This window comes from Strix uralensis, chromosome 2 (genome assembly GCF_047716275.1).
Source record: "Strix uralensis isolate ZFMK-TIS-50842 chromosome 2, bStrUra1, whole genome shotgun sequence".
Lineage (NCBI taxonomy): Eukaryota > Metazoa > Chordata > Aves > Strigiformes > Strigidae > Strix > Strix uralensis.
Window position 1 is genome coordinate 38,853,668 of NC_133973.1, and position 120,268 is coordinate 38,973,935.

At 46.4% G+C, this 120,268-nt stretch overlaps 1 protein-coding gene and 2 long non-coding RNA genes across 5 annotated transcripts; 1 reads left to right on the forward strand and 2 right to left on the reverse strand.

Annotated features, from left to right (window-relative positions):
* Window positions 1–16,629: 16,629 nt before the first annotated feature.
* SIK1 (salt inducible kinase 1) lies at window positions 16,630–30,249 on the reverse strand. 2 transcript variants are annotated; one of them, XM_074858443.1, is made up of 14 exons: window positions 30,059–30,249; window positions 29,592–29,826; window positions 28,656–28,772; window positions 26,054–26,117; window positions 25,683–25,844; window positions 25,281–25,405; window positions 25,043–25,166; window positions 23,845–24,068; window positions 23,454–23,603; window positions 22,686–22,808; window positions 22,205–22,430; window positions 21,228–21,503; window positions 20,448–20,679; window positions 16,630–19,645 (listed from the first exon to the last, which is right to left on the reverse strand). In XM_074858443.1, the coding sequence occupies exons 2-14, from the start codon at window positions 29,742–29,744 to the stop codon at window positions 19,225–19,227; spliced, it is 2,397 nt and encodes a 798-aa protein (XP_074714544.1). In that variant the 5' UTR covers window positions 29,745–29,826; window positions 30,059–30,249; the 3' UTR covers window positions 16,630–19,224. The 2 variants fall into 2 exon arrangements, with proteins under 2 accessions (XP_074714544.1, XP_074714545.1); XM_074858444.1 differs by lacking the exons at window positions 29,592–29,826; window positions 30,059–30,249 and adding an exon at window positions 29,253–29,368.
* An 842-nt stretch (window positions 30,250–31,091) lies between these two features.
* LOC141939192 (uncharacterized) lies at window positions 31,092–34,134 on the forward strand. Its single transcript, XR_012627502.1, has 2 exons — window positions 31,092–31,519; window positions 32,858–34,134. It is a non-coding gene; the product is annotated as an uncharacterized LOC141939192 (long non-coding RNA).
* On the reverse strand, window positions 32,827–99,807 carry LOC141939191 (uncharacterized). Of its 2 annotated transcripts, none has more exons than XR_012627500.1 (2): window positions 99,669–99,807; window positions 32,827–34,162 (listed from the first exon to the last, which is right to left on the reverse strand). It is a non-coding gene; the product is annotated as an uncharacterized LOC141939191 (long non-coding RNA). The 2 variants fall into 2 exon arrangements; XR_012627501.1 differs by lacking the exon at window positions 99,669–99,807 and adding an exon at window positions 54,252–54,305.
* Between the last annotated feature and the right edge of the window lie 20,461 nt (window positions 99,808–120,268).

Genomic DNA, 120,268 nt, shown 5'->3' on the forward strand with positions numbered 1-120,268 from the left:
TCCCAGAGATCACCTTCCAAGAAGTTCCAGATGTCCTCATTGTGGGACAGCTGCTCCAGAGCATCAGTTCTCTTCTGCAGGGTTGCCTGCCACGCCAAAGGCAAGTCAGACACATTGGAGCAAAGACAACTTTGCTTCTTTTAAACAGAATTTGGTTTCACGGCCTTTCTCCAGACTTGTAGTGTCAAAACAATTTTCTCCCCTTTTTTAATTTCAGTGCCATGTTTGTGCTTCAGGACCAAAAGGACTGAGAAAAAACATCTGGATTTTATTCTGGGCCTTTTATTCAGTAACTTTTTCAACACAACACAAAATAAACAAACAAAAAAAGTCTGCTTAAGTCTTGCTTTATGTGTTATGTATGGCTTCCACTCCTTCTCCTTCTGGACAGTAAGCTCTTTGAGGCAAAGGCTGGTATGTTCTCTGTGTTTGGGCAGCACGTGGCATATCTGAAGCTTACCATTTTTAAAACACAAAGAAATCCCAGGCACCTGAGGCAAGCAGCTGCCATACATGCCCGCATGAGTGCGGGCAACTGGCAACTCCATAGTAAAACCAGCCAGGTTGATTGGAAACTGGCCATATGGCAGCTCCTGCAAGCTAAAAGGATTAATTATTTGGGGATCATGCCTGGAGAGCAGGCGTGATGAATGCAATATATAATTCCTTGTCACGACTGTGTGTCAGCGCTGGGAAATAAGGAACAGCCAGTACCCTGGGATTCAATCATAGCCATCTTTGCTCTCTCTGGGGAGGCAGCAGGTTTTTTTATAAGGCCCACAAGATGAAAAAGGTCTCCCTTTCAGCCTGAAACTGTACGCGTGAATGGCTATCGTCTAGCAGCCTTTGCTTTCCTGCAATTACGTCGATGTAATACATTCTTATTTATTTTATTATGTATTTCACAACTGTAGTGTTAATTAAATATTTTATTTGGTCTGTGTAATTAACTATGTCATGACTCAAATATCTACAAGGCTGCTTTGTTTTTCTCCCTTTCAACTTATCACATAAGACCCTGTAGCTGCTTTTTCTGGCTGGGTGTTTCACTAGATAGCCCTACTGCTCCTGGCCAAAGAAAACTGTCAGCCAATCGCCGAGAGTTCCTAAAATTGTCCAGTCTAATTAAAAGCAGTTTGTTTAAGTGGAAAAATCCACTTAGGAGTTTTCTGCCAAAAGTCCCCCACAGGGCTCATCTGGGGTTACCTCTTCTGCTGTGGTTCAAGGCAGTGGGGGATTGGTGAACTTCTCCTACCTCGGCCCTGCATGTGGCTAAGGCTGGAGCTGGGGGGGGATGAGATCCTCCTGACACACCAAGTGGGGAAATTCCTCTGTGTGGAGCAAAAACACCTCCCTGGCTTTTGATCTACATATCCTCGCTCCAGAGACAAAGGCAAATCTCCGACATGGCCTGTTCCTCCCGCCGGGTAGCGAGGTCCTGGCTGCGCTCCCGTTCAAGCGGCACCGGTGACAGCCTGTTTTTGACAGCTATGCATAAGCACAGTTATTTCTAGCACAGTTTCCCCAAGCTGTGCCAGCAGAGAGACTTCTTTTTTAATACATTTTCAGACCCTATCTAGCCAAAGCATGCTATATTCTCCACCTAGACATGAGTATGGTGTTGCAGACCCTGGCTAAAGCTGTGGGGAGGAGGAAGGATGACCTGAGTTCTCGTAAGGCACCTTTACCATAATCTCTGGGGCTTTATCCCCCAGACCTGGGCTTAACCTCACATGGTGAGAGTGCAGACAGGGCTCCAGACACTCTGGTCCTGCTGCCCGCACCCCTCCTCATGCAAAGGGACACTTTCCTCCTCAGGTACCAGTGACAGTAGCAAAAGCCATGTCGGAGGGAGATGTTTGCTGAGCAGGACTATGTGCAAACGCTAGTCAAGCCTGCCCTGCCTCCATCAAACTGCCCTAACTCACAGCAGTGGCCTGGCGGGGCTTGACAGGCTAAAAAGAAAGAAATGGAGCTCTGTATTTGGCCAGCTGGCTGTGCTTGCCTTTCCCGCCTGCTGTCTCTGTCCCCAACACCTCGGCTGCCACGGCCCTGGGCTCTGGGGCTGCCACTCTGATTCTGGGCTTGGTAAGTACATCCCCTCACCCTCAAATAAACACCCGTTGGAGATCTTTGTGCAGGTACACCCCTTGGTGAAATAAAATTTCCTCCTTCAATAAAGCCACCTCCTTTTGATTTATCTCATGTTTTTTTATATCCTTCTTTCAGCAACAAAAGGACACATCACTCTGTGTGTCATTGAGTTACTGCAGGAATTCTGCAAAACAACCGGGATGCAGCTTTGGCCCCAGGATTGAAGGAGTTTCTGACTGACCCCATTTTGGTGAGATCTGAGTATAGGAGAAAGAAGCCCAGATTTCCAGGATGATTTTTCATTGCTGGGAGCGGCCCCACAGAGCCCTCCCCATTTATTTACATGTGACTTCTTTAGCTCTAATCTGCCACTGCACTGTTGTGGAGCTGGAGCCAACACGTAAATAAGGCAAATAAAACAGGGAGAGTCCTCTAATGCCTCTCTGCAGTGTTGCTCCTCAGAGCCGAACTGGATTTTAGGAGCTAGTCTGTGCCCATTGCTGTTTTCTCACCTGAAACCATAATCCTCTCTTTGTGCTTTCAGTCACTTCCATAGCAACCAGTTGTGATGGCTCCGAGGATTATCGCTTCAGGAAGGAAATAAGCAGTGATGGAAGGAAAAAAAAGACCTGTTTTCTTGCTCTGGTCCTGCTTTTATGATGGTGGAGCGAACAAGTGCAGATAAAATAAAGAGCATTCTTAGCCCTCAGCTGATCTCCAAACAGTCCCCAAGCTGAATGGGTAGTCAGCTGCAAAGTTGGGTTTGTTTCCTCCTTTTCTGTGAGTCATTGTATTCGGGTCTTCTAGCTGAGCCAAAGCAATATGAGAAACATTCTCACCAAAAGCCTGCTCACCTTGCTTGGCTGACCTGTCCAGTTAAATCAGTTCATACCATCAAATTGACTTAACTCAGAAAGGCCCACTAGTCTGACACTAATGCACCACAAAATATTTGTGCAAATTCCTTGGTAATAAAAACATTCTGAGGAAAGGAGATGGATAATACATGCTCAGTGGTCCCACAGTGAAGCCCAGGAAAATAAATAGAAAAGCCTCCTGAGCTTTTGTCTGGACCAAACTGATAGAAGAGTCATTTGAGTAACTATTAACTTGAGTGAGAGACCTTTAGAGGTCACGAGGAACATCTCATTTCTCTCTAGTGCCTCAGTGAGATCAAGCAGCCCAAATATCTGAAGGCATAAGAAACAACACAGACGATACTGCAGAGCAGAAGATGTAGTGTGAGCCTATGAGGCAAAGTCTGCCAGAAGGGTACAGAGCAGTACAGCTCCCGCGAAGTGCTGCGGGATGATCAGGGGCAGCTGAAACAGAGTTAACGATGTGAGTTACCAGGTCCTGGAGAAACAATACTAGGAAGAGAGACCCCTCCCTGGAGGAGAAGGATGGGAAAGGAGGGAGAGCTATGGAAGTCTGCAGGTCACCAGGGTGCTGCATTAGTCTTAGAGCCACAGAGCCTGCGCTGTTGTTAGGAGTAATACTATGAGGATTCGGAGTTGAACAGGGAAGAAACCTCCTGCTGCTCGACCACAGTCCCTCTGCTGCAGACGTGTCCCTGGGGGGACAGCAGCCTGTCACATGTAGGCCTCTGCAGTCACTTGTGCCCCCCTTGCAATGCCGGGCACTGACCACCACCAGGAGATCAGCACAGAGGGTCTTTGTGCTGCCCTTGTAGTCCTGAAAGGTCTCTGTAATTTTTATAGTTGTTTTCCCAGAAGTGACAGTGTGTTCTGGAGAAATGTATGTTATTTGAGGTGTGCAGTACACTGATTTTTGTCATTGCAGGTGCAGTGACAAATGAAATGGAAAATAAGTTCATTCCTTTAACAGAGTACTATTACTGCTAAGCCTGACTAATCACCCTCTGACCGCAGAGGGCAGCCTGCCCGAGGAAGGATCTCCGAGATAGGAACGGCAGAACTCGTCTCCTCTCCTCCTTGCTGCCTGAGAGCGAGCAGCCCTCGGGGAGCAGTGCTGGGTCTTGGCTGCCCAGGCCTGCTGCCCGCTCACAAAGAAACCGGCTTCTGCACGAGCCTGCATATTTCATCTCCATTAATGAATGTTTACTGAAGGGCACAAAACATCTCCCAGAAAGGAGCCTCACACCAGATCTGTTGGTCTGGTTCAGCGTTATGGATTTTTTTTGGTCTTTTCTTGCATGCAGGCGGTTTGTTGCTAGGACTTCCCTCCAGTGCTGGCCCCATCAACCGCAGCCAGCCTGGCTTCGGGGCTGTGGCACAGGCAGGGTGGGCAGCGAGGCTGGCTGCCTCTCCCCCAGCAGCCTGCTTTCCCAGGGGAGGGCCCCACCTGCTTGGTGTGGGTCACCTGCACCACGCTGCCTTCCCTGGGAGCCCTGGAGAGCTGGGGGACATGCTGCCGGCTGACTCCGGGCTGCCCAGGAATCCCCATCCCACTGTCCTTCCGTGTCCACCCATGAGCCAAGTCAGCAGGAAGGGGCCACAGGCGCACCCCTCCATCACAGCCACGTGTCAGCAGCCCTGGCGCAAACTTGCTGAAAGCAAGAGGCTATTTTGGTGGGGGTGAGAGAAGGAGAGAAGCACAGTGGATTGATGCCTGCAGCACCGCTCATAATTTCATTGTGACTACTGGTTTTGGCGGGACGGTGCCAGCCTGCAGGTGAGGGGTGGCAGCATTGGTGTGTTCAGCAGAGGGCACGAGGTGCCACCACCCCGGGTGTCTGTGGGTTTTGAGCAGAGCTGCTAAGATGCATCCGGCTGCTGTGCCCATTCATGTGTGGCTCCGGCCAGGCGGTGTCACACCTCCCCATCCCCCAAAGTGCTGCCACACAAAGCTGACAGCAACAGATTAGGAAAGGTAAGGTGAAGGCTTGTGCAGGTGACCTTGAAAACTTGGAGAAAAAGCTATTTGCATGTGTACTTTAGTAAATATCTCCAAGGAGCCTAACGAAAGCTCTAATCTTAAACCACCTTCAAGCATGCAGTAATGACAAAGGGAAGCTCAAAACCATGAACAGGGCAATGCGCTGAATTAATACATATTCACCGCCGCTCATGTGGAGGTTGCATCAATCAGATCTGCTTCATTCTTCATAGCCTGATCCAAGAGAGGTCATGCATAATCTTTTTCTTTTTGCTCAAGTCAGTGCTGGAGACCAGTGGTTACAAGTTCTGTTTACCAGGCTGTGCTGCTGAAATTGTTTAGCTGATGACTTTGGTGTGGTGTGTTAGAAAGGATTAGTTTCTTTGTGAGCATGTGCACATGTAGATATAAAATGAAAGTTTTTCTTATTGAAACCTTCTGGGGCAAATCTATGCTAGGATATATTTAGCAGAAAACCCCAAAGGAATATTTTTCAGACTTTGTTTTTTTCCTTTTTTGCTAAATCTTTTTTTTTTTTCTTAGATGAAAGGAAAAGGGAAGAAAGACAAGGTGAGAGAATAAGATTTAAAAAGAGACAACAAAACTTTGCTAGGATTTGTAGGGAGGAAAGCATGCAAACCCAGGACTGCAGGGTTACATAAAAATGAGGCTGGAAGAGAAATAATTAGGTCACATGGTCCCACAAAGCAGGACCAGCTGGACATAAACCTGCTGTATTGCAGGTCTGAAATAATCCAAATCTGTGGTGAAAATTCCCCATGCTCCCCCAACCCCCCTCTCCCTACAATAGCTTCCTTTTTCCATTCACCTTTCTCAGGCCCTTTAGTTACAAGATGGCAGAGACCTATGGAGCACAGGTGGAGAAACACAGAAAGCTTGCAGTGCATGCAGAGAAAAGAAACAAAAGAAATACCAAAAAAGGCTGATGATGTATGAAGCCAATAACTAAAGCTTTTCACACAAGCTTCTTCCTTAATTACTGTATTTAGCACCACTGGCATAATCAAGAACTTAGCACAGTGACTGTTCAGTCAGTCGTGACAGATCCAGCACCGTATAGCCTCATCTCCAGTCCTCACCAAGTTCCCTGAAGCCATTGCAATAGCATCCTTCATTCTTCATTCACCCTACAGCATAGAAAATAAGTCAAGGATGGATACTGAACTATATCAGTGTGCTCTATATGCTGAAATGACTAATGTTAATATGCCCACATTATAGCAAATACCTACAAGCCACACAAATCCCTGAAGCTAAAACCGACCTGGCAACCCTAACTCTGGTTGTATTTCCATATTACAATTCCTTGGGAAGCAAATTTAGAGTAAAAGGTACCCTCTTGCCTTCCTCTACGCTGCTGTGCATACAGCTCCCTCCACCCAGCTGTGACTATCTTCGCGTTTGACTAGCTCTGCCTAAGCTAACTTTGCAAAATGACCTGATTTTAAAATGTTTTTTAAAAGATCTATAATTTGGAGTTGTTTTTTGGAAGCTAAGACAATTTAGAGCTCTTGTTTCAAGCATGCTCACCAAAAGCATTGGGCTGGCGCCCCAGAGGGCTGTGGGAGTTACCCTTGGGAGCCGGAGTGGTGGTGAGCTGCTGGGGAAGAGAGGACACGGTCCAGATGGGATGGATGTACCAGCAAAAGGATCAGAGTGTAAATTCCTATTCATCTATCACTTAGTAAAGTTAAATCTCTACACATCAGGGACACGATTGTCCTCTACATGGAGGCCTTTTCCACCACTTTGACAATGTAAAATGTCCTCGAGGGGACAAGTGACATTCCTGTTTCCTTTAAATTGGATGCCTTGGTTGCAGAGGGATCTAGTTCTGCACAAACAAGGATCAGGTAGTAGTTCTCGTTATAACACGAAGTACTTGGGCTGTGGAATAATGCCAAGTTCATGTTGTTTGGGAAACCCCATTATTATTACACTTCTTTTTAATTTCCTGACTTCCTGCTGCCTCATTTTCCAACCTGAACTTTGCATTCTTTTCTCTCTTTCCCATCACTTAGTTACAACTAATGAAGGGGGGAGGGTGTAAATGTTAAAGAAAATTTCCATAGAGCATTGAAATTCCTTACCAATGGCTGTTATTTTCCAGTTTCCACACAAATTTAACAGTCTCACTCTCAAATATCATTGCAGATGCACCACATTCATGTCAAAACTTAAGGGATTTGTTCAGAATAAAAATGAGGTGGGAAAAGTATATCTGTGCAGCTAATGCCTCCATTCTGCCCCCTCCAAAGCCCATAGGCACCTACCAGCCCATCACAGTTGAAGCTAGACTGCACTTCCAAGAGAGGAGTGTGAGGTGATAAACACCAGGGAGAACAGGGCTGGGCAGGGCCATCAAAAATGGGATAACAGGAATTAGCTGAATAAGTAAGAAATAAATGTCCTATTTCTGCAGTCCTGTTCCTCATCAATGTTATGCAGAAAGAGTAAGTAACTAAATTAAGCAGAAGAACCTTTAGAAGGAATATGACGGGAAACAAAATCCTGACAGCAAGGTCTGTTAGGCTCTAAAATGGTCCCTCAAGGGAAGCAGCGGACGCTTGAGTCATTTGAACAATAGACTGGACCAAGTGCTGGAAAATATACAGGAGGGAATAAATCTGCATTAGCAGAGGGATGTCTCGGATGACCTAATAGTTTGTTTCCATCTATAAATCTGGGATTCTGTGACAAGACCTTAACGAGAAGAGGGCTGCGGCAACATCACAAATGGATACACCCATATTATGTACGTTGGAGCTTGGAGTGGCCACAGTGACCTACGTGTTACGTGAATGACAACTCATATTTTTGGAACATTTTAGTATGTAAACCGCTTTCCATAGCCCATAGATTCTGGATCTGACTTGTGTGTACACCTCACCACCCAGTCTGTGTCCTATTTACAGGGTGAGAGAAGAGAGCTGGGACATCTGTGCCTCCTAGTTGTTCTTTGTAGTTAAAATGCTTGGTCTAGACCCAGCTCACTGGCTTCTGGGGCCTTCCACCTTCTCTGTTTCTTTCTTCCAGTGTTTGGCTTTTGGGGGAATCCATCTGGGAATTTTTGTGGGAAGAAAGTGCCCACAAGTCTATTGATCTTAGTCCAGGAACAACAAAATGTAGGCCTTTCTCCCTGCACCGCAAGGAAAAAAGTCATAGTACAGAAGTAAATAAACAACAAAGATTAAATGATCTAAAAACCAGTGATCATCTTGGTTTATAACAATGCACGCAATCCACCTGCTAGGTTTTAATATCCTTAGTACCAACGTCATCCCTTCAAGGACTTTAATTCTCAAAAAAACCATCCTCTTCCCCTCACCTAAGTACAATATTAACATGGGGAAGCAGGGACATGTTCCCCATGGGAGAGTTAGCATTAGACATTCCCTTCCTTATCTCCCCAAAAATAAAGCTCTCTTTCATACCCATGCATGCACATGCCTGCACACCAATTCTGATGGCTCAGCCAAAAAAGTCAATCCTCTAAACAAAAACGAGGGTTCAAACAGAAATGGCAGCTTGCAACCCTGTTCTCCTTTGTCTCTCCAAGAAAAAGGGATGGAGTGCCCCACTTCAAGTCTTTCTCTGATCTGTGTCACCAAAACTCAGCACCCTCCTACCCTCCATCCATCCGAAAGCATCAGGAACCACTGGGTGCTGACCGCTGCCACTCACGCTCCAGCAAAGGGCAGCCTCCTGCCTGCGGTTCCCCCTCCTGTCATTCACCCCTGCAGAGAGGGAAGAGCTCAGCGGTGGAGTCCACTAAGAAAAGTTTCCCTTGCTATTAGCGACTCCTGAAAAGCCTTATTAGCCCCTCACTACCTGGCAGGACTGACAATAGGTAATAATCGACGAGTCATTTAGGCAAAGAAAGAGCTCCTGAGAGTGTGTCATTATTAATTCTGGGAATATAATTTTGTGTAGTACAGAGAAATCATACTGATTCAGGCTCTCAGTGCAACACAGGGAGTTCAAAGCACACAATGTACGTGTGTATTCACGCATACAGGCGCGGGTGCTATGTGCATTCCCTCTCCCGATGCCTATCAGCCAGGGGAAAGGAGGTGAGCTAGTCTGTACTGCTCCGGTTTGACTGGGCATGTCTGCAGCCATAATCATATCTGATCCCTTGTATTGCCCTGCCAGATGCCAGTGCTGATCAGCATACTGCAGTGGCAGCTCTCATTTCCCCCCGCCACAGCCAGCTCCTGCCACCAGAACAAAAACACCGGTTTGCCCAGTCATCTCAAAACTCAACCCTTCCCGTTAGGCCTGAGGAAACAGCTAAAATTTCTGCAAGTGTTTAAAAAACAGAGGTGGACATTTAACAAGGTCTGGAGCCCTTTGAAATTGCACCCCTCACCTGCCTGTCTTAACCCACTCCAAAAATGCCAGCAGACAGTCTGCAGTTTTCAGAGCTCCAGTCTTTTCAAAAAGTGGTCCCTTCTGGACCAGCCAATAGCTTGGCCCCAAGGGTGAGATGCAGAAAGACAAGGATGGGGAGCTCTCTCTGGCTCCTGCACCAGCACAGCCCCTGGTGCTGGCACATGAGGACATCAGGAGAAAAACAGCTTGTCTCTGCAGAGAGAGGGAAGGCTTCTCCTGAACACTCCAGTCGAGTCCTGTTTCAAATGATGCAACTGGGTTTGAGCAGGCAGGGGAGTGACTAGGATGGTCTCAACACGCAAGGTCTTCTGTGGAGTGTAATTAGGAGCTGCTGTGATTTCCTCATCAACTTTGGTAACAGCTCACGTGACAGGAAAAAACTGGTAACAGTAGAAGCTTTTATGCTTTTAGTGAGTTTTTATTCCTCCAACAAACAATACACACCTGAAAGTATGACCTCAGAGATCATAAACCCAGGTGAAAGCCATTTCAGTTCACAGGCAGGGCTTGGCAGTGGTGTTAGAAACCACATGCTGGCACATCAATCTCTCTGCGGTGAGCTCCAAAGTCCTTGTGTCCCAGCCACATGTGCTGGACACCAAGAAAAAGCTGAATACCAACACACATCAGGGAAAAAAAAAACCTCCAACCAATCCATGTGTCTGTGGCACACAGAGCAGGCATCCATGGCACCTCAAATTCAGCAGCCAGCAAAACCAGTGGGAGAGGTGCTGCTGGGGTGCCTGGCTCTTGCTCGCTCTGCTGTGCAGAGAATCAGTGTTTAAGGACACATCCTGCCCTGAGGAACTGGTTAATCCTGCTCTCTTGAGGGATGAATGCAGCCAGTGACTTGATTGCATTCACAGTGTTAAGCCAGTTATTGAATCCAATTAGTGACTGTTGGACGCTTGTGGGGTCCTGCAGGCAGAGAAACGGATCCACCCTGAGACCAGGAGGATGCATACGGGCTTGCAAAACAGAATCTGTGCTGAAGAATGACCAGGCATTGCTGCATTCCACAGCCCCTGTGTCCACTACCTGACAGCGGGCTGCAGCTGGGAGAAAGTGGTTTTCACAGCTTGTGACTAACCCCAAAATGTGCCAAGGAGGGCCTGTGCACAGTGAAACTATTCACTTCCTTTTGAGGACAAACAGTAAGGCTATGACAAAAGCCCAGTAGTCCCAGGCAATTTCCCCTCACTCCCAAAGGTCCAGCAGAACGTACAACATTGTAGCCCGGCTGCACCGACACCTCCATCACAGGACACGTGGTTCCTCCTCCTGCTGCCTGGGATCATCCCAGCATCTCCCACCACTTGTGCCATTCATGACAGGTAGCTGCTGGCAGAAGAGACACCAGCATTAAATGCACCATACCTGTCCAGAGAGCTGCTTCCACCAAGGGGCACGAGAAGGAGACTAGGTCTCCCATTCCCCCCTGCAGCTCTCATGTTCATCCCCCCAGGCTGAAACGCAGCCTCTCCTCCCTTCCCTCTGGAGAGCACACCTCCCACCCCGCGTTGGACTCCTGCTAAACAGGGCCTTCTTCCAAGCAGCAGTCCAGTGTGCAGAAGTGGGCTGCGTGGCCTGAAGTCACCTAGTCCCGTCAGATCTCCTGTTCCTCTCCGCTTCTCACTGCTCTTGTGGGAACACAACCCACTGGGCCACATCATTTGGATGCCTGCAACTCATCGGGTCTGTTGTTCGGTGATTTACAATAGAGATCTGAGTAATTAAGAATTAAAACTACATTTCTGTGTCAAAGCCATTATGAAGACATCACTGTAGCCTTTTAAAACAATCTTACCTCAGCTAATCCACAGAGAAGCCTTTCTTCCTTCCAGGACAAAGATCCACCCTTTCACTACCATATTTAATTGAATTCAAGGTGTCCAGAACTCCTTCTGCAGAAAGTTATTAACCTCCCTACCCCAAAATTAAGACCAGTACCCCAGTTTTTCTCAGACAGGTCAATAAAGGAAAAGCAGCATGGGCCATATAAATAACAGCTTGATCTCTCCAGCTTTGCAGTTAATTTGGTGGCTCTGTGTCGTTGTTCCTGTTGTGTTCACTTTCCATGAACAGAAAGCAAAAATGTTCATGGAAAATGGATTTCAAAGGCATGTGCATAAGCATTCCTGGAAATCTAATTTTACGTTTTCAGTAAAAGCATCTGCTACCATACAAGGATTGAGCAGGAAAAAACAATAAGACACTTAGCTGACCACTGCACAACTACCTCCACTCGTTCCAAAGAACAGAAACTGTGAATATATCCCAGCAAATATAAGAGTAATGTTAAGTAAGCAGGACAAAGCGGCTAAAATCAAATTATTTGCTACTTTTTTTTCATGTGGCACGAACAAAGGGGTTTAAAGTTCAATTTTTACAAGATGTTGGTTGCAGGAGGAGATCCAGCAGGTGGCTGGGGATAATGTGTGTGAGAGGCCCTAAATACCCATCTACCTACTGAGTGTGTAGACAAGCTCACCAAATTATAATGTTACCTTACCAGGAAATGAGAAGAAATGATCAGCAAGGATAGGCAAAAAAGCACTTAGCTAGAATTTCTAAAATCCCTTCCAGCTCTTGACTAGGATGTTTTTGTTGTCACAGAATAAACCAAGGACTAGTGAAAAAACAGTTGCCCAGGGTAGCGGAAAGGGACGTAAGACAGAGGAGAACTAAAAAAGCACCCCAGCATGATACAGGAAAAGCTCCGTCAAAAATAATGAATCTAAATTCACTGCTTCAGTGGCTGAAGAAACAAAGGATGAGATTGTCTGGCTCTGGAGGTCAGAGCCTTAATGTGCTGTTAATAGCGTTTATATCATAAAGCAGTGTCGCTGCATTAGGTTTGATTTAGCAACACCAGTTTACATCAGTTGACGAAACAATCCATAAATTCAACTCTTTATCTCTGTAAATGGAAGGGAGAAAGGCTTGGTCATCTCTGGAGGACATAACGAGGGGCCTGCTGGGCTGACCTGGGCACTCCCCAGTGTCCACCCTGCTGTCCCTGCTTTGTAACCTGCCTGTGAGGTGCAAAAGGGACAGCATGTGGTCTGTGTGGCTCAGCTGCTGGCCATGCAGACCCATCTGTCCATTCATGGTAGTTCTGCTCCATTTCATGTCCCACTCCAGCCCCACTCCAGTGGCTGGCTGCACTCGGAAACTCTCCAGAATTCAACTGTCAGTAGAAGAGATTTTAGGATAAAACAATAAAAGTAATATTAGCGGATTGCTGGGACCAGACGGTTTCACTCAAGAGCTCTGAGGGAACTCAGACTTGAAACTCCTGACCTATTCAGTACAATACCACAGCAGCTGTTGAAACGGCGAGGCACCACAGAAGTAGAAGGTGGCAAATGTTACATTCATTTTTAAAAAGGGCTTTTAGAGGCCATCCAGAGACCTGTGGGCTGGAAAGCTGGGCACGGCGAATTGACAGAAAGTGTAACAAAGAGCAGAATAGCTAGATATGTGATAGAACGGGAAAAAGCAAAGTCTGTAGAGTGAGAGCTCAGGCATTGCAAATGCATTCATGTCAAAACCTGGGCAACTCAGCATATTCGTAGAAGATCCAACTGCAACCAAGTGGTCTCAGAAAACTGAATGACAGCGTGCTGAAATGACATATGAAACTTGCCAGCAGCAAATACAAAGCAAGCAGCGTGAGGAACACCAACCCTAGCTATACAAAGACCACCAGGGACTCTAAATTAACATCAGTCAGGAAGGAAACCTCAGAGTCACCATGTCTGCTGAAAACTCCAGCTCACTGTTCAACAGTTGTCAACGGGGCAGAAAAGACCTTTAGGAATGACTACAGAATTAAGAGAGAATGAAAAAGTGACGATTTCTAGGGTACCCCTGCCTCAAACACAGCATGCAGCTCTGCATACACCAAGGAGGATGTAGAAGAATCGATGAAGATACAGAAGAGATGGCATGGAAATGTGCAGTGGTTTCCATAGGGAGGGAGGGTACTACAGTAGTGTTCTGCTCAATCACCTCCACAGAAAAGGGGTGAGAGAGGTCCCGACAACTCATGAGCAGCATGGAGGTGTGAGCAGGAAAGCATTACTCGTTGTGTCTGCTATCACAAGAGAAAGGCAGCACAACCCAATCTATTGGGCTGGAGGTCTAATACAAAGAAAAGGAAGTACTTCTTTCACATGATGCAAAATTGAATTATGGCACTCGTTGTCACAGGATGCTGTGAAGGCCAGAATTTTAAAAGAATCCCAAAAGGAGTTAGCCAGATTCTTGGAGGCTCGACCCATCTGCAGCTGTTAAACACAATGAGCCAGATGCCAGTCAAAAATTCCCTTAACCGCAGTCTGCTCTCTACTGAGCTGGTAATACCACAGAGGGACTGTGCTATGCTTGCCCTGTCCTTACACCTTTTCCCTAAGAGTCTGCTTCTGAAATGAGCTGCCTGATCAGCTTTGGTCTGAACCACTGTGTAAGACATTACATATGATATAAGAGGTATATTAAGAAACTGCAATTTATTGCAGGTGATGATCAAGTTTGTTCACCTCACATGAATGTCTTGCCTTTGGCAGGTGTTAACATCTGATGCCCCAGAAGAAAGGCATTTCTGTCCTAAAAATCTATCTATCATGCCCCTGGCAGTCTGTACCAAAGACCAGGTCTTTCCTGATCTCCCACAGATGCTCTGCTAAATCCATAAACCATGACAGTGGATTACTTTTATCATTGATTTAACTGTCACCACTAAAAGTAGTTAGCAGTCATGAAATAAACCAGCAACTGTATTTGAAGCAATGTCCTCCCGAGGCACATATTTCCTTTTATCAGTTCTTAAATTAATTCTCCTTCGTTGCATGAAGCGTGCCTTATTCTCACTTTGCAGGATGAGTAAAACGGAAGTAGTGATCACTTTCTATCTCATGCACCATAATTTTGTACGTTCAACTGCTCTACCTTCTGCCAATTCTCCTTTCCAGCTGACACAGGCCAAGATTACATGGCGATGACTTTCACCACGAGGAAATCCTTCCCTCACTGAGGTGTGACTGCTGCTCTGGACACAGCAAAGGAGAAGGTCGTGGGTCTGGAGACGAGTTATGCATTGCCTGCCAGAGGGCAGGAGGAGAGGGACCAGTGAGAACCCCTCACTACCATGGCTGGACCACACTGGCACCAGAGTGCTCAGCTCGGTGTCTGCACTCGGCTTGCTCCGCACAAAAACAGCCTGTGTTTTTCATTGCTGCCAGTCTAGCATCTCCTGCCAGCTCCAAGCATTTCCTTTTTTAAAAAAACCCCACAAGGTTTGATCATTCACTTCTGGGGCTACGTTAAACTTGCCAGCATCTGTTCCATCTGAAAGGGGGGGGAAAAACACCGATCCTGGACTGGGAAAGAAAGGAAAAGGAACTAGGTACCAAGTTGTAATGTGAGAAATGAAGCCAAGAAAAACAGCATCTTGAGAGATATTAAAGACAAAAACAAATGTGGTAAACAGGAGCAGAGACAGATTTCAGAGGAAAAGCAGGAAGACAGTGACTAAAGCACTAAGAGTGAAACAGTGTACACATGGAAACTGAGTCCAGAGTCCCAGGGTTTCTTTGTTCTTGTTTTTCCTACCATTTCACAGAAATCATGATGCTGTCAAGATGCCTCTATACCCAAGGGTCAGTGATGTCAATGGAAGTTGGTGGAGCTCCACTGATTTATATCCTTTAAGAAGCAACTTTCTGAGATTTCCCAGAATTACTGGGGTTTAAAATAATGCCCTGAGAACCCAGCTGAAAACAGCAGTTGGGATTATTCTTAAACCAGGTCATACTAAAAGCTAGATTAAAAATAATTAAGAAAAACTCCCCTATTTTTTACTAGTTGCAAAATTCCTAACTTTGGATGGTCACATTGAAAACACAACCTTAGAAAAACATGTGCTTTTCTACCAGTTCGAGAGTCATAGCAAAGGCATACAGAGCTCTACAAATTCCAGCTCAGCAAACAACTTCATAAAGCAAAATAAGTAAATATTTTTTTTGTTGCCCCCAAGATTTTGTTTAAATTTTGGATTTACCTTCCCACCACTCTCCCCTCCCTTCAAAATGTGATAAGTGCATTTGAAAACAAAAACTCAGAATGAGGATCTTTCAAAAAACCCACCATTGTTCATTGGGAAATAAAAATCCCTTTTTTTTTTTTTTTTTTTGCCAAGTGTTTGCCAAGTTAAACCAGAGGTTGCAAATATTGGGGGTCCCTTTGCAGATGAAACACCTCCTCGCCCTCATTCTAACTGCATGTGCAGAATACAAAGCCTTCTATTGCTCACACCCTGGGTGGATGCCCTGCAGATGACAGCCCAGGGCTATGCACGTCTCTCAAAGGTTCAAAGGAAACGCAGAGGAGTGAAGTAAAACCGTAGAAGAGACAAAGGACCTGGTTCCACAGTCTAAGCAGCACGGTCAGGCCGGCCTCTCCTTCTCTCCTCTCCCCCCTGCATGGCCCCACAGGCCCCTTCCTCCTGCAGCCTCCTGCCACCCACCCCCTTCCCCTCCTTTTGGCCATTCCCTCCCCAGCCCACACTTGGTAAATAACATCTCCACCAGCTTCAGTGCCACCGGCTCAGTTCACAGTGCTGCCGTGCTGGGTGCTTTCATCAGAGCCAAGGTGCGTCCCCACCTGAGGTGAGGACGCAGGGCCAAGGTGTGTCCCCACCTCCAGCGAGGGCAGCGCATGGTCACAGCGGGGACCTCCGCTTGTTCAAAACTAGCCGAGGCATCTCTGCAGGGCAGGGCAGCCAGTGCTGCATGCCCGTTCCCAGGCCAGCCAAGCCTGTACCTTTCCAGTACTCTTTTAATTCTCAAATTATATTTTAGAGGAGGAAAGCCAGCACCCCTGGAATCCCTCCCTCCCCCTCTTTGCTCTTTTTCTGTCACTGCCTTAATCTGGCTGGGGCCTCTTTCAGACCAAGGTGACACGGACAGAGTGCTCATCTGGTAACTACTAAACCACGCTTGACCATTTTCACTCCGCAGACCTCCCTTACTGTCAGATTTTATAACCCGATTACTACAGACTTGGGTTAGATTCAGACAGATTGCCTACCAGCGAACGGCTCAATATCCCATTATCAGATTTGCGAGCCCGCCATTCCTCTTCATTTAGTGTGTAATAGAAAGTGTCAGTAATGTCCTATGGACTTAGGCTTTAAAATGAGTCTTAACTATGCAAGTCGTATGTATATATCAGGAGAAAATACTCTACAGAATCATCTGCAGGACAACAATTTTAAAACATTTTTTATTTAAATATTTAAATAAAACACATCGACTAATCATTTTGGTGTACACCTCTCATTTTAACATAAGAAATAAAATGATTGTTCAGTCATGATAAAAAATAAACTATACATCTTAATTAAACCAATCACGTAGTGTCTTTAAATACCCTATTGCATTGCAGTCTGCAGAACAGCACTGTCAAGATATCTACAAAAAAACCCAAACTTTTAAAATGACCTCTTTCTGCTCCAGCAATAATTCCAAAGAGGTTCTACAGCAATTGGAAAAGAAAAAAAAAATACTATGAAAGTAAAGTGCTTGTCATTGCTCAGGACAGGAAACAAAAGAATCTGTGGCCTTTTGATCCATGGCGTTAAAACAAATATTGAAGAGGAAATTCTGCGTTTTAAGTACGTGTGCTACCCCTTACAAAACTGAAGGCAAAGTTGCTGCTTTGTGATGAGCTGGCTTCTTCTTGCCCTCCTCTCCAGCCATCTCCACGCAATCTGGTTTTTTTGAGTTTTTTGTCTTTTTTTTTAAATCACTACAAATGAGCATGAGACTTTGGTGTTTTCTCTGCTGCAAGGCACCACTCATTAACAGAAATTCAACTCAAACAATTTTCTCTCACTTTGAAGCTTCCAGACCATGTAGCAGCAGTGGCAAGCTGGAGATGCACCAATATAGACACACAGATATAACACACAGATAAAGAGGTCGTTTATGGAGAGCCACAGACAGAGCCACATGACATCTTCAACCCTTCCTACTACCACCTATTAACCTGGTCAATCTTTGGCTTTTTTTTTAAAAAAAAACAAAACAAAACAAACAAAAAAACAGGTATCTATATTATTTGCAAATGCGTAATACTGCAGGTTGCACAAAGCCAAGGTAACTTGAAGGCACCCTGTGTCACACTCGGGAGATGGGTCCTTTAAGCATTGACAGAACGCAGCTATTTTCTGACAGTCGGATGGCAGCTTCCATCCAAGCTGGCTCACTGTTTGCTCACCTGCTTCCAAAGTTTGCACGCCCTACTCGACTCACTTCTGTAGGAGCACAGTCTCTTCTCCCCTTTATACCCAAGCATAACTTCTGTTGATACCAACAGAAGTCACGCTCTGCCTTGGAAGGGGAGTGGGGTTTATACCAGAAACACAATATAAGCATATTACAAAATATAAAAAATAACTAGTGTTATATAGTTTTCTGCTTCCTATTTATATACATATACAGCATTAAAAACCATACGAAAAAACACCTATCTAATCCAAAACCTTATTTTGCTAATATGCCAAAAACAAACCAACCAAAAACAAACACCCAAAGATTGTGCTGTTTTACTCACTTTTAATACAGTTTTGTTCAGAAATAGCTGTACTCCGTTAGAGTAGAATTCTGTTCTAGCCTATTCCTTTTGTCTTTGTCAGTATATAATTATAACCTCAATATTGCACATTTCCCCAAGAGTCAGTTCTGTTTGGACCCTGATAATGAAATGCATAAAAACATAATTAGCAGCGGAAATAACAATGTGCAGCACTAAGAAATACCCCTCAGGCAACTCTGTAAGCAACCTCCAGGAGGGCTTTTTAAAAAGAAAACCCTTCCCATCACCCCACCAGCACTAATGCTTCCCTCCTCAGTGTCTCTGCAAGAATATGAAAAAACTTAGTGTTTATAAAAAGATTCCTAAAGATTATTCAGACTGACAAAATATATGCATGTGTGCACGTGTGTATATGTATATACACACATACCACCCCCAAACAAACATCCCTGCAAAAGACCAGACATTATGCAATTTGGATCCTGATATCAAGGGATACATTTTCCACAGATTACTTGCTTCTGTACTAATTAGAAGGGCTTTTTAAGCTTTTCCAGCTGATGTATCAAGCAAGAAGTTCACAGTTTTCATTTAAAGTATATGTATCTGGGAGGTGTGGAATGGGGATGTTGGTTCCTTTAAATAAAATGAGTGTTAACAGGAGGAAAAAAAAAAAAAAACAACAAATGGCAATGCTTCCATTTTTGTCTTCTATGAATGCATAATGCTGCATGCCACTGGTTTTCTGTTTATTTTCTTTAAAAGAGGTAATCATCTTCACAAACCCATAAATGAATATTGTGAAAAAGGGAGGCTCTGGTCCCTTCTTTGAAAAGCCTCTCCCTGCTGTGTCACCACTACTGACAGCTGCTAATCTTGCATAACAGCAGAGCTGTATTGGTCTGACTTGAGTACAGTACCGAAGAGTTCTTCCCCAACCACATCCCTCCCTGTCCCCACAAATGCCCCACCCATCTTCCCCACCATTATTTTTCCTTTAAAAAATTCAGTTTCTATTCATATTTGTTCAGTGCAAGAATAGTAGAAGCAAAAAGACATACATATTGCTTGTTTCAGTTCTATAAAGTTGCTAGCTTTCTGAGCCAGACAGCCTCTTCACATACTTCAAAATTTATTGCTTCCGAGAGTCACTCGTCCACACGACACCAGCCAGCCATGGATCCACACACGCCATGGAACAGTGGTGAAAGTTCTTCGCAGCAAGAGCAGCGTGAGCTGCAGCAGCCGGGGCTCTCATTTGACCAGGACGAACTTCCCTAGCTGGTTGGAAGTCAGGTCCTCCATCTCACAATCCCCGTGCTGCAGAGTGACAGCGTCATAGCTCGGAGACTGCGCAGAGAAACTCTGTTGCTGAGAGAAGGTGGCGCCAACTGGAGAAACGTTGCTGCTGATGTACAGGTGCGTGTCTAAAAGGTGAGCTGCTGAGGACACCGGTGACACGCTGACACCGAAGAAATGAGGTTGGAGCAGTTGGCTGTTGCCAGCAAAGGCCAGCTCAAATGAGTTCTCTCTCTGTAGCTCTGATAACAGAAGAGAATTCGATGCTTTGCACGTACCTACGCTGTCAGAGGAGGGGACGCCATTTGTTGCAGGTGTCTGAGAAGTCTGGGGACAAGCTGTCTGGAGGAGCTGGTGGTGCTGCAGCTGGAGCATTCTGAACAAAATCCAAGGGTGGAAGAGGTTAATTTGCACTGCTAGGATGACTTAGTGCTTTTCTTCCTCCTTTCTTGGCCCTAGTTCTGACCATAACTTTCCCCTTTGTTTCCTTCTCTCTATCAAACCTCTCCTTACCCAGCCAGTACAATTAAAGCAAGCTGACCATGCCAGGTCAACATGTTTTCAGTTGGCTTTTCCTCATGTTGGAGAGGACAACTATCACCAGAAAGTTATCTAGTCACCGTTTGGCCTGCTAATAATAGATGTTCTAGAGACAACGTGTGCAGATAAACCGGAAACTCAATTTTCCATCTTGCATCTATGGGAATGAAGAGGTGCCACCACACATGACATTTGAGGCCACTGGAACTGTGCCTCCTTTGTGGGCTGTAACTTTTCCAAATTACAAGGTCTCACTTCCTTGCCATGGGAAAATTACAGGAGAAGGCAGAGGAGGAAAGGAATCATTCCCAAAACTAACAAAGAAAAACACAGCTTGCAATGGGGAGAAGTAATGTTTTCCCCCACAGTACCAAATTGCTTCTCAATTCAGCAACCTCCAAATATTTGGACGTCGAGATTTTTAAGTGGAACTGCACATCCTGTGTTACGTATGCCAGTGCAGGAAGCCACAAAGGAAGCCAAGCAGTTTATCTGCTGCCACACAGCAAAGATGGAGGATAGGAATCCCCAGTGACCAAACTCCCCAACCTCTTTTACTGTGTTTACTCCTCCTCACTTGCCCCTAACCAAAGCAAACCCAGTGAAAACAGCAAAACTCCTCCCAGCCAGCTTCTCACCTCTGCTGCTGTAGCACCTCCTCCAGGAGGCTTCTTCCCTCTCTGCTGCTCCCACTGGTGCTGTACATGCAGGTGTTTGGCTGCGTGTGTTGGAAAGGGCTCATGGCACTCCTTGCTGCCCGAGATGAGGAGGACTGACACACCTGCCGAGCAAAGCCTTTGATTTTATTCAAGCCGAGAAAGCCCTTGGCTCGAGCGTTCTTCCGCAGCTGCTGCCTAAAAGCCTTCAAGCCTGTGGGACATGAGGAAAAGAAATGCACTTTAATCCTCCTTAGCATTTGCCTAGGAGCCTGCTTTACAGATCAGCCTTTCTGGGCAGCTGCCTTCAGTTGCGTGAGAACTGCGCTAGAAGAGACCGTGACTCTCCAGTTCACGTTCACCCCTCTGCCTGATGGACAGAGCAAAACTTATGTAATGGAACAGGGTCTGGGACAGCTGCACCCTCGTGTAGATGGACACATGCACAGCAAAGGAGAAACCTGATAGAAATCGTGTTGTACACTCTGTATTTTAGGAGGAAGGTGGAGCCTGTCATCCCACTCATGGCAGCAGAAATATCTTCATGGGCACGCTGAATCAGTATCTGAGAACCTCTCATCTAGGCACCTTCCTCAGGGCATCTGACTCTCCCTCAGGGACCGTGAATACAAGAGGCATAATAACCAGGTGGCTGGCCTCAGTGTAACACACACAGGCAAGCGAGTGTCCCTGCATGCTACCCTTTTCTAGTGGCAGTTGGAAGGGTGCAATCCCCCAGCAATAAAGCAAGGAAGACATTACCTTGAGTTAATGAGGTATCAGATGCTCGCCTTCCTTCTTGGAAGCTGACAGGCAGGAGAGAAGCACCTCCCATGCAGCCCTGGGCTTCTAACACCGGAGCGTCAGACTGGGAAGCTAGGAAGGGCGACGTCATCCTAGCTGTGGCTGGGCTCCCCGTCATTACTTGACCTGCCAAACAGCTGCTCAGGGCCACTGAGCTGTCATTTGAAGATGAAGTAAGGCAGCTGTCTGAACTAGTTCCCTCTGTGGGGCTTGCAGAAGAGGAAATGACTATACCTACAGAGGGGAAGGAAGGAGAGAAAGAACGTTCCCAGGATGAGTACAGGAAGGACCAAACATGACATCAGAGCCTTCTGCCCACCTACACTGGCACTAATAAGCACCTGCAAGCTGAAGAGGTGTCTGGCAACTCGTGTTGTCACAGAGCTTGACTCCAGCAAGGGGTCATCAATGAATAACTTAAGGTTGGGCTCCCATCCAGCCAGCTGGGCTCTGCCAGTAACTCCAGCACCACCCGGCTATGCTGGATCAGGCCGACAGCGTTTCTTTAGCACAACAGCTCTGACATGGGATTATCGTTTTGTGAACAGTTTTGTTTGTTTGTTTAGTTTACAGGGTCTGGATGTGTACCAAATACAGTTACGATGACCTTTTTTTTTTTAATGCAGGCACCCCCACCTCCCCAGGTACAACAGCGGAAGCAAGCAGAGAAGGGTTATGTCCTGCTCGTGAGAATGCTCTCCTCTAAAGTGATCTAGATAAAATACAGCAGTGCAACATCTCTTCCGTAAGGGCCATGCTTATTTATGGGAAGACAGAACTGTGGAGGGCAGAGTACAGACCTCTTTTCCAGGCCTTCCTATCCCAGTGAAGGTAAAATCAGCGCATACTCCCCAGACATTTGTCCGTTATGGCACTCCTTCTCTGTCCTTTTCCTCTAACTACTGACACCCTCCATTTCTCCCAGACTTACTTACATGGAGGGGCATGGTGATAGAAATGAGTGGTCACTTCGGCCAGCGTGTGCCTCCTGCTGGTGTTGCTAGGGATGCGGATGGGGTGGTCATACGCCTTAATTTCATCTTCCAACTCCTTCTCTTGCCTCACTTCTTCACTAATGGTGGTCTCCAGCAGGCTGTTGGGGGAGATGGAGCGGTTCCGGAAGAGCCCGTTGAAGTTGGGATCCACAGGAAAGAACACAGGCTGCAAAACATATCAGATCACAGATGGGTGAAGGGTGTTTCACTTATTTCTGCAATACCTTTTAATATTCTTCACAGCCCTGTGGCACATCTTCAATAGGCATACTGTTTGAGAGACTACTATGACACCATGCCCAAATGCCAAACAAAAGATTGGAGGGAGAGAAAAACAGAGTCACAACCCCTGTTGTTTTGGATTGTCAGAGCAATTTAAAAAAAAAAAAAAGTAACATACAGTTTAGCTGAGAACACCAACCTGTAATGGATTGCTCATCTCACAGTCCATTTCTGCCTGCAAGGATGGCTGAATCAGGTTCTGAGGTTGCTGGTAAAGCAGAGATGATCGCAGGGTTTCACTAGTGAGACTGTCCTGAGACATCTGGAGAGAGAGAGAGATGCACAGAAGCCATCACATACACTGCAGTTCCACATGACTTTTCAGATACTGGAGGTTCAAGGAATTTCAGAGACACCTTCCATGCAAGCTTTCTCCACATACTTTCTAGGAAGACTAACAAAGCTAGTCTTTCAATGCCAACACAAACACAAAACTCCTTCTCCTAAGTTAGGCAATTTAACTGGAAGTACAATTTGAAAAGGCACCCAGAGCACACTTTAAAGGGGGTGGGGGTGAGGAAAAGAAAAAGAATGTCAGAAAAATACACAAACTGACTCATGGAGTACTTCTGAGGATCCTACCTATAGGGTATGTAACAAAGTGTAACCAATCCATGCCTGAGAGGGCAAATTTCCTTGAGAAGCCTAATCTTCTGGCTCATTATTGACCTGCACCCAAGGCAGGCTGTTTGGACCATGACCCACAGTCACTTCTCAGGAAACAGGCCATTTATATTAAATCAGCCTCCTGCTGAAGGACAGTAGGCTGTGTCCTATCAGAGGGAACCAATATCAGAGTTGGTTTTCAGAAGCCTGAGAGTTGCCATCTTGTATTTTCCCAGAGCAAGGGGCAGAAAAAAAGAGAGCCAATGGACACAGCTTCCCAGTAGGCAATGCCCTTCCTTACCTCAACATTGCTGATCTCGGAGCTCCTTGGCCTTTGCTGACGGCCAGTTGTGGGGCGACTCGATAGCTGGCTGCTTCGATACTCCTTGAGGCGCTCCAAGAGCAGGTAGTAAATTGCAGCAAAATGGTTGTAGCTGCTGTTTTGCAGAGACTAGGAGACATTGAAAGGACCCTTGAGTTACAGGTAACTCAGGATATAAGCAGCCAAAACTCATCACTAAGGCCTCATAATAGCGTACTCAAAAAAATAAGTAAAAATCCAGAAGGGCAGTGAAGATTTTACTACACTGTGACACTAGATCAAGGCTAGTCACTGAATGATGTACATCTGACTGCACCACTGGCATTCTGGTGTTCACTGAGGATGTATCGAAGGGGCAAGCATTTCTCACCTCAACAGTTCTCTGCCTGTCGATGCCAAGTGTTTGCATGATCCCAAGGACCTGCTCATTGTAGTCACCCAGGTTGGAGTTGTAGTTTTGCATGGAGAAGGACAAAGACTGCTGCTGCTGAAGAGACGGGTCAGCTTGCATCCACTTGTGCTGCTTTATTTGGGAAATGGTTATTCGCTTGGTTGGGTCCACAACCAACATCCGTCGGATTAGTGTTTCACAGTCTGGATGACAAAGACAAACTCATGAGCAAGGGGTAAAAATAACAGTCCAGCCCCAGGTCACTGCTAAGAAACCTTCCCAGCAACAGTGTATGATGTCTGTGAAAACAGGAATTAAAGGTTTCTGAGCAGCTGATGCCTGATCTGACTAACAGGTATTCAAAACAGCACAAGAGATGTCCACATCCATTTCACAAAAGCAACACGTCACTACAGGAAATGAAGCTGTACTGGATACGGGCAGGTTTCAGGTGGCCTTGCACCTTGTAGGAGAGCTAATTCAGAGTGGATGCAGGTTTAATGATGTTACATCCACGTAAACGAGGTCAGAATTTAGTACAGAATCCCATCACATACAACTTCCTGGTCTGTATGTACTGCTTATTTGTTTATAACCAGGGAATCAAAGCCATTCATGGCTGTAACTGATAAAGGTCAGACTTCAAAAGATACTTTTCACTTGAAGACAGAGGCACATTCACTTGTTTTCGAATCCAAATCAGAGAGGTGATACTATTCTTCAGTACCTTCTTCTCACCAGACTCTTGGGAGTGCTCAAGAAACAGTGCTAAGTCAGATACACTGAAATATACCCCTTCTGCTTTGTTAAAATATCTGAGGAGAACTACACCCATCTCAGCACTGCAGGCTAGTCTCACTAAACTCCAGTTTTCTCTCTTTTGTGAGAGAATATTTCTCCAGCTAGGGTGTCAAGTATTTTTGTAATCCATAGAGATACTCTAAGAAATGAAATGACAGCCTTTTAGATGCACCATAAAGCAGATCCCAGAAAAGAAAACGTGTGCAACCAGCCCCTCAACAGTAAGTGCTGCCCTACAGAAATTACGGGATACATAAAGACAAAGTGATTGCCAGCTGCAAAACCAGCCCCATCTGTCACTGCCCCAAGAAGGTACAGGACAGCTAGTCCTTCATTTCTAGCCCCTTTTCTAACATTAAGGATCTGCAAAAAGCACCTTCGGACATGAAGTAAGGGATGCGGAACCGCCCCTCCAGCACTCTTTGCCTCAGAGTTGGTAAACTGGGTCCATCAAAAGGCAGAGAACCACAGACAAGGACATACAGCACCACCCCAAGGCTCTGTCAATAGAAAACAACACAGCATGTGAGTGACTCCAGTAGAAGCAATGATTTTGAAAGCCCACAGACCCTCACAATGTGTGAAATGCAATTTCTAAGGAATATCGAACTCACCCATATATCAAGGTGAGGTCCTTCATATTCTTTGCCTTCAAAAACTTCTGGAGCTGCATAAGGTGGGCTTCCACACCAAGTGGAGAGGGGCTCTCCTGACTTGTAGAAGTTTCCAAAGCCAAAGTCTGAAATGAAGGTAAAAATCTGGGGTAAGACATCACTCAACCACATACTAAGATTTCAGAAGTGGCAGAAAATGGAAAGAAGGGAGCAGATGTATTGTTTTGTTCTCTGCCTATTCATTTAAGCTATTCTCTTTGCTCCAGAGGTTATGTTCAGAGAAATATCAGTAACGTTTGTTTTATTTTCAGTAACCATAAATACATGTATAAGATCATCCTAGGGAGATTGAATTTGACTACATGCCCAATGTTTATAGAGTAACCGTGTATTTCTTATTACCTGCTAACTTGATATTCATGTTAGCATCTAGAAGAAGGTTTTCTGTTTTGAGATCCCTGTGCACTATGTGGTGGCTGTGACAATATTCCACTGCTGAAAGAATCTGCCAGAACTTCTTCCGTGCTTCACTTTCACTTAAGTGCCCATTGGAGGTCAGATGATCTGCCAGACAAAATAAAAAAGGCAGAGGATTTAGAAACACCTGGAGGAAATTTTTCATAATCCTGCAGGTGCTGCAGTCACTGTTTGACAGCTGACAACACCAACCCTGGATTTTTAATCAGTATATATATATATTACTCAGGAATGACAAATATAAAGCCATGGTTTCTAAATCTAAAGAACTGTTAGCTCTGGCAGTGAGGACTTACCAAACATTTCTCCATTCTTTGCAAACTCAGTAACAATGTAAAGCATATCCTTTGTCTCCATAACCTGTGAAGACATGAGAGGACATGCTTAAAAAAAGTGCAGACCTGTGTATTTTCATTCATTTTTCTAAGTGTATTCTCAAACATATCAGTTCAATTATTTAATTGCCGCAGCAGCTGGCAGTAAAGGCATCTAATTTTGCACCGCAGTGTTCTTTCCAAGCAAACTGATAATGAAAAAGATAACAAATCAATGCTTATGTGCCTACAAGATACAACAACTTCCCATGCCATTGTTCTTCGCACCATTACCATGCCACCTAATCTCCATTAGATAACTGATGAGCATTTCAATAATCTCATACACTTCCCCGAATTCCTTGTTAAAATATGCATATATAGTTTTCTAACTCATCTGATGTATTTTGAACATGCAAACACACTTAAAGTTTACATAAAGTCGCCTTTGTCTCAAGGCTAGCAGGCACTCAGATCAGGGGAGATATCTGCATCTTGGACAAATCAAGAAGCAGTATCAAATGCCCCACTCCCATTTGGTATTGGCCAGGGTCATGGCAAGCCTCCCATGCAAGTGACAATAGGCTGCTGTTTGTGTAAGAGCAGTGCTTGATGTACATCAACAACTGTCAATATATCACGCAGCGTTCACCTATCAATCTAGTATCTGTTAATTTTTTTCTTTGGAGGAAAAAAAGAAAACCAAACTAAAAATCAAACAACGAATGAGAAATGCTGAGCATTTCCAAATTCATCTTCAGTTACTATGGCACATCTTTGACATGCTGCATTTCAGATTTTAAACTACAACACTTCTCTGCAATTGAACCCTCAAGGAACAGATATTTTGCTCTGGAAGCAGAAGGCTCGCAACAGGTTAACAATCAAAAAAGTGTCAATGCTACTTCAAAAGCTGTAATTTCCAGGCTCCTAAGGTGTTGTAACCTTTTTCGAAGGCTCTTGTCCTCCCCTCACTACAAGTACACACAGACACAAAATGAAAATAAACAAACTGGGAGAAAAGGAAGAGAGGTTCCCAGTTTAAAAAACTGAAGGAAAGTGTTCCGGGAAAGTTGCCAGCTGGATGAAATTAAGACGCTGTGCTGAAACTAAAACAATGATGAAATAATACAAGAACGCACACCCTACATTGGTATGTCATCTAATTCCATCCCTGCTTCTCAGTCTCCACCAAACAGGTAAAGCATCAGTTACAACAACAAAGAAAAGAAAACTTCACTGAAAAGAAATTATGGTCCACTACCAACGTCATTTGCTCCATCAGGTGAAGTGGTTCAACTAGATGGAATTTAACCTGCTTTTTTAAAAGCTTCGAAATAGTATTTTCACCCACATCATTCCACCGAAATGAAATCAACCGAACTGTTAGAACGTTTCTGTATATCCTATACTGCCCTATGGGCAACAATGACGTCAGATGTTAACACAGAATAATTTTTGTTATGATGGTTAATACTATAAATATCAAGCACTTCATGTGTGTCAAGGTCTTTAAAAATAATGCCTTGCCTAAGCACCTGCCTTACTGGCTCTTCAGCCTTACACGTTAATTAAACTTTTTTTCTTTTTTTTTTTTTTTTTAAAGCTAACAAACCCAACGGTAAGATTGCAGCTGATAATAGTCTTTACGACAGCAGATGGACTTTCAGACCTGCTGCTTCACCCACCTATTCCTCTCTCCCCCCTGCCCTTCCAGACAGGTCCAGACAGACTGTGATGCCTCATCTTCTTCTTAAATCCACATGGCACGATTTAAGATGATTAAGAGGAACTTACACCAAATGCTAATTAGATGGAATATTTTGAATTTGCAAAGCAGTCCTTGCTCACTAGACAGATGTGATCCTGTTTTCTGCACAACACATTAATTTGTTCTTGCTGTTAAAAATACCCACCAGTGCAGAAACGGAACAAATCTAAATCAAAATTCACATTGTGAAACTCTACAAGGGGGAAGATATTTAAAGTTCACTTTCAAAACTACACAAACTGGAACAGAATAATCAAACAGATTTTCTGACATATTCTAAGATACCAACATTTACTGGCTTTTTATTTTCTACTTTGATTAGAATTCTAACTCTTAGATTTCTACTTAGATTTTCTACTTAGATTGCTTTGGTTTAATTGTTGTTGATTTTAAATCCCTTCCGCTTAGAGCAAACTCAACTTTTGTGCTTTCTTCTCTGCCATCCTACATGAGTTTAAGTCTTCCCCTTATCAAAAGCACGTAAGAAGTTCCAGTCCTCCACACAGGAAAAGCAGGAGAGTTAGGAAAGGCAAGTTAATCACAGAAGCTCAGATAATCAGTTCCTCGCTCTGAAACAAACTTCAGCCTGGTTTTAACTGTAAATTTTACAGTGCATTTTGTCAAAAAGCTGTCTAACATACCAGAATCTTGTTCAAAGAATGACGAATTACTTTTAAAAAACCCGGTTTAAGTGTTTTTCAAAAAGTATTTCAATATGCATTCTCTCTGCAAATATTTGATGTAAAATCATGTGCAAGAGAAGAGCACAAACATATCTCATCTGCGTGCTGTGCTTCAAAGCTGACCTCTTACCTGATATAGCTTGATAATGTGGGGATGATTCAAAAGCTTCATTATCTGAACTTCTCTATAAATCTTCTCCAGATTGCTCGGGTCTAACCTTGTTTTGTCTATTATTTTTATTGCAACCTGCAGATTTAAAAAATAAGAAAATAACCCCCGGTATTACAAAATAGGTACTCTTACTGTTAAGATCTCTTAAAAAAAAAAAAGACACCTCCCCGCACACACACACACAACTCACACAAATAAAGTAGCTTTTAAAAGTACAGACTTGACAAAGCTGATTCTGTTTTCCTGACCTGCACAGAATTCACGACACAAAACGTTTTGATTTTTCTTTTCTACGTCAAACGACTGCACATAAGGTAGCGAACAGAACTGCAGAAATTAGCACTGGACAGGATTCGGTAAATCTTTTAATCCATCCCATGCCAGTGAAAAACAGATCCCTGTAACAGACTATTTTCTACTGCAGTGACTGATATGATTGGGACATGCACTGGAAATATAAAGACGGTTGCACGCCCACTAATAATCGATTTCTGCAAATAACTGCAAGTTCTTTGTTCTCGAAGCACACACATGGAATGAGAAAACTAAACCCGCCTAAAGTCTTCAAAAGATCCTTCGGCTGTCTGACTTCTTCGCAAACTAAGACGGGGTAATTCAGTGAAGGTGCCGCAGCACTCTGAAGTGTTATTTTTCATGTGTTCTTCCTCGGTTTTAATTTTACGCGAACTCTGCGGAACACACGGGGGGCACTCGAAGCCCCTACGAGCCGCACATGGCCTGCCAAGGGCCGGCTGAGCCCGCCGGGCCCCGCAGGGCTCGCTCGCTGCCGCGCTCCTCCCGCCCGCCGGCGGTTTCCAGCCGGGTGCCGGCAGGGGCAGCCCCGCCGCCGGCCCGGCGCCCCCCGGGCTCCTCGCTCCGGGCCTCCACACCCACCTGCGTTTTGGTCACTCGGTGCCTGGCCAGTTTGACCACCGCGAAGTTGCCTTTCCCCAGGGTCCTCTCGATGTCGTAGAAGCCGACTCGCAGAGGCCGCTGCTGGGCCGGTCCGGCCGCGGGCGCGGGGGTGCACTCTGACATGATCACCATGGCTCAGGGCGGCCGGCGGGCACCGCGCCGCGCCTAGGACGGCAGCATCCGCGCTGCCCCCCGGGGACGCGGGCGCTCGCACCTGCACGGAGACGGCACAGCACGGCCCGTCAGCCGCCGCCGGAGCCCCTCGCCCTCCCTCTCCTCTTCCAGCCCGGCGGGCTCTTACCCCTCCCCAGAGCGGAGCCGCGACCGCCCCGTCCCCAGCCCCGCGGCAGCGCCGGCCGCCGGGCGCCCGCTGCCCGCGCCACGGACCCGCGCGCCGCCGCCCTGCGCGCCCCCCGACCGTCGGGGCGGCCGCGGAGCCGCCGTACCTGGCGCGCGGGCGGGCGGGCGAGCGGGAGCTCTTCGCCGCCGCCGCCGCTGCTGCTGCTGCCGCCGCTGCTGGCGCCGGGCTGTGCCGCCGCCGCCGCGGTGGGATGTGTGTGCGCGCGAGGGTGGGTGTGTGCGCGCGCGTGTCTCCGCGTGTGCGTGTGTGTGTGTGTCTGTGCGTGCGCCGGGGGGCAGGCGGGAGCACGCGGGATGTCCCGGCTCCCCGCCCCCCGCTCCGCCGGCCCCCCTCCGCGCACACCCCGCCCTCCCTCCGCCTCTTCCCCCCGCCCACCGCCGAAAGCCGAGACGGGCCCATTGACGTCACTTTGACGCCAGAGAGACGCGCGCCCAGGCGCGAGGCTGAAGGAGAGCGAGACACCGGGCCGTTGCCAAGGAACGGGCGGCGCTGACGCGCGCGCTGATGGAGCCGTCGCCCGGGAGACGGCGGGGCGGTGACGTCAGGGCAGAGGGAGGGAGGGAGGGGGCCGCTGGGTCTCCTGTCCCCCCACCCCGCCTGGACCAGGAGCGGGGCGGGGGGGGGGGGCCGCTCTCTCCCTGCTGTCACGTGACGCGTCCCTTCTCCCGGCGGGGTCGCCCCCTGTCGGCGCGCGCGGCGCTCGCGTCAGCCGCTGGCGCGCGGGGCGCCGGCCGCCGTGAACAGTCTGAGGCTGCTCCCCGCGGTGAGGGGCGGCCGCGCGGGTCTCCCCTCAGCGCCCCGAGCGGCCGAGGCCACCGGCAGCCAGAAGCCCGCCACCGTTTGCCCGCAGCCGCCGTGCCCTGGCGGGGGCTCGGCGGAGATGTGGAGGCTGCGAACGCCGCGCTAACCCCGCGTGAGGGGGGGACACGACACACCCCCCCCCGGCGCAGGCGCCCGGCCAGCGCTGCCGGGTGGGACGCCAGGCCCCCGCTAGCCCCATCCCAGCTCTCCTCGCCCTGTGCCGGAGCCGCGGGGCCACCGACAGGGATCGTCCCGCTGGCTGCAGCCCTGCGGGGAGCAATTTTTCCCTAATCCCGAAGCAGAAGGAGGACTGTGGCCGCCCCCCGCCCTTGCACCAACGCCCGCGGGCGGGTACTGCCCCGCCTTCCCCCGCGCAGGACCGGTTTCCGTTCCCGATGTTTCCAGGGCGTGATGGAGGGGAGCTGCCCCTCCAACGGCACCTCAGGCTGGGGCCAACCACCCTCCGGGTCCGCCAGCTGGGCACAGGCAGGAAGGGCGGTGATAACAAAGAGCCCATGTATATATACATGCAGTCCTGTAATACTCCGGTAACTTACTCATAATGTTCTGGATACTCCTGCGGTGCTGTTATCTCTGGTCGGTTTGGAAGGGAGGCTTGGGAAGTTACGCCTTTGCACACCGAGGCTGAAGGAGGCTTGTTGGGATTGAACCTCAGCATCCTGGAAAGCATCCAAGGTTCCTCTCAAGGTCAAATGTGAAGCGGCAGATGCACTGTGTTCAAAATGTAGGTCTTCAGCCGTCACACAGCAAGGGACCAAAATGTTTGTACATTTGGTCTCAAATTACAGTTTAGCCTCAAAAATAAGTCTTGAATGGTGCCTGCCACATCTGTTATTCAACTTTATCTTCTCCATTACAGTCAGCCTAGGCTTTTTTCAGACAAGTAATTCTCCAGTCAGTGGTTGGGTTCCTGACTGGAAGACTGTCCGTCCTAGCCTGAACCCCTAGCCTGACCATCGTGGCCAATGGCATGCTGGGCAGTGACCTGCCTCTTCCACCCAGAGGCACCATGAATGCCTGAAAGAAGGCGATGCCTTGGGTGCAAGAGGTACATATCCTGTGCTTCATCCTGAAGATTTCAAAGTAATTGGTACAATTGCTTTCACCTGTAGTTGGTGGTCTCCTTGGGGTCTGTGAATGACCTCTAAAGGGCTCAAGAGGGACACACTATGGGAGGAAAGCAAGCTTTTTGTCATTTTTTGTAAATTTACTCTGAAGACGGGATGAGAAAAATGTGGTTCTCTATATAAATCAAATTACATGATACATGAGCTGTGTGTCATCAACACGCTTGAGAGACATCCATCGGAACGTTCTAGTGAAGCAAGCAAGACTTCTGCTTCTCTTATGGACTATATTGCTTGTGTTACCTGCTGTAACGTGGGTGCTAGCCCTTTGGGAGGCCAGTTGCATTGCAGGCCATTTCTCCTAGAAACTTGGAGAAATAACACCCGAAATTAACACCCAAACTTTGTTTATCTTGACCATTGCACAAAACACACGTCATCCCTATGCTTATTTACTGCGAGCAGGCAGGCTGGCAGCCGGCAGGGCTTGCCTGGCGCTGGGAGGGGGCAGGGGCTTGCAGAGCCGAAGGACAGGAGCCGCCTGCATGGAGGCAGTGGTGTGACCCAGGTCATGGGACTGCTATGCCAGTCACTGTAAGGGGGGTAAGAGCACGCAGCCAGCCCGGGCTATTGTAACGTTCAATTAGTGCTTACACGGTGCCTTGAATAACTCACATGAAAAGCTGACATTATTATTATTGTTATTATTAAGCTAACAGTATATTCTCCGTGGAACTCATGAAGAGGAGGTGACGCACAAACAGCACATACAGTAGCAACTGCATGTGAACAGTGCCCCAGGAGTTATAAAGAAAAAAATTACCTTAATAATGGTTCCTCTGCTGTGGTGGGATTTTCCTCCCTTTAATTATAGTTGCTGTTTTCATTTGAAATTGATTAAGTGTTTTAGGATGGCAAACAGAACTGGTCTTTAGAAAGAACACTCAAGACAGCCAGCCCCAGCTGGGAACGTAACATTTTTATTTCTTTTAAAGGACTCAGCATTTCTTGCTTCCCAAATGGGAAGAAGAGAACTGGATTTGGTGCTCTCCCTGACACCCCACGATTTTTCTGTCCTAAGGAGAGGGTGGACACCTGTGCCATGGGACTTTGTGGAGAACGTAAGACCTCACCAGAGGGCTACACTGAGGACAATCCACCATCCTGATTTTAATTACCTGACTTAGATGGAAGAGGCAAGAAGAACTGGCAAGTGTTGCTATCTGTGGAAGGTACCTACACAGACCTGCAATCTCTAGTCCAGAGGTTGGGGTGCATACAGCTTCTGCAGCGAAGGAGGGAGCACACAATTTTTAAGAGTTATAACACTACTGTGTGATTTATTGAGAGTTAAATTGAAGACCTCCTGCATCTATTATTATCAGCAATCTCTTGGTATTTCTCTTCCATCTTCATTCACGTGGGTCACAACAGCTTCCAGCAGTGCTGCTCAGAAGTAGCCATTGCACAATTTTGGTAGTGTCATAATTACATCGTTTTTCTACCACTTTCACTATGAATTGATACTGTTAAGGCATCAAGAACCTATTACACAACCACATTTTATCATCACAGAGGTGCTTCTGTTGGGAAGGTTGATGCTTTTGCAATTTCCGCTTTAACACTTTTGCTGCCCTCTGGTGTTTTGGATATCCTGAACGAGGAATTGCCTTGGAGAAACATCCATGGTCAGGAGAGGTATAATTGCGGAGCCAGCTTGTACATAATGAGGGTAGAAAAGCAAGGACAGTTGACAGGCACTTTCCAAAGCATCTCCACGAAGATGTTCCTTTGATTTCTCTAGGAAGAGGGAGAAACTGGGAGGCCACAACTGCTAAGTTTTTCCATTGCAGCAGTCCTGTGCTCCCTCCCTAAGGGTGACATGGTCTACGGATGAGAATATGCATGAAGGCTGCTGCCTTCTAGAACTCATCTTGCAGATATTTCCAGCAATTCAATCTTTAGTCATTTCACTCAGCATTTTCTATCAGTTTCAAAACAAACTAACAACAATAGCAACTTTCTTCACTTGGCAAAAAGAAAACAAAACAGAGAAACTGAAGCATTCCTTTCGACCTGTTTCACCCTCCACAGCTGAAGTCAGCCTGGTTTGCTATGGTGGGTTTGCAGGGCCACTACTTGCAGCATAGCTGTAGTTTCTTTTTTTTCCCGGAAAACACCAGTGTGATTATTTTGAAAATCAGGTTTCTTGGGTTATTTTCAGCGTTCCATCATTTACACAATTTAATTGAATAAAGTCTTGCTGAAGTCAGCGGAGTTGTTCCTGGTCAGACTCTGGTCTAGAAAAAAGTAAAATGGAAGGTGTCACATACTAAAAAGTATAGCGACATCTAAAGAAAAGAAGATGAGATAATAAACTAAAATACTTGTAGTCTTATTTTAAAGACAGAAGCATTATCTTGAAAAAAATGGCGCATGACTCTTTCTAATATGACTTCAAAGTGTCTTTGAATTTGAAAGAATCCAGGCTGCCACTGCAATTTTGGCAAAAGTGCTTCAAACTAGCATATCCTTACTGAGGCATCACAATGGTATCCAGAAATGTATTTCAGACCACTGGAATGTCTTTGGTCATAATATTGCATCAGAGTTACATAATTATGATCACAACAATGATCTTTTGTCGTTAAAGTTTATGACATTTCATAATTAATGAGGCAATGACATTTCACTGACATAATACATTGAGCTTGTCTTGCAGAATAAAGGTACGTAGAGCTTCTCTTCGGCATACATCCTTATCTAGGGCTATAAAATAGCTTTTTAAAGGGTACCCACCAGGCATGTTAGGTTTCTTTTCTTTACTAAGTATAATGTGCTACAAAATCTACCATTAATACCAAGGCTCTGACTGTTTTTGTTTGTATTAAGGGAAGTACAAACACAGAACAAACAAGGTGGTCTATGCCCTTGAGAGTGTCTTTCTTTTATTGTAATAATTTCCCTTCCGTGTTTGTCACTCTAATAGTGCTCCACTGTGCTGGGGCATGTGAACCTGACCGACAACTGGCAACAAACATATGAAAAGATTATGTAAAAAGAGAAGTGGGCCAGGTTATTTCCATTGCCCAGGATAAATAAAATGCAGAAGCTAAGCAACCAGCATGGAATAATGGCTTTTGAATTTTTTTTTCAATTGTTTGATGACCAAAGGTGGTGATAGTAAAAGCGAATACACACCTGTAATCTAACCACGCCCATTTAAATTTAGCTGAAAGTCATTTTATAGTATGTCGACTCATTTTCAGAGAGAGTGAATCTCTGCAAGGTGTCCTGCGAGGTAAAGCACGTATTCTACCAAAGGCTGCGACTGAGGACTCCAAGAGCCTCTGGAGCTGAGTGCATCTCTGTTAAGCTGCTGTTACTGTTAGCATCAGGATTAGCCGGGTAGGTGCCTTCCTGGGGCAGAACCACATGGAGCTCAGGTGCCTATAGACCAACACTTGGAAATGACACTTTCCCACCAAGAGCATATGATCTGCACAGACGAAATGGACAACAGATAAAGAAAAAATGTCATTTCCCCTGCTTACTATACCTACTTTACTACTGGGATGGCAAAAAAACTACAAGATGAAGTGTCTTGCTCATGGTGGTGATATGGCAAGTCTGTGACAGAGCTGTGAAATACATTTCTGTATTCTGAGCCCAGGCAGAGTGCTTTAACTGCAAGGCCATCCTTCACACTGCAATTAAGTGATTAATGTTAATCTCACAGCTGGTATAAATAAAGCTATGTACATACTGGGTTTAGTACAGTTTATAGAACAGGCCGCTCTTACATGTGATTTTTCACATCAGGCTGGACTTTCTGTATGATTAATACTTGTAATTTAACATTAGCCCCCCACTTCCAACTGGAGTGTGGACAGAGAGGCAGGTCAAAGAGTCAGCTAGCTTTCTGGTACTCCCAAGGCTTTGTGACTCTTTGCCAGCAGTTTCTGTTGAGACTGTATTACTTCTCACTGCTCCCTGAAACATTGTGCATGCTCACATATTGTTTTGTTGTTGGGGGTGTTTTAGGCCACGCCTGACAGGAAAGTTTAGCTGTGTAAGATCAGTCAGAAGCTGCCAGCTCCAAAGCAAAAAATAAATGGTAAGTACACTTCAGATATGAGAGCAGAGGTGGGAGGAAGGCATGTCCGCGGTCCATTTGACAGGGGTCTTCATTGCTGTGAAATTATCCTTCCCCTTCTCTGGCCCAGCATCCTCCGTGATCACTGTTGTATGCACAGCTGTAATTTGAAGCTATTGGTCCTCCCAGGGCCCCAGACAGAGCTGGAGGCTGATAAGGAGGCGAAGGGTCTGAGACTGAAGAGGCTACGGATGGGGTGAAATGGAAGCAAGCAGTGGGCAGCAGCAGGGAGGTAGTGCTGGAAACCCCTTGCAATGGTGAGGGAAGGAGATCCACTGATACTGCTGCAGGAAGGCCAGTTGTGTGAAAAAGCCATGCTGGGGCAGGGACAAGCTGTGGAGTCTGCCCTGCGTGTGGGTCCCAAGCTGTCAAGCAGGAGTTGGGAGGACACTTTGTCACCTCCTTGTCCATGTCTAGCAGCTTCACAGCCCCAGGGCACCCCCAACCTGAGGCAGGGCTCTTGGTGGGAGCTCCACATTCAAGCTCTGAATAAGCCAAAACTCGAGGCCAAACTTGTGCCCCTTTTCCCTAGCCTTGCCTGGGATCTTTTCTCTTTGGGATCCCTACAAAAAGGTTGGGGTAATTCTGCCAGCCTGATGGAAGTTGTGGGAAACCAGCCCCCATTCAAGAAATTTGGGAACCCTCCCGTGGGCAGGCCAGAAGACTGAAGGCTGTTGCCCTTGGTCTTACAGCTGCTGGGGTTGCCTCAAGGTGTTCCCACCTGGGCAAGACCTGCCAGTTATTCTCCAGGTGGTGCAGACGCCCTCGCTGGGGAATGGACATCTGCCCCTGTGCTGGGCCGGAGGGATAATCTGTGAGAGCAGGAAGGTAATTCAGCCTCGTTCCTTTTGGCCTGACCTTCACCAGCGTCCTATTGCTTTTTACAGAAGTGCCATAGGATGCGGAGGTGCCCCAGCGGTGCAGCTGTGGGCGATGTGGACACGTGCCCAGCAGGAAGTAGCCTGAGACAATGGAATTCATTGCACACGTATGTTCTTTGTTGATGGCTGTGCTGGAAACAGTGACCCAAATGTGGCAGTTTTGATGTCCCCTCGCTCCAGCCTCTGCTCCCCTCCTCTCACTTGTGAGTGATTAATGCAGAAAGCTACACATCCTTCCCCAGGGAGAAAATGAATAAGGGCCCCCCTCACCTTTCCTTTATATTAATGCGTTACTTCTGAGATCCACCGTGCTCTCATTGCAGTTTGAAATGGAAAGGCTATTGCTTTCCTGGTGTCCCAAGTAATCGCTTCATCTGCTTGTGCCTGCCTGTACCTCTGCCAGGCAAGGGGGTATGCACTGACTCTTTTGAAAACAGGGTGTTAACAGCATTTGTCTACTGCGTACTGAAAAATCAGGAGCTTCTCCCCTCCCCCTTCCCCTTCTCTACTTTGCTTGCTCTGAAAGAAAACAGAAACAAAGTCATGTCTGCAGCACAGTGCGGGTGGTACAGTTATTCCACGGGGAAAACCTGATATATCCACCTATTGTCTGAGCCACTACTAAGAGACCTTAGTGAATGAGCAAGTTACGAAAACAGGTATCCTTCCTTAGAGATTAATGCGATATTTGCGTCTGATATTTCCTGCCATACAGCACAGATTGTTTGTGCCGATGGACAAGTGAGAAATATGCCTTTCCAGAGGGGGGAAGGACTGTTGCAACACACCTTTATTGTCCTCCTCTGGAACAGCATATTAAATTCGTTTTCCATCCATCCCTGTAAATACATTTCCTATAATTGCTACTATGTCAGATGCACTGTAATCCGTCCCCTCCTACGTCAGCTGCATTGTTGTAACCCCCCCCTCCAATGTCAGAAAAACTGTAATCCTCCTCTTATGTTACATAGGAGCTGCATCTCTGACATTTTCAATTGCATTCACACAAAGTCAGGCAGAGCAGGGACAGAGAACAAAACACTAGTTTCCAGATCATGAATGTAATGAGTTCTGTGGTGTTTCGAGTGTGCACAGTAAGGTCAAACACATTTTACACGCTCGGGAGCTGGCTTTCTCCAGTCACAGACCAGACAAAGGTTACTATTGGTGCTGAACATGAGAAACTCAGCAGAATTTTTGCATGGCACTGAATCATATATCATACTTTCTTACATACTGGTTCTGCACGTAGGCTGTGATGAAGGGGAAGACAATAAATAACATTTCAGAGAACAAAGGGTTAGCAAAATTCTTGCTTCGTAAGTCCCGACTGATGAAATGACTCCAGTGAAGAAGGAGTGGGGGAGGTGGGTTGGCTTGCAGTTTGTGAGTGGGACACCAAGACAATCTATTTTCAAATATGTATGCGCATGTTACGTTTCAGTCCCAGGGGCTGAGCAAGAGCTTGTGAACAATAACACACAAGGCAAATTTCTTACGTGCAATTCTTGGCACCAGCCAACCCTGAGTTTCCAGGGAAGCAAAGTACAGGGCATATGGCATCTAAATATATGCAATCATGGATGACAAGAAACATGGAAGAACTTTCTGGATGGAGTTGTTTGTTAACATCCTGAAAATATCTTTCAAAAGACAGATACTGACAAGACATCTCAAAACCAGATGGTTCTCCAGTGATTGTTTCAAAAGAGCTTTAAGTTTGTGCTACTGGAGAAGATTGATTGTGACTCCTCAAATAAGAAACCAGATGTTCATGCTTCAGCTAGAACTACTCCTCTCATTACACAGCTGATATAACCAGAGAGCACACAGCTTTGTCCTCATATTCAGCAGGATGTGTTATCTTCAAAAGGTGTTCATGTTGCACGTTCTAGGACAGGTTTTGGGTTGGCTCAGACTGTTTCCTTTCTGCCAATAGCCATCACCTCTCAGAAGATCAGTGACATAGCTTTTCTTTCTCTGATCAATTTATGCTTTTCTCTTTGGCAGATGGTTCCCCAGTCTTGTAGTACCTACTGGGAGAAAACCCTTACAATTAGATCTGCAACTACTAATCTTGGTCGTTAAGACAGACTGTCTTAAGAGGTGCCTCTTTAGAAGGTATTATGAAAATGTGAGTACAGCAAGGCCATATTCTATAGGTATTTATTTTAAAGAGTAACACTGCTGGATGGATAAAACACAGAGGGTCAGATTAGGAAGAGGCCTAGTTACACAGGAATTCTCACTGCAAGCAAGGGTGAGAAAGTCAGGAACTGAACTCATCTGAAACTTCTGGTCACCTAGATGCCTGCACAGGAGCCGAGCTCTGTGACAGATTCTGATTTTTCCAGCCAGCGTGATCGTACTTTGGTAAGTCACTCATGTCAGCAGGGCTTTTTGAGCTGAAAGCCTCTAAATTCTGTCATTCGTAATGGAAGGAGGAAGAGCATGAAGAGAACAAAATGCGTATTGATTTGCACTGGGTTCCAGTGCAAAACCCTTTCTGGTGTGTCTACCCAGCAGCTGCAGATGGCACATCCTGCCAGGGGTAATGATCTGGGATTGAGATACCTGGTGGTAATAGAGTGTATAGTCTGGAAGGCCTCTGGAGGCATCTTCTTGCTTTGCTGTGTGTGAATAAAACCCGATATGGTGGCCAAACCTTTCCATAGATTCATTTGTTAATGACAATAAGAGATAATAGGTAAGAAAGTCAATATATTTTCATGTTCATCCCTTTGACAGCATGAAATTGCTCTGGTGGTTTATAATATCAAACACAGCCTAACCTGGGATTCAAGGCTTTAACCTACTAGTGATATTGGTAAATATTTTCCTCAGTCAAAAAGTAAATTTCTCACCTTTGAAATCAAAGTGATAAGCCATAAAGGGATATGTGCCTTCTCTGTTAGTGCTAGAAGGTACTCCTGATGCTTTTGGGGAAGCAGAATAAGGTGCCTTACAGAACATTCATTGAAATGGATAAACACAAGCTTGCAGTGTAGTATGGACAAAGTACGGGACAGAGCAACACTCATCACCATAAGTAGGATGGGTCTGTGGCGAGAACATCTATTACTGCATCTTCATAAGACAGAAAGGTATTATGGAGGACAGCAAGCTCCTCTGTTTTCAGAATCTCCCCTTTTTTTTGCTGTTTTTTATAAACAGGAGGCTTGTTAAATAACACAGCAGCCACATGAGCGTTTAGCCAGAATGTACTCATGCAACAACCGTTATGAAAAGGAAATATTGGTTTGGGAATCGGGGATTAGAAAAAAATGCCAAGACCAAACCCACAGAATGCGCAATGAGTATTAAAGGCATGAACGGCAGTACGGTTCACCGGGCAATCCAGTGCCGGTCACTGAAGCCATTCACTGAGGAATTTCCAGTGATAATGAACTCCCAAGATTCTGCATCCAGCTTCATAAACAGACAGAAAGACGATTTCTCTTGAACACGTTGTTAATGGTAAATTGTTTGCCCAGCATTAGAAGAGAGCAGAGTGAGGATATGTAGTTCATCACCCCTGAAGAGCCTGGGACTTGGGGTCTCTGCTCACTGCATTTTGATGAAGACCTGGGAATACCTGAAGGTGAATTGAAGGAGGCCACTGGAGCCTGGATGGTGGAAACATAGTGATAGGAAACAGAAATACCAACTGGCACTGCAGGTTAGGGGGTGTCACAGGTTCCTGGGCAGAAAGAAACTTGCAAAAATTTGCTGCCTGTCATCAGAGAGATGGCTAGTGAGGAGAGGTGCTATTTGTGGTGATGAGGGTGCACCTTTTCCTGACAAGTGAGTCAAGGATTCACAAGAACTCAATGGCGTCTGTAGGATGGGCTACTCCAGCTGGAAGCAGAACCCCGAATCACGAGCAGTTCTCTTCACCAAGGGCTTCACTCAGGCCTACCATGTGTGAATAATGCGTGTGTGCAGGCTCACGCCTGCATCTGGAGGAGGAATCCCCTCTAAATCATCTCGCTGCTGCATATGGAGGTAATGTGCCTGACACCTGGGATTACCTATCCCTAGCAGACTGCTGCAGCACAGGACAGGGGGTAAACCATGAGGAGACAGGTGCAGACGCCCCTTGTATGGAGGATTTCCACATTTTGACAGTTCATATTTCCATTTGGAATGAACACTCAGAGGATATGTCCTTGCCAACTGCACTGTCATATCATCATGTCCTGACACAGAGGGACCAGCAGTTCTGCACTGCCCCACCAAATGTCGCTGGAAAGGACAGGGAAACTTTGCAGAAATATCACTCGCGTAGGCTGCTGGCCTTTACAGTCTCATCGGTGAATCGTTTTACATAAAAGCCATTAGTGGACACAGTAAAAACACAGCAAGTCATAAACCAGTCATCCTAATAAACCTAAGGCAAAAAAGGCTGGGTCCTGGCTTGGGGTAATGGTGGCAACTTTTTGTTACTGGAGTAGCATGAGAAACCTGGAGACTCGTGCCAGATACCCAGCGAGAAATACACTGGAGCAGGAAGCAGCCGAGCCCTCCTGAGGAGGAAAGACAGCCAGGTCATGCCCTGCTCCTGAAGCTGTGGGCACCAGCCATCCCTCCACCAGATTGGAAGGACCAAGGAGGAACAGGCCTAGGCATGCAAGGATGCTCTGCTGCCCGAGCACCTGTCTGCTCCCCTCCAGCATCTGGCTTACTTGGCCCTGACCACAGCCTGCCCCGGCAGCAGTGCCTGGTACTTGGCATGCTACTGATTAGTATCTTCCCCTGGCCTGTATTTCTCCCAGCCTGTGCTTGTTACCTGTCCAGGTAGGAAACAACACATGTGCATTTCTCCTACCCTGCAGGCAGAGGGGAGCCACGTATTCCCCAGAGTCAGGATCACCTGGGGCCTCTTTGGCAGCCACAACTTCAGAAAAAATGCAGTGAGATCCACCTGGTGTTTCTGTAGCCTACAGTCCCCAAGACAGACAGGAGGAGATCCTATGTTTGTTTTTCAGAGCGGTTCCTTTGTTCTTGCCCCATATGGGAGTGAAGCTGGCAGGAGAGCAAGATCAAGTGCTCATGGAAGCTGTGAAGAGCAAGCCATCTGCACTGGGTCATCTTGTTTAGATAGGACCATAACTGGTCCACTGGCCACAAGCTTTGCTATAACCTCTGCACTGATATGGTACTAGCATAAGGGATGCCGCACCTGATCAACTCCTGCGTCTGTCCCACTGGTGCTGCCCCACTGCTGGCAGTGCAGCTCAAGGCATCCTTGCCCTAGCAAGAGGACATTTCCCTGTACTCCTAGTTTGCTCCAAAAGTGCATTCCTACCCACAACATGGATGCTTTCCTGGGATGGCAGACCCCCCAAAAAAGGAAGAAAGAAGGAAAAAAAAAGCTTAAAAAAAAGAAAATCATCAGTAACCCCTGCTGGACACAGACACAGATATTCCTCTTTGGCTTCCCACTCACTCAAGTGCCAGCAGTACATATGGCTGGCTGAAGCCCTTGGTGGGGGAATAGCAAGTTAGACTAGAATAAAAATTTTAAAAAATTAAAAAAGAAGTGGAAGAAAGCAAAAATTGCAACATCTCCCCCTCTTTCTGTGTATGTTTCAGTGCTTTATGGAAGCTTGCATTTTCCCCTCCGCCTCAGTTGCAAACTGCCCGTTGTTGCAAGATCTTCCCCTTCATTGCCTTTCTCTGTCTGCCTTCATTTCCCCATCTGTAAAGGATGTAATGGATCGGACCCTCCTGGCAGGAACAGCGTGTCTGTATGGCACAGGGAGAAGCGTGGACATGTGTAAAGCACCACCATGCGCTGTTGGCACAGCCCCTTGTCAGGAAGGTGAGTGGAAAGGCTCCATGGCTGCTCAGGTTTCCTCTGCACAGGAGTCCTGCAGGCACACTATGACAAAATTGTCGTCTGCCATTTGCCAGCAAGAATGCTCTGCCCAGCAGCAGAGATCTGCTCCGAAGGAGCCCTTTACCAGCAGCCCTGACCCTTTCCTCGCTGCCTGCTCTCTCTGTGGGCTCCATTTAGCTCCTGCCAAGGCCAGCTGTGGGAAGCTCTCTATACCTTGCCAGCTCCTTCTCCCAGAAAGTCCTGGTCCCTTGCCCTCTGCTGCTGGATGTCCTGACAGTAGAGCAGGATGCACGCTGGAGCTGGGAGGGACCCCATGCTCTCCTTCCCGCCTTTTAAAGCCAGCTCTAGATGTCCAGGCAGCCAGGCTGGCTGTGCCTCCCATACTCCATCCTTCCTGGCGCCGGGGGCAGTCTAAGGGGAAGGGTTGCTCCCGGGGTTCCCAAATGGCTCAGCTTCGTCTCCCAGTGGCTTCCCTGGCCGACACAGTTGATTACCCTTGAAAGCCCTCGCAGCTGTCGAGTCTTTCATTCGTTCTGGAGCTAGGATAATTGGTGTGCTCCGGGTCCAAAATAGTTTAAGACAACTGCATCCTGTCCACTTAAAAGTCACCCCGCAGGTTCTCGTGGACAGTCCCCAGCAGCTGCTTAGTGTTTATGTGCAATATTTAACAGCTGTATTTCAGAAAGGGAGAAGGGACTTCTGTAACGCATACAGTTGTCTCAACTGCCTTGGAAAGAAACAGCACACTGTCTGTCCTGGCCTGACTGAAAATGCCCTCAGCCAGTGCTAACCGTGCCAAAACTGTAATTACCTTGTCTTCCTTGTTCTTCTGGGATAACTGAGAGCTGTTTTTATAGGCGATAATAGCAGTGCTGCTTCTTTCCCTAATAAGCTCATGTGAGCTGCTTCTGACGTCTCCATTTCTTGACTCCCTAAGTGCAAGCGAAAGAAATCCCCTACTTGCTCTGTAATTGCATGCTAACTGCTGGGCACAGAGGCAGTATATTTTGCCTGCTTTGAGGCTGATCGGCTTTTGGCTACAGCATCACCTGGTGTTCAGAGGTAATGGAGGACGGTGCACACCACCACCAGAAAACAGATTGTGGTGGTGTGGTCTTCAGTTTCCAAAGCTGCAGTGTCTTTCTGCATAAGCAGCCCCACGCAGTCAGTAGATCAGTGCATCCTTATTATTCATCCTGTGAAAAATATGAAGTGTCTGCAAAATGTGGCTGAGTGTGTACAAAGGATTTGGACAAGTTCCGGTAGTGCTTCGGATACCCCCCACAGAGTGGATGTGGTGAGTCTGGCAGGGTTGACTGCCCACCCACTAGGTTAGATTTTCTGCTCAGTGACCAACATTAAGTTTTGACTTTAATTAATCTACGCACAAGAAGAAAAGAAAAAAAAAAAAAAGAAAGCCTTTGCATCATGGGCATCTTTTTTCTCTCTAACCGCTGTGATCCAGCATTCACCTTCCTCCTCTCCCAGCTCCTGGGGAAAGAGCCTTTATATCAAACAGTCGTGTCAGCACAAAGATGTTTGCCAGGTCAGTAAACAGCAGTTAACATATGAAGCTGCAAACAGGCTCAACTTCTATTTTAACGACTAGAGAGTTTGAACAAAATAGGCAAAGAAAAGTGTGACCCCTCTTCTTCCACCATCAGCCCCAACATCAAAGGCCCTGCTGACTCAAGAGACCGACACAGGTGTCTGTGGATAAGAACATCCTTTTTGTCTCTACACCATGAAGGAGTAAGTCATGAAGGATACTGATTCATAAAGAAGACTTCCTTGACACACAGTCTTTGCATCAGGAACAAATCCCTTGGTCCTAGGTTGTGTGGAAGAGCCAAATGCAGATAGTCACTTACAAGTAACCTGCATTAATTAATGAAGAAGGGCACGTAGCCCTGCTTGTCCATGCTGCTTAACTGCTAGCTCACTCTGGGGGTCTGTTTTGGACTGTGCCAGCTAGCTCTCCCCAACACAGGTCTGCTCGGAAGGGGCCTAGTCCTGCACAGTGGAAAAGTGAGTGAGCAAGTGCTGAATTGGGTCAGCCTCTGGCTTTTTTTTGACTAGTAGAATGTGAGTGCCAGAGACATTTAGCTGCTTTCACGAGCTGAAATCAGTGGGCAACTCCCCAGTTTTCAGTATCTGGCCCCTAGGATCTGCTGCACAGCCCTGAGCATGCACACCAATTCAATGGGCACCGGACAAACAATGTTAACTCCCCCCTCCCTGCACACATGGCATTTTTAATGTCTACATTATGTTAAACAGTGAAAATGAATGCTTCCCTAATAATTGCTCTCAGGAAGAAGTAAACATTATAGTCAAGGCGTCCTGCAGAAACACCATGAGTCAGAGGAGTGGTAATTCCAAGACAATCTTGCTGTTAGCTGGGGTCCAAGCTATGAAGAGTTTGTACAGCTCTGCGTAAACAGATCCCAGTAGGACTGTAATTTTGAGTCTATCATCCTTTATTTTCCCTTTTTTCTACAAAGATATGCCTGCTCTGAACCCCAGGCCAGGCTTATTGCATTGCCTGTGTTCACAGGCGTAGAAGTACCCTTTGGATACGTGGCTTGCATCATTAGTCACAGACTTTGATCCTTCTGCTCCCATTTCCTCTGTGGCAAGAGCCCAATCTCTTTCTTTCTGACACCACTCTGCAAGGCTCAGTCCTTTCACCACTGCACTGAACAGCACTGCAATGTTTTCAATAGCTCATCAGGAATCCAGTGACTTGGCTGCAGAAGGAAATGCCCAGAATATTCCAGTACATATGTGTTAATAACATCCAAACATTGCTGAGCAGTAAAATGCAGCGTGGCTAGTGCAATACTCCTGGAGGACTGCAGAGCCCTATCTGGGGGGTAGGTATGTGAAATGGCCACCTCTCTGTGCAGGCTTCACTAATGGGTTGGACAAGTCAGACAGATGGGCTGGGCACCAAGCCTCATGCATTTAATCTGTCTCTTGGATCGGAAACTTCCTGTGCCAGGAGTTGTGTCTCACAGGCAAGAAGTTAAGCATGCCGTTGGCTTTTTGTAAATACCACATTAACAGCTGGCATTTTTAGTGGCCAGAACTTCAAAAGCACAAGCCAAGGAACTGGAGTTCTCTGGGCGTAGGGTGGGGTGGTGGAGATGCACAGGGTCAGGACAAGAGGCAACAGAAATGGGTTGCAGGAGAGATATTCTGATCAGGTACTAGAAAAATCTCTTTCCCTGTGCGGGTTGCCATGCACTGGACCAGGCTGACCAGAGACACTGTGTTATCTGTAGCCTTGGAGATACTCAGACCTCAGCTGGATGAGTCCCTGAGTTGCTTGATCTACGTTGGCTATGCTTTGAGCAGGGGCTGGGACCAGATGTCATCCGAGATCCTGCCTGACCTGACCAAGTCAGTGGTTTTATGACTCTGTGGCCTGTGCTGGCCAAGACACAGTGACTCAAGAAGACATCCCAAGGACGGAGACTGAGCTAAATTCTCCTCTGCTTTATAGAAGATGCAGAAATCATATTGCTCACCTCAGGGACTGTGGGAAGCTACTCTGCATCAGGGATTGTATCTGCTATTGCTTGTCTCTAAGCTACAACTTTATTAAGGCAGGATTTCTCTTCTGGCTGATAGCTTATTCACAAGAAAAACGGTTCCAATCAGCCGTGGAGCATGCAGTTCCTGTTCAGCAGCTGACATTTCAGGAGGGATCACAAAGCCATTGGGACCCAGCAGCAGCCGCATTTTGTGGTCAGGGCACAGAGCTGAGCTGTGGGAAACCCATCTGCCTCCTTCAAACCAAGTGGTGGAAGTGGGATGTCCCACCACACAAGGAAGTCTCTTAACTCCTAGGTCATCCTCTCTTTGGCTGACTGACTATTTAAAGAGCCTGTGGAAAGTGGAACAACTCCAGCGTGAGGGACTGAGAGCAACCCACCCCCAGAGAGTGCAGAGATGCGGTCAGGATGCTGCGGAGGAGGCTGGAGACCTGGGTTTCCCTCGAGGGGTGAAGCAGTTGGCTCTTCATCACCCACATCCTGAACGAGAGCCCTCAGCCCAGGGCACGGAGGGACCAGCACCCCGGGGCATCCTGCGCTGTGTCCTGCCACTTCTGAGAGGAGTACCCGCAGCGGGAGGAAAACGGGCACCTGGGGGTTTTGCTGAGGATCAGACAAGGGTGTCCATCCCATGTAAAACTTACTGCTCTGTTCTGCTGCCAGAAGGACAAACTAAACGGTACCCCCAGCAAGAAGGGAACAGGGGCATGGCAATGCCTGACACACCTTAGCCAGAAAGCAAACAAGAGAGAGGGAGGTGAGCAGGATCTATGACTGTGACCCTTGAAGATTTCAGCACCTCTCACTTTATATAGGGAGTAGCTTGCTTTGAATGAATTGCAACACCGTAACAACCTCCTGCTCTCAGTAACAGAAGGGGTGTGTGCATGCCTGCGGGTTTCAAAATAAAGATCAAGCATTAAACTGGTGAAAATTATATTTTTTTTTTTTAAAAAAAGATGTAGAAGAAAAGCAATAATATGAGAACCAAGCACAAGCATTTTCACAGGAACTGTCTGCTCTTTCCCTTTGGGTCAGTGTATTTGCCCAGCACATAAACAACGTTGCTCACACAGCTCACAAGGAAATCTGACCGGCAGCGCAGGCTGCCTGGGTGGGGAGATATTTTTATCCTAAGGCCCAAAAGCGGAACAAACAATATTGAGCAGAGAGCATAGGTGAAATGCAAGCTGAAGGAAGCCACCTCTGGTGCAGCATGGGGAAGATGGGCAAGTTGCTCATCGGGTGAAAGCAAGACCCCTCACAGTCAAAGGAAGCAGCCTGGAGAGATGGGAAGTAGGAGGTGGGAGCAGGGGCCAGAGATGGGGGGAGCGGAAGAAGAGATGAGCCTGAGATGCTCCCATGAGGAGGGGAAGAGTAGGATGAAAGTGGAGCTGAGTTGTGGGCAGAGGTTGCTCAGCCCAGAGGTTTAAATGTCAGGATGAAGGGCTTGACCAAATGTGAAAGGGAAGGGAGTAGGGTGGCAGTGGAGGGAAAGGGCAGTCCCACATGTAGGGAGGGCACTGGCACAGCTGGGCATTTTGGGGGGACCTGCTGCACCCAACACAGGGTGAGTGCAGAGTGAGAGGGGAGGAGAGGTGGCAGTGCAGGGCTCCCAGGGTGGTAGAAGATGTCCTGACATCCCCAAGAGGTACTGGGTGCTGTGACAGTGGGAACACACAGCCCTTTTGGGGACCTCCACAGTAAACAGGAAGGAGGAGATAAAACTGCAGCTGGAGAGGCTGCTTGGTTTCAAGGGAGACTTCCTCTGTCTTAGAAAGACCAAGGCATGCTTGCAGCTAAATGGCTAGGCCTGAGGGAAACTTAGCTTATGGCTGGAGAGGAGAGCCCTGCTGGCCCCTTGCATGCAGGCCCATGCTGGGGAGCATCGTGGCAGAGCCACTCACACCTTGGGCTGGCTTCCTCCGCATGTGCAACCCCTGTCCTGTCCTGTCCCATCCCGTCCCATCCCATGCCATGCCACTTCATCCTATCCCATCCTCAGGATAGGAACAGCAGCCATGGGAATAGTTGGCTCTAGTGAAGCAGCAACAATGTGAAGGAGATGCAGGAAAACAAATTGAAGGCCCACCATAAAAGTGTCAGCGGATAGGGGTGCAAATGCCTGGTGTGATAAATGGTGCTACATGACTCATGGAAGCCTTGCTTTAATGGTTTTGAAGAAGAACTGTCACACGTGGGCTTTCTTTGAGCTCTCATAAAGATTCATTCTCTGACACTGACAGCAGTGGCTGCTGTCAGCATGTCTATCCTGGGCAGCACTGTCAGGGGAGACAGGGCTGCGGGTGCCTTCCTTACTCCGCAATGTAACCTGACCCGGTGGGGGTGAGAGAAGTCCTCCTGCAGCCTTGTCTGCCATACTGCTCTCACCCCCTTCGTCAGCAAGCAGTGATAATGGAGGGGAAGTGCTGGTTTTCCAGCATGGATTATTTTCCTAAGGATTCCTATCCCTTGTGAGTCACTGGAGTTTTTTCTGATGACTGCAAGAAATGAAATCCTAGCACTGAGATATTCAAAAAATGTGTGCAGTGGTCAGAAATGCTGCTTTATCAGCTTTTAGGACACTACTTGATTATAAGACAACTTTGATTAGAGTGGAGCTACAGCTAATACAGAATTTAAAGGCCACATCTTCAAGTGAAACATATGGGAACAGCTTTCTCTGTCCGAAAGATCTGTAGTACCCCAAAACAAAGTGCTAACCTGGTATATGTTTAGCCCACTGTGGGCTTAATTAAATTCTTTTGTCCATGAGAAGCATTTGAGGTTGAGCTCCAGTGCTAGATGAACGTAATCCCACTGTGAGTTTTTGTACATGGAGGCGCTTTGCCCTTTCCCAGAGCTCACCGCAATGGGGTAATGTCGGTCACAGCACAGAGTGCAGCACGATTTCGTAGTGTAGAGTCCCATCCTCCCAGCTTCCCCAGATGTCAGCAGTCAAGCACTTCCATCCCACACTGTTGGAATAGCAGGTCAAGATATTCTCAAACAAATAGACACCAAGTAAAAGCAAAGTTCAGGGTTTTAAAAACCAACAGTTTGTGTGCAGCTGAAGAAATTCTCTGGGTGGTTACTGCATAACTTTAAAATAGCTAGTCTGGGGGAAAGGGCTGCATTTACCTACAAATGCCCATTTTCCTGCAAAGAGAGTGCTTTTTCTGGGCTTTCTTGGAAAGAACCCTCCAGATGGGATCATCCCAACCATCACATGGGAAGGATTTTCAAACCACACTAATGTGCAGTGAGATGGAGACTCTTAAGTGCTGGTTTAAACGAGAAGGTCAAGACTCTGTTTAACTTTCATTAATGTCACTCCAGTCACTTTTGATAGTACTGAATAGCAAAGGGAAAAGGAGAAAGATAAAAACAATCTTAAAAGCTTTTCAAAAATACCACATTCTTAAAGAAAGTGGCATTTGCTTTAAAGTGGCTTTAAAGGGAAAGAAAGCGTGAAAGAACAAACGTTTCTTCACTGATTCCCAAATTATGGGCTGGGCATGGGGACAACTGAGATGTGATTCAGTACTTGTTGGATGTTGAGACCGACTGAGAGTTGCCCTTAGCACTGCTGATGTGGCCAAAAGAGATGGTCAGATACCAGTGGGGAGCATGGGGTGGGAAATGTCCCCTGGCCCCCCTACACTTCGGGAGCAGCACAGAATAAGCAGAATGAAAGTCAGGCTCTGTATTGCACAGCAAAGCAAAGGGATGGCGAGAAAGGCCGTAGGAAATGGTTCCTGTCCAGAAGGAAGAGAAACAGTTGTCACAAGCTCAGAGAGACCACAACTGCTTTCTGCAATGCATCAAGTATTTAAAATACTTGATCAGCCTCGTTCAGCCAGCTCAGCTCTGGCAATAAATGCACTGTACTACTTTTTAATGTTTCCCTCAAATGATCATCTAGCAACAAACACTGTGTTCAGAAAAGCTCCACAGTTGCATTTCAAGATTTATTTTCACTTTTTGGAAAAACAAAACCTCAGAATCAAAACAAAAAGAGACAGAAAGGACTGTGGAAACCTTTCCTAGATAAATGTGAAGTTAGATTATTTTGCTCTTTCCACCCTGGCAGGGCTGTTGGGATGCCACCCGGAGAGGATGGAGGATGTGTGGTCTAATGACTAACAAGGCCAGAGGAGTCCAAGTCCAGACATTGCCAACATACAGAAGCACCTCAGGCAAATCGCTAATTGCCTGTGACTTATTCTCATTTATCTGAGGGGCAGTGGCTCAGTCCCGGGAATGCAGTGAGCATTTAATCAATTAGGGCTCAATTGCTGCTTTGAAATCCTGGCTTCCGAAACATGCGGGGTAATTGCAGAAAGTCCCTTATTCTTCCCATCAGCAGGGACCATGCTGCACTCGCCCACACCGATCAGACCCTTCCCAAGCCTGGCTGGACCCCCCGTCCGTCTGGGTGACCTGCTGATGGTTCATGGCTAGAAGAGATGGTTGTGCTGCCCATCACTAGCTGGAGCTTTCTCTGAACCCCGTCACACAGAGCTGTGAGAGAGGGACCGCTTGCAAGCTGAGGACTGTGGCAGTCATGGCACTGATGAGAGAAGACAACCAGTTTGCAACCCCATCCCCAAAGGGTGGCACTGAAAGGAAGCAGGGGACATGGCTCTGTTCCTGGGAGGAAGGAAGGGACTTGCCTTGGAAATGAAGATGTGGGTGGAGATGAAGGAGGCTGCGGTGACGATCACTGGAAATGTCAGTGGCCTTTAACTAAAGTGGCCTTTAACTAAACCAGTGCCGCCAAAACACTCAGCCAGATGGCGACCCAGAGGCAGCAGTGAGCTCTGCACTGCCCCATGCCCCTGGCAGCACCCATCCTCTCAGCTCCCCGGTGGGGGGAGGCAGGACCATCTGTAGGACCCTGGCTGCCATGCCGGGCCGCAGAGGGGTGAGCCTGTGCCCCCCACACAGTGCCCGCGACAGAAAACAGTGCAACCAGCATGCAGCCGCAGGGCTGGAATGGGGTCGTCTGTCAGCTGCATGGAAGGAAGCCAAGTGAAATTTTTTTAGGCATCTCAGATGAGAATAAGGTTAACTATTATTACTAGATAAGGCATTTTCCATCTAAGTAGGACATTTTTAAATGCCCCATTCCCAAACAAGCATTTCTGAGAAGCCTGAGCAAAAGCTCAGGACCATTGGTTCGAGCTCCTCCTGCCTCTGTTTTGACACCCCTGGCCTCACTTCTCCCTTTGCCTTCTTTCAAGGAAGAAAGAAAAAATATTGAAATTGGAAGGCTGCCAGCAGGACTGAAATTTCATTTTCTAGCAGCCTCGGCACCTACACCAAACCTTGCGAGCCCCTAGTGCCGGGCGAGGGTGTGACCCACAGGGACAGTCCTGTGGCACCACAGGACTGGTGGCTGCAGCCACCACCGGGTTCTGCTGGGGACGCAGGGGCTCCTGGATGTGGCACCAAGCAGGGTGGCATTTCTACCCACCCATGAAGGGGTGGGAGTCGTGGGGACTGGGAGCGCCTATGGAGGGCACCTTCCTCTTCCTCTGGGGATTGCTCAACCTCAAGGGTGTTAGAAGTGAGCCGATGGCTCCAGAGGGGCTCGATCCTTTTTCCCCGCTAGGTTTGTGCTGTTTGCTGTTGAAAGCAATGCCCTCGGCTATGGTTTCCCTTCTTCTGTGGGACTGTTGCCCACCTTCAAAGCTAGCACCCAGGCGCTCGATCTGCTTGGGGCAGCCTCATTTTGAAAAGTGCCCAAGGAGGACTACCCCTCTATCATCTACTACGAAATGTCCTACGTGACATTTCGCCATGGCCCACCATGTCCAGATGAGACAGACAGGTTCAGAGCCCATGCTGGTGACTCAGCGCCTTGCTGCAAAATCACTGCAGCTAAAGCTTTTGCTGCGCTCTGCATCGAAGCAAGGAGCCAAACTTGTGACCGAGTTCTCCAGACCCAATAATGTCCACGCTCCACCACGCATGGCCAGGGTCAGCATAAATCAACCTTTCCCAGGAAGCTGTTGAGCCAGAAGAAAATTGTGCCTCCCGAGAGCAGGAATAAAGCCTCACTCCTTGCAGGCGAGGCGAGGTGATGTGGCAGAGCTCAGCTGAAGTGAACACCCTGCTGCTGCCAGCAGTTTTATGGCAGTGACGACTCTTAGGCTGTCAGGCAGTGCCGAAACTGCACGTGCCTTTGAAATGCCATAAATGCCAGGGCCGCCTTCTCCACCTTTGCTGGGCAAGATGCATGAATGCAACGACTTCCCATATTGCAGCGCTGTCGTCATGTCAATCCTTGCTCTTGCTGACGTCTGATGAAAAGCTTGTCAGATAACCTCAGGGGTCAGCCTACGGCCAGGGGAGAAAACACCGGCAGGGCGAGTACTTAGTCGCTCCATCACTGCAGCCCTCAGTGTGAGGGAGTGCGTGAGCAGAGAGAAGACAGTTGAGAAATACAAGGTCTCACGGAAAACTGCAATGGCTCCCCAGAGAGTGCACAGCAGGGAAATGCCATCAATTCATGTTTCCTAATGAATTGCATTGACACATGACTGAAAAAAGGAGAATCAGAACAGCACAGAGGCTGTCTGATTACCTTCTCCCCATCTCTCTTCTTCCCCCACTCTCTCTAGCTCATCCGAGGTCCTGCCTGTTGGGATCCACTTATTTCTCCCTCTTACCAGGCTGTGGCTGCCACTGTTTCTCATGGTGGAAGAGGTACATTTTAAGATGCCATTTACTCCCTGTTAGCTTTAGCAATGAGTCCCCAAGGTACAGAGGAACTTTCTCTGGTAACACCCTTTTTTCCAGCAGCTGAGCCAGGACCCCTTTACAACCACGATGAGTGCCAGGATCCATCAGAGGGCATTCCCCTACTGTGACCATTTTGTGCCATTCCCTCTCCCTCGGCAGACATGTGCCTCACCAGAGCCCAGCACCCAGGCCTGGGGTTGCTCAGGGGAGGGAGGAGCTGTGCTGCGCTACCCTAGTGGGAGAGAGGATGGAGGTAGCTGGGTTGCCTGAAAAACAGCTGGGAGGTTGAACTTCTTCAGAAGGCTGACTTCTCCTGAGAGCTCCAGGCTGGCTCCAACTATTTGCAGCTTCTCGGGCAACCCCCACATGCTCTGAAGTGTCTCCAATGCTGTCTGTTTAAGGGGGATGATGCAGCCCAGGCATTTTTAACATGATCTAGTGAGCAAAGGGGAAAAATAGTACAGTGACAGGCAGCAGTTATTGCTATGAGTACCTCTGACAAAAATGTCCCAGTGTGACTGCAGTTCTTCATTTCTCAATCCCCACCCTCTCTTGTAGCTCTGTGCTAGAAATCCATCTCACCTTTTCTGTTTCTTCTTGAAGGATTATTGGCTGCCTCAGTGGAGAGACGATTTGGGGGATTCTTCTTTTGGAAGAATCCTTTCACTTTTAGGGACATACCACAAGTACAAACATATACATGCCATGCGTATCTGCATGCAACTACCCTTTTCTTTCAGCTGTAAGCTCTCTTCTCACACAGAGTGCCTCTTCCTACAGCTCACCCCACATCCTTTATCCCGACTAACTCTCTCCACAGGGCTTCCCTCTCCCTGCTCTTAGCCTCAGGCTCAAATATGTGGGAGCTCCCCCACACTGTCCCCGCCACTGTCTGCACAGGCCACCATGTACAGCATTCCACAGCTTGTCTCCTCGTTTGTGCACTCTGAGATATTCACCAGGCTCCAGCGAGACTGAACTGAAATGCCTTTAAAAGCCGTTAAGGGGTATATCGCTCTACAGCCTGCAGCAGAAACATGGTCTGTGGGGCTAAGGAGCCCAAGTCCTGACTTGTCATCCTCCCATGTAGGTAGCAGACAACAGAGAGTTGAAAAAGTGGTTACAAAAAGCCCCCTCACAAACTCCAAGGCAGTGAACTATATTATTTTCCATTGGGAAAGGTGCTGCCAGTCCACTAACCTGGGGAGAGGATGTTTATCACCCATGGTAGAAAGTGTGGCTGCCACCCCATGCTGAAGGTGTCCTCTCCCGGACGGTGCCTAAAGTCATGTCGTGCCCCTTTGAATAACCTGCCTGGGATGGGCCGAGCTCTGCTGTGATCCCACCAGGAGATACTGTGGGGAGGAGCATGCTGCCCTTGCTGGGAAGAGGCCATGTTCCCACAGTGCCCAAGTCAGCACTATAAAGCTACTCCTCAGGGAAGATTAATAATTTAGAAATAAACTGAAGCTTCTATTGTGTTCTGAGTAGGCTGTCGTATTTACTTATCATGACAACGTCTGAGCCCCTTCCGGTAATGCACTCGGCTATCTGATGAACATTTGGTATGTTTGTTCTCTTGTCCTCTGCCCAAAAAGTGAAATGCCAGCCTCCTTGATTGCTTGGACAGCAGGAGGCACTCGCTCAAGTGCTGGACACCATTGATCAGATAACAGATAGTCCTGTTATAGGCATTCAGAGTAGGGTCTAACAGCACAAGGTATTCATGAGCAGGGACCACTCGTGGTCCATTGAAAGCTTAGAAACACATGCCCTTGAAGAAGGGTTGTCAACTGGTTTGGTAGCTCTCCCCGCTATCTGGGGTATTTGTTGAACCCGCATAGACCCATGAGACCGATTTAGGCTCTTCAGTTTTCTTCAGTGATTCCTGGAACTGTTGTGGGATAGCTTTTCCTGGACAAGCCTGTGTGCCAGCACCCCTGTCCCAGAGTACACATGTGACTCAGTTCATCCATTACAGTTGAGGTGCCCAGGAGTAGATACTGTGCTTTAAATTCACAGCTGTCACTAATACCAGATAGATTTTCTGTGTGGACAGGCCCCTGTGAAAATCAAGAGTGTCCTGGAAATGTTCACAGTCATCTCATATTGCAGGCAAAGGGGTAATAAGACACACCACAGTTCAGGGGCAAGACGCAAGCTATGAACATAGGCATAGACAGAAGTTAAGAGTGAGACATGCTTACCTTCCTGTTAGCTAAACCAAGGGGCTGCAACTCCTATGGAAAGTGCTTAACGAGAAAGGGAAGAGTGATTGAACTCAATCTGCATTCAGCCTATTTCATGAAACCAGCACATTGAGAGATCCTTTCTGAGAAGCCTTGAAATGGGATGACCCGAAGCCGGACAGTTTACAGGAATACACAGCGTGTAGCATGGTCTCTCCGTTAGCTGAATGGAGGGAACAGCTTAGTCACCATTAGGGGAACCGTTCACGGACAGCTGAAACCTTCACCTCCTGTTGCAACAGATGAGTTGTTTTTTTCTTGCCCACCACTTATGTCACCACTTGTGTGTGGCAGACAACTCTCCCCCACTTCCCAGCAAGCTTTCCGTGTCACTGAGTCACACCATTGCTGTCCCTGCAGGGAGGTGCCCGAAAATCTCGCAGGGAACATTGCAAATACCTTGGCTGAACAGCAGCTGAGGCACAAGGGAGTAGATATTCATGGGGGCTGATATTTGGGTAACACTGCAGCTTCTTACTGAAACTGCAGCTCTTTATGAGAAGCAACAGGGGTCCCCCAAAGGCTTGACTCAGTGGCCGTGAGGTAAATGCCTTTCATCAGAGGCCAGCCAAAAAGTTCCCTGAGATCAAAGGAGACTCACACTGATCCCAGTGGGTTTTTACTCAGGGGTTAAGGGTCTGGGGTTAGGTTTGCAGAGGGATTAAGACGTTACTTCTGTTCATGAGCTAAAGGTGGGTCCATTCTGTGAAATTCTTCCTGGCAGCAGCGCCCTTATATCTAAGGGTTTGAGAATTAAGACTCTGAGTAAAGGGATTTAAACCTACATTTCCCATCCCATCTGACACTGCATAGCACGCTGGGGTCGGAAGAGATGATCTCATTCCCTCCTGCCGAAGCTGTTCCGCTTGACATAGATAAATTAAGTATTGATGCAAGTATTGATTACTGTTGTGCTACGTATTGGAAAACTTATCCTCATCCTTTAGTGGATGTTTTTCCATCTCGCTATAATTAGATGCCCAAACGTATACTCTTCCCCTGAGGAGACAGGGCTGGATTGTCACAATGTCCTATAGGTCAAGACTAGGGCTGGTGGGCAGGGCGGTAGGAGGAGGCACCATTGCCTTGGTAAGCAGAGGGAGAGCACTGCCCAGGACAAGCAGCGGCTGGCAGCGAGAGCAGTGCACCAGTAGAGCCCACACCTGAGGGCTGAGGGCTGCAGGTGCTGGCTTGTGTTTAGAGACTGTGTTTGAAGAGCACAGTGAGCGCAAGGGGGAGGAGATTCTTTGAGAGGGTTGCTGTGCATTGGAAATCACTAGTTGGGACTGGGAAGACCCCAAGTAGGATGTTTCTAAGGAAAAGACTCCTCTGGCACCGTGATTCTTGCTGTGACTTTTCAACAGTGTTTATGAATACGTTATATGAGGCCATATCTGCAACGGGAGTATTTTATCAACCTGGGTTCAACAATATTGGCAAGGCACATGGCTTGTACTGTGCTTTGGGTCAACATAGTAGAGCCACATGCATGTCCCTGAGCAAAGCTGAGCGAACTATTGCAGTGAGCTGGTGGTCACTGTGCTTTTGCTTAGGGAGTTTGCAAACTGTCTTGGTGAGGATCACACCCCTTTATACCCCAGGTTAACCCAGCAGGTCTGTAGTATAGACATGGTCTGCATTAATCACATCCTCTACCGGCGCACAGACACATTTTGAAAACACCTTAATGCTTTTACATTTTGGAAGCCCTTCACGTGCAGGATGCAAACAAAGTAGAGTCAAAGAGTCCTACAAATATTAAAGCCCCAAAACCAGAGCAGGGCAAAACAGTTCCTCCCACTATGAGGTGTGACCTATGTTCTTTTCAGATTTTGCTCCAAATCACAAGGTTAATACAGGTCTTACAGCACAGAGACATTTCCAGTAGAAACTGAGTAGTTTCAGTTAAAGTGATATATGAATACAATGGTTTCATATCTATGAGGCAAAATTAAATGGAAATGTATTTTTGGTCAAAATAGCTGATGGATCTTTTGATCAAAAGAAGATTTTCCAATGAGACTGCAGTTAAGGTACACCTACATCAGAGGTGAATCTGCCTGGACCACTCCTAAGACATAGCAGCAATCTGCCCTGTGGTTCTGACCTGGTGTTATTGATGATCTCTGGGGTCTTTGAGGTAAGTCATGGGGCTGTGTACCAACGCCATTCACTGGCATAGGGTGCATTCACTTCAGAAATAAGACGTAAACGATAGGTCAGATAAGAACTGTCACGTTATTCGCAAACAGTGAAAACAAAACTTAAATAGGCCAGTTTTTTGTAACATGATGTAAGCTACAGTTCTGCTGTCTGTCAATAAAGGCATCCTTGAGTATTTACTGGCACTGAGGGAGACAACCAAAACATTTTGCAGTTTATCAGCCTCTCTGTAGGGTGAATAATTGCACATGGTGGAACTTTTTTCTTTTCTTTTGTTTTCATTCCCGAAATCAACTGAGAAGTGCATGATTTCTCACTGAAAATATCACCAGTTTCTGCAATTCTGCCAGTATCAATAGATTCCAGTGATGCCTTTGATGTGGAGATGTGTTGGTGAAGCAAACGCACCACAGTCTGGTTTTAATGCTTTCAGCGTGTATGCTCTCATTGGAGAAGAGTGGAGAGAGGGATATGAAACAAAAACACAAAAAGTACTTTACATGACACCTTATCCCACCCAGATGCAGAGAAGCACTTAAATTTCACAGTTCCTCTCTGAATGGTGCTTCTGTTAACAGCTTAAAGCAACATTGCCTAAAGTGGCATTTATCTTTGGGGCTATCTATCAGATTCCTTTCTAATTTTGTTACGTGCATGTTCCTTGCTGTTTACGCCATACATGGTTAAAGGGAATCTTTGCTGCTTCTCCACAGGTTACAGCAAGGTCAGGACTGAGCACTGTACATCCTTTCGCTTCCTAAATATTGGACACTTAATCCCAAAGGCTCTGTCACGGAAGTGGAAACACACCTACAAGGATACCTTCTCTCCAGTCTGCCCGTAAGGAGGTTACCTCTGCACACAAAACCCAGCAGCTGCATGGAAAGCCTTCTCTGGAAGCCTGCCCTGGGATTCTGCAGCATAAGGATGAGTTTACGTAGGATTTCAGGCGGAAATGAGCCAGTTTCTTCCTGCTTTAGGTTTATGTTTAAATCCTTTGGCAAGAAGGGATTTATCCTTGTGCTGACCTATCCTGGGGACTTCTGAGACAGGCAAAGCAACTCAGACCCTAGAGTGACCTGGGTGGTGGTCCCAGCTCTGGCCAGGGCCTGCACAAGGTGTCCTTGTCAACTCACAGCCCTGCTCTAGTTCCCCAAGGTGTACAGAGTTGTCTCTTTCGCTGGACATTTTGAGAACAACCACACAGTACTTACACAGAATTAATTTGCAGCCCATTAAAACTGGAAGGCAAATCTCCTCTGCCTTTGGCTTGCCAGTGGACAAATGTTGGCTTACTTACAGTGGTGGAGGGAGGCGTTATGATTTAGATGTTCAATAGTTTCTTCATTCTGGCCCATCAGACAAAAATTAGGGCCTTGATGAACAACATCAACCATTTCTAGTGCATTACAGGTGTTTGCATGCCAAGGAGGCTACACCTCCCATCCCTCCACTTCCTCCAGGAGGAAGGTCCAAGTGCTATGCAGTGTTAAAGCAGTAGCAGTAAGGTGCCTTAGGAGGCAAGTCCCCATCTGCTGCTTCTGTTTGAGAGGGACAGGCTTAGTAAGCAGAGCCCCAACCAGCCTGGGGAAGCACTTGGCAAAGATGGTGCAAGCCCACCCTTTACACCAGCACACATGGAACTGAGTCTCTGTGGTCTGTTCATCCTCAGTAAACCCGCTGTCCTCTGCCACTGAGAGGCAGAAAACCAAAGAACTGAGCAGGACAAGTGGTAGCTTCCTTCTTTAATGCTTCGATGGGAATTACTTGCACAGAATAAAAACATTTGATGTTGAACGCCACCCAGACATCTTAACCATGATACACAGATACATGGAGAACCCCTTTTCTAAGGATACCTCTGCATATGCCCCACTGACCATGCAAAAGCTTAGGCTACAATGAACTGTCAGGATCGGAGAACTGAGTCTAGATTTTGGGACAAAAGTTACACTTACGATCCTCCAGTTGAGGAGATGGAGGAATAACCTGTGTTGACAAAAGATCTGAAGAAACACATCAAGAGAAGAGAAAAACACCATGCATGGTCAAAAGCCTGCATGTTCCTCAGTTCTCATAGCTTCTCTACCTCCTTGAGGGAATGCGAGAGCTTGATTGATTTCTCTGACTGCAGGAGAGGAGGCAAATGGGGAACACTATTAATACCTCCGACTCCGATCGGTGAGCAGTCGTGGTTTGCATCTCATGAATTTCAGTAGGAGTCTGACAGAAACAGAAGGCTCCTTTGCTGTTTATGGCACACGAACAGCTGTTCGAGAGGAGAAACATCTCTGCAGCAGATGAGTCTGCTGTAACAGTCATCCCTAGATTTTCGGGAATTTCTGGTGGTTTAATCCATTCTATACCACAGCTGTCTGCACAAGGCTAAGTGCGAACACACCCCCCTCTATCTCAGACAGACACCTGTAAATCTGATAGAGAAGGCAAAATTAACACCAGGCTAACTGAATTAACTTTAACGAAGTTACTTCTGATTTACACCTGTTTGCCCAGGACAAGAATCAAGACCTGTATGCTGAATCTATTTCACCATGTCATGGTTTTGTAACACTAGAGAAGATTAACGAATATATTTCCATCAATTCCATTTATTCACTCCTGTGCAGTAGGCTCCAAAAATCTTGTAAGAGTCATTGAAATCTGGCAATGGGCAGTTAACAGGCACCAGTGAAATGGGATTACTGTTATTTTACATTTAACAATTAGGAGAACTATTAATCCACACATGTCAGGGGGAGGAATAGCAGCCTTTCTCCTACATGAACAGTCTCGCAGGGTTTTCTCAGCCCTTTAAAATGTCTATATGCACGCTAATGTGCCTATGTGGGTGTGCAATCGTGCCTCCGTGCAGAGTGGGACATACAGTGAGACACGTCTTCATTGAAGACAGGGTCACTTAGGAAGGGGTTGGGGTTTTTTTTAATCTTTCCCTGACCACAGCAAACATTTAAGGGCTGTGAGAACTTCCTTTGCTACTCGTGTGTCTGGTGAGGACACAATTCTGAAACAACAACCACAAGGGAGATTTGCCCCTGCCAACAGCCTTGTCCCACCAGTGCTCCTTCCTACTGCCCCACCGGGGCAGCCTCTGCTGCCACACTTTTTAGTAGCTGGCTTTTGCCACTACATACCCCAGGAAAGCCAAGGCAGCGTTTTACTGCAAAGCCCTGCGTGTGCCTGTGGGTGCACATGTGCATGTGTGCAGCTGAAGCGGACGTCTTTCTGATGGGAACTCGGAGTAGGTTGGGTGCAAAAGCTGCACGGCCACATGCTCGGGGCTTGTAGGAAGGAGAGCGGTGGGAATCAATAAACAGACCAGGAGGATGAATGCACATGTCCACGCTCCCTGGAAATCCCCAGGCTGCCAGTACAGCCTGCCTAGGGAAGAGTTAAAAGCAGAGCTCTGGAAAGTTTGGCCAGATGACTTCCTGATGGAGTTTATACAAGTATAGTGTGCACAAGGACGTATGTGCCTACGTGCCACTTCTCCCGAAGCAGCCTGAGCCGAGCAGAGAAAGGAAAAAAAATAATACAAACATCACAGATGGATCCAGGCTGAAAACAAGCGCCTGATGAATGTGCAGGGTCATCACACCCCTCTCATTACAAACCCGACAGACAAATCTGTATGATGCCTCCTCTGCTATGTAGCCCCCTTGCCGCAGAGCAAGATCACAGAGGGCAGAGGCGGGGGTGAGGCAGGGCAGGGGGGAGGCAGAAGAGGACATTAGCATGAGGAATTCACAGTATCCCAAAACAGCTGCCAGTTGTTCAGCTCTTAGGACGTCCCCAGCAGTCAGAGAGATAATACAGTCATGTGCAGTCACTGGGATGCCAGGGTGATGCAGGGGTGATGCAGAGGTGATGCAGGGTAATGACAGGGAGATTTCGGGGAGATACCGGGGTGATGTCAGGGTGATGCCTGTAGGTGCAGTCAGGAGCTGTGATGGTATATAGGTTCATACACATGAGTTGGTGTCCTAAGACCCAGCCTGGATAAAAATACCAATGAAACACTAACACAAGCTTGTTATCATGGATTGTACAAACTTGTGCAGGACATTGGCACTCAAACTGTTCCCTCTTCCCTGCTAGCTGTACATGTGCTCTGTAGATGGCAAGCCCTCAAGGTTACCTTTAATACACTAATATGCATGTCTTACCGTAGAGTTGTGATAGCTAGAGCTGCTAACCATGAGAGAAATGGTCTTCCATAAGCACAGGAACTCTCTTCTCCCTCCTGTGATTTCTTCCAGGGAAGAATTTGCAAAGATGACTAATGATGGTTTTGATCTTCTTCTAGCTGGCTACCATGCACCCCTTTCAGCCTGGGCCATACCTAGTACTCTCTGTAGCAGCAGGAATTAGCTGTTGTAGCCAAGTGAACAGTAGTTTGTGCAGTGATTTACAACAGATTTATCTCCTCCAACTTTGGGTTAGAGTTAACACTTCAGTATTGCAGCTATATGGAAGTGGAGGTATCTCCTAAGACATCTCAGCATGTGTATGAATAGGGGAGCACAGAGCTGGCACAGGACCAAGGCAACACTTGAGATTATCAGCTTCAACTGCTTTGAGACTGTGAGCCTTTAATGTGCCATCTGCTGAGTAGCAGCCCTTGCTGGCTTCCCAAAAGAGAGGAGTCGGGGCAAGGGGTTAGGGACAAATCAAGGACTATGTTCAGTGGCCTGACTGATAGACTGTCCTGCTCTAGACAGTCAGTAAGAAGACAAACTCCATATTATTCACATTTAGCAATAGATCAACCTTACTCTTAATTATGTCATTTCTCTAGAGCACATTTGCCTCCTCCTCCTTCAGAGCAGGGTAAGAGGGCACCACCTATGAAAGGATTAAGCACCAGTCCCTTTAGCTCTCAGTCCCTTTAGGGATGCTTAGTCAGTGAACCCGTGCTTCTCATTACATACTTTCAACCTGCTGTCATTTGATAATCTTGTGGAAGGGTTTACAAGTTTGTGCTGTCTCAGAAATTTCTGCTTGCTCATTGCAGCTGTACTCAGAGGGGATGCTCTGTGCACAATAAGTCTCTCAGTGAGACCACGGCTAATTGCATCAGGAGGTCAAAAGGAAGGTCTTCTAAAGTGCTACCGTTGCAAACCTCGCCTGCGTTCCCAGAGTCAAACCAGGTTGCTTACAGATCCATCATTAGCACCAATAACTAAAAGGCTGCAGATAGAACTTCCACAATGTGAAGCAAAAATAAAAAAAAGAAAACAATTCTTTTCCTGATAGCTGTGCTGACTTTGGAAAGAAAGACACATAAATAGTAGAAATTTGCCATCTAAGTAAAGTGTACATTTTATTCATTGATTTTTTTATATCAGAATGCTAACACTGAATCCTATTATTTGACTGCCTGGTTTCCAAAAATCACATTGTTTCGTTCAGCTGGCCCCTACACCATTTTTTGTATTGAGCCCACAAGTGTATCTTTAACTGGAGCAATTACAAATCCTAAATTCTTGGGTGCAATTCTCTGGAAGGCAGTTTTGACTTTTTACTTACTCTGTTCCTTTTCTGGATACTTCCATTTTTACATTTCTATCAAAGATCTGTGTCATTTCCATCTTGTTTCTCTAATGCCCAAAGCAAAAGAAAACTCTTGTGTTACAGTCTGAAGTGCAGGTAGGGGAATTAGGAGGAAGATATGTTTCATACTGGACCAGTAGCAAGAGGTCTGCTGAAGATGAGAAGCCAGGGAGTTGATTTTTGCAGCGGCAGATTCAGAGCTGATTTTCCACCTCTTTGCGTTTCACCCTCTCTACAGACTAGCATAGGCTCAAGCCAGGATGATTAGGATTAGAATGAAGTGAGACAGTGGAAAAGAAGTGATTTCATCTTAATGCAAACATTTCACACTGGATTGTCTCCCGCTTGAGCTGATGTGTTAAAGAACAGGGATGTTTACCAGTGTGTGGCAAACTTAATTTACACTGCGTATACAGCCTGCATTGCACTGTAACCAGAAGTGTCCCTGCTCCTGGATTGCTGCCTGAAACCCAGTCAGAGAGCACAGAGCATGGTTCAGACTCCCTACCTGAATGACAGACATCTAATGCCAGCCATTACAGTGGTTTCCCTGTTTGGGTGGGAAGGACGAGCAGCATCAAACAATGGGTGGATTCATACCAGATTTATTCCAAAACCTAAGAATCAAATCCATCTTTCCTAAGAAACAAGCTCCCTTTTCAAAAAGAAGAGTAATTTAAGGTCAAATACTTTCATCCTAAGCAACATGAAATGAAGAATAGCAAAATTTTGTTGGCATCCTGTGTGGTTTACCAGTGGTCCCTCAGTTCAGGGGAGGAATGCAACGTCCTGCCTGCACAATGCAAAGGCCAGCAAGCCCTGTCGCAACACCGCGTGGCAGCAGAATGACATCAGGTCACATTACATGGGAGCGTGCCACGCAGAAAAGGTCATACCCTGGGCTCCATCCCAGCCTGCCCCACTTGGAAACTGGGTTTTTGTACCTGGCACTGGCTGCCTTGTTCTGGAAAACACCCGCTCCAGGCTCAGCTTCCCACAGGGCTGTGGGTAGATGCCACCCGAGCCCCGGACAGCAGCTGATCCCTGGCAGGAAAGCTCTGAGCAAGCACAGGCAGTAGAGAAAAATAAAGGAGTCAAAAAGGAGGGCTCGTTTCTTAGAAAGAGAACACAACGGGTCACTCTGGGTCCGGCCAGCTGGTACAGGGTGTTTCACAGACACCAGACCTACATGAACTGAAGTGACTGCCAAGAGCTGCCCAGAAATGAGCTTGACCCTCTTAGGACAACCACAGCCGACAGCCTCACTTGCAGGACAGCTTCTCCCTCTCTTTATTCCTTTTGGGGTATTTCCTGAGCCTCTGCAAGCTAAACGTAGACCCACAGGGGCTGACAGATACCAGCAATGCCTGGCAACGCCCCCACGGATATAACCAGTCACGTCTGTGTCCTCCCCCCCAGTATGAATTGCCATGTGTCACTGGGTTATAAAGCAGCAAGTTGTGCCCTTGCAGGTGCCGGCTCTTGGTAAGATGGCTCCGTGGCCCTTGCCAGTCCGTTAACCCCTTTGCAACAGCAGTGAGGCTGGTTTCTCTCCAGCCCCATGAACCCCTGGGGAATGGTGGGCAATGTGGTCCCCAAAGCGTGGCTGCAGGGTGTAGGCCAGCTTTGCCAACCCAGAACGGTCTTGCACAGTCTTGAAGTGAAAACCAATCTTCTTAGGCAGGAACTGTGCTTGATTTTGCATGAGATATCCAGGCACCTTCAACACCTGCGGCAGTGACTGCTGCTGGGAGCTGAGCTGGTGTCCCCCAGTGGTGCTGCACTGTGCCTTGCTCTCCCACCCATCTAACCATCGGTACCTAGAGTGCGTTTCCATCCTCAGAGGGACTCTGCCCTGCCTAATTTGTTAGTTTTGTACCATCAGAGTCTTACTAAGGGATTGCATCCAAGCTAGGCTCTTGACTTTCCCCATTTATTAAAATGCCTACCAGTTTGGATGCTTGTGGACCTGATGGTCTCGCTGCTGCAGCAGGTTAAAAAGGGAAGCACATCCTAAATTCTCCTAGTTTTGGGGACATAACAGGGCTCATGTGACTTGTGATGAGGTCTGGAACATCCAAGGAGTGGTTCAGTGCTCGCGCTGTAACACTCAAAGCCTGGCTTAGGGCAGGAAAAGGAAATGTAGACACTAAACCACTTGCGCTCCCCATCCTTAAAAATGCCCCACAGTTTTCTTCCCCACACAAGGTGCAGCACAGTCATTTGCATCTGTTAGCCAGCGAGGGAGAAAGGGAGGAATATCTCACAAGGGCATGTTTCTCACCCATTTGGCACCCATGCAAATGGTGATGCCCTGGCAGAGTGCCAGGCTCAGTGACTAAGCCCTCAAAGAAACAATGTCAGGTGCTGGGACCCTAAAATGAATAGAATAGAATAGAATAGAATAGAATAGAATAGAATAGAATAGAATAGAATAGAATAGAATAGAATAGAATAGAATAGAATAGAATAGAATAGAATAGAATAGAATAGAATAGAATAGAATAGAATAGAATAGAATAATAATTTCAGTTGAAAGGGACCTACACGATCATCTAGTCCAACTGCCTGACCACTTCAGGGCTGACCAAAAATTCAAGTATAGAATCATAGAACATAGAATGGTTTGTGTTGGAAGGGACCTTTAAAGATCATCTAGTCCAACCCCCCCCTTCAATGAGCAGGGACAACTTCAACTAGATCAGGTTGCTCAGAGCCCCATCCGAACTGACCTTGCATATTTCCAGGAATGGGGCATCTACCAATTTTCTGGGCAATCTGTTCCGGTGTTTCACCACCCTCATCGTAAAAAATGTCTTCCTTATATCTAGTCTGAATCTACCCTCTTTTAGTTTAAAACTGTTACCTCTTGTCCTGTCACAACAGGCCCCACTAAAAAGTCTGTCCCCATCTTTCTTACAAACTCCCTTTAAGTACAAAAGGCCACAATAAGGTCTCCCCAGAACCTTCGCTTGTCCAGGTTGAACAACTCCAACTCTCTCAGCCTTTCCTCATAGGAGAGGTGTTCCTTCCCTCTCATCATTTTTGTGTCCTTCCTCTGGACCCCCTTGAGCAGGTCCATGTCTTTCCTGTGCTGAGGGCTCCTAAGCTGGATGCAGTACTCCAGGTGGGGTCTCACAAGAGCTGAGTAGAGGGACAGAATCATTTCACTCGAGGTGTTATTAAGGGCATTGTCCAAATGCCTCTTAAACACTGACAGGCATGGGAGATTGACCAACTCTCTAGGAAGCCTCTTCCAAGCTTCCTAGGTATCAGCTCTGTATGGGCCACCAACTCTAGCCCCTGCTTTCACACACAGCACCTTTCACATCCTTTTTCATCCCTTCCTGGTGCTGCTGCTGTGGCCAGCATAGCACCTACACCCCAGAATCCCAAATACATTTGCCTTCCCCATACTGGACATTTATATGGGATACTTGGCTCAAAGCTTAGGCTGCTCAAGATGGGCTGCAGATGAAGTCCTGTCCCTACTGAAGTCAATGGCAGTTTTACCTTTGGTTTCTATGGGGAGTTAATTTTGTCCTATACAGTGATGACTTGATGTTTGGCAGCGACATTAGCCAGAAGCCACAGCCATTCTTGTCCCCATCCTGGTCTGACAAGCAACTTGCCATGTGACTCACAGTCACACCACTTTTTCATGCCTCAGTTTCCCCCTCTGTATCTAAAAGGAAGCTCAAGTTGAAAATGCACCTTCCTCTTCTTTATGAAGTTCTTTGATACAGAGATCTAAAGCACAACATAAGAGCTAACACTGACCTTCACTTGCCTTTACCGTGTCCAGACCTATTTAGTGCCTATTTATGGCAACCTGGTCATTAGCACTATAAGAACAAATTCAGCACAAAGAAAGCTTTAAACCACTGAAGTGGGGTGTGCCAGTCTGTCAGAACAGCTATTGTACAATACTTTCCTCCTTGCCCTATCAAAAGACAAAAGCTGCATTTGATGATTGAAGACACAGAAACCAGAATAGTAACGGGAGCTCCTCCTGCAAAAAAAGGAATTCCGTATTTCCTAAACCCCACATTTCTCCTTTCCTCCTTGGACCTCTCCACAAGGGGACTGGAGCAGGACTCTTCCCGCCAGCTTCCAGCTCACCTCTTGCAGCCCCTCAAGTCAGTCCTGGGCTAAGCTATTCCAGCAGTGTCAGAAGAGCTTGTGATTTGTACATTTTTCTGTCATTCTGTTTTCAGATAAACAATGGAGCAGGCAGCTGATGTGAGATGTGGACAGTCTTTGTCAGACAGGGAGCTGCTGCCACTTGCTGGCATCTTGTCATGTACAAGTGAAAAAGGTCTTTCCTTCTGCATTTCTTCCCATGGAAGGTTTCAAGGGTGAAAATACATTGAAAGGGGGTGATGCACCTCCTTCTGAGCCTGGAGGAATTTTGTATGTATGGTTTCAGGTTCCCTCATAGCTCTCTTAGCACTCATGGGCCTTACTGTTTATTGCATGTTTGCTTTTATTTTCTCTCTGTCCCTCTTCCTGGAGCAGGGCTGCTCAGCTCTAGCTCTAGAGCCAGGGGAAGACCAGATGCCTTTGCGAGACAATGAGAACCCTGAGTTAACCAGATCTTTCATGACTCTCCCTCTGAACTAAAATCAGGCTGGAACAGGATATTCATGTTCAGATGTGAACAACTGTGAGATTGCCTCAGAGAGAAAAGGCTCTAAGATTCCTATTGTGAAAACATAATGTCCTGGTGGGTTTAATTTTAATGAAAACAATTGTGGTAGTGGCTTGATATCCCTTGAAAACACACGCACAGGCACCCACTGTATGTACATTATATATATATTTTGTCACTCCATCATTTCTTGGTTTTCATTCAATTCCATTTCAAAATGCCCATCTGGTCTATGTTGCTGGCAACATAGCAAACTAACTCCAGTCTTGATCAGTCCTAGGGATGTACCCACAACTCTGTGTAAACAGCGCTGTGGAAGACATGTGTTTAGTAATATTTTCCAGCTTGGATATGATGGAAATGGAAATCCATACCCTCCTCAAAGAGGCACTAGGTTGGGCAAGTAGATGCAGCAAGGAGGGATATATAAAAATGGAAAATAAGATTAGATCTTACAAAACGAGCACTTTACTTCAGGTGTCAGACCATGTGGATGCTGTCCAAACAGACCTCTTCTGGCACCCACATTTCCTGGGAGAAGAGGCTTAGAGATATTTTATGGTTGACACAAATAAGCTGTAAGGAGGGGATTCATTCCTCCCAGAAAGTGCACCACAAAATGACTGGGGACCACCTTTCTGCCTAGGAGGTGAAACCATGCTGTGGATCTTGTAAATGCAAGGCATACCCATCCTGAGAAAGCTCTGTTGACCTGGAGACTAGATAAAGCTTAATTAATGAAGTCCAGTTATGCTTTCTAGGTTAAATTCTCGACACACAGATAAAAATTTTTATGGAAAGTCACAGGTTTACTCCAGCAGAAGTCATGGGAAGAGAGAGCATTTTAACCACTAACTCAAAGGGGTCTTTGTACAAAACAAACCTTATTAGTGAGTTGTTATCTGGTCCATGCTTCACAGCCTCCTTTGCTTGGCAGACCAAGAGTATCACCTAGGAAAAGCCCCAGAAAAAATCTCTCAAGCATACCCTTTTATGACCCCAAATACCCATTTTCTACATTCATTTGCAAATGTTCTGCAACATGTTGGAGTTGGCCTTTTATCCTTGGGAAAATTTCAATTCATTTACATGTTGACAGGGTCACAATGACTTTGCAAATGTCTTATCAGAAACCTTCAGGTCACAGTGACATATAGGTAGGTATTAATGGCAGTCTCATTCACAAAAATCTTACCAAAGCCTTACAAGCAGATTCTGATCAAACAAATTAAAGCGTCATGAGCCCTTCTTGACTTTCACCTGGTTTACAAACAAAACACCATCTTCTGGCTCAGAGCAAATAATTCCTGTTTCTGTTACACTGATCAAGTTCCCAATAAACCCGGAGTCCAATTCTTTCTGAAGCCTTTTTAGGAGTCTAATTCCTGCCTGGTTATACCAATACAGCTACCCAAAACTTTTGTATGATCAAGTGACAGACAAATGGAAAAAAAAATAGACTGAAATGGGGATGGTGACTGAGGAAGAGAATAATACTAAGCAGTAGGGATGACTGCCTCAAGCTTCTCAAAACACCTCTGGAAACAGGACTAAATAACAAAAAAGTACCTTGAAGTTTGAAATACCTTAAGATCATGAACCAAAGTAGGCAACATGAAGGAGAGGAAGGGAGCTACCCGTAACCAAAGGCAGAAGCAACTTGTTGAACCCTTCTCCAGAGAAAGCAAAGCCCACAACCTAGGGCTGAGGATAGCAAGGAAAAATGCAGCAGAAAGATGAGCAAAGTGAGAAGCTGGGGCCAGGAAATGTCCAGAGCTATGGCCACAACATCATTGGGAGCAAGGCCAAAATGACAGCCAAATGAAACCCGTCATGGATTCTCCAAGAGCAAATCATGCTTGACAAACCTGATTGCCTTCTATGACAAAGTGACCTGCTCAGTTGATGTGGGTGAGTGGTGGACATTGTCTACCTGGATTTCTCCAAGACTTCCGATATGGTTCCCCACAACCTCCTCCTAGAGAAATGGATATGTTACGGTCTAGACAAGTGGTCTGTGAGGTGGGTGGGGAACTGGCTGACAGGCCACACCCAGAGGGTGGTGGTAAATAGCTCCTTTTCAAACTGGCAACCTGTCACAAGTGGGGTCCCCCAGGGATCGATATTGGGCCCAATGCTGTTCAATATCTTCATAAGTCATCTGGATAATGGGATGAAGCTTGATGACAACACCAAACTGAGTGGGGAAGCGGACACCTTGGAAGGGAGAGTCACCCTGCAGGAAGACCTGGATGGGCTGGAAGACTGGGCTAACAAGAGCCTTATGAAATTCAGCAAGGACAAGTGTAAGGTCTTGCACCTGGGAAAACAATCCAGGAGTACAGCACAGGCTGGGATCTACCTGGCTGGGTAGCAGCTCTGTGGAAAAGGCCCTGGGGGTCCTGGTGGACAACAAGCTCAATAGGAGTGAACAGTGTGCTGCAGCGGCAAAGAAAGCCCAGGGGATGCTGGGTTGCATCAACAAGGGCATCACCAGCAGAGATAAGGAAGTCATTATCCCACTCTACTCAGCGCTTGTCAGGCCACACCTGGAATACTGTGTTCAGTTTTGGTCTCCGCTATACAAAAAAGATGTGGACAGGCTGGAGAGGGTCCAGAGAAGGGCCACAAAGACAATCAAAGGCCTGGGAAGCCTGCCTTGTGAGGAAAGGCTGAGTCAATTGGGTTTGCTCAGCCTCTAGAAGAGAGGCTTAGGGAAGGCCTTGTTCCAGTATTTAAAGGGTGGCTACAAAGAAGATGGAGACTCCCTTTTTAGAAGGAGTCACATGGAAAAGACAAGGGTTAATGGGTACAAGTTACTCCTGGGGAGATTCCAATTGGACTCAAGAGGAAAAATTTTCCACAATGAGAACAATCAGCCACTGGAATAATCTCCCCAGGGAAGTGGTGGATTCTCTAACATTGGACACTTTTAAGATTCAGCTGGACAGGGTGCTGGGCCATCTTGTCTAGACCATGCTTTTGCCAAGAAAGTTTGGACAAGATGATCCTTGAGGTCCCTTCCAACCTGGTATTCTATGATTCTATGATTCTATGACATTAAATCTGCCAAAGCATCATGAAAATAGAATTCCCCTGGCTGAAATACCATGAGCCCAAGGGTCAGCTACAGGCCAGCTACTGCAACTGAGTCAGGCAGTTCCCAGGGGGAACATGTTCCAGCACATCCAGCAGCCCTCACTTTGGTTATACCTCCTGTTATTGTGTCCAGTGCTATATCAAACCATCCAATGAGTCTGCAGCACCTTTCAGCAGGACGAGAGGGTCCCTGGAAGAGCACAGCTCATGCGGCGCAAGTCAGGGGGCATGAGTTAGTACCTGGCAAACTACCCCTGCTCTAACTCTGCTGCATTTGCAGCCAAGAAGCTGAGTGCATCCCTCCCAGCACAGCAAGGACAGGTATCCTGAGGAGAAGGAGCAGCTGAGAAGAGGAAGGCATTCAAAATGACCCAAGGAAGCTGTTCATGCTGCCTGTGGGGCTGGCCAAGGGAGTAGAAAGGGTAAATGGGAAGAAATAATGATCAGTTAAAATATTTGTATTACACATGGAAGACAAGAAAATGGAAAAGGAGATAAATTATAGCATGCTAAGTTTGCAAATAGTAATTTCCATGTTTCCTCTATAACATACACACGCTCCTTTATGCCCATTTTCCTATGGAAACAAAGCATTCTGATCCCCTACACCCAACTTTAATAACTTTTGAACTTATTGGCCAATTTTGATTAAATTTACTGAGAGGCAGTAATAGCAAAGATTATTTCATTCCCTTAAGAGTTGCCCTGGCCAGAATTTATCCTATTTGAGAGACCAGTATAAACTCACCATTTACCAAGCAACAGAAAATCCATGGATGCACATGCCTCTGTAGGGGTGAGAAAGAAAGAGGATGAGAGAGGTGTTCAAACACCAGTAGCAGCTCTGGTCAAGCTCATATGGTCTTAGACATCAAGGCCAGTCAAGCACTAGACACACTGTCTCTTGCTGGTAAAGTTTTTGGGAGATGTGTGACTTGAAATGTCACAAAACACACTCTCCTTTTGCTCACATGTGCATCACAGATTTCAAATTATGCCCTCAGGTAGGGTTGGTGCTTGTGCTAAGGTTGGGGGGAGCACTGCCCTAACCTCTAACCACCCACCTGCTGGCACCTGACTGCCCTTCCTACCTGGGAGCAGAGCCCTTTCCTGCCTCCAAAGCACAAGCATGAAGCTCACACCTACAAGGCAAGTGGGAGGCCATTCGACATGGGTGCTCTCCTTCAGTTTTTTGGCTGTATATAGGCAGTGCTAAAAACCAACCTGCATAAACCACCGGAATAGGAACGGAAAGCGTAACAGAATGATCATATGCCTGGTAGGAGGCCAAATGCTGACAGTGAAGAAGCAAGCCTATACGGGCTTGTTAACCTACTAAAATAACATAACTCCTTCCCCACCGGCACATTCATACATGACTTCTGCCACAACAGGTCAGTAAAGATTTATTTACCAGGTCTGCGGTACAAAGGGTAGGAAATGCTAGCTGGAGAAAAATGCAGTAAACAGCAGCACACTGTTGTGCTGGTGGTAAGCATAAGAGCTTCGGTGCTTCTCCTCCTGCTGAAACCTCCGATGGTGGCTATAAATCTTTTGCTGCCACTTGCAGTGGGTATTTACTAATTACAGCATCAGCACGTCTTGTACAAGTCCGTGGGTCCTCGGGATAGCCTAGCAAAGGGGCAGAAATAGTTTTGCAATGAAGGCAGGTTCAAGGAATGAATGTCTCAGCACTGATCTCTCTGCTGCTCTGGCAGCAGCACTAGGAAACTAAGGATCACAATACAGAGAACAAGGATGTTAATTCTGCCTAAATAACAGACTGCGTTTCCTCTACCCGGCTGTTCTGGGGAGCTAATTACACAGATTCCAAAATCAAAGAAATATAAAACAGTCTGCAAATGATTGCAATGTTGATGTGTTGGCAGTCCAAACCATGACATATGGTCCTTCAGTATGCCATCCTAGAGAACAGGCTCACGAGCAATGCTCGTTACGCAAAATAATGTCGTAAATAACAGAAAGAGGCTGATTTTAGAAATGTACTTGAGGTGGCCTCTCTGCTTAGCCCCACAAGAAGACAGTCAGTGTTTCACAGAGCTGCTGCCAGCCTGGTGATAGGTTCCCAAATGTACCTCCCTTGAGGGGGAAGGAAGGTGAATCATATCCAGACAGGATCCTGGCTCAGTCAATACCCACACACAAACTTTGCTAAAACAGCGCTAAGGTTGCAAAGTCAAGATTTCAGCACTAACGCTTGCTGAGCACCGCGTGCATTTGTGTGTGCCACCAGCCCTGTTTTGGGAGCACCCCGCGGCGGTGTGCCAGCCCTCGTGCCACTTATCAGCAGGATTCAGACCTCAAAGTTCACCACCTGGACCCCTGCCATGGACCTCATGGAGTGAGGGATGCCTGCATGGACCGTCTGTAGGCCAGGAGGGGAGAGGGGTGAGACACGAGCACCCCAAGGACTTTCAGACACCCTCACCCACAGCAGCCACATGGAGGTTCAGCAATCTGCAGTCCCAGCCAAGGAGGTGAGCATTGCTCCTGGTGGCACTGGGCTTGGGCCATTCCCCAAAAAGTGAGACCCTTCCTCTCTCCAACTCCTTCACGCTGCCCTGCCTGAGCTCTTCCTCTTCCTCCACCCTGGCAGCGCCTCACTTCATACCTTTGCAATCTGACCCACTGCCATCACCCCACCTCAGCCCCTGGTCAGCCCTGCAGTTTGTCCTCTGTCCCCCATGGACACCCCAGCACTAGCCCAGCTGGCATGCCTCGCCTTGAGCAGAAACCCTGAGGACCAGACCAGTGCCCCTCCCTGGCAAGTGCAGAAGTGAATTTCCCTGTGCAAAGGTTAAGGACAGAACTGATTTATTTTCTCCTTACCCTTGGGGCTACAAAGTTCAGTTGCACAGAGCCGCATCCCCACATTGAGCAGCTTAGGACATTGAGATCAAGATTGTAGCCCAGAAGAGAGGTAACCGGGGCTCCCCTGCCTGCATCTTCAACACACCCTCCTCCTGCCCCATCAGGACCGCAGGGTGGTAGGGAAAAGGCAAGGGGGAGTGTGACCCACTGCACCACTCCTCCCTTAAGATCATTTTGCTGCTTGTAGTCCTGGGCAATGGATTATTTTTACATGCCCAACACCTGCTCTGGATATAAGTCATTTGCTGTGGAGTTTATTATTCCAGGAAAGGCTAAAGGGGCACAGTGCCATTGCACTTGCCTGTTTTACTGTACAGTGAAATCCCAGCCTCTGGTGTGCCGAGGGCCCCAGGCTGCCTCCCTCTCACCCTGCCTGTGTTTGGCCTTCAAACGGGCAAATATAACTCCAGTAACGGCACAGTGAAAAGCTCGGAGAGGCTATGGGAGCCTTGTGCCTCTTGGGAAGGAGGCAGCAGATAAACAGGATTAGGGAATTTTGCATAGCTCAACCTGCCAATTTCTGCAAAAAGGAAATGTAGGCAGTGCCTGCAGCCCTGATTCAGAGGAGAAGCCTTTGAAATGCCTGCCAGACAAAATGTGTTAAGATACAAGCTGCTTTTCCTCCGTAACAGGGTGCAGTAGAGGGAACAGCCCTCCTCTGTGGAGCCCATCCTGTGCCAGGCACAGTTTGTGGTGCGTAGCCGGATGGTGAGGGTCCTGGGAGCCAGGCAAAGCAGGCCTGATCCTGCGTCACAGGCTCCAGCTACTGACAGGATTCAAACAGGGAGGTCAGCTGCAAGATATTCTGTTACAGACCAAACTGAAAAATTATCACTAAGAATTGGTTTTCTAGGAAAATCTTGATTTTTTTTTTTCACCTTTTTTTTTGTTTTTGAAAAGAGCAGACTTGAAACGTAAATATTTGAAATGGGGTAGGAAGAGGCTGGATTTAGGGTTTTCTTTGGAGAAAGTATTTGGATTTTCAGGTGAAAATGCTTAGATTCAAACTTTCCATCAGAAATGCAGCTATTCCATACTGTGGAATAGGTGTCAGAACACCTAGTCCCACAGCATCAGGCATATTCTGCAGTGGTTAGGGCTTTGCCCTCTGGGAATGTGATATTAGAGGGGCCACCCTAGCATTGCATTACTCTGTGCTCAGGAGTCTCGCACCCCGAGGAGGAGAGGACATGCCCGTATCTTGCCTCTGCTCTGGGACAGGGGAGCCACCAGTGTCTCTCCCCAAGAGCAGAGCCCCAGCATCCTCTCCCCACTCCTGGTCATGGCACCAGAGGATGAACACTGATTTTCAAGTGAGCTCTCTGTGTGCAAGCGTACAGTGAAGTCCACAAGGGCTCTGCTCATTAAACCCAAGGGGAATATACTGGGAGAAAGGGCAGGAGCACTGTAAAAATAAATTGCTGCTGTGTGATCAGCTCTATGGTGGTCCAGCCTAGTGGCAGTGCCTTTTTGCCCCTCAGGTTTGGCTGGGGATGGTGCCTTGAAAGCACAGAGCCAGGTTTGGGCAGTTTAGTGGAGCTGGAGAGAGGGGGGAGAAGAAAATCAGAGCAGAAACCACCTAAGGTGGCCATAAGCCACCTAAGCACTTCTTGTGGCACACCTATAGGGGTGCTCTGACAGGGACAAGGACCTCCAATGAAACAACAGTAGCACCCATCATCCTGGTCAAAGGACAAGCAGGTCTTCCTCCTGTCTCTGCCACGGAGCCAGAAATCTTCAGCAAAGAGCTGGGGTAGGCATGTGGGGACAGAAATTGACACAAAACGAAGGAGCTGGTCTGGAGCATGGCAAAGCCCAACCCAGGGTTTTCAAGGCAGGACTGACCCATCTCTCAGAAACATGGACGAAGGGATGCACACACGAGATCTGCAGCAGTACGTGTGTCCCCTGGGGTGGGAATGAGGTGACCAGTGTGGGTGGTGGTCATGTAAGGTGGTGGAGATTTCTTGAGTGCCCAGGGTGCTCATACAGGATTTGGCCGTGTCTCTACAAGTGAGGGGAGCGGGGCAACCCTTGGGCAGCTGCTGGCAGCAGAGAGTGAGGCTGGTGTACCCCAGAGAGCTCCAGGTTGGGGCAGCTAGTCCCATCTTTGCAAGAAGATTGTCTGCAGGCTTTGCACCTACAGGGCCAAATCAAAGCCCAGCACACATAAACACCAGAGAAGAAAAGCTGCACTCCTGGTGTATTTAGTTCTAAGCAAGTCCAGCTAAAATGAAGAAAACTTCATTTTTTTTTAAAATTATTTATTTGCAGGTAGTGATTCTGAAAAGATTTTTTTCAGAGTTGGTCTGGAGAGCCTTTTGTTAAAACTTACTTTTCTCCTGCACAAGTGGCACTCACCACTAGTGAGTTATATGAGCAAAGAATTAAGTGAGGCATCATGTCTGGTTTCCCTGCATCTGATCTGAATTTTCTTTCTTTCACATTGTATGATATTTGTTCTCTCCCTCAGGGTACTCTTGTCCTTGGATGAGATTTTAGTGTTGCTCCTAAATCCTGTTTGGATGGACTTCCAGCAAGCCCCAGACAGCTGAAAGCTTGGTAGCACAGAATGTGAGATAGGACTGTTTGGTACGTGGTGCATGGAGCAGGCATGGCGAGAAGCTACTTCTTCATACAAGCTCTCACATGTGGTGGGCAGGTTTCCAAAGCAGCCCACCCCTTCCCTGCTCTCCTGGGCCTGGAGGGCTGCAGGTACCCTGTTTTGTTGGCCCACTTCACAGAGCCCCATGTCCAGCCACATCACCCACCTTCATGACCCAGCCATCGCAGCGTGTTCAGGCAGGCCCTGCTGGCTCCCAGGAGCCAGCAAGCACACTGCTGAATTGGCAGAGGTTGGCAACACCCAGAGGTAATGTCCAGGGCTGGGAGGAAGGTGGAAGACCTGGGGTGGAGGAAGGGATGTTGGCCCGACAGTGCAGTTTGATGACATGCCTATGGAAATCCTGGCAGCAGCTGTGCTTGCTAGCAGGCCAAGGGATGGCCATGCTGGTCAGCAAGCTGAGCTGTGTCCTGTGCTGTCCTGAGCACCAGTGCAGTTGGATGCTAAATGTTGATAAAGATTGGACCTGAAGCTTTACCCTGGATCGCACCCTGAGAAGAAACTCAACTCCTTCTCCTAGTCTTTCTCTCTCAAGTATACTGTATATCAAGCTACACCTGTGCAGAGATTGCTTAGGACATTAGAGACAGGCAAGAGAAGCCATAAGTAAAGAAAAATTGTCAAAGAAAACTTTAAAAAATTCAAATATCCCATAGCAGTCTGAAGTAATATCTTGGCTGTTATAAGAGGTGAAATTAAACAGGTCAATCTGTAGAGCTGTGCCATCTTATGCCAGATAAAAAGAGTTAGCTTTTCATCTGCTAGACTATTTCATCATTTGCTTTTCCAAGAATCCATCTCTCTGCTAGTAATGATGTCAAATAAATCTTCACTAAAATGTAAAAATGTTTATGATTATCCTTACTGATCCATTCCTTTATTAAATGAGGACAATAGGATGATGCCCTGATATTTGCTAATGGGTTACTCCCATCTAACCTTTTCTTGTTCATCCAGATCATCTGTTTTCATTTCATCATACAATAGTTGCCAATAAAATTAAGTCAATTAAATTAAAGGTCTATTATGTTCTTTGAAATCAGGCTGAGACCTTTTTTCTTTCCTCAGTCAATGCTCTGAGAAGATTTTTGATAGGGCAGCTGGGAAATCTGGAGCAGATTCTCATCTACTGTAAATTGGTTTAGCTTTTCAGAAATCAATAGAGTGGCATCAACTTACCCCAGTTGAGGGCCTGAACCATGATGTGTATGAATAAGCCTCAAGCCTGTATTTGCGCCAAAATTTAGATCTGGAACTACTCCCTCATGCAACTCAAAGACCTTATCTACTTATCAAAGTGTTAGCAGTTACCTATGACATAAGTTCTGTAGTTAGTTATAGCATTAGCAGCCAGGCATACTGTGCAGTTACACTGTGATCTCTTCCCTATGTAAATACTCCTATTCCAGTATAAAAATGACCTTTTAGATTTAACTTTAAATGTGAGTTATTCCCAAGAGGCATAAGTGAAATCAATAAAAGACTCTAATGTCACGTAGTAGTGTCTACATGAAACTGCCTGCTTTGGTTTTCTGATATAAAACATTTTTACTGCATTTTCTTCCACTGTAGACAAGACCTTAATATCTCATTCAGTGATTATTTAAATAAAAAGGCAAACAGAGGAGGAACGTTCTACATCCTAAGCTCTAGCCTTGAAATGCCATTCAAGTATCTTAAGAATTAGTAGTGGATATTACAACTACAAATGGTCTTAGTTTGTGGACAACACATTCACTTTGCAACATCTTTGAAAGCGACTTCTCACTTCTGGGCCAGGCTTCCAGTAAATTTTTGCTGAAATCAGCTGCTTCTTAGCAAAGGCCATTTAGCTATTTCATCCTAATGAAAAGGCTAAGGCTGATAAGGCAGGGTGCCCACAGTTTATTCCCCTGCTGTACTGTGGGACAAATGCTTTGTGAAGAGCTGAACATGCCTTCCAGACAGGATGTGTAAGTGAGGGGAGTTCAACCGCTTGGAATATCCCTGACGTGACTCACCAGCTGGTGTGGTCCCCAGTGCTGTCTCATCTTCTATTCACCCCCAGTGCCTCTGACACATCTGATAAAAACACAACAGGGGAACGGCCTCTCATGTGGTGGAGCAGGACAGATTCCTCCAGTCAGTCAGTGGAAAATGCTATGTTGCAGTCAGGGGCTCCAACCCATCCAAGGCAACACCTTGGGGCAAGACGTCTCATAGGAGACACAGAAATTTGCTTGTACCTCCTAAGCAGTTACAACTGATAGGTAAGCCATTAGTGGCACTGTGGACATGGCTTGGTAGGGTTTGGGGGTTGTAGTATGAGGCTGGGCTCACAGTCACCAGGAAAACTTGGACTGCAGCCTTCAGCAGCAGAATGTGTGGCCTGCCTGGTGAAAACCCTGCACTGTGGCAATCACAGCAGGGTGTGGGGATGCGGGAGCTCCTTCTCCAGGCACAGATGATAACCACTTGTGCAAAAGGCCACATGCTGGCACATGGTCATGGGAGAGAGGAGAAGCTGCCAGAGCAGCTGGGAACTACCTTGAAGAGGCTTCCCAAAAGGTGTTGGGCTGCAGTCCCATAGATTCCTGGTGGAGTGAGGGACACCAACTGTGACTGGCCAAGTGGTTTCCTTCAGTCTCATGTCATAAGGTGGGGATGAGACCTGCCTCTCTACAGCCCCACATGTCAGGCCCTGGGAAGACAAAAGGTTTCATATCTGTCTTAGAGGCCTAAGATATTCTGATTAACCTTTAAATGGCATGGAGAAGTGAGTTTGCTCACATCACTCCAGGATACATTTTCTTTTTTGTGTTTTAGTGTCTTCCCCCTAACAATAAAGAAGGACTACAGATCTTCTCTGTAAAATTGCTATAGGGCTAGTAACAAATTCACAAATAAACCTAACCAAGACACTATCATCTAGCTCAGGTCACAGTCTTGGATGCTTTTTTTCAACTTGAAAGTGGTGAACCTCCCTTAATACTCCCTCTGAACGCTGTCAGAAGTCATCTGTAAACTCTTAGTTCATCATATCAGCACTGCTATTAAATCTGAATCTCCAGCCCTCCGTTAGCAAACATTCTGAAGAGCTGGCACACAACTAGAAACTGTTTTAAAGGTCTTCTTGCAGACTTGATGGCAAAGTTAGCATGATCCCCACCAAGCCTAGACAAACTCTTCTGTGAAAGGAAGGCAAATAAAGACCTGGAAGAGCTCCTTCACAGAGATTGAGAGGAGAGAAAATGTTTACCCAAAAACCTTAAAGCAAACTTGGGAATTAACACTGAACAGCTTTGTGTGTATTTCCAAGTGAGAGACTTCGTAAGCAAAGCTTTATTTAACTCTCTGCTGTCACAAATTCAAACAGTGAAGCAGATCCTAACCCTAATTAACTCAAAATGTTTGACATTTTCTAAAAGCTTTGAAGCACAGAAGGGCTCCCTATCAGCCAGACCTGCAGTGCAGGCCAGAAGTTTCCCTATTCAAACTTCAAAGTTTTTTATTGCATCAGGCATTGTATAAACTACATGAAACCTCACACAAGATCCAGCAAGGTATTTTGCTTCTAGAGTGTGTTTTTCTAGGATAAAAGCTTTAAAGTGATCTACACATTTCCAACTGTAAACAGAAAATCCCAACTTCTTTTCAGACCCAAGGCACATGAAAATCAATACAAGAGATAGGGTCACAGCATCAAAAGGCAAGGCAAAAATGTCCCTTGCATGGTGTTGCAAGGAGCCCAGGATGAGATCAGGGTCAGACCTTCCCCTGAGCTGATTTCCTCTCTGCTACTGAGCAAGGGATGGACTGGAGATATCCCAAAGTTTCTTGCCACAGCAGTCCCTACTCAGGCTAGAGACTGGCTAATGATAGAAAGTTTAACACTCTCATTCCTCAAAGGATCTTATCATTCATTTATGAGTTTCCAACTCTGACCAGTCTCTGAAACTATGCAAACAAGACTTGGTTGCTTGTTGCCTGTTAATGACCCTGGTGCGTGCAGTTTCATCAGCTCTGTGTAGAGTTAATTTTTGCTGAACAATCACAGCTAAGCTGCAGGAAACCCACATGTCATCAATTTCGAAAATCATAAAGGAGATTCACACCCCTCCTGTAATTGTCGAATTAATAGAGTTACATTGGGGTAGAAGAGGAGTAAATGAAAAGAACACTTGCTTGGCACTCTATGTGCTGTATCAGGAAAACATCACTTCCGACATATCAGGCAGATTCTCTGTTCACTGACACCTTTGTAACACAACAGTAATTTTGATGAAATTCTTGGGTAATGGTTACATCAGGAGAGTTACACTACTGAACAAACTACAGCAGTTTCCATCTGTGGTGCACGTTAAATATCAGTGATGATGACTTCCATGGGATTATCCCTGTGTAGACATGAAGCAATAGAGCTCAGATGCCTGAAATTTTGTCAAGGCTTTTTGTCATAGCTTTACAGTTACTTCCAGTTACCTACTCGAAAACATCTTGAGGTGTTTTACAACGTTACAGCTTACATAGCAAACATTGGTAGTCACAGTGGTGCCACAGGTAACTACTGCTTCCCATCGTGTGAAGCCTGAGAGCCACAGCCAGGAGAGCTTGGTGTCAGTGAGAGAGAAAGGGAAGGGGATGCCTATACCTGATGTGCTCATGGAAGGAACAAGGTTTGACTAACAGAAGCAGCAGCAGAATGTCTTTTCCATCTCCAGATATGTATCATGTCTACGATTCACTGATTCACTCACAATGGTAGGTTTTAACAAGAAGTAGAAGAATAAAAGTACAAACTTGCTGAACAAGATAATCTGAGTTTGTATATAGCAAACTTTGCAATCCAGCTACCTTTTCCTTAAAGAAAGATCTTTCTTGAGATAAAGGTGGCCCAACGAGAGTTAATGCTCCCTTTGACCAAAACTGAAGTGTTGCTGCAATAAGGATTAGCCTGGGGACTGTACCATGCTCAAGGTAGGCCAGGGCAGCATGCTTGGTCACGGGGCTGCCCGAAGGGTTTGCAAACAAGGGACATCTGGACTGCTAAGTCACACATGCGGAGAGAGCCTCTGCTGCAAGCGATGGCCAGATGGCAAAAGCATACAAGAAAAGCGTGTCCCATGTGCCTCTCATACAGCATGTGGGATTTGACAGTATAATACAGGAAATCTGTATTGGAAGGGGTGGCTGAGAGGCTTAGCCATGACTGATAGTCAAGGAGCATTCATTGCTGAAAACAGCAGAGGTGTGTGGTTCCTGTGCAGGATGGGGCAAGCAGCAGCAGCTCCCACCCATGGCACTCATGCACTCTGGAGAGGCCTGTCCACCACTCAGGCAGCACTTCACGTTTGCTGAGGAAAGATGCTGCAAGGTAGCCCTGGTCTCTCCACTGGGCTCTCTTCAGGCCAGAGCTGCCAAAGAGGTCAGCTGCCTATTTTAAGAGGTCTGCCTTGGCTGGCCTCCTCTCCTGGCTGTTGAGGCTCAGTCTGGGCTCTGCTGCATCTGTCTGTGGGCACCTCTGCATGGGGAGGGAGCACTCTGCCTGAAGGCTTTCCCCTGGAAGAGTGGAAAACCACCAGCAGCTCTCTGCAGGAAAGCACAACTGTTGTAAGAGAAAAGAATGATGAGACAATGCATGGATTGGGGTGGGTGGCAGTGAGAGGGAAGAGCAGTCATTTAATAGTCTGATTTATTGAGGAGGGGTTATTTACAACAATATCCACAGTGCAGTGATGGACCTGCAGCTTTTGTGGGGGTGATGTGTGTGACCCCAGCTCTAACAGCCAGGGGGTTCCTGTGTCACAGGTCCTGGCTTTCCTCTCCTGCCAGGTAGACTGGACACCTGGAGTGCTTTTTTCCCCCTCCTCTTGTTTGCTAATGGAAGAGAAATTCCCCTGCATTAATTTGGGAGCAAACCAAGAGAACAAAAAGCAAATATTGCAAGACTTACAAAATCACAAGAGCTGGCAGCACTGCATAGATTGGTCTGTACATTACTCATTCTAGAATAATTGGGAGAGACTTAACCAGCCCACTGGCAGACACAGGGACACATGGTGCCTTGTAAAACTCAGAGCAGAGAACAAAGTGAAAAGGTAGTGTAGCCCAACTCCCTGCAGACGCATAATTGGAGCGTGAGTGTCTTGCGGATCTAGTCTCTCTCTGCAAATGCCCTTGTTCCCTGCTGTGTCCCCAGATCCCTGAAGATTTTAGAACAAACAGGTACTCCTTGAGCCTTTTATCAGACTTCAGGGGAAACAAAGTCCATATGACAAGAGCATGAACTAAGAAAAAGGGCTTATTAACTCCAGGCAGTCGCCAAGTCAATGTGTCTAGACAGCATCCAGTAAATATTCCCTGTGCCATGTGGGCAGACCAGCTTTGATTCCCACTGCCTCTAGCATTTCAGTGGCAAGCAGCATTTTGTGGTGTAAACTTGTCCTCAGTTCACTCACAGTTCTCTACGGGTCTCTTGGGACTTGTTTGATATAACATGATATTCTCAATGTCACCACAGTAAGGACCTGTGAGCCACATCCTGTGTTCTTCATGCATTTGATACTTTCAGGGCTACAGAAATATCCACTCTAAGGCTAACATCTCAAAGAAAAAGTTAAAGATGCCCTTTCAGAAAAATATCATGGTTGGACGCTTCGAGTCTTCTCTCAGATCTGGAGCTTCAAAACCAGCTCCCTGTACTGAGTCATGGTTTAAAGGAGAGCAACAGTTTGCCTTTTGTTTCTAGACAGCCATTTATTAAAAATGCCAGGACAAGTAACTTTCCAGGGAATCACGCTAGCCACATTTCTGCCTGCTGAAGGACAGATGTCTTAACCAGCCACCAGACAGACCTTTCCCCACAGAAGCACAGCAAGCCTAATATCCTGCAGCATCTAGGTCTCCCCTCTTTCACTCCAGTGTGGATTAGGAAGCATTGAAAGAGGCTTGACTGATATAAAAGTGTAGGAAACAAGATATTCTTAGACACAGGGGTTCTGGTAATACAGTGCCTCTGCAGGACAGAAATAAGACTATTTCTTTTGACAAGAACCAGCAGCAACAGAACCATTGACACTGGCAAAACCGGCCATGGCAAAGGAGTGAGAACCATCTGACAAAGCTAAGTAGATACACTACAACAACCAAGATAATCCCAACAATGTGGTGGGTAAACAGAACAGGTTTTTCTCTGCCTATACATACACACACGCACATCTATATATACACATGCACACATGCAAGTATATATATTCAGGTAGAAACATTATTCAGACAGAGGTCTCATTTTAAGCTGATGATGCCCATTAGTGCAAGGCGTAGCCAGTGATTTGGAAGCACTTGGAAGCTTTTCCTCTTGTGAGTGTAGGGCTGCTAAATTGCATTGTAGAGGCAGCAATGCTTCTCTCTTAGGAAAACTGTGCTGCACAGCCCCAGAAGGCAGGCTGGTGCCTCCACTTCCCCATGTGCCTTTCATTGCAAGTCAGAGCTAGGCTGCAAGTAGGATTTGCTGCCTTATCACCTCCTGCCCCTTTCACTGGAGTTTACATCAGCCTGAATCTGGCCTGACTCATTTAAACAAAGCCATCAAAGAAAATGTCACTGTGTTTTCCTAAGGACAAATGGATTTAGAGAGCCTAACATAGCAAATGGCAATGTAAAACTGACTTGCTTTACAAGTACAATCTTGCTGATGTAAACCAAAAGACAGATGCCAAGGGAAAGTTTAATAGTCACCTGGAAAAAACATTAACTTGAGTTACATCTATTTTCTAATGGCATATTGTGTATGTAACAAAACACCCACAAATAATTTTGGGACCAGGGATGTTCCCCCTTCTAATTGTTTTCATCATGGGGGCCGCCAGGGCTCTTACGTGCACTTTCGACTGCCGCTGTGAAATATGTGTTCTCTGTTTGTTCTTGTTCTGCCTCTGCAGGAAATCAGAGACTCTGGCTTCCTGTAGGCTGCAGATGCTTTATTCTTTGTATTCCCCAAATAGGAAGTCCTGGGGTCATTCTGCCAAATATATGGAAACTTAATTTCATTTCAACACAGGATTAATCACTAGGAAGTGTCAGGACATTGATGGCTTGATAACAAGACAGTTACAGCAGAAACCTTTTATGGGCACCAGGGCTAAAGCATTTGGCAACAAACATGAAGCTGTAAGTCTCTGCATCAAATGGGGAAGGAAGGCTACCTGATGAGAATTAATGCCGGCAATTGTAATAGCAGTGGTTTTTTAATGCCCTGTAAACCTTACCAAACTTTTAAGCCTTTTTATATTTTAAGAGGAAGGTGGATTGTTTTTGATGACTAACCCCTGTTTTTGATGACTAAGCTCTATGTTTTTTCTCTACAAATCGTAACAGTCTGTGGTGAACGTCCTCTCACTTACCACAGCCCAGCAATGGCACACCCCTGCTCAGTTGAAGGAAAGGCTTCTGATTTGCACCCTTGGAAGTCACAGATCCGTCCCCTGATGCCACTGCATGTCAGAGAGGGTGCAGATTTCTCAGGCTAATGGATACAGTGGGAACACTGGAAAAAACAATTGCTGAATTTAAGCCCATAAGCAATTAAAATGGAGTTTCACCAAGTGTGCTCAGACTTTCTGTTTAAAGCACTGTTTAAACATAGCCAATGCCACACTGCTGGGAGGTTAGCAACTATTATTATTGCCATTGTAAAAGCTGGGAAAAAGGAGGTGCAAAGGTTGAGAACTTGGTCTGTGTTCATAGAGTTGGGATCTTAGCACTCAGGGATTGACAGCATCAATCTTTATGCAGTGTCCAGCTTTTGCTCAGGGCTCAAGATGATAGCTTGCAGAAGTGTTGCATTACCTAGGATCCAGTTTTAACTGATCAAATGCCAACAGCATGACCTTCATAACAGCTCTTCCTGTATTCCCTTCTGTGTGGACTAGCTGTTACAGACCCCGTCTCTTGTACTGCACCCTGCTCAGCTCATTAGACGTTTTTACACTTTCTGCGGTCTAGCTTTAGGGACAGGTACAACAGTTTTATCATGACACTGGGCTGTGTTCATCTTAGCTGCAATTGAGACAGAAATGCAGCTCTGCAAGGCATTAGCATGTTTTATGGCAAGCAGCTAAAGACAAGACAGGGTTGTGCAAAACATTTCATGAATACAATGTCATCTCCTGTCTTAGAGGAAGAGATCTGTCTAAATCATAGGACTTTGTGAAGACAGTATGCTTCTAAAAACATATTCAGTTTAGCATTTTCTACAAGGAGTAAACAGGGAGGGAGGAATCTCCTTTACAGATAGCAAGAACCCCTTCACAGAGACCAGCAGGCATGAGATGCCCTGCCCAAACTGCTCTTGCGTGGTATACAAATGGAGCTATCACCTCTTCCCTTCTCTAAAACACACTGCAGCAACTTAGTATTTCAGTTTCTACCCTTTTGAGCTTGTGTGAAATCTGCTACGGAAAAGCAGTTAAACCAGCCCACTGTGCTTCACATGCCTCCTCCATCTCCACCATCTGAAGCCGGAGATGAGAAAAACCAGGTGCGTAGAGGGATGCCCTCTGCATGCTGCATGGGATCACCCAGCTGCCATCACCCTTCCCACACAGCAAAGCTGAGATGCTCACCAAGGTCTTGAGCAACGCCTCAGGCCATTTCATCTGGCGAATCCAACACTACAAAAATGTTCCTTGATGAGCAGGACTAAAATATCAACATTGTGCCCTGGGAATAAACTGTTGGATGCACAACTGGTGGAGGGGGGAAACCTTGGGGCAGCAGTGCCCCACTCTTCTGTCTGAACCCAGCTCAGCAAAGCTCCCCCCTCCTTGTAATCAATCCCCTTCTCATTCAGTGATGTACTGTGGACATTCATGTAAATCCAATAATAAGCCATTGGATCTGAGCATGAGTTTAATATTAAACTCACAGTTAAACATTCTGCTGAATAGAAATGGAGCCAAAAATTGGCTTATGTGCTTTGCTGAATAGGAATGGCTTGCTGCAGTTCAGCGTTGGTGGAGAAGGGATTTTACTCTGTGAAGATGATTCACTTCACTCAAGCCCAGACAACCCCAAGCTCCGCAAGCCAGATCCCACCCTGCTTGTAAAGGAGACTTGAGAACACGAGAGGCTGGAATCGAGCAGTGATGCATACGATGACTGCCAGAAGACACCCAGGATGTGAAAATAACAAACGCAAAAAGGTTCGCTGCAGAGCGTCACTCCCTGGGGGGTCTACATGAATCTGCAGAAACGCTGCATGAATAAAGCAGTGACCTTACCTAATTGACATACAGCAATTGAGTCAAACCACTGGCACTTCAGTCAGCTTCACCTAGGAGTACTTGTCTACACTACAAAGCCTTTACTAGCAGCTAAACTGGCTGATTTATGTCAGTAGCGTCCCCTAAAGCAGACTAAACTTATATTTGGAAGGGGGTCATTTGGAAGATTTATCTTAATGTCCTCCATCAATAAAATAAGCTGTGTTCTTCAGCTGGTCTAAATTCTGCTTACTCAGTGGTTTTTTCTGACCAACCTGGTTTGGGAAATAATCTCTTTTCCCCAGAAAAACTTCAGAACATCAGCTTGATGGAGAAGAGCAATGCAGCAGCAAACACACATAAAGAGGGCAGCCTAGGAGAAAAGAAGTATAAAGATGACAAGAGGCAGGAAATTTGGGATTAAAAAAAGGCAAGGAAAGGCTTCCCAATGGCAAATCATTTTTGTTACAGACAAAACCCAAAGGAAAAAAAGCTAAACAGCTTATCACAGAAAGAGTCATGCTAAAAGCCTGTCACAGAGAGAGTTTACATTAGGGGACAAACAAAAGACATCAAGAAAGGCATAAAATGTTGCCCTGAAGGACATGTCCTTTTCAGAAATGGCCAGGATCTGGAGGAGAGAGCAATTGGGCATGAGAAGGAAGCCAAGAGACCTAGATTAAAGGATCCTGCTGAAATTTGTTGATATCTCTGTTGCAGTATTTAAATTCTGAACTGGAATAGCCCCCAAAAAAAGTGAATAACAGCATTTCTTCAATTGAAGGGTTTTACCAGAAGCCCTGTGAAGATTTAGGGTGTGCACATATGTAGCCCAGAGCATGAGCTGGATACAGCCCCCCCAGCAGTGGGTGCAAGTGGGCTCTAGCTGGCCTCCATGCCAACCAGTTCAAGCTGTGGCAAGCAGGGATCTCCTGAGCACAGAAGCTGGCACCAGTGAGGTGCCTCCAGGGCCAGACCAAGACCCTGGGGGAGGCTGTTCTTGCAACGTCACCAACATCTTTGTGCAGCTGTGCGGAGCTGGGATCAGGGAAAGGGGCGAGGTGTCCAGCAGGGGATATACTGAGAATAAGACGGCCAGTGAGCAAGAATTGTATTTCGCAGAAAAAAAAAAAAAAAAAAAAAAAAGGATTTCGACACTTGTTCCCCACTCCATGCCAGAGCAGGAACTCAATTTTGGATGGCCCCCACATGGGGAGAGGAGGGAGGAGAAGGGAGCAGGGGAAAGGGCAAGGGTAGAATGTGGAGAAAGACAGAGAGGAGCGCCTCGGCAGCAGGCAGCTTGGGCTGGGGTAAAGCCAGTATGCCTGAGGTCAGACGTGAGGAGCACTTAATCCTCAGCATGGCCATTCATTTCCTCACAGTTTAAAAAAATATATATATTTACAGGACCTCTCAGGGAAGGGAAGATCTGTGAATCAGTGTCTGACTATTAGTTGCTGACCCAGATGAAGGTATTAGCAACTTGGAGCGCCCTGTTCACGTCGGCTCCCCAGGCATCCTGTTAACTGTGTGCCATTAGAGCTAACCTCACCTGACCTTGCATCCCTGTCATGTTGACATAGCACTAGTAATGTCTCTCATGGACCTGAGCTCACCTCGGGGGCTTTCTCTTTCTGCCTTGAAAGTCTTCTTTCAAGGTCCTCAGCTTGTTGAAGTGTAAAAATCTTTCAGCTTCATGATAGTAAATTCTTCAAAAGGACACGCTTTCTGTCTACGCTGCACTATCCTTGGAGCTTGTCGCAGCAACCAAGTTTCTACCCTAAGGTGCCTTTGATGATATCATTGCTCTGCAGAGCACCCCAAAATATATACTGCCAGTTTCCAGGAACTATGGATTGCCAAAGGAAACCTTGAAACTGCCCATGTCCTGCTATTAAAGAGGCACTCCTTTACCCCTGCAAGCTGCCATCAGGCTCTGCAGAGCTTCTCCCAGGATGAAGGGTCACAGCTGATTTCAGCCTCTGTCAGTGAGGCCTCTCCTGTACACCACAGCCCTGGCCCTGGCCCAGAGAGGGGTGGTGTTCAGCCAGTGCAGCCGCCGCAACTTCCCTGAGTTCCTCATCCCTGCAACAAGGGAAACCCTTGGAGGAGAAGGGCCATTCAGAGCCCTTGGGAATTAGGCAAGTCCTAATTTTCCTTGATGACATCTTCCAAGCTGCCAGCCAAAGGCATTCCTGGGAGGTGAGGACCAGCAGGTCAGCCCAGCCCAGGGAAGCATGGCCACAGGGTAAGGTGACTCTCGAGTCTGTGAAAGTGATGGAGAAACTTCACAATTCGAGTGGTTTCTGGTGAGAATTAGGCACCCAGAGGCACATTTGTAAAGGCATCCAGCAGGGTTTTCAAAAGATCCCAATCCCCCAACGTATTTATTTCAATGGAAGTTGGGCACCGAGGGGCTTCCCAAAGCCCCATTGCTCCCCCTGCCACACAGAGCTCATTGCATATTTGGCCTTCGAGAGCTGCTGGCATCACCTACCAGCAGGCTTCTGGCCCCGAAGGCTGCGGCTCTGTCGCCATCAGCATCAGCTCTCCATGCTAGCAGGTCACCTGGCAGGACAAAGCTGAGCCTTAGCAGTCACTCCCACACAGTTGCCTCCCCATGGAATTAGTCACATCACATGGCCAATGTCTGTGCAGCTTTACTCTGTCATCCTGGCCTCACGCCAGTTTCAGGAGGACGTGTAGCACCTGATCTAGCACGAAAGATGATTTAATAATGTTAACTCATCCAAAACCACATTGTCTGGTGAATAAGAAGCAGCAAGGGGATTCAAAATAACAGATCACTGTTTTGTGCTGTATGGTTGCAACGGATTTGGGTCAGTGCTAAGTGCCCTGAAAGTTGTTTTACTATCTCGTTGAGCCACAGCCTTGGGAAATTTGAATAACATTTCCAGAAGTACCTAAGTGTCCTGATAAATTTTACTGCCAAAATTTAATTTCCTTAATTTTCTCTTTTTCCTCCCACTTTCTCCCCTTATTCTCATTATTGTTTCAGGAGCAAAGAACTGATGTCAGTGCCACGAATAGCTCTGAATTCATTTGCTTACAGTTTTGGGTAGGGAGATGACTTTTTTTTCATCAGAAGGTTTTATCGCATTTATTTTCTCCTCCTTTCTTCTACCTATGCCTGACCTCTTCCTCCCTGCACTAGCATTTCAAGACTCCTCCTCAGCTGCTTTCGTAATGGAGGCATCACTACTGAGTCACCCCTTCACACTCAGCTTGTTGCTAATCCTCCTCTTGCTGTTTCCTTCACAAGGGTTGTTCACTTCTTCTTCCTCACATCCAGCCCCAGCAGTTCGTGGTTTGGGCATTTCCACCCTCAGTCGCTCCTGTTACCTGTTACCCCTCTGAATTTTCTCTCTCTCCTTTCTATGGAGTCTGCACTATTGAAGATAGCATCCACTCCTTTCCCCTACCTGCTGTTTATTTGAATGCCATCCTCAGGTGTCCTCCCAAACTTCTGGCCTTTGCCCTCCCCCTTTGAAAGTAGCTACCTCACCCTCATCTTTATAGTCACTGCGGATGCAGCAGGGACAGGCTTGGCAACCTTTCATTATGATCATTTTCCATGGGAAATAGATCTCCCCATTTTGGTTTTTGCTTTTGTTTCTCTGCTCAGGCCACCAGAGCCCTGAGACCTCCTCTTCCTCCTCCTCCTCCTTCAGAGGCAGCTCCAAAAGAAGGAGGCCTGGCTGCTGTTGGAGGCTGGTGACGCAATATCAAAGCCTCTCCAAAAGCCCCTCTATGCCTTGTGCTGTTGAGGCTGACTCAGGAGACAGCCATAAGCAGAGCTCCTGTGTGAGGCGTGGGAATGGGGAATAGAGGAGACCGTTCCCTCCCTGGTGCTCCCAGACACACTGCTCAGGTCTGTGGGCAGCCGCCTCCCTTCTCTCCAGCAATGCAGCTCAGGTAGGGTAAAAACCGCTGCCCCTCACACCATGGTGTAATCAAAAGAATTGTTATTTGCAGTGTTACACACGCTATTTAGTACATTGCAATGACTCTATGGGCAGGTCACTTGTACTTAACCAAAAACCTTGGTTTTCCCACCTCTCCAAGAAAGGAGAGGACATCACAGTCCTTCAGTCCTCCAGGTCCTTCCCCCTCCCCTCCTCTCCCTGCAGCCCTCTACTTGTGAGTCTGTCAATAGGGCTGCGGACCCTGAGGGTTTCTTCCTCCTCAGGCTGCCTCTGCTCAGGTGTCTGGGAGCTCAGAAATACATAGGATGCACATCACAGAAGGAGGAAATCATACTGACTGTCTTCCAGAGAGGAGCTGGGGCTCCTTGGAAAAGTTTGAGTCCCAAATCAGAAGCTGGTTGTTATTACCACAGATGAAACACACTTCAGAGGAGTGGGCTATGGCCAGAGACAGTGATTGATAGACAACAGCTACAACAGAGGAGGCTGCATGCTTTTTTACATCAGGGTCAGGAGCTTTCATGCCATGTCCTCAGGGAAGGACTGAGACCACCGTCGAGATCAGACCCTTTCTTGGTCAAGCAGCAGCTCTGCCCTCCAGCACGGTTAAAGCCTCTGGAGCTGGAGAGACTCCCTGTGCATGAGCACAACAAAACAGTCTGTCACACCACTAAGCGTGCCTGTACCAGCATCTTCTCGGTTGTCATGGGAGAAGTCCAGTGTGCAAAATGGAGGTAGAAGATGGATAGGGAACAAGATGCACTCCTCTTCCAGATCACCAAAAGACCTTTCTTTCAGGGGTATATGAATAGAGTCCATGTAGTCAGGACATCAGCTGGCAAAACTCAGTCACCCAAGTAAAAGGAAAAGTTATAGGATGTTTTGCCAACAAAAAAAAAAGGAGGAAAAAATAGGTTCGAGAGGCAACAAATAAATCAACCGATAACAGCAACAACCTTTCAGCAACTTGCTGGATTCAGTAGCTTTTAGTGCCATTTTTATTAGCCATATAGGATGGAGATTATATGATCCTATCCAGGTAACCCTGTTAAACCAGAAAAAGATACTACAGCAAAACAGCCTTTTCTGTGGTTTAATTATATGGCCTTGATCCAAACTCCACTGAAGTCAATAAGAATCCTTGCCACTAACTTTAAAGACTTTGTACAACTGAATACATCCAGCAGGGCTTTAATAGGGAAAAAAGACTGAAGTTTAAGTGGCAAAATGCAGGGTATAATCTGTATAGCAGGAAAGCTGCTGAAATACTTCCATGGCATAGGCAAATGTCATTGATGGGAAAAAGGAGATTCTGACCTAATGGAAGAGTTTTAGGGTTTGCATCTTCATTTTTTGTTTATGGACTTAAGGAATGCTTTGGGATTTACATTAATAAACTGGTGTCTAACTATAAAATGTACACTGTCAGAGGGCCAAAATGCATGTCTGTGTAACTGGGAGAGGTAGTGTATGTTGACACCCAGAGCTTGCTTTCTTATACTGTGCCAAATCTTGATTACGTTGAAGTGAATAGAAACACTTCCACAGACTTCAGCAGGACGGTGATTTAACTCATTCTCTGGAAAGGGCTGGCACTGTGGAAGGAGCACTATTGCACACCCTGGACTGACTGTCACTTCACAGAGTCCTTTTTATAGATGTTTCTTGTTTATAAGCAAAAGTACTTACATTAACATTGCAAAAACAAATGGTCTAATGTTGTTACATTTTAAGAGCACATTAACTTGAAAGAGCAGCCAAGTTTGTTGACTAAAATGATTTACACAACTCTAAGGCCACTAAACAAGTATTTCTCAATGTCTCATCAGCAGCTCAAGGGAGCAGAAGCTAAAAATGCCACAGTTCAACAAACAGTTCTGTGTTCCTACTGTTGATAAGTACATCATGTTTCTTTGCAAATAAAAGACTGTTGGGGGTTGCTTTGAGAAGGAAACCAAAACCAAAAAAACAAGCCAACAAACAAACCATAAATAAATAAATAACACAAATTATTTCTAAGTACGTACTGTGCTCTTTCCCTCCTTGTATTTCCCCCATTACAACAGCCCCAATAAATCATCTGTAATATTCCCAGGATTCACTAATTACCTTCAAACAGGCTGCTGGCTGGCCAAGAGGCAACCCCTAGTGTGGCTGTTTCAATGCAAGAGCCCTTTGCTTGGCAGGGACAGGAAAGTCCGGGTGTCAGTAAATTCCATTTACACAAGCTGATTATCCAAGGTGCCCAGGTTGCCTGAGAGATGCTGAATGTCCTCCACCAGCAAATATTTTGATGGGACGTGAGCGTGTTCAGCATCACAGACATGGTAAGCACCTCACAGGGGCCAGCCCTAAGAGCACAAGCCTATGCATGGCCATGGGGCCTTATGCGTAATTCCATTTGCAGATGCATCCCCTGATCTGTCAAGCTGCAATGAGAATAGGTCCATGTCAAAGGTTGTCATTGATTAAGAGCTCAGTCAGGATCTCTAGTCAGCTCACCAAAGGGAAGTGTCCAGGTGCCTTGCCAAGGAAGCAGTATAAAGTGGAGATGGTTCCTTAACAAAGCAGGCAAGGAAGTGGTAAAATGAGCAGCTGGAAACCAAATTCAGGAAAACATTATGCTAGCAGATGTCTCATACTGACAGCAATTAGTCAAGGGATTCATTATTAAGGCACACCGTGCAATCCCCGTTACTCGATGCCTTTACATCTAGACTGGCAAAACTTTCATAAGAGATACTGTTCAACCAAGAGCTGTTGTGCTTGATTTTAGGAACTGGCAGATAAAATTCAAAGTCCTCCATCATACAAAGGTCAAGCAAGGTGATCACAAAGGATTTAAAAACACTGAAGACTACGAATGCAATCATTTAAAAGATTCAAAAAGCTTTTGTCTCTGTCAAAAATGTCAGAGAAGCAGAATGGGAGAGTGTGCTCTGCAGCTGGACTGCAGGCAGGGAAAATACCAAGAAGCACTACACTGCTTTGTCTGTTTTGGTAATTTCTATGGCCGTGGTTGCCAAACAACAGAGGTCCTCACTGATGTGTTGACTCCAGCAGGCCTAGTGAAGCATCAACATGGCCAGCTTTCACAGCTACAGAAAGAGATGAGAACCAGTGTTTCATGTCATCCAGCCACATAAAACATAAATATGTCCTAATGGAGGCATGCAAAGTATTTGCCTTACTTCCTTTGCTAAGCCAGCTGAGAATATGTTTTGCTGTTGCAGTAAAAATGGTCAAACTGCCAAACGTCACATTTGGGGCATATATCTTCCATTGTATATAGTCTGTCTTTTCTCTTGGTTTTCCTTCTTTTCTCTGTAAGGTAGCAAGAAAGCTTCATTGTAAGTAGACAGATGTCTTGCAGACTTGATTCTCACTCAGGTCCTATATCCTTACCATGCATATTCATTACACAGATCTATTCTGCCATAAGAAGATGGCTGGTCTTTTGCCTGAATGATCATTTGCCAGAAATGATTTTAAATAGAGGAGACAATGAGCCTGTTACTTAGAAATGTTTTCTGATAATTATGTTCTGTCACCCTGAGCCAAAATGATACCACATCTGTGCTCAAACAGTTCCTACACAGATGCTATCTGAGACCCGTTTTCCCTCTGAACATTTGGTGAACAGTGCAAGACAGAGCAGGCAAACACCACTTTGAGTAATATTGGCAGTATCTCCACGATGCAGGGAAAAGTCCATGAGCTGAACTCTCTTTACATAAACACCAATAGGGGATAAGTCAGTATTCTTGAAATTGGTATGTCACCTTATTTCAACATCAGACTAAAGCTTGATGTGAAAGTTCAGTCAGAGCTGAATCTGGCTCCATGATTTATACTGTTTATTTAACTTAGGAGCCAGCAGGATAGTAAAATATCTCATATATCTCTTTAATCTGGACAGTTTATATCCAAAATTACATTTAATTGTTGGAGGATGAGAAGGAGGGAGAGTCACACTTTGGACCAGGTTTTATTGGGTGCATTGGGAACTGCCTCTTGGACACCTGTCCTGGGGAACAGAACCCGGAGAGCAGCTCCAGACTGGGGACAAACTCTGGCCTTGGAGACCAGAGGAGAGTCAGGAGAGGAGCTCAGAGGGAAAAACAAGCACTTGGGATTTCCCCCAAAAATGTATGCTACAGGGCAGGAGGCTCAAATGAGAAAGACACAGGCCAAGCTTGGCACAGCAGACAACTCAACCGAACACACTGTCCTGGGAGGGGATGAGAATGGCTTCTCAATTTCCCCTCCTGCTCCTCCCTCCATGCTGAAGGACACCATGGGATACAGCAAGGGATACAGTCCAAATCCAGGGGGCCAGGCTTTGAAAATGTGAGAACATGTCCCCCACTATGGGCTGTGAAACAGGGTCCTGCCACTGCAACTGGCGGGACTGACCCCTGCTTCCAGGGAGGCTTCTGAGGGGTGGCTGGGCACGGGGGACACTGAACACCCCAGTCATTCAGCATCTAGTTATTGAGCCACACACAGCCCCTGATGTAACGGTTTCTGCTGTTCTGGATTCATTAATGACTGGGCTGAAAGCTGCTTCAGCAAGGAATTGTATCCAAATCATCTTCAGTTCAGGGGGTGAGTGAAGAAAATCTCAACAATTTAAAAATGTCTCCTCTGGGACACATAACTATGAATTTGGATTTTTAAATATCAATTTGCATGTTATCTATAATATAAACATACATTTGCAAACATAAGTATATAAAACTCGAGAGACTTTTTTAAAAGACATTTAAGTGCAGTAGAAAGTTGTCCCACTTCCCTTCAGGCAGGCCCCTGAAATGCCTCTCATGTTGAGATGGTATTCCCTGCATTTCTCCGCAGAGATCTCGAGAAGGTAGAAGAGGTTTGTGCTTGCTTGAGGGCCGGAGCCCCTTGGGAACTGCCAAGGGACTCATGCTGCCAAGGGACTCGTGCTGCCCGCCTCATGCAGGCTCAGCAGGGGGTGGACCGAGGTGAGGACAGATGACCCCACAGCAGGAGTGTTCCTGTGTTTTCTATAGAACAAGTGAGGCTGTTACCCACAGGGTGCTGCACCTGAAGCACCTGGGTGCAATATCAGGGTTGGCATGTCTCAAAACTGCCACAGGTCCCAACAAGATCTGCTGTGGGTGGCACAGGCACAATGATACGCTTGGACAAAAACCACATCCACCCACAACTGCTGTGCTGAATGGTCCAGTTCGTTGGGATGGTGACAAGACCTAATGAGGCCCGAGGCTTTGCTTTATCTGTTTGCTTGGTCTTGGTTAGCCAGTGCTAAGATCTCCTCCAGGACACCGTGACAAATAACTTGTCTAACGGCTCCCCCTGAAAATCCAGGATTTTCTGTGTCCTGAAAACAGTCATCGCCGGATGCTCTAGGAGGCAGACCTAAGTGACTCAAACTGTGAGCAAATGCCAGAAAGGGGATGATTTCACTGCATTATTGAACATATATTTGACAGAAAAGCCTAGCAACAGGGACCCTGTCTGCAGGCTGACTCCCAACAATCAGCTACTGCTGTAGCTCCCTGTCATTCAACTGCACTACTGCAAATGCACGAATAAATAAATAATCTCCTACAGCATTTGTGCAATAAGCAGAATATTAGCATGTGGCTCTCAAGATGACCTTTATCAAAGGAAGCAGCATTTATACTGGAGAAACTTATCTAAAAATAAATGATTATCACTCATGTATACATAGAAATACCAAGGGCAAGATACGACTTTCTATAATGTGAAATGACTCATTTTCCCTCTGAAGTTTTAGTGAGTGTCGAAGATATGTACTTCTAAGAGTGAATCACTCCAAATGGCCACTGGGTGACTAGCTGAGTTTGAACTAATCTTGGGGAGGAGAGCTGACGTAAGAGCCAAGGGCGGTGGGACTTGGAATGCATTGGCTATTTGCAGGGCAAGGATGGCAGACATTAGCACTCAGTTGTCACTAGTAAATCTCAAATTGCTTTGACAGGTGGCAGATTGCGAGACCTGAATGGCTACAGCTTCCAGGGGAACACTTCTTTTCATGGAAAGTGGGATGAGGCCATGGGAACGGCCCATATTTCTTCTTTATATATCTGTGTGCATGCACACGCACACACACATATATATAGCTATAAAAAATAAAGCACCTCTTTTATGGATCAGTAAACTAACTTGAACCCTCATTTATACTTGCTAGCTCAACCCCAAAGCAAGAGGTCAAGCTTTCTGGAAGCATAGCTGGATTACCAGCCTCCAGAACAAGCCCAAAAAAGTTTTGCTAAGTTATCCACAAACTTCATAAGCATGAGAGAATTCAGAAGCTCTGCAGATATTCACGGGGGAGTGAGGAGCCTCTTCTCGTTGGGTTCAAAGCAATCCTGGGACAATCAGTGACCACAGTATGATGTCTAAAGTGTTTTTTTTCAGTTACCCCAGTGAGGTTTGTCTTTTGTGTCATTCCCAGGTGTTCACGTCAGCACGGGTGCTGATCGACACACCAGGAGATGCCCTGGGGAAGGGCGGCATCCCCTGTCCTCATGGATGCAGCCAGCCTTGCCAGCATATTAGCTGTGACAGCACCAAGGGAAGAGCTTTCTTCTCTCTTCCCAGTGGCATAGATGGAAATTAAGGCTGTCAGGACAGAGCAGGCATGGCTGCAATGTGCTAACTGGGTACACAACAAATTCCTGACTCACTTAGGAGAGCCTCTGCCATGGCACAGGCGTTACATATATATAAATATCAGCTTCATATTGGAGATATCTCCTGAGGAGGGAAGTGAAAGAGAAGCAAGCCATGACTTTACAGATTAACTCACATCTTTTTGCAGTCTTCCTTTAAACAGTGATTAGAGCAGCCTGACTACTGAGGAGAGAAAGATCCCCAGAAGGTTCTGTCTTTTGGAGGAACTTAGAAGCTTCCATATGCAATGTAAGTATAACTGTACTTGGTGATAACACATGCCAGCCATCAACATGTCACACAGTTAAAATGGGCTGAAACAGCAATGTACCAATGCCTCGGAAATGGCTGCACACGCAAACTCATCCTCTACAATCAGCTACATATAGCTCCCTGTGTACAGCCCAGTGCCTGATGCATGTGCAAGTTCCTTACACTCAGTGAACTCAGTTGCTGAACCAGGGTCCCACACAGGCTTTACACCTTGCTAAGAGACTGGCAGTCTTTTATTTTCCACTCCCAGAGGGAGCAGTCAACACAGCTTGCCCTGCATTTTACAGGGAAGTTCATGAAAACTAGTTACACTGGAGTGCAAGTTTTGCTGTGGGCTATAAGAAAAAATGAAAATCAAGCCAAACCAAGGCAAACTTGTTATGAAGAGATGTTTCCTCAGAGGACGGAGCTGTCAAGCAGGTGATTTTTCAGACAACAGGAGAAACCTCTTTTGAATAACACAGTCTGCCAGAAAGGATGAAATCCTGGAAGGCTTTTGAAAATGAGAGGGAAATGTGGATAATTCCAGTACTGCCAGAGAGATTTTGTGTGACCTTGGAACAGTTGTTTTATCCCCCGCTTTGAACCATAACTTCTCCCTTCCTCCAAAGGCAAAGAGATGACAGGAACGCCTGCAGTTCCTCCCACTCTATAAGGGCATCAGTAAGTCTAACACACCAGAGAGGTAGGGATTTTAAGCAGATTAATTATTTACTACAAACATTCTTTTCCACTTTGCTAATTATTCACATACCTACTTGGATGGCTATAAATTTGCTCATGATTATTAAATAAGAGAGGGATGCAGCTGTACTTCATCCTGTATGCAAACTCTTTGCACAACAAGGATGGAGTCAGCCCTTGTCCCACTGCAAGAGCTGTGCAGCTGCACATCCACAGCCAGCTGTTGCTATGGGAGGGAAAAGGGTCGGGATCTCTTAGCCAGCCTCACACAGGAGTAAAACAGGAGTGCAAACCACTCCTTTTTTTGCTGCTATGGAGTTATTCAGTTGCACTTCCAAGTCCCATGGTACCCAATGGCCAAAGCCACAAAGAAATGCCAAGCTAACCCTATGAACCCTTCCAAATATTGATATATTTGCATTTTACCTTCTTGAGAACAGTCTCAAAAAAACATACAAACTCCTCAAGTAAGTAGAGTCCTCAAGAGCTAGTAACTCATGATTCCAAATGAAATTAAGGTTTCTGGGTCCTTTTGGGAAGAATTTAAACCGCTCTGCTCTTACAGTGATGCAGCTTATCTAGAGGGAAAGATACAATATAAAAACACAGATGAGCTGGTTTCAAATCCCACTGCATCCCAGCTTTCCTCTGTGATTTCAGACAAACTGGGTAAGCATTAACTACAGTTTCCATTTTCCACCAGAGGACATTTGAAGGACTGTTATACCACTGACTGAGAAGAGCTCATAAACTACACAGATGAAATCTATAATCATTTGCACAGGTGAGGCAGGAGACTTCAACATAACATGCTTATTTAACAGAGCCAGCTTTCCTCTCTTATAACAGGCAATAGTTGATACCTGAAGAACAGAGTCTTGCACGAAGAATTTTGCTAAGTATATTCCATTTCCAGTGGCTGAAATTCTCCTTTGGAGAATAATTAAGTATGCAATATATGGTCTAAAACAGCCAGGAAAGAGATTGAAAATATAGAAAATTGAAAGGAAATTATTTCAAACTGGAGTACTCTGACTCTGGAAAGTAAGTTATAAATGCTTTTGAGAACCTGCATTTATTACTTGCAATAAATAACTTTTCTTACAAACATGTCTTTGTGTGAGAGACAGATTAGCAGTGCAAGTGGAGCATATTTCTGCTGTGCAGAAGTTACTTATTTTAGAATAATGGACGTCACAAATTGGCCCTGCATAGCAACACTCATTGGAAAAAGATCACAGTTCCACTTAACACAAAAGTGCAATCTTGAAGCCCATTGAAACTGAAGTCTCTTCACAGGGCAAACACTGAAGTAGCTCCTCATTTGCGTAAAGCCGGACAATTGCTCCACTTCCATACACAAAAAATTGCTTAGATATCTGCTATGCATGGGGAAAAGCTCATTAATCACATTACAACAAGTGAACATCCCAAGGTTAAATTCTGCTGCTGTGGAGTACTTCAGTGTTTTATAAAGTCATCTAAACGGCATTTATATCTGCAAATCTTCATGGTGTGGTGAAGATTTGGAGCTTACCTTTAAACTCGAGGTACTTCTTTTTCCCTGTAAGAAAAGCACAGTTCTGAAAAACAAATTTAGATACATAAGGTCTGATTCTCCACTACATTAAGCTTGTTTTACAGCTGTGTCACTGCAGTGAAAATCAATGGAGTGGCACTGGTGAAAAAAAACAACATTATGACGAGAACTAGACCAGGCTCTTTAAAGGGCTGTTCATGCAGCCATTACCTCAGGTTTTCTTCAAGTCCATTTGCTGGCTGCTACGTGGCAGGAGGATGCAGGAAAAAAAGGCCATGAGATGGCAAACCTTTCCACCCTTGTTTGCTTGTTTTATGGCATTCCTATCTTTCTGCCTTTGCATCATAACTCTGCTTTCCTTCAAGGAAAAGAAAACAAAGAGACCTAGATTTATCCTCACTAAGCGAGCTGCCTTTCCTCACAGTTTTTTCTGTGAGAAGCAATTACACCTGAATTTGTTCCAGTGCTTCTTACCGCCTAGGAGGATGTCTGGAAGCACGGGCTGGAAGCCAGCATAGCTCTAAATGGGACCAAGGGAACGGTGCTGATTTACACCCACCAAGGATCTGTCTCATGAGGTTTGCTATCACCAGGCATGTTATTTCACTTCTGGAGTCTCCACTGGCAGACACTAAGTTTCCCTTCAGAGGCCAGCCAAAACTGCTCAAAATCTTGCAGACCACTTCAAAGTCACCTTGAAATCGCTTGTGAGCAAAGGGGGGGCAGCTTCTCTGCTTGTCACCAGTCACATGCATCCCTCCCAGTGCCTGCTGCCTCCCACCCAGCCCACACCAGCTCTCACCCACACTCCTCCAGGATGCCCCGTGCAGGGCTGGATCCAGCCCCACCACCTCGGCCCAGACAGAGTCAGCTGATAAGGCACACACGCTGGGGTTTCTCCTCATTCTTCATATCAAAAGCTGCTCTTAGGTGTCTGGGGCCCTGTTTAAATTTGCTATGTACTGCCTGCCTGAGATTAGGGAAGACAGTTGAGCCTTCGATGTCTCAGTTGCCCGTCTCCAATGCTGACACCACGGCTTGTGCTCTCATCCACCCTCTGTCCAGTGCATCAGCTTTTGGGGACAGAGGTTTTTTTATGTGATCCACCCCAGCAGGATCTGCCCTATCCCAATTCACTGTGTGGAACTCCACTCAGAGCTTAAAAAGCAAAGGTGGGTTGCATGCCTGTGCCTGCATTCCCTTTCTCAGATCAGACACTTTTCCAGAGTTTGGGTATAATGAGGCCAAGTGGCCAGAGAGCAGGCTGGGTGCTAGGACTGCTCAGTGTCAACAAGCTGAGTTGCTGGCTGCGGAGGAGGCTGGAGCAAGGCAGCTGGCAGCAAGGAATTAGCAGAGTCAAGGGATAATATGAGCTAAAGAAGGTGTGTATGAGTACAAACTTGCTTAAAGGAGGGGGGCCACACCTGGGGACACGGCTTTGGAGAATTAAGAAGGGAAAGGAGATAGGATGACTGAGGAAAATCCTGGGGAAGAGTCAAGAGCCATGTAGGCACAGAGCAGCACAACACACCAGCTTGAATTTTTCACACCTCTCTGATTTAGCCAAGAAACGTTATCCCTCTTAAGCACTTGGTGTCACACGGCTGCAGTGTTCTTTTGCCCAGGGCAAAGCACTCTAAATCGATTTGCCACCTCCTGGATGCATGGCCCCACAGCTGAGGCTGCACCCAGCTGCGGCAGCCCTGGGGAAGGGGCAGCCCTAGGGAAGGGGAAGCAGGGATCCTTGCACAGCAGGGTGGCTCTCTGATCACATCTCCTGTAGGCGCTGCTGCAGCTGCAATGTATACTGGCAGAGTTAAATCACCCTTCATTAGATTAACAACTGATTCAAAGGCCACACAGCTGTCATATCATCCGTCCCATTCCTGGGGTCAGACTGTTTTAATTTTAGCAGCCCCACATACCTTCGGGGCTACATACAAAGTTAGAAGTGGGGGATTTCCAAGTGAAAGCCATGGGTAGCCAGATCCACCCAGAGCTTCTTCATTTTGGAGATGACACAGCTAACTGGACATCAGCAACTGGAAGACACAGATAGCTCCACGAGGTGGCTGCGAGTCATCTGCCTGGGGTTTCTGATTTGGTTTCCCTATGTCTGGAGGTAAAAGTGAAATGCCATGACTCCCAGTAAAATGACAAAGCACAAAGGTGAACTGCAGGGATTCAGCCAGTGACAAAGTAATGAATGAGGTAGGGAGGAAACTCTGCCTGCAGGACTCTTCTGTTAATCTGCAGAATTACCCCTCCTGACAATATGCACACATTGTTCACTGACAACAGAGCAGGCCTGAGATTTTCTGCAATGTCTAACAAAGTATGAGATTCAGCACTAGTTTGAGGGGGCGTGGGGCCACGTAAAGGAATGAGGTGAATAAGTGACATATCAGGAATAAAACAAGGTAAAAAGTTAGCTTTGTCAGTGGTGTAGCCAGAAGGAAACACAGGTAAACACAGCTCACCCATTTCTAATTCAGACACTTCCTTCCTTCATGTATGAGGAAGCAGACAGACAAGTGAGTTTACCCACCTCCTTCCTTACCAGCTCCCACCAAGCTACACTGTATTATAATAGTTGAGCAGCCAGCTCCAGCACTGACCTTTAAAGCACTATACAATCCTTTGTAAACCCCCTGTAAATAAAAGAGCCTTCTATCCTAAGGACAGGTAGCTGGAGACACCCAGGCTATGTCCATAATAGTGTATCAGACATGCCCAGGTCTGTCCTCTGCCACTAAGGCCAGCCAGCATGAGATACTCCACTTCTAGACTATTGAACTTTCTTATCTGCCAAAACAAGGCAGTTTCATCTCAAATGTCTACCAAGAATAGTCTCCAGGCCCTACTGTCTTCCAAGCCATGCCTGGGAAACATCTGAAGGACCACAGACATGCTTTGGACATCCTAACAATTTAACAGTATAGATGACTCAGTCTTAATGTCTGGGAATGTGCCCTGGCAACATTTAATTAAGTAGCAGAGAAGTAGCTTGAGGTGCTGAAGTACTGCAACTCCAGCTAAAACTAGGGGACAGTTTCAGGCAGCCACTGGCAGCTCGCCCTTCAGTGGTTTGAGCTGAGCACCAGCATCCGAGGCAACAAGCACAAAGCAGCTTTCTAAAGCCTCTTCATTGTGATTGACTCACTTGAGTAACAGAAGACAGTAACAGAAGACGTGTCAAGAACACTGTGCCAGAGCATGTCTTGGATGTCTCTTATCTCCTACCAGAGAATGACATGGGAATGAAACATCCTTTCTCTCATCCCCATTGCACCCTAGTTCCCACACAAAGGAAACCTGAGTGCACAAGCTGAGCTAGACCCATGCCACAGCTTGTGGAAAATGCAGATGCAGCTGCAGTGATCCAGAGGAAGAACTGGGAAACATCCTCCTAAGAGCTCTACCTCTCCTCTGCCTTTTGCCCCAACTTTCTGGACAGTCTTCTTCTGTAGCTAGGTCATGGAAATCAACCCTGAGCTTAACTGCACAAATGACAGCATGCAACTCGCTAATTAATGACAGACATGTCAGTCTGCTTGCACGGAGCTGCACACATGCCGTGCATTTTTAACATCGCTTAGTACACAGTGGTGATGAAACGTGATAAAGAATGCCACATGTTTAGCACTGATACGATGCCCAGACAGGTCTGAGTGCCTTTGGCAGACAAGGGAGAGGGTGAGCTCCTTTTCTTTGCCATCACAATAACCCAGCAGTCTCACTAGAATCGTATCTGCAAGATCTTGGAACTAAGCAGGATGTCCTGTTCATAAATCAAATCCCAGCAGACCTCTCCCTTGACAGGCTTTTCCCTTCCTGGACTGGACTTTCTGGAAACTTAACATTTAAGATTCTAATCCTGCAAACATTTGTACACATGTTTTCCTACCTAGAGGCCCCATTATTGAAGCTAAATCTATGCACGAATGTTGACAAGATGAGCCTGTGCTTAGAGAGAGATTTTGTAATGTTTCTTTTCAGTAAGTTACCTATTTCTAAATGAGTATCTGTATTTTTCCACATGACCTTATAACTCTGGGGCAAAAAGAGAATGGTATACACCCACAGAGTGACATTGTAATCAGTTGTCTTAGCAGCCTTGCCCTACACCAGATTTGGGATGTGCCCTATGGAGTACCTCAGATATCGCTGAAGTCCGTTGCCCTTCCCTCCCTATTATTTAGGCAATAATAGCTGATGGGGAGGGTATTTCCTGAGAGTCATCTGGAGAAAATGAGGTCTCTGCCTTAGGCCCATAATTCAGTGAGGAATGTACCGCCAGGAAGTAAGTCCCACCCTGTCCCCCTACGCTGGGCCCATCGTTGTTATAGCAAGCCAGCAAGTGGCTGCTTGGTTTGGGGTTTTCAGGTGTAAAAATCCATCAAACCTACATTTGTGTTTTTCTTCAGTGAGCTATTTCTCAGGTTTCCAGAGTGACTGGCGATTTCGGAGACACAGAAGGCTGCTCCCTTTCCAAAGGGAAATTTTGCCCCACAGGGTCAATCAATCATGGGATGTCAGGCTGCAAAAGGGGAGATATACAATAGACAACATGTGCAATATACAATAGACAAGATACACAATCAATATATGATTGCAGTCACGTGTCATGTATTGATTGCTGCAGCCATCACAAGACACACAGGAAGGCTTCACAAGCAGCAAGGGGCTGCACTCTGCATTTGAAAAATTTCTGCTTTATATAGGGACAAATTTACTGATCCAACTACATACTCAGAGCCACTGGTCCAAGCCATAAGCTGCCATCCATAAGCTGGGTTTATGGCTATATTGAATTCCCAGAAAGCTGCACAGCAATCAGAGCACACAGAGGACTCTGCTGCAATTATTTTATACCAGCATTTCTTTGACTGATATGTTCTTTGCTTTTTATGAAACCTTTTCTTGCTTAAAATTGTTAAGATTGCAGGAATTATTCTTCTCAGCAGTTGTATATATGTACATATACACGTATGCATATACATATATAGGTATATATTTTCTTTTTTCCGAACAGAGAAATACAAAAAACCTCACAGGGATTTTAAAAACCTTGGATTCAAACCTGGAAAAATGCCAGTAGTGGATATGCTGGGGAGAGTTTTGTTATCTTTATTAATGTGAACTGTGAGAGAAAATATTTTTTCAGATCTGTACCTGTACGACTACAAAGACTGTAGCACAGCGCCGGCAGCCTGCAGAACTCATTGCCACAGGACAGCAACGTGTTCTCAGGCTGGGTAGGATTAATGTGGAGTATTTGGAGCCACGGGATATTCTCTAAAATTACTTGTTGCTGCTGCAAATTAGCACACTTCTCCTAACTTTACCAGAGAGCTGTTGCCATCAGCTGAGGTTTCAGCAGCAAAGGTTCCTGTGGGCATAGTAACACCAGGATTAACAAGCTATGGTTTCACAATACAAAGCCATCAGTAGCAACACTGGCTCAGGTAATTAGCATTGCCCTCCCTTCCTGTCCCCTGTGTCATTCCCTCACACTACCTAGCACCATTGTCTGTGGGGCCCCGTTTTGAACTGGCTTATGGAATGGATCCAGCAGAAAAGTAATTAACGAAAAACCACAACAAAGAATCCTTGGGTTTTGACCCAGCTCAGGTGTCCCACCTGCTTAACAGCACTGGTCCAAAGAAGGCGGGCAACACAACAGAAGGCGGGTGAGCCCCAGTGCGAGGCAGAGGTGAAGAGCCGAGGGCACCCACCGCTGAAGCCAGCAGTGCTGCCAAAGACACAGCAGTGCAAACGCAGTCTGGCTGAGCTCCCCCGCTCTCCAAGGACGGGACAACTGTATATGATGCCTCTCCTAAATGCCCTTCCAGCCTGCAACTGCCTGTGTTTCAGGGATTTCCTGAGCCAGCTGTGGTGTCTATAACTCTTCTGGTGATGCTCAGTGGATTTTTCCCCACAAACTCATCAGACCTCCTCCTGGATCCACACAAGCTTCCTTAGCATCTACAATACCCCCATAAAGGAGACAGCTGCTCCATGTCATGGTCCAGGTCATGGGACAGCACCACCCTGCCATGTGATGGAGGAAGGCCCAGGCAGGGTGTGTGCCTCCCAGCAGGACTCAGCAAGGCCCTGCTGAGGGCAATGTGGCACAGACCATGGGTCAGGCTGACCTCTCACATCAGGCACCATGGTAGGGGCTGTTATGGGGCAGGAGAGATGCTGCAGTGCCTTCTCCTGCCAGAGCATGAGGTAGTGGTCAAGGAACATTTGGTGAAGGCCAAAGGCCAGCTCATGCTTCAGAGTACAAATCAAAGCAAATAACAGGGCTCAGGAAGAAATGTCTCTTCCCCCTCCTCCTCCTAAGAAATGTACCTATTCCCCAGACTTCCAGCATTTTCTTTGAGAGCATCTGTGGTGTTCCCTGCTGGAGACAGGATTCTGGCTTATGGGTTGTGATTTTGCCTGATACAGCTGCCGCTGTCTTTGCACAGTCCCTGCCACAGTGGAAACAACCTGCCTCTGGAAGATGCAGTTCTTGCTGTTTCTTTAGAGCTGATGGATTGAACATTTTGGGTGGGAATGTCTGGATTACTGCTGATGTGAGTTATGGCAGAGTGTCAGGTCATTAAGCATCCAGAAGGTTTTGACATCTTGCACCTGCCACTTGGACAGCAAATCCTGACATTTCACATTTCCACCAGACAAAACTTTAAGCCCTTTATAGAAGCTGAATTTTCAAAGACACCAAATCCCTTAGCATGACAAAACTTACAGTATTTCTATATTCACTTTAGTTTATCTCTCTTTATTTGAAATTGCATCTACACCCTAGTATGGCTGAAACTCTGGATGTACAAATCAATTGAAACTGAGTCACTGTGCTTGATAAAAGCAAACAGACGTCATCATAACGGGAGTGAAGCCCCACTTCAAGCCTCTACCGCCTTGCTGAGTTACAAGATTAATTAAAGGAATGTATAAAACTGTAATGAATGAAGCAACCATTAAACAAGTTGCTAATATTTAAAGAAACCTGGCCAAAAAAAAAAACTAGCTAGTGGACTAATGCTTACATTGTAAATTTATGGAATGAACAAACAAATATTTTAAGCAAGCAAAAAAAAAAATGCACATACTTTCAGCAAACGTTGACATCTTCTTACACTGGGGAAATTCTTGTCATGCTTAACCCAAGTGTGACACAATGCCTTATAATAATTATCCATTACTGAAGCTTATCTGGGCTTGTTGGTAGCCTGGTGTTCCTGTAGCACACAAAGAAATGTGTATTTCACCCCATTTATCTTGGACACCAAGCTTATTTAATCCACCTGCCACCTTAGGAGGTCCAACTGCCTGTATAGTCAACATAAACCAAGAAATGCTTTCAATGACTCACTTGGGGCTACAGTCAGTCTTTGGAAAGCTGACAAATCTATCAACCCAGATGCCTAAAGTAGGGCAGGGTGCGTATTTTCTAAATATCCATCTCAGGAGCTGAGGGTTTGGTCCCCCACTTACACAAAATGTTTCACAAATGGGAAAGCCATTGTAAGTGACTTCCCTCAAATCTTACCAAAAAATTACCCAGAAAGAAGTCAGGGTTTCTTTTAAATGTGACTCTGTGCTGCCCCACAAGCAGATGTTCTTGGTACTGCTGGAGAGTGTATCCTGTGCTGAGAATGGGGGAGAGGAAGGGTAGATGGTGACAGAGAAGGACAAAGCTTCTTATTCAAGGAATCCTAACACAATACTATGCCCTGTTTTCATGCACCCATGCAAGGTGAAAAAGCAGAAGAGGTCTTGACTAAAACCACCTCCACGGGCCATTAAGAGTGTGCCAGTGCTCCCAGCTGCATTCATGGTGGTGACACCCTACCTTGTTGGAACAGACCAATACAGGCCACAGGAGGTTTTCCTGGCAGAACCATGCTGTGCCCTGAAGCTGTGGTGACACCACACTTCAGAGATCCTCTTCAGGGCAGCTGAAAGACCACCTAAAGGGAAGCCTTTTTCTAGACCAAATTAAAATGTACTATGACCACAAAATACTTGTAGCAAAGAGCCAGGCAGATGCTGATGTTCCAGCAGTGGTTGAGCTGGGTGGCCTCTCCCCATCACACCACATAGCAAAGGCACCCCACAAGGCAGAGCTGATGGTGACACAGGAGGGCAGGGGGCTTACAGTCCCCTTGCCCACATTCCTCTTGTTCCCCTCATCTAATGTCTACAAAGGGAATATCTATGTGTCTTTCTACTGATTTTCCAGCCCTAATGCCCATTTGTGGCCATGGGTTCAGGCTTGCCTTCACAAGCAAAACACTGGCAAAACCCGAAGTCAGTTTGAAGTGTAGTTATTGACAGAACAGGTCTGATTCAAGTGATAAAGGTTTCACCTGTTTCTGCCTTTTTTGGTTTGGAGAACATTTACATCAGGTTACATTAGTGGGCCTGTGTCTTTTCTGCTAATGTGGAGAAGGGATAACTCTTCCCACTTACCCCAGTTCCTTTTATTTAGAATAGCAGCTAAAAAGTATTAGTTATCCTCAGAGCAAAAACCACTGCTATCAAAGCTCAGCAGCAGAACCTGAAGTTCTTTGGTTAGGCCTTTAGTCCTGGTCTGCAGCGCAAGAATTTAAAGATATTGGTAAGTCAAACAGATGTGAACATGGGGAACAATGAGGAGATAGGGAACAGAGTAGAGAAGATAAACAATCATGTTATACTCTTCTCACTTTCAACAGCCGCACATTTTCTAGCCACAGAATGTAATTTTCATGCTCTCTCTAGACATAACTGCTCTTCAGGACCTACTTTGTGTGTTAAACAAATATGACATTTACAGATTGTTTTCTCTCACTATTTATTTGCTATGTCCTGAGCTAATGACCTTAAAAATTGCTCTCTCTGATGGCATTAGTGTGAGATGATTTCCAAAAAGCATGAAATTGCAATAAACTGTCAAGTCTGCACAGGTGCATTAGAGATTAAGAGATCAGCCACAGAGCCATTAAGATCTATGGCAAAATGCCCAATGGGACCAAGATCAAACCTTCAGAGTGTTTTTAAAAATGTCATCATTAGTAGAGAGATGCCTTGCCTGGCAATCCCAGGAGTTCAGCACAATGCTGGATTTTAACCATACCCTTCTGCAGTGCTCCTCTGAGATGGCAGCTGCTGGAATTTCTTATTCATCTCAAAATAGATGAAGCAAATATTAATTCTGCTGGAGCAAAGATCAATGGAACATCCCCACTGAGATGTTGGTATATACTGTGGAAACCAAATTCTTCCTAACCTGCAGGAAGAGGGCATCTTATAGGTGCAAGAAGCCCATTTGCACTCATTGGACAGGGACATATTTTTACCTACTATGAAAAACTCTAAGGAGCCAGCTCTTGTGAAAAATCACACAAGCCATCAAAAGGTGGGTTTTAGATCAATAACTGTCTCCTCTGCAGTCACACAAATTTTGTCCTTACCGCACTACTTTTCCACACAGAAGGACTCCGGCCTGGGAAGCTTCTGCTAGACGGTGTGGCCAAGGGCAAAGGTTATGTTCTGAGCTGCCTGTCTGCACAGAGAAGGTGTGGAAAGAAATCAAGTCAGTGTTCAAAATCTCCCACTGCTTTCCCCGATCTTTTCCTGGAAGCACAGACAAGTTTCCTTTTAACTGCCTGGGAAAAAGCTCTAGAGCATCTCAGCCCAAAGACCCACAAGTCATGCTCCAGGCATACATGGCCAAACGCAGAAACATTGGTACTGCAGGGAGGCAGGCAGAGATTTGCTTAGCAATGCTCAGGCATGGGGTTGACTCTGCATACATGATAGGTAAAGAGCAGAGCATTTGTAACAGCTTGGGAATGCTTTTCAGTGCTTCTCACTGGAAAAATGACATCAGCAATGCTGAGGTTACATTTTGCTTCAGTTCTCTATTGGTAAACTCCCATTTCTGTCTTTTTGTACTGTTGCTTTTGCTCCATATTGTCAGTCCTACCCCAAAGGAAAACAAAGAGAGAAGGAATAAAAATGAATCTAACTTTTTTTTCAAACTTTCCATATCGCTTCTCCCAAGAGAAAACCTGGGATGTTCACCGAAACCCATACCCTGTATTATCCTGTTGAGCACGTACTTTCAGTTAGTTCTTCAAATATTTCTGTAAGATAAAAAAGTCAAGCAGGAGGCGGGAAATGACTAGATCTGAGGGAACATATGCTTAGCAAGCTGACTCACCCCTGAATCCAAACAGCTGCCTGCAGACAGCTCCTCTGCTGCTTAACTGCAAATTAGCTCTGGCCTTGTACAGAAAATCTGTTAACCAATACATAATAGGTGCTACTTCTGTAACACTTTATTGTTGCTGATGTTGTACTTATCCCCTTCCACCATGGTGTGGGCACCTGAAGCCCTGCAGTTGATAGCATTATCTGCATGATACTGAAGGTGCTTTCTGCATGCCCGTTCACACAAGGCCAAATCAGACAAGCATCAGGTCTAGCACTGCTGACAAGAGCCAGCTATATCCCAGCCGCTACAGTAGTTTCCAGCCTTTTTCAATACAAATGCCCATATGCATTTTCTAGTGCTTAATGCCCAGGAGAGGAAAGAGGGCAGAACAAAGGAAGGTGCCTATCTTTGTGGAAAGGAGTGAAAAGGGCAAGAAATGGAAAAAGATTCCAACCATCAGTCACAGACAGCTAGGAGACATTCTGCCCCGTCTCTGTTGTTGCATCCTTGGCCTTGGCTGCTATTCTGAACTCAAGGACAGTGAGATTTTCAAAGGTGAAAAACAAAGCATCCCCTGCAGGGCAGAGGAAGGAAAGGAACCACAGTGAGCCCTTGGGAGATGGTCAGGATAAACAGAAAGTCACGGCACCTACCTGTCTGCCTCCCTTCCTCTCTCTGCAGGTTGTGGCCATGAAGCAGACAGAAGGAGGCACCCTGCCACAGCTGGGCAGCTCCTGGTGCCCTAGTTTGGTTGCTCAAGACAAGCCAGATAACTACGCAGCACTCTGGACACTGCTGCTGCTGTTCTCCCTTCTCAATTCTGCTCAATACCCTGTAGCCATCCCATGCTCATTGCTGATACAGAGAAGCTGAAATATCAGCCTGCTTGTTTAAGACAGGATTTGCAGCCCCTCAGGGATAGCATCACTGCAGCTACCCTGCTGTCAGTTTACCAGATACGTCGTCCAAAGCTACCAACAGGCTCAGCGTTATGGGAAGGCTGCTCTAAGACCTTGTGAAATGAAGGAAGGAATTTTTTGAGACCTGAAAGGGAGATGAGGGTTGCAGGGGCAGCACTAACACATGCCGTGCTTGGCTAAAGATCTGGGAGATGTGCTGATCCGCAGCCAGAACGATGCCATAGACCCAATCAGCTTCCCCAGGCTCCCGCTAGCAGCAGGAACAAAACACATGGGACATTTTCCAGTTTCCAAGACACACTCCATGTCTTAGGTTGCCTGCTTCCCAACCGTATCTTTTACTTTCCAAGGAAGTTGAGCTCTTCAAGAATGAACAGATTCAATATTCAAAAAGCATCCTGCCCTGACTTCCCCAGGGGAGGGAAGGGAGCCAGGTCTGGCTGTGCTGCGGCATGAACAAGTGCACACCCGGGCCTCCTCAAAGCCTGGCCCACAAACAGCAGCGCACCACTGCCACAGGCAATGCACCCACAGACAGTAGTTTCAGCTTCTGGAAGATAAGCTCCCCAGGGAACAGACCTACCTCTTTGCCCTGCCCCAAAGGACAAGCTTTTGTTGGCGACCTGCTTCTTCCTCCCCAGTCTAATTTCCTTTCTCACTTCCTCTGTAAACAGAATCTCCTTCTTTCTACGTCACTGTGCTTAAGGGTTGAATCCTTGGAAGCAAGTTTCTTTTTTCTCTTCCTCTTGTTGCCAGAATGCCCTTTGTCCTTTTGTCTTCCCTCAAAGTATCCAGAAAGGATTGTTTCATTCTCATTTAGGACCTTAGGATCCTTATTTAGGATCTTAGCAGTCTCCCACCTGGAGGCACAGAGGAGCACAGGGCTGGAGTAGTTCTCCCTCCCATAACTTATGGTGGTGAGAGCAGGAACACCAGTTTTAGCCCTCCCTGCAATATAGGAGCTGCTCTTCTTGGCACCCACATTCTGCTTTCACAGCATGAGCCCAAGAGAGCTCACACTGCCCAAATTCAGTATTGTGTGCAAGCTGGGCAGCAGATAGGCACGAGCAGCATGTCCAAGGCCTTCTTTTCCACCAAGTTCTCTGTAACATAGAAAGAGCAACATCTCCTGGGCTGCAAAGGACTCATAGGACTTTGCAAAGATGGGTCCTCTTAGCAGCTTGCATGGGTGTCACTCATCACCCATGGGAGGACTATCAGGTCGGCAGAGGGATCATGTCACAGCTACTCAGGTGAGCCGGGAGCCAGCTGGAGGCTGGGAGCAGTAGCCTGCGTAACCTCGACACCTCAGGCTCCCTCTTCTCCTTCCCTCGACCAGCCATTACTTGGACTGCAGTACCAGCCAAGGAAGATGACAGCCCCCTTGTGTCTGCCAGACACTTTAGATACTTATCCCAAAGACTTTTGCAACCCAAATAAAAGTGGACAGACTAAGGCAGAAAGAAGGGGAGTTACGTGAAAAGAGAACCGAACACAAGTCTAATTCGGAGGACTGAACCCTCCAGCATACTCCCTCTGATATCAGGAATGCTCCAACAGAAGCTCAGCCCCTCAGCAAATTTAGTCCAAGTGGCTTACCTGGGCACACAGGAGATCTGTGACTGCAGAAGGAACTAAATCCACATCCCCTGAGTCCCAGATAAGCCCAGCAGCTACGCTCTACCTAGTCTTGAAGGGCTGCATCTCAGGCCCCAGAGGGAACCACAGGGACAGCATCCCCTGGACACCAGTGGAGCACAAGCTGTACGATCTTCTTGTGCCCAAAGAAACTGAAATGCAGGTCTAAGAAACTGCAATTTAGTAGCAGCAGAGCACTTCAATGGAAGTGCTCAGTTTGTGTGGTAATGTTTCATTTTTTGTGGCATTATAGCAGTGCCTTAGAAACATTTTCCAGTCCTTTCCTCTGTGCTCCTATTGTGAAGCCTTATCAGTGAGAAGGTGGCCAGTGGGCCACCCCCTGCTGTACACAGCCTATACAGTAGAAACTACCTATTGCTACCGAACACTCCATTATAATTAAAAATTAATGTCAAATGCACTTTCTCCTTTTCTCCGTCCTGAAAAATGTGTTATCATTCCGGGGCCAAAGGCTTGTGGGATACCAAGCACTTTCCGTTACAGGCTCAATACATCGCTCAAAAGCTGCCTCCTCTGTGACAGCTTCCACATCAGTTTCACTGCTCTCAAGTTTGTAATCTGCCCTTGAAGCCCCCCTTCTCCCTAGGCCACTTACAGCAGCAGTATTGCTTTTAGCAGCTCAGCTTTTCAGGTGACTTTAAGATCCCCAGAGGCAGTCCCTTTTTTTCTGACTGTGTTCCAGGTTGCCATCGGTGCTCCTGAAACGACTCCAGCACCTTTTGGTCCCCTGCCATTTACAGCCAAGAGGGTACCTCCTTTCCCTTGGCTTCCTTACCCGAGATCTGTCTGCTGCTAGATTAGCTGCCTGGGCACTGGAGACACTGGCTGTGTCTGACAAGCAATCTCTGAAGGTTTCCGGGGCAGTATTACACACTGTCAGCATTGTTAAAGCTGAATAGCTCGGCGGCAGATCAGGGCTGCACAGGACATCATTGCTAGAGAGGCTTCCTGAAGGGGCTTCCTTAGTGGAACCAGGGTGACTCACTCCACTCAGCTGCTCTTGTTTCAAAGACATTAAGCTTCTGCTGCAACAGGGTAGTAATGATGTTCATGAAAATCACTCCGAAGGAATAAACAGTTACTGCAATAAAAAGAAGAGAAAGGATACGTTTGGGAAGAACAGCAGTCACTATCGGTAGCTTCTTGCTGATGAACGATTTCCGAGCCCATGGAGAGCTCTGTGTCTCTTTGTGTCAGGCACAGGATAAAGCATGCACTGCATTTTCCAAAATGCAGCTGCACCCAGCCAAGCTGTGAAATTAAAAAAACAGTCACAAGAGCACGTGTATTTCTGTATGTGCATGCTGGGGATCTTGCAAGCACTATGGCAAGCCTACAAGTGCAACGCAGAGGTAACCACCTGCCCATCTGCAGCACCAGGGTTGTGACTATGGGCCCATTATGCATTACAGATCCCCCAGAAGTCCCCTGTTTTCCCTGTGAGCAGCTCTGCCCTCACATCTCCAGTGCCAACAAGGTCTGCTGGGGCAGGCAGGGGACCCATGGAGAGGCCAGCAGGAGTCTTTGCTCACCAGCGCTTCGGTTTACAGTGTCTGTCTGCCCTTCAGGTTGGCCACCCTGTCCTTCGCCCCAGGTTCGTTACTCAGAAAAGGCATCCTACATAATGCTAGCACCACTTTCTGGCACAGGCAAGGCCCTGGTCCTTTCAGCCACCCCCACCAAAGTAAGGTAGCCCAGGAGACTCATTCAGGATCACATGCACCAGTGCCCCTCACCTGGGCAGAAACACCCAGAGCATTGACCAAATCCCAGGCATGTCTGCCCCTACTCCGCTCGGCCACTCTGCCCTGCCCTGCCCTGCCCATTGCCTTCTCAGAGACTCTACTCTCTCTTATCGCTGGCACCCAGCCTGCTTTCAAGCAGCGGGGTCCAGCCACAGCCTGGTATGGTGTCAGGAGTGACTGGCTGCTGACTGTAGGCTTCCTGGGCTCTGCTGGGCCAATTAAGGCTCGTCTTAACCCTCTTTCATGGCCATTCATGCTGTGCAGGCAACAAAGCCGGCTGACACCTGCTCTGCTTGGCCCCAAGGTGCTGTCAGCTGTGTTTAAAAGAGTCTGAGGAGGCAGGTGAAGACAGAGCGAGGCCCAGTGGGTCTGTGGAGCCATGTCTGCCAGCTCCTTGTCGCCATGCCACAGCCTCCTCCTGGCCTGCTGCAGGGCTAAGGCAGCATCTCAGCTCTGCTCCCCACCAGCAGGTTGGCTCTGTGGAAACCTTCCTTTTAGCAGAAACTGCCTTTCACCCACCCACCCAAAATCAGTCTCTTCCCCATTAACTGCACCCCTTGTGCCAGGCCAGTAAAGCCCCACTGGGAGCTTTGCAGCTCTGTTGGCAGGAATGGCATTGCCTCACGGGGTCCCAGGCCTCCCTGCCTTCAGCACCCCAGTGCTCCGCTCCCCGCTTAGACCAGCCTGAAGATCCATCCCCCATGTTTCTGTTTCCTGGCCATCATCATGGCATCACCTCATAGATCTTCCACCTCTAATTAAATGTTCTAGCACATACCTAGGAGTACAGACACAGATCCAGACTCCCATCACAGTGGCTTGGAGGACTTCTTACCCTAGAAGGAGGCCCTGACTCTCCTTGGGCTTTGAATGCTCACCACCCTCATCCCCATGCCAGCAGCAACTGGAGCCCACAGGCTGAGAAAATGGCAGAAGCCCTCCTGAAGACCTATCCTTGTGCTGCACTGAAGGCTCCAACGAGCCCTGCAACAGCTGTAAGAACACCAGGAACCATAGTAGCAAGTCCTCTGGTAAAGCTGCAGTACACTGGTAAGCAGTGAGGGGCTGGTTGCATTAATCAGTTTTTGCACATGCCATGGATAAGCTGGAGTGCCCTTGCAATTGATTCTGGACACCACAGGTCCTGCTCAGAAGGAAGGGGTGCAGACCCAAGAACTGGGCTTTTTTCCCCACATTCTCCATTTTGTGCTAATACAGGGTGACTGCTGCACTTTATTTGACACTGGCGGCGATACAGCTACAGAAGAAAGGAGGCATTTATTTCTCTGCAGAGAGCTTCAAACAGCTCACTTGCTTTTCTAACACCTAACCCATTCCCCTGCCTCAGTTCAAAGCAAGACCCAGGTTGCATGAAAGCCACTTATGCAGCTCAGTTGGACCTGACCTTCCCCATCCACCTGGCAGAACCATGCAGGTTGCACAACATCTTGCCCTTCCCCAGCCCCTGCTGAGGCCCACAACAGCCATGCCCTCAGTGATTGCTGCCTCATATGACTGCAGCCCAACAGCACAGAAAATGAAAAACACACGCATTCAAAAAGACTGAGCACCTGGCATCAGAAATGCTTTAACTGCAGTCACACCCACAGTAAAAATTATAGTCCTATAAATTACATGTAGAACTATAATTTGGTCAAAGTCTTTTTAAGGTTTCCGACCAAACAAGTTACAGGTTGTAAAGGTCATTGTAAAGCACTGGAGAGGTTAAAATCTGTATGACCTCAAGAGTTTTCTATTGACTTTTTATCAGCTGTAACTTGTAATTCACGTATATGAGAAGCAACTAGCAGTTGCAAAAGTTCCTGCATACAAATCAGGACAATTACCTACATAACAACACAGACATGGCCAGATGCAGCTGCAAATTAGAAGCTATGAGGGGAAGGGAAGGGGCAGCCATGCTTTGCATATCCCTTAACTTCTTGGGTTGGGATAACAGAGGAAACAGAAGTTCCTTATTCCTCACTCAAACTCCTTTCTCCTCACCTCCAGCATCCTTGCAGGACTGAAAACAGCAGAGGAGATGAATCATACAACATTTGCAAGACTTGTAAAATCTTATCAATTCTGAAGTCCAATTTGTGCTAATCAGTGCATTATCACAAGTGCAAATGTTAACTCAAAGGAGCAGCTAAACAACTGGTGCAACCAGCTGAAATTGAATCATCTGAAAGTTCACTCATGGCCGTATGACCAAATCGCCACCCTCTCCCATTCTTCCTCCTACTTACTTCCCTCTCTTAAACAACCGTAACAGGATGATGTGTCTTTAACTCTACTTCACCACCTTTGTCATCAGCTCCTGGGAGTGGGCCAGCACTGGCATGCAACCAAACACCAGCTTCCCTCAGGAACTGAGCAGCTGGTTGCCGTTCTCATCCAGGACCTCACAGTCCCCTTCAGAGATGCCAGGCCACTCACGGTGCCATGCCTGCCACTCAGCACGGGGCACAGAGCTGCTGGGCAAGGTCTATCTTCAGACCGGGCCTTACTTTCTTCTGCTGAGGTTTTCCAGTTTCTTTTCAGCCGGCTCATAGTCCAGGCCAAACATCAACCTAAGATACCACACAAAAAACTGTGTGGACAGTCCATTACATAGCTAAATTTCTTGAGTTACAGGAAATGCATTTAGGGGATCCTCATTTATTTTTCCTTTGCATCTAATTGATCATCAGCATCAAATATGAAAAGCCAGTATTTCCCAGGAGCGTCAGCAAACCGACGTCATTTCATCAGCTCTGTACGCAGTATGTAAAACTGATAGGAGTAAAGTTCAATTTTAATTGTGCAGCTGATACTCTGAAGTAAATAGGTGCTTTCTTCTATGGATTTTTAAAACAGATTTTTCATCTTTTGAGATGACTTAGCATGAGCCAAATTTTGCTTTCAGTTATATGGGTATAAATCTGGAGTAACTCTGATGATATCAAAGCAACACCAAACTCACATTTTCTTCTTCACTGAAACTCTGAGATTGTGCAACAGAGGAAATGGCAACAACGGATTAACTCTGGACTTTGAACAGGGCTAGTGAAACCAGTCCTTTGACTGTGTGAACTGCCTTTTCTCCTGCAAGCTAGTAATGCAGTTAATCAATTACTACACAGAAGAATCACCAACTTTTCAACAGGATCCAGAAAAAGCAACATTTGAAAGCATTTTGGAAAACATTTGGTGTTTTCCAAAGCATACGCTGAGCTCTTGATTTTAAACCAGTAAAACTTCCTAATGGCCCACAGTGTCAGACTGAAGGAAAACTTCACAGCAAAGTAAAACCAGAGATTTATAATGCATATGTTAACCAGTCTTTAACTGCAGCAGCACCCTGTAGTGTCATATTGTGTTCTGTATATCACCCATTGTTCAACTTTGTAAATAAAGCTTTGACACGCTCCAAGTTTTTGGAGAAGCACCTGTTATTTAGAGACTTCCTTTCATTCATAAACTGTCGAAAAAACATGTGTTTCAAGGCAGAGGAAGATTCAAGAAGGTCCACAGTTACTTAACAGCCTATTTTCTGTCACTATCTACATGAAGACAAATTAAAACTTTAAACACTTTTCTCCTCCAAACAGGGATTTCTCAAACTTAGCAACAAATGGGAAAACTTGCTCTGTATCTGTTATTGCAAAATAGACACCAAAAGGTAGGATCCATCTCACCTAATTTTAGCCATCTAAACAGTGGGCACCTTGTCTCAGCAAGTCACTGGAGTTTGCTCTACAGCTGATGGCATGGGACTCCCATCAATTAGCATGAAGAAGGAAACAACAAAGAAGGCACTGATGCTGCTCATTGGAGAGTCCAGATCATTAGTTTATGATTGATAGACACCAAAGTCTGGGAGAATCCCACCATGACATGTCCAGCAGTACGCATGGGGTATAGCAGATGCCTGTATGGAAAGCTGCAGGCTTCACTCCCACAGCAAAAAGGTTCAACAAATTGCAACACGGCCCTAGACTTGTAGAGGAGCAGGAAGAGGGAGCTGGTCCCTGGCTCCATCAAATTGGGGGACTGGGGAGTAAAGGAACTTGAAAAACAGCAAAAAGATGTAACAGCTCATAATGCAATCTGCAACTAGTAATGTTGAACTTATTTTACTAGAATATTTAAGTATGAGAAATGAAATTTCTTATACTCTGAAATGTTAAGGGGTCAGGCTTATCCCTGGCTTCTATCCACTTCCCTTGCTTCAGCACAATTAGACTTCAGTGACCTTTTTTTTTTCCAAACAGAAAATATTATGAATTTGCTTCCCTGTGATAACAAGTTCTCCTCAAATGTTGTTTTTTTCTTTTCCATAAACCCAAATAAATAATTAAAACTATAGCATTAATTGCAAACACCTAGACAAAGTAAATTTAAGAAAACATAAAGACTTTGTTAGGGGCCTATTTATCACAGGTTCTCTCTGAAGCTTCTGAAATTTTGGTCTCTGGTATTTTTGAAGATACACTGTTTCACAGATGGGGTGACTTTTTCTTATTTATCAATCTTGCATAATGAAACACAATACAAAAAAAGACTTTCTCAAGATCGGTGGAGCATTGATGGCTTGATTCTGAAGAAACAGTGCTGGTGAGCTACACCTGAAAATAAAAGTCATCTGGAAGACATTCAGACTTACCATCAGATCTGAGCAGCTTGCTGGGGAAAAACTGTAGTGTCTCGAATCACGTATTTTAGCATGGCTTTCAAGTGCTGCCCAAGCCAGTGGACACAACTAAAATGAACAGCCCTGGCTGTTTTGTTTCCTGATTTCATGTGGAAATGAGGTGCAATTGCATTGCCAGTCTCTCTCATAACATTTCAATCTGTCAGTCAGCTCCCAGCAAACTGGATAGAGGGAGACTTCTCAAAGATAATGAAGCTCCCTCAAGCTCCACGACCAGCTAGGGTAATGGCCAAAAAGACTTAAATTCAAGCCTTCAGGAGGGCAAAGCCAGCAGAGCAGCATACACCCTCCTTGGTGGCCGTTAAACAGCCCATGGCCACAGCTTACCAACCTGGCCATGAGCACCTGTGTCGCACTCAGCTCATGCACTCCATGCTGCCCCTTGGTTGGACTTGGTTTCAGGGGGAAGGGCTGGGAAGGACAGGGATATTTTCAAAAAAATCTCACATCCACAGGACATGGGGCTTCACCAGCTCTTCTGCTCACAGAACTACTTTTTTCTTTTTGTTATTTACTGGCTTCCAAAAGTTTGATGAAAGAGCAGATACCCATTAAACGGAAAGTGGATGCCCTTTAGTGTTTCTTAAAATTGAACACTTTTATGAATTGATATTTCAGGAAATTACCGATTATCATTTTGATCCCTCTAGGATTAAACTCTAGGAGGTTTAACTAGGATAGCAAGATAAGAAAACAAATCCAAGGAAAGTATGCTTTAAAGAAGATTTAAAGCCTCCCAAAAATCTGCACATGGTAAGTTCAATGTAGTGTTGAACCAGACACAGCAGAACCCCATGCAACCCTTTCACGTATGTGAGATCTGTATCTTAATCTTCTTCTTAGACAGTCCCAAATTAGACTGCTACCATTTGTAGCATTTGAGCCAATTACTTCAAGTAGTTTTGGGCTGATTTATTACATTTCTAACTCTGAACATTCACCATTCTGCAAATGGCCTAGTGGGAGATGACCTGTACCTTAACTCTTCTATTTTACAGTGGTTTTCCTCTATTGTCAATCACAGTATTTAAATCCTATGAAGTCAGAATCCTTTGTGTTTTCTATACTTTTGGATTAGAATTCCACATTGTATTTTGTTAATACACTGGGTTCACAGCTGAGGTACCATAACTTTAGTATGGAAAAAGTTGCTACCACAGCATTGCATTTCTCATTTGCTATTCCCTTCAATAGCATCACCTAACTGGCTGTGTTTCTCTCAGGACAGAAATGGATGCTATTTTTTTCTAAAAAATATGTAAATTCTATCAGTACAAAGCACACAGATGTTTGTATTTACCACTGAGGTAAGCAAGCTGTACACAGAAGCTCTAACAAACACCACACTTGTGAAGGAA

What these genes read in the sequence shown, in the direction of transcription:
- SIK1 (XM_074858443.1), bottom strand. Translation starts at nt 29,744, where the DNA reads ATGGTGATCATGTCAGAGTGCACCCCCGCGCCCGCGGCCGGACCGGCC. An exon ending in TGATACCTCATTAACTCAAG is followed by an intron (nt 20,680 to 21,227) that starts GTAATGTCTTCC and finishes CATGTCCCACAG; the next exon opens with GCTTGAAGGCTTTTAGGCAG. An exon ending in GAGGTGCTACAGCAGCAGAG is followed by an intron (nt 19,646 to 20,447) that starts GTGAGAAGCTGG and finishes GATTTTGTTCAG; the next exon opens with AATGCTCCAGCTGCAGCACC.